The 144179-nt window shown below is 33.1% G+C and overlaps 10 protein-coding genes, 1 non-coding gene and 1 pseudogene across 11 annotated transcripts in view; 6 read left to right on the top strand and 6 right to left on the bottom strand.

Moving 5' to 3' along the window:
* The first annotated feature begins 14594 nt into the window (after positions 1 to 14594).
* On the top strand, positions 14595 to 17281 carry LOC145560032 (putative flavonol synthase 4). Its single transcript, XM_081621286.1, has 3 exons — positions 14595 to 15344; positions 16199 to 16550; positions 16992 to 17281. The coding sequence occupies exons 1-3, from the start codon at positions 14788 to 14790 to the stop codon at positions 17238 to 17240; spliced, it is 1158 nt and encodes a 385-aa protein (XP_081477412.1). The 5' UTR covers positions 14595 to 14787; the 3' UTR covers positions 17241 to 17281.
* Positions 17282 to 17884: 603 nt separating this feature from the next.
* On the top strand, positions 17885 to 32590 carry LOC145557858 (DNA ligase 1-like; annotated as a pseudogene).
* A 5627-nt stretch (positions 32591 to 38217) lies between these two features.
* On the bottom strand, positions 38218 to 40095 carry LOC145557859 (uncharacterized). Its single transcript, XM_081619039.1, has 4 exons — positions 40092 to 40095; positions 39918 to 40000; positions 39522 to 39875; positions 38218 to 38244 (listed from the first exon to the last, which is right to left on the bottom strand). Exons 1-4 carry the CDS (start codon positions 40093 to 40095, stop codon positions 38218 to 38220), a joined length of 468 nt encoding a protein of 155 aa, XP_081475165.1.
* Positions 40096 to 45488: 5393 nt separating this feature from the next.
* LOC145557860 (putative flavonol synthase 4) lies at positions 45489 to 48238 on the top strand. The gene is made up of 3 exons (XM_081619040.1): positions 45489 to 46045; positions 46917 to 47268; positions 47763 to 48238. The coding sequence occupies exons 1-3, from the start codon at positions 45489 to 45491 to the stop codon at positions 48009 to 48011; spliced, it is 1158 nt and encodes a 385-aa protein (XP_081475166.1). The 3' UTR covers positions 48012 to 48238.
* A 656-nt stretch (positions 48239 to 48894) lies between these two features.
* On the bottom strand, positions 48895 to 51790 carry LOC145560033 (2-hydroxy-palmitic acid dioxygenase MPO1-like). Its single transcript, XM_081621287.1, has 4 exons — positions 51429 to 51790; positions 49669 to 49731; positions 49515 to 49586; positions 48895 to 49394 (listed from the first exon to the last, which is right to left on the bottom strand). The coding sequence occupies exons 1-4, from the start codon at positions 51726 to 51728 to the stop codon at positions 49278 to 49280; spliced, it is 552 nt and encodes a 183-aa protein (XP_081477413.1). The 5' UTR covers positions 51729 to 51790; the 3' UTR covers positions 48895 to 49277.
* A 3191-nt stretch (positions 51791 to 54981) lies between these two features.
* Positions 54982 to 62627, top strand: LOC145558654 (protein SAWADEE HOMEODOMAIN HOMOLOG 1-like). Its single transcript, XM_081619961.1, has 9 exons — positions 54982 to 55158; positions 57033 to 57118; positions 57245 to 57290; positions 57406 to 57511; positions 57651 to 57714; positions 59483 to 59534; positions 61431 to 61574; positions 62128 to 62247; positions 62336 to 62627. The coding sequence occupies exons 1-9, from the start codon at positions 55093 to 55095 to the stop codon at positions 62375 to 62377; spliced, it is 726 nt and encodes a 241-aa protein (XP_081476087.1). The 5' UTR covers positions 54982 to 55092; the 3' UTR covers positions 62378 to 62627.
* Positions 62628 to 63002: 375 nt separating this feature from the next.
* LOC145560034 (casein kinase 1-like protein HD16) lies at positions 63003 to 68628 on the bottom strand. The gene is made up of 16 exons (XM_081621288.1): positions 68092 to 68628; positions 67339 to 67467; positions 67185 to 67258; positions 67022 to 67091; positions 66873 to 66928; positions 66716 to 66787; positions 66143 to 66237; positions 65973 to 66036; positions 65697 to 65826; positions 65406 to 65624; positions 65175 to 65314; positions 64619 to 64793; positions 64030 to 64120; positions 63787 to 63944; positions 63502 to 63690; positions 63003 to 63419 (listed from the first exon to the last, which is right to left on the bottom strand). Exons 1-16 carry the CDS (start codon positions 68158 to 68160, stop codon positions 63360 to 63362), a joined length of 1791 nt encoding a protein of 596 aa, XP_081477414.1. The 5' UTR covers positions 68161 to 68628; the 3' UTR covers positions 63003 to 63359.
* A 33326-nt stretch (positions 68629 to 101954) lies between these two features.
* On the top strand, positions 101955 to 102803 carry LOC145557861 (uncharacterized). The gene has a single exon (XM_081619041.1). The coding sequence runs from the start codon at positions 101955 to 101957 to the stop codon at positions 102801 to 102803; it is 849 nt and encodes a 282-aa protein (XP_081475167.1).
* A 3410-nt stretch (positions 102804 to 106213) lies between these two features.
* On the top strand, positions 106214 to 106297 carry TRNAL-CAA (transfer RNA leucine (anticodon CAA)). Its single transcript has one exon. It is a non-coding gene; the product is annotated as a tRNA-Leu (tRNA).
* Positions 106298 to 108469: 2172 nt separating this feature from the next.
* Positions 108470 to 109111, bottom strand: LOC145557862 (uncharacterized). The gene has a single exon (XM_081619042.1). It carries the CDS (start codon positions 109109 to 109111, stop codon positions 108470 to 108472), a length of 642 nt encoding a protein of 213 aa, XP_081475168.1.
* Positions 109112 to 136958: 27847 nt separating this feature from the next.
* LOC145557863 (uncharacterized) lies at positions 136959 to 138455 on the bottom strand. Its single transcript, XM_081619043.1, has one exon. It carries the CDS (start codon positions 138453 to 138455, stop codon positions 136959 to 136961), a length of 1497 nt encoding a protein of 498 aa, XP_081475169.1.
* A 5550-nt stretch (positions 138456 to 144005) lies between these two features.
* The window catches only part of LOC145557865 (uncharacterized), a 600-nt gene continuing 426 nt past the window's right edge, over positions 144006 to 144179 (bottom strand). Inside the window, exon 1 of the mRNA XM_081619044.1 lies at positions 144006 to 144179. This exon is cut by the window's right edge and continues 426 nt beyond it. Within this exon, the coding sequence (XP_081475170.1) occupies positions 144006 to 144179 (174 nt within the window).

The following is a 144179-nucleotide window of genomic DNA, read 5'->3' on the forward strand; positions in this document are numbered from 1 at the left end:
TCCGTGGCCTGGGGGAGGGAGGACGCTCGGGGCTTTTGCTTACTGAACGAGCGGGCTGATCAGTTCCTCTTCCTGGTCTGGAGGTAGCTGAGTGAATCATGCTATCTCGGTACTTTGTTGACCCATGTCGAGAGTGAACTCTAGTTCGACCTCTCTGGGGGGGGTGTTATCTTCCTTGGGGTTCTCCCTCCTGGAGTTGATTATCTCTCGGGCATCTAGAGTGCCATCCTTCAGCCTTCGGTCATTGATGATCTCTCTAGCATCTCTTGGCCTACTTGGCTGCCTTGTCTCCCGCTGGGGGTCATGGGACTGATTGGGCTGAGAGCGACGAGATGTTTGATGCTGAGGCCGAGAGGAGGCTTGATGGAGATGGGACACGTGAGGCGGAGGATTAGGCTGTGGAGCGCTCCCCTGCCTGCCTTGCCCCACCCCTTGGTTGATAAGTGCCCTGAGGCTTTCCTCCAAGTTTTTGTTGATCTGGGCTGCCAGCTGGTCCAAGTCTCGGCGAGTGACCACCTGGGGCCTGTTCACTTCTCTCTCTGGTTCACTACGAGCCCTAGGTATAATCTCCTCGACTATGTGAGCATTCCTAGCCGATAGAATTGGAACTTGCCTAGTAGCATCTTGATGAGTGCTGCGGGGACGCCTAGTGTTCACCATGACTTTTTGTTAGTTATCCCCACAGACGGCGCCACCTGTTTCTGGAAACAGAATGCTCCTGGGAGTCTTAGGGAAGTAAGGGTAATCAAGATGTCCTAGATCTATGTGCAATGAATGTCCGGATTTCCCTCAGCTATGCCTTGCTGTCCGAGAGCTAGGCCTGCAAAAGAGAAAGAAGGTTAACTGCCCCGGGGGTGTGACCCGGGAAAGCCCCGCCGATGCTTAAGTCAACGAATGTACTTTCTAGAGAGAGAAAGTAGAGAGAGAGTACTTTAGAGAGAGAAAGTAGAGAGAGAAGGTTAGAGAATTAGGAAAAAGTTACCATCATTAATGATTGGAAAGCTATTTATAGATGTACTTTCAGGTGGCAGGAGTTGTACTTAATTGGACAGATTAGGGGTAAATCCGTACTTTGCTCTGACTAATGATGGGCTGGATCATGGAGGAGTATTTTCGTAATTCCGGGTCACTGGGCTTAGGACAATAGACTAGGCCCAAACAAAATTAATTAATTAATATCTCCTTCGAATTTTAATAACACTTTTTGTTTCATGTTTTTCGATATAAATATTTGATCATTAATATTTTTAATTATTAATAAATAAAAATTGTAATAATTTGATACATGGAAATTAAACAAAGACAAACAAGACTCCACATAATTTAATGATTCCGATACAATCACCATAAAAAGAGAAATTATAAGTGTTTTGTCTAAAAAAACGGAGAAAGTATAACCTAGCCAGAGTACAATGAAATTTAGTGAAATGCACCCTTGTTTTTATTCTAATCAAGTTGCAGGCTAAAAGCAAACGATGGCTGATGATGAACATCAACTTCAATCAATAATGCAAAAGCAGCAGCCTAATCGGGTAATGCCTCCATTATTGCAAAACTCACAACTTGTAATTATACTTCTTAGGTGTCTCCATATCAACTTGAATCTATCTATATGTCTTTTTCATGCTTCTAAATCGACTTTACATGCAGAAAATGACTTTATATTCCTACTTAATTACTTGGTACGTTACAACTAACGAATATATATATATATATATATATATATATATATATATATATATATATATATATATATATTTTTTTTAAAATAAATATCGTGTAACTTAAACATCCTAGTGTACATTATTACGGAGTACATAATTGTTATAAATTTTTTTAAATAAAATTGGTTACTTAAAATTACGTCCCTATACTTTATACTTTTATATAAAGTATTATGCTGATTAAAAATTTGAAATCTCTATAATAAAAATTATGTTTAGTTTTCTCGTACAAACTACCACTCATATGTACTTTGATCAAAATTTAAATACGTATAACGTATTCAATATTCTACTCCATACTTTGCTAAATTAGAATATTCTACTCCATACTTTGCTAAATTAGATTATACAACTAGTCAATTTCAATATATAATCCATTATTATATCAATCACAAATTTAAGGATAATATGATTGAATGATTTGAATCCAAATGTACGTTTTTGAACAAAAGTGATATAATATATAAGTACAAAGTATTCAATTTAGCCAAAATCTGTCCATAGCTTTCTTTGGGGAATAAAATGTTGTTACTAAGCATTAAATTGAATACAATAAAACCAAGAATATAGTCCAAGAGATGCATGTGCAATTGTGCATCTTATCTAGAACTAAAAATTCAATGGATGACCAAGCTAAGGACTGCGACATCAATCAATGGCAAAAACAAGTGATGATCAATTGAACCTTTTGAGCACCAATGTGTTTGGAACTTAATTAGAATACCACAATCTTCCATCCGATTTTTATTTCCCACTTGTTTGATTGATGCAAAAATAAATTTTAGATGTGTTGTACTCGACTTTTTTATTTTGAAAATAAATAAGCTCAAATAAATTAAGTTGACTTCAATCTAGTTTTTATTTTTATTTTTACTTAAATGTAATTTAAAGAAGTTCAAATATGTTTAAACAAGTTAAATTCGACTAGTTAAATTAATCAACAATAATTTCTTGACTTTTTATTCGGCTTTAATTCTCAATTACAGAGTACACTTTATTATATTCTTATTCTTATTATGACTAAGGAAATTCTCATGTACTTTTATCCTTTGTTCCCTTAATTACCCAATGTCATGTGAGTGATTGTGCACTGTATTTAATACAGTACTTTAAATTTGTAATATTCATGTTCAAGATTAGCAAACAATTCTGTTAGCTGTTCCTTCAAAAAATCCAAAAAAAAAAAAAAAAAAATGTTAGCTTTTCTCTCTATATTATAAGAAAAATGTTATTATACATAGCCCGAGGGCTACATATAAGCATTAAATTTACACTTAAAAATCGTAAAAAGTTAAGAAATCATCAAAATATAAACACTATTAACAGTGATTTACGCGTGTTTTTGTCATGAATTCCTAATTTTATACAATTTTCAAGAGTATATTTAATGCTTATATATAGCCCTTAGGGCTACATATAACATTACCCATATTATAAATAGGTGTAAACAACAATTATGATATATAGAGTATATATACATATCTTAGGCTGCATTATTTAATTAAGCATCGTAAAACACATATCTAAAGTGGTATGGACTATGGAGTACAATATAAGAGCAAAAATTTAGTATGACAAAGTCACATGTCTGTTAGTTTATTGTTCTTATTAATAAACAAGGCTCATATTAATTCTAAGGACATGTTTTCTTCAGCTTAAGTTCAGTAAATTAAAACAGGCCCTAAATCTTTCATTTTTAATCTTCTACTCGTAATATGTTATCCAACTTCACCTATCAATTTCATTGATAATATTGACAATTTATTAGTTTTCTTATTAACTTATTATATATTATTATAGGAGGTAATCCTTACTCCTTAGGACATTTATAAAGTCAAACATAAACATCAAAATTTCCCTAAAACTTGGGTAAAATCTATTGAAATCAAATAATCTATAATAAACTCAAGTTTAGTGTTATATCCTTATAGAGTCACAGTTGCTTTGACCCATTTTTTCAAAGAAAATCATGCATGCAACCAAATATCCAATCCTGTCTCCAATAGAATTTGTCATCTTGCTTTCAATCATTAATAAATAAATAATTGGTATACCTCCAAATTCCATATAATTATTAATAAATAATTTTTTTAGCTCAATCCACAATTAATTGCATTAAAAATGAGATTGAACAAGAATAACTGGAGCTTATGACTATCTAGTAGATATTAGATAGTGCTCATAGTAGGTAAATTAGTTAAATTAAATTAAAAAAAAATAAAAGTTGATTAAAAAAAATTAAACTACATAAATAATTATAGGTGTATCAATTTAAATCAAAGTAGACAAGAAGACGTTACTTTCAAACACTTTGGCTACAAAATTTTATTTAACACTTTTTAGCAAACAAAATTCAGGAAAAAAATGGTATTTACGCTGACTAGCTAGTACTCCGTATTACTTAATGCATGTGAACAGAAGACTAATGCATGTATCTTTGCTCGTGTCATTTGTATTGCCTACGTAACTTGTTTCCACCCACCCTTGACTCTTGTGGCTGACTTTTTTTCAATTTTCAAATTTGCGTTGATTATTTCTTCTATTGTTCTATATAGTGTATGTTTTTATGTATGTATTTCCTTCTTCTTGTGTAAAATCTAAGATACTCTCTTTTGATAATTCATAATAGTCAATCACTTGGTGGTGATTGTGACATGTTTTAAAAAAACACTTGGTACATTCTCCTTGAGAAACTTGGCAATTGACACTCTGGTGCATTTATCGATGAGTAGTGATAAATTAGTTTTCGAGATAAAATGAAGCATCAATTAATTTTGATGGTGGTTGTCTTCTTTATCGGTGTTTAGCTTACGTCTTACCTGTTAGATAATTTTAGGTTATTCTCATGATTAGGTGGTAAACCCTATATATATTGATTTAATGAGAAAGCCTCCTGGAGGGAGAATTACACTATTCAACATTACCATGATAACTTCTTTATCTAAATCAATATCAGTTGACTTTCTAGTTTCTCAAGTAGTTGCCTTCAGATTACAAAAATTTATTACATCGATCATTCCAATTTTCATGTAAACAATCATGTACTTTAAGTCAAAGATTGTATACATCATTACTTAAGATGAATATGTATATATTGTTCTAGAAGTAACAAGATTTGATAGATTCATAGATAGATCACTAACCTCCACGTATACTATGGTAGAATTTGAGTTGTGCATGTGCATCCAACACCCTCAATTCATCACATGGTAAGAGCGCATATTAAGAAGTTTTAGAAGGATCAATACCTATGATCTTATTTCAAATTACTATGGTAGTATCCTCATGTGAAAATTCTATGGTAATTTAAACATATAATTGGTACTTGCATATGATTACATATTTTTAAATACGGGTCTGGGCCGCGTATGTCACCACGCCAAGAGAGAAAGAGAGTCCACTTCACAAGTCCAAACGAGGTTTCATCCCAAAACCATATGACAATAGAAGGAGTATCACCTTAATATAATAAAGTGCGTGCTTAACTCTCTTTTTTCAATTAATATGAGACACTTATATTAGTTATATATGATGATACATGAGAGATCTATTCTTCAACACATATCCAAATAAGTTCGAAAAGTTATGCATGTTAAGTTCAAATACTGTAGTTAAACTCATAGTCATAATTAAGCTTAAAGTATGACTATAGGAGTGTACATAATTGTGTTCCAAAGCCTTAACAACAAATATAAGTAGACAAACTTGGCGGCTATAAATTGCAACTATATGGTCCCAAATTATATCCTATCATATAATATGGCCGGTTAAAAACGATATTGTAGGGGCCTTTCAAATTTCAATAATCTCTTGTTTAATTTTAACCTTCATTCTAGCCATGAAAATATCAACGACCGTCATCAATGGTCAAATATATCAAGCTTAATTAAACCAACCACTTGTACTTATTTTTATAATATTATCAACCAAACATAAGGTTGGTAAATCTTGTATAAAGAAAATATTTGTATTAACAATAAAAGCAGTTAATTAGGGTCCAATTATTTTCACCTATATTAAGTCTATGTTTGACCATTGTACCACATTCTATTTCTACCACCATATAATGATGCAACGGACTACTTGGCGTCCATAACTTTGTCAAATTTACTGTAGATGTTTGTTGGAAAAGCAATGTAGATGCTAACTCGTAGTCTCCATAACAGATTTTCTGTAACTTAGTTGTTAGATAAAGTGATGATAATGGTAATTTAAGTGTGAGATCAAATTAAATCATGTCAGTATAATTTGTTTTCATTCGGAGTGCCTTGTGAAAAATAAAAATAAAAAACTCTTAAATATATCTACCTCCGGTCCAAATTACTCGCAACTTTGGGGTATTATTTGTGAGATATAAAATATTTCAAAGTTGCGAGTAATTTGGACCGGAGGTAGTATTATTTTAGCTATTTGGAAAATTTATTTCCTCTACGTCCAACCAACTGAACACTTATATATAGAGGTATCAAAATCACATCTGAACTGACCCAATTCGAAAAATATCCGATTCAGATTTGGACTCACGTGAACATAACAATTTAGTATGCCTTAACTTTAAAATTAACCCGACCATATCAGACTCGATCCGATCATCCGAATTGACACCCCTACTTATATAGCTTAAAAATCGAAGACGTTATAAACTTATAACTCTATAATTAACGGTGGATCAGAGTTTTTGAGGTCTTTTCCCCAGGATGGCGAAACCCAATTAAGTTAACTAGTAGAACATCCTCTATATCCAACTGAACAACCACTACAAGTCTATATACTAAGGCCTTGGTTTAGTTTACCTTATTTTTACTTATTTCAGAAAAAAAAGTTTAGATCAGATCAGATCAGGAAAAAAAAAAAGTTTAGAACAGATCATCGTTTTATGTGCAGTTTTTTATCGCTAAATATATCTTTAATTTCGTAATGAGAAATATTCTAAAAATCACATATTAATAAAGTACATATTATTACAAATCTAACAAGACCTTACTTGATATATTTATTCCGAATAGATTATCGTATATTAAAGGTTAAAGTTTGGTCAAATTTGATATTTAAATCAGATCAGATCAAATCAGACCAGACCAAACCAGATCATCAAATTCAGATAAGAAAATATAAGGCGAACTAAACAGAGCCTTAATATTATGCAAATATACTCTTTATGTACTACAACCACTTGGTTGCATGTCTCATTGCCACAAATCAAACCCCCCCCCCCCCCATGCCTCCATTTTCCCTTTCTTCATAAAGTACAAAAATAACACCCTTATCCTATTCTTCTTTCCTTTGATAAAATTTCCCTGTCCAAGTACATATGAATAATTGTATACTCCCCTCGTTTTTAAATGTTTGAAATATGTTCTTTTCAGCTTAATTTCAATTCAGTTTAGTTCCTAATTTCCTTCTCATACAAATAATTCAATTCAGTTTTGTTCAGTAAATCAGAACATGTCCTTGTTTTACTTTCTATTTTTGGCTATTTTTAAATACTTGCTCCATTTCCTTATTTGAAAAACGTTTACAAAATTTAATTCATTTATCTCACCTAGTGAATCCAACATAAACCATATTTTATTAATTTCATACATTCTCCTCTATTCTCTTCACTACTTTCCTTTTTAGTTTTTACAATTTTTTTATTCTTCCACTACCACACTACCTCAATATTTTATTATTTTCTCCAATTCTCCTAAAACTCCGAGCATGGGGATATAGAGCAATTATCTAAAAATAGAGGGAGTATATGTTTAGGTTTAAAGAAACTATTTTGCAAGCATTAAGGGCCAAAATAAGCATGTAATTTCTAGATGCTAAGTTGTGTGCATGCAAAGCAGTGTTAGGCAAGAAAGGATTCCCGACAAATTTGGAGAAAAAAAATAACGAAATGGCTTGATCATTATTCATCAATAGATAGAGTATTTATACAAAATCTAAGAACTTACAATTAAAAAAAAAAAAAATCATCAATAGTATAGAAAGGTGAGGGGGATCGCCGATGAGTAATGCATGTTTAGATCGAGTGCTCACATCATCCCTTCATAAGCATGTAATTTGCTAATGTAGATTAGATCAAATAGTGTATTATAATTCTCCGTTCTCTTCTAAAGGCAACATGTTATATATTACTCCGTAACATATGTTACTATTTCTACTTTTTTATTTGACTAACTCCCTACTTGTAATTTTTTTTTTTTTTTTTTTTCAAAGTCTTTAATTAGGGACTTGGTCTTGTTTCCTCTGTATGCCAAGTTTGCGAACATATTTGTTGGAGCTTCTATTACCTTTTCTCTTATTAGATTTAATTAATTTGTTGATCATATATATAATTCAAGCTTATTTTTTTTTAAAGACAAATTCAAGCTTATGTTATACTATATGAAATAGAAGACCTAATGCTAACGGCATCATGCATTTTTTTTTTAAAAAAAAAAACATTACTATAATACTATTTCATACAATATACTTAATACAAAGTAGTTTCACGAAACTTCCTAATAGAAAAAGAAGCACGTGTTTATATATGGTGACTGTTTTAGACTAATTAAAGTCAAGGTCACCTACTATTAGAACAATTTACTAAAAGAGGGTTGACCAAGAGAAGAACGGCGGCACACTTTTGACGCATTATCACATATGCAGTATTGAAGTCATACATAATTGTTGATTATATGTACTCAATTAATTAGGTTACCTAATAACATTATTATATATTTCTAAAAGATACATGAATGAGCCCAACCTTTATTTTATGTTCATAATTCAGTTTTGGCCCTATTGGCTCGTCATTGAATGTATGTTTTTGTAATTGGAATCTATAGTAGCTAAGTCTATGTCATGAATTTGACAAGAACATGATAATAAGATATGACTTCCTTAGGTCAATTTCATCATACATACTCCTTGAGTATGTCCTTTATTTCACCTCTTATGGGTAACGATTCGAGTATAGAGATGCATGTAAAATGGGATGGCTACGGTATTTTATATACGAGTGATAATTAATTGGGTTGAGTTGTCGGGGAAAAGGGGTTGAAGGTATGTAGAAGGGAAGATTGATCTAGCTCAGGGTCGGGTTGACTAGGGAGAGGTTGAATAAAATGATAGTGTAGGGAGGTTGAAGATAAATTGACGGAGATTGGAGTTGAGTTACAATTTCCATATTATACATACATGCTTCATATTCTAAAATTTCGGTTCGTTTTCGATTTGGTGTAGATCCAATTAGGGTTAATCTAATTCAATCCAAAAATTCAAATTTTTTTTAAAAATCTCAATCCGATCTGAAATTTGGATCCGATCGATCCGAATTGATTATTTAATTTGGATTGGATTGGATTTCGATTTTAATATGAATTATGGACACCCCTAAATTGACTGATACAGTTCAAAGGTACTTCCTCCCACCTTCGAATATCAAGGATCCGATTATCATACATCCTTTGTGTAAACCTTTTGAGTTATCAACTACAGAGCTAAAATTTATATTTGAGTTAGTTGGGTTACCTTATCTCTCCCCATCCTACCTTTAGGATAGGACAAATACAAGTTTATCTGCCAGATTAACGAATTCTGGTGGCAATTTCTGTAAATATATCAAAAAAGCGTGATCATTTATTCAGTACTTTTGGCGAGCTGTCTAATTACTGTTTGCAACTTGTATTTAGGAAATTACACATGTACCCCTTAACTAGTATATGAAAAGACGCATGTTCCCCTCCACTGGTACTTGAAAAGACAATTATACCCTATTTTGTTTATCTGGAAGATAAACTAGGCACAACTCTTAGGATAGCCACTTCATTTGTGGTTTATTAAGTTTCTAAATTTAAAAACTTTACTCAACTATAATTTACACTACTACAGACTACAGTACATTACTTTACATTGCATTATGTATTTTTGTTAAGGTAGTTAAGATGAATTAGAAACCTCTCAATTGCTTACAAGTCAACGCGACTGAGTTTGTGTGCTTGGGAGTCTAGGGCTTTGACTCTTTGAGAATAAAAGGGTAAGAAAAATCTCTACCCTTAAAGTATTTCTAGTTGAAATTAAACCCTTAATTTCAAGGTTTAAGGGCTTAATCCTTAACATTAAAAAGCTTTGCTTGTTTAAAAAAAAGGAAATAGCCAAAGTATAATACGAGTAATAAACGGAGTGATAATATTGCATTGTTTATGATTTGAATGATTACCCCTTTCCTACTAAGGCCCTGTTTGATTCACCTTAAAAAAATAATATTAAGTAAAAATAATTTCAGTTCAGTAAAAATAAGTTCAGTTCAGTAAAAATAAGTTCAGTTCAGTAAAATTCAGTTTTATTAAAGAAGAATTATAATAGAAAATCAGTAAAAATAATTTAAGTTCAGTAAAAATAATTTAAGTTCAGTAAAATTAAGTTCAGTTCAGTAAAAATAAGTTCAGTTTAGTAAAAATAATTTCAGTTCAGCAGAATTAAGGTGAATCAAATAGGGCCTAACTCTTAGAAGTTAGAAATATAGCTCATGAGTCAAGGCATTTATTTATAATACTTGTAATTTGATGTAACACAACATCTAACAGTTCACAACTTCACATAGATAGGGTCATAGGGATTAAGAGAGAGAAACGAACTCATCTTCGTAGCCCACATCAATGAATTAATAGTATTAAATACCAATAGCAAATTAAGCTTCAAAGTGACCTTAATCCTCTCCTCGCAAAAAAAAATAAAAAAAAAAAAGTGACCTTAATCCAATTGCATCATTTAATACTACTGGCCTACAGGCTTTAGCCTTATATTGCAACTTTAAGGCCCACTCACTTTGGAGTACAGCCAATTGATTTGCAATTAATCAAAGGAGAAAGAACTACAAACTTAGATTTTTCTCCGTCTATTCTATCTAAATTAAATTGAATTGAATTGAACTTATTGGAGCTAGACTGAATAAAACTGAAAATAATTTAAAGAGAACAGGCCCTGAGTATTTCAATTTTCATATAAGACTATAAGAGGATTTGATAATCAATAGTATAGAAAATAATGATAAGGGTTCATCTTGTAACCTTAAGGTCATAAGATCAAATCCTTCAAAAGTATTCGAGGGTGAGAATCCCTTAACCATTCTCTCTTTCAAGTTTCAAGCATTTAGCCCTTTAATATTAAACTTAAAAAATCGCAAGGGATGCTGTTAGGCATAAATGAATTAGTAACATATTCTCACCATAGACTACTAACTCCATTTGTATACATTCATAATAAATTAATAATGAGGAAGACAAATACACCATTAGACCTTCAACCACTTGTAAAGCAAAATAGTATGTGAATATTAAGATTTTGCCTATAATAGAAAGAATATCAAGATCAGAAAAGCAAAATTATTTCATACAGTGTAGATAATAATCATAATATTTGAATTATATTCGATATTCAATTTTTATAAGTAGTATGTCAATTTCACCCCAAGTTGGATAAAATATTCTTCTCTCTCTTTTTTTTTTAAGTATAACACTTTGTATGATTTCAATCGTTAATATCTTTAACTATCAATGTATAATTATTATAAACATTTGATATTAAAATAGTGTAAATGGAGACAAATCTAACAAGATACCACATGATTATATTTTTGCTTGGATATAAATCATCAAAGCTAGTAAAAGTGACGCATATAAATAATATAAAAGTCAAACTGTTACAACTATATAAAGAAAAAAAAAACGGAGGAAGTATATTTCATTTATATCGGTATATCCCACCTTTCCACCTCTTGAATTCAACATATCACCAACTTAAAATTAATTATATTGAATCATTACTTCAATAGTAAATGATAGCAAATGGTGTACATAAAATAAGATACTAGTAAATCATAAATGTTCCAATTCCTTTTCACAGTAATGAATATATTAATGAACAAGCATTAAAAACATTCAAACATGAGTCAAATACGTACTTAATTTAGAGCAATTGTTTACACTTACGTTTCAATCTTTTGCATGTTGATATTATTGGACTCAATTAACTGATGGATCCCTACTACGTACTACTAGTATTACAGTCGTAGTAATGTCATAATTTTCTACTGCTATTAGTGTCATATTCTTCATGTTGATGATGTACAGTTAATTTTTTTAATTTTCCTTTTGAAAAGTCTTGGGCTTAAATTCTTATCTAATTGATATGATCCAAATTATAGGTTGAAAATTCTTCCAATCCTTAGATTTGCTCATAATGTTAGTTAATAATACTAGGTACAATGTACCCTTTTTATATGATGGAAATATTGGGGTGTACTATGAAAAGAATATTCCACCGTTCTTCTTACGATTTTTTTCGTTGTTTTTTTGCCAATTTCTCAATTAGGTTATTGACAAACAAGGTGTTGTTGAATGTTGATGATAATCCTTTTAAAAAAATTTCAGAAAGATGATTTATATAGATGGAGTATCATTACTCCATTAAAACAACAGAGTTGGATATTATTTATTTTTTTAATTTTTTTTTATGTTAACACTAACAAGATACGGAAAAAAGAAGGCCAACTAAATTTAATAATTAACACAACAGTAACCTAATAATAGTTTGTGACTTTGTGTATATGTATATTAGGTTTAAAGAGTAAATATTGAAAACTCGTGTTTTAGGTTAAAATAGGATCATTCATTTTGAGTCATATTTGCGAGTTTAATGTGAATTGGATCCAATTGAATCAGGTCATATTCGTATGAGGAAGCTTTCGATTAAAATACAAGTCTAGTCAATTAAGTGTTTATTGCCAATTTGCTTATTATGAGACGCATATCAATTTAAATTATACTTGATCTCAGATCATGTTGGATGGACCGAGTCAAATTTTCAAGTCTACTTGAATAATATAGCTAAAACAATTTTAGCTTTGATACATTCTAACTGGAGTGATTAATTATTTTGTTTCCAATTTTTCTAAAAAAGAAAAAAGGCCAAGTTTGTGGGGCAGCCCATTTTTGAAAGTTGATAAACGGGCCAAAATTAGGCTCCTCTATGTAGCCTATTAGATGATGGGCTTAGGATCAATGTGGAAGCAAAAAAATGATCTAGCTTAACCCACAAATTACATGTCGTATTTTGTCTAAATTTTTAAAAGGTTGGCCTGTGCAGTCATGTACGACCCAATTCCATGTTCCGCCATGCTAGGGTTACGTGCCCAAGCCAAATTTCAATACTTTAGGAACAAAGCAACTTGACCATATTTTTTTTTTTGAATAGCAGCAACTTGACCATAATTAAAATTGTCTTAAAGGTTGTAAATCTTGCTACAACACAACATCTAAAATTCTTCATTGATTAATGTCTTACCAAAAAAAAAAAAAAAAAAAAAAAAAAAAAAAAACTTAGGGCCTGTTCTCATTGATTGAACTCAGCTGAACTGAACTGAACTGAACTGGGTTGAATTGAACTGAACTGAATATTTTATAAGAGAAGGAAATTAGGAGCTGAACTGAACTAAACTGAACTGAACTGAATTGAGCTGAACTGAACTGAGCTGAACTGAACTGAACTGAATTTCAACGTAAGAGAACAGACCCTTATTCCATATAATCCTTGCCTACCTTTATAAAAAGTACGTAGTATAACAAAACTTTTATGAGTAATGTGTAGACATTTATATCTCTAGAAATTTTCATTTATATATTTGTCCCTAATTGATTTCAAAAGCCTAAAAATTGTCCCTTGAATTCCCTAAATTGATTAATGCTTTATAAATAAAAAGTTGTGTTTATTTTAATATTTAAAGTCATCTTTAACATTCTCCATTTCTTTTTATTTTTTCTATTTAGAATTTAAACACTATTTAATACAAAGTATTATAAATTTATTTCAATATATATGGAGTACAAGAATTACATAGTATTATAATTGTGTGATGTTTTGAATAAAAAAAAATAAAATTGTGATGTTTTGTTTAATTTATTCAATTTGTCTCTATATGTATACATAAATCTAGATTTCAATAATTTTTTTATTGTTCTCTTGCTAAATCAAAATAGCTCTACTAAAGTCTCGAATATTGCATTACTACACAACACCGTACCCAGTGACCCGACACATTTATCATATATATATATATATGCACATTATTATATTAAAAAAAAAAAAAAATCATGCAAACAAGTATAAGACATAAAAGCCAGAATAATAATACTTCAAAAAGGACTAGTCATACGCATGTTGGAAACTTGGAATCCCTAAGTAATAATGGAATAATAAATATACACTCGTTTAACCATCCATACTTATATTTCGTACATTAGACACCTTATTTAGGGCATGTTCTAATTGACTGAAATGAGCTGAACTGAACTGAACCGAATATTTTATAAGAGAAGAAAATTAAGAACTGAAGTGAAAATAATCCGAAAAGAACAGACCCTTATTACAACATCAACACAACTCGAACTTCCATTGATCCGAGTACCAATTTGGCAAAGAATTGAATAATTTTCTTACACCAATCAAACAATTCAACCTTGATGAATAACGTCGTCGACGATTGCCACCGGTGGTCCGGTGCGACCGATTTGATATTGCATCTGAGATCCGACATTGCAATACCCTTTTGATGAACAACAGTGTACTTACAGGTCCATCTCTTACTATACTATATTCATAGATTGAAAGTAGAAAAGTATAGTGCACTTGTTTGGCGCTAACTCTGATTGAAACCTTTGTCCCCCTTATATCAACCTTTTTCTTTCTCATCTTATTAGTCCTCCAAATTAATCCTTTTATACCCCACCAAAATCATAACAAAGCTAAGCAAGCTGTAAAGTTACTATGAATAACTAAAGCATAATTTAATTTTCCACAAATTAAAATTTCCTAACAATATAAAAGTAAACCAGTTTTTATATATAAACATGATTATATATTTATTGATTAATGTTTCAGACAATCCCATCATTGCTGTCTATAGTAACTTATGATATTAAACATAAAAAATAGAATTTCATTTAGATTTTATTGAGTATATAGTGATTAAACACAAGCCTATATTCACTAGCTCTAGCTTCTTCTAGCTTTTTCTTTGTTGATTTAATTAAAAAAAATGCCAACAATTTCCCCTGAAAATCACCAAGAAAAAGAAACAAACACCTTCGATTTTCGAGCCCCGCCGCCATCCCCAATCGGCTCGAGCCGCCGTGCTTCCTCTGTGGCGAACGATGAGGTCTTAACAGAGTTCCTTGAGCACAGCCTTCGGGTCCCGGACCTTATCCTCCCTGATCGAATCTTCCCGAGACAAAAGCCATTCAGGGATATTCTAGATATTGATTTTCAGGCCTTGAATTCTGCGAAAGATGATTTAGTTTTGAAGATCAGAGATTCTTTGTCGGAAACTGGGTGTTTTCAGGTGGTCAATCATGGGATTTCGCCGGAGTTGATAAAGACAGCGGTTAGGCGGGCGGGACGGGTGTTTAGAATGTCGCCGGAGAAGAAGAGAATGGCGGTGAGATCGACGGAGATGGAGTTCGGGTTTGAGGATCAAGTGAGTGGGGAGCAAGAAGAGGTTGTGAATGAGATGGGTGAGGAATTTGTTTGGGGCAGGGGATTTGGTTTTAAGGTAAAAATGGAGGGAATTTGGCCAAATAAGTTTTCAAAATTCAGGTATTTAACGGTCAATCTATGATATGTATTTTTTTCATTCTTTGTTTTTTCTGTTTTCAAGTTTATTTATTTATTTATTTTTGGGATAATTCAAGTTGTTTATTTTATTTATTTAACAATTTATGTCACCAATGACAAAATTAGTAATATTAAGATCGATACAAAAGAAATTATAATCACCACTATTATATAATTGAAGATGAATACGACATCAAAAAAAAATACAGTACATAAATTTGACAAATCAAGTTTTCATTTAGTCACAAATTTCAGAAATTTAGGTTCTCAATAGTTGAGATCATTTAATGTAAATAATTTCATATAGTTTTACATGTTCGAGATTGTTTAGTTATAAATATTTAAGCACTACAAAGTACAATAGTTGAATACTACAAATTGCTAATTTTTGAAAAGAAAATTAAGAAAATTGTACTTAATAGTATATAATATATTATGTTGTACTCTGTACATTACATTATAATATCTAGAATGATCGCCATTGTATTTAACATAAGCTATTAAATCATGGAAATAACTAATAAAGTAGTAATGAGTTTTCATGCAATATTGAAACCAAACTCACTTGACATGATAGATTCATATGATATAGATCCACTGTTTGCATGTGTTTGTGTATGTGCACGTGTGGGGTGAAATTCCAACCCCCCCTCCTATATAATCAGTACGTATTTATTATTGTACTACTCGTAATATTTGAAATTTAAAAGTAAAAATCCAAATTGTAAATGAATATTTGCCTAATTATAGATTAAAACCCGTTTCCACTATTCCCTTCATATTGTAAAAACTCGAGCCAATGGATTGAAAAATTGAATGATGTATATACATTGCAGTGACAAAATGGAGACCCTAGCATCATCAATTGAGAAGATTGCTAAGGACATAATGTTGATCCTAATTGAGAACTACCCCAATACACCAAATGGTGAAGGGCATACTAGTAATTTGAATGATTGTGTATGCCACATCTACAAGCATCCTCATGACGTGTCAGCTGATCAATGCCTTAGCTCCCTCCGATATGACGTCATAAGGATGATGATCAAAGGGTCAGATTATTCCCATGCATTATCATTGCATGTTTGTGATGGATCTTCTGAGTTTCATGTTTACTCTAAGAAAGGCTGGATTTCTTTCACACCACTTAAAAATGCCTTGATTGTCACAGCTGGGGATCAACTACAGGTAAATCACACAAACAATACTTTATCCAATAATCTTTATTGTGTTATAGTACATTGATTCAAATATGAAAGGGGAAAAAAATTATCTGTACGGAAAACTTGTATACAACGAGTGTATTGTATATAACAGATTGTGTCGTCATCATAATCACATATAATCAATTATGTAGTAACTTTTATACAATTCAGGGGTGGCTAATTGACTATGATTGTTGCGTACTTAACTACTACTACGCGACTGCGAGTCTAGGTTACACCCGTTGTATTGGTTATCATGACCAACAATTTTTGATTAATTAGTACCCTTTTGAGCTGTCTAACTTTTTTGTGTTCTTAATTAATCATTTCATTGCAATTAGATTAATCATAATTAGTACCATGCAATTGTTTTATCTAAGGTATACACTAATTTTTGTATTAATTTGGGTGTATATTATGACAGGCTTGGAGTGGTGGACGATACAAACAAGTGATAGGAAAACCAATATATACATTTCAAAATAAAGATTGTATATCATTGGCTTTCCTTTGCTCTCCTCCTAATTTAAGTACGAAAAAACCCGATGAATTTCATCACCAAGAGAAAAAAGAAAGGATTATTTCTCTACGACAACAAGCTCTTTTTGCTATAGTTTTTACAATTGCATGTCAATATTTGATCAATTTTTACTGCAAATTATCACATCCATGATTTCTTCCTTTGTTCATTGTGATTTTTTGATGATTTTTTACTCTAATTACTCACCTTTTGTGTTGTATTTTTGTGATTATGTATTGAAACTCATCACTTTGAATTGAGTTATGCCCTAGTATTATTCAACAACTGTTTATTTTATTACTTGATTTCCTATTGCTAAAATCTGTGCAGTAGGTTGAATAATAACCCACAAATGAATTCTTGCTCATTTAGAATTCATATCATCATTGCCATCATCATATTAAGTCCAAAGTTAACCTTATCTTGCCATTCCATGATTCCATTTGTTTAGAATCTTTATTGCAAATGGAATTTTTATACCCTTATTAAATATATATGAAAAAAAAAACACTCGTGGAGATCTTGTTTGATTCTTTTTATTGTGTATTTCATTGATATTAAATTTTAATTTTTTTTAAATAATATGTTATCAAAGCTATACTTCCTCCGTTCACCTAATATTACGACGTAGGAGTGAGACACGAATTTTGAAAAAAGGGATGGATAGAAAGAAATAAAGATTGGGACCCATGCGATGAGTAAAGGGATAAAGAGAAAACATGTGCAAATAGGAAAATGTTGCAATATATGTGAAACTTCTAAAATTGGTAATTGTTGCAATAGTAGGGGACCATAAGATGTACTCTGTATTTGATTAAATGTATGCATGGGAAAATGTGCAAAATTGAAACCAAATTAACTTTTTGAAACAGAGTGAGTTGGTGATGCTTCTGATTGTTATAATCAATCTTCTTGTCATTTGTTTTTATTTTTATACTAAATTTGTGATGTTGTTAGGTGCTTGAAACCCGAGATCGCAAACATGTCAAATTGAGTGAGATTAAGGTTGATGTTTGTGTCTTCGCTTTTGACATATTTGTATTTGAATGGAAAGGCACTTCTCTCAGAGCAACTGAATGTTCGTAGAAAGGTAATATCATGGTATACGCTTCTTGTCTTCAGCACATCATTCCCTCTTTCTCTTTACTATTGTGCTGATGCTTTGTTTACAAATTTTGATTACATTATGTTGTCATACTGCAAATTACCACCTTTATTTTCTTGAGTTGTACATTGTTATTGTAGCAACATAAACTTCTAGAGGGGGGACTACTCATGTGAGTGCTTTTAGTTTAAGGAGGGAGAGATTGAGAATTTATAAATAATTGTGTCTTGGAGAGTGGGGTAGGAGATCATAAAATATGAATGTTATTCTTAAATATGGAATTAAAGTAAAAATGAGTAGAACTTTTAAAATACAGATGCACCTGGAAAGTGAGCAAAGCTTTTGACAACAAAAGGTAGTACTACCTCCGTTTCACGTTAGATGTAATGTTTTGACTTTGTGCACTATCCATCTATAAACTTTGACTACACTTTTACATATGTATAAAAATTAAATATTTATGTGTAAAATATTATATTTCAAATTATTATTTTTTAAAATCATTTTATGAATTAATTTATACAAATATTAGTGGTCAAAGTAGTGTTAGTAAAACAAAAAGTCAAAACGTTGCATCTATTTTTTTTTTATTTTTTTTTTGATAAGACGAAAAGGATTTCATTAATGAAGTTAGCCAAACGGCACTTACAAACAATTCCAAGGAAATCTAAAATTCCAATACAAATACAATTCACCTTACAACTAGTTACATCGCAGATTCGATCAACGATCGCCTTTATAAAAATCTTCATCCGAAGCAATACAATCTGTGAGTTAGCACTAATTCGGCTTGAGATTCACATATGAATAGTTGTTTGGGTGAAAAAACTCATATGACCTTCTAAACACTTTTGGAGATTGTGAAACCCTAAATCTTCAAACTTTGACAGATGAACAAACAAATTAATTAAACCTAATAGAATAAACTACATCATAAAGATGTGATTCTTTATTGAAAGCAATTAAAAAGTTTTTTGGGGCTTACCACCGGTAAAAACACTGATGGAAGCCCCTACAAAAATTTTACAATTGAGACCAGAAGAAAAGAGATGGAAGAGAAAGAGAGAAAAGGAGAAGATTGAAGGAAAACCTTCAAAATAGAGAAAATCTAGCAATCGAGCCTAGAAAAACCCTCCCAAGGGAGAAAACCTAGAGGGAATGTTTTTAACGTTGCATCTATTTTGAAAAGAGGTAGTATTAAGTATTTATATGGTCATCAAATTATGAAATGGTCTCTATATAAACTCTACAAACTTCCCAAATCATTAAAGTCACTGGAAAAAAAAAAAGCAAAATTTGACTTTTACTACCTTTAAAAAGCATCACTTAGATTTTAACTACCTTTATAAAAAGGATTTTTTAGATTTTAACACCTGATAAAAACGGAAAAATTGATATTAACACCTCCAAAAAAAAAATTTATTTTAACACCTCTTAAAAAAAATTGAAATTGGAAGTTACCACCAGATAACGGATTCCGTGACGGCAAAAGTCTGTGGGCCCCAGCATTTGGTTTTACCTCCAATTTTCACCTAACAAAATACGAATCTTCTTCCTTCATTGAATACTCACCCAACTTCTTCATTCAATTCTCTCTGAATCTTCATCTAATCAAACAAATATTCAAAGGGCAAAATTTAAACCTAATTTTGTGTGGTTGAGGACCAAAGCTAGGTGTCAACATTGCAGAAGAACAACTCAGCAGGTGTTCGTCATCTTCATCAAGCAAAAAGGGGCAAACGTTGCTGGAGATCTGACATAGACAGTCGAAAGATTCCAAAGAAGGTTTTTTTTTTTTATCATCTTTGATTGTGGTGCTTAGTTGATGTCAAAATTGCAATTATATGCCGAATTAGGGTTACTTTTGGTAGAAGAGCATGAAACCCTTGACAATTCAATTGACTATGCAAATTAGGTTAATTATTTAATTGACTTTGCTAATTAGGGTAATTGAATTATTTAATTGAGATTAGAGGTTATTTACAGTGGCTTATTCTTAATTAATTCATGGAGTACTTGAATTGAGTTTGAATTGTTTATGCAAAAATGTTGGAATTGCTGCCTTTGCACTGCAAGTTAGATAATTAGGGTAGATTTGTTTATTCTCTTAGTGTCATTGCGCATGTTATCGTATAATGTTCAATTATTGAATGGGTTTTAATATATGTTATCCTTTGTGACTGGTGGGTAGAGATAATGGGGGACAATGATGGCATGGTTGACATTTGTCTTAGAGTTGGAGGTGCATTTATTCCAAAAAGAGTAAGCAAAGATAGGCAGCTTCTTGTTTGGTGTGGTGGGTGGTGTTATTGGAAAAGGAAAGTTGAAGTGTCTAAGATGGATGTGCATTTGATTAAGACAGCTGCTATTCATGGGTTTGTTCAAGGGGATATCCCTGTTCCTATGCATTACAATTGTTGGTATAGGGAGAAGGGGAAAACTTTTAACACTGGGAAAAGGGAGCTAGTTAATAGTGAAGATATTAAGGGTCTTTTGGAGACAACAAATGGTGAAGGGTATGTAGAAGTATTTGTAACAGTACCAACTACTACTAAGCCCACAAGTGAGGCCCAACCCAATCCACCAAAGGCAAATAAAAAGGGCAAGAAGAGCACCACTGATACTACTGTCAGTGTGAGAAGGAGCCCTAGGTTTAGTAAGGCAGAGAAAGGAAAAGAGAAAGTAGCTGAAGTGGTAACTGAGAAGGGTAGGTTGAAAGGGAAAGGGTCAGCAAAGGCAAAAGCTCTGAAGTTTGATGAGCTTGAGGATGTTGACTCTGAGTACTCAAGTGAAGATTTAAGTGATGAGGACTTGGGTTGGGAACCTGGTGAGGAAGAATATGATGAAGGGGATGAGGAATGGTATATTGAAGGGTCACAAGATATTTTGGACAAGGTGAACAAAAGCTTGAAGAAAGGGCTGGGAAGTGAAATAGAGGAAGGTGTTCCCCTGAAAGATAAGAGGTCAGAGCTTAGAGAAGACCTGGATGTTGGAGATCTGCATCTGAATCTAGAGAATGAAGGAGATTCAGATGAATCAAGGAGTTTGTGTGGTTCTGATGAAGAAGAGGACATTGCTCCATGGTTCAATGCTGATGTTGACTTTGAGAACCCTATTCAGTTGAAAGTAAATCTGAAGTTTAGCAATGCACAAGTGCTAAGGAGGGCACTTAGACTTCATGCAGTTCAAAACAAGTATGAGTTCTACTTTTTGCATAATGACAGTACTAGGATTACAATACAATGTAGGTATAGGTGTGACTGTGAGTTCAACACTTACACTTGTAGAATGCCTGCTTGTACATGTGTGGGGGGAGTGAAGTGTCAATTCAAGGTCTTTGCTTCAAAACTTGTTAAGCAGCAAACTTGGCAAATCAAAACCCTCAGATTGAAACACACTTGTTTAAGAGTGAGGAAGAACAGGATGCTTGCTGCTGAGTATATAGCAAAGAGGTATTTGAGGAGTTTAGGAGTAACCCTAGCTGGAGAATTAAGGATATTAGGGCTAGGATTCTGAATGAGTTGGGTATTGAAGTGACTTATTTTAAGGCATGGGTAGCAAGGTGTAGGGCAAAGTTGATTATATTTGGTTCTGCTAGGGAGCAGTATGCAAAGGTGTGGGATTATGGGAAAGCTGTGATGAAGTACAACCCTGGTTCTGGGTGTAATATTGTTGTTGATGGTATTGATAGGCCAGAACCACCCTTGTTTCTCAGAATGTTCATCTGTTTAAGACCTCTGAGAGATGGTTTTGCAAGAGGTTGTAGGCCACTTATTGGGGTGGATGGTTGTCACCTCAAAGGTGCCTACCCTGGGCAGATTTTGGTGGCAGTGGCTAAAGATGGGAACAACAATTTGTTCCCCCTAGCCTGGGCCATAGTGGAGGTGGAAAACAAGGAAACTTGGGGTTGGTTCTTAGAGTCTCTAATGGCTATGTTCACACATGACCAAGGAGCTGGGCTAACCATCATGTCTGATAGGCAAAAGGTAATACTACCTTACTTTTTTCTTCCAAAACTTTTATTCATGTGTAAGTGTTTGAGTTTCTTCTAATATGATGCATTGATGTTTGCCTTTTTTAGGGATTGATTGAAGCAATGGCTGATGTTATTCCCAAAGCAGACCAGAGGTTTTGTGTTAGGCATATTTGGGCCAACTTTAAGCTCAAATTCACTGGAGCAACATTTAAGGAGCTTTTTTGGAGTGCTGCTAGGGCTAACACTTTTGTAAGTGAATTTGTTCCCTTTGATGTGCTAAGTTTTCCTTAGTTTTATGTATGATTTGATAGATTTCCTATGGGTTTGATTACCATATGACATTTTAAAACTTGTATTTCTGATTTGCATTGCTTTAAGGCAGTGTAAAGTAAGCTTCTTTTGTCAAACAACTTTTGAAGTGCTTACTTATTTTGCCAATGAAAAAAGGGAGCTAGTTTTACAGCTTTTACAATCTTCAATTCCTTTAGCAATGTTAAAGCATTTTAAAAAACAACAACTCAGTCAATGCAAATATCATTAAAACCATTCTCATAACAACTCAAGCCAATACAAAATATTTAAATTAAGGTTCCATAACTTAATTGTTACTAATACAAGTTAACCACCCCTACCCATTATGAAAACAACAAACATTGACAAACTAATACAAATTGTAATGCCCAACCAACCAAAATAGTTCATTGAAGTTGTCTTCCCTGCACTGCACTCCTTGTTCATTCTGTTCATGTCACCTTTTAAGGCCTTGCATCTAATCTTCAAATTATCAACTTCATTTAGTAGGCACCTCCTTTGACCACTGATTTCGTCAACTTCCCTTTTCAATTCATTGACTTCACCCTTTAGCAGCTTCTTATCCAATAAGAGGTTGTTAATAACCCCTGTTTGCCAATCTGTCCCGTCAGGTTGATCAACCCACTCGAAAGATTTGCAGCCCCTTGTTTCTGTGATTGGATCATAAAACTTACAAGCTCTGAACTTCCTCCCTGGATTCTCCCTTGTCCAGCTAGTTAGCTTGCCCATTGGCACACCACAGTTGCATTTCTTTTCATTAGAAGGGGAAGAGCTAACAAACGCCATAATCTGCATCAATTTCAGAACAACAATTACATATACACATTTAATCATCAACGAATTAACATTGTTAACAACAATTTTCAATTTTAATGAACTAATACAAAAAGGCCCAAATTTCAATTTCTGATAAACCCTAGTTTTGTAATTGGGCAATTTCATGCATACATAACACAATCTAAGTATCAATTCCAGTACAAAACAATCCTAATTAATAAACCTAATGAATTTATTACATAATTAACAGACAACCAACCTAAATTTACCCAATTTGATTCAACATAATTCGTTGCATTCGTATAAACCCTAATACCTGTTTCAGTAGCTTCAATGTCTTCCACGAACTAAAATAATACCAATTAATCCAGTAATTTTGGTTAATTTAAAGCAAATCGAACTATTTCAAACAAAAATTAGGTTAAAATAGAGGAGAATTGGGGAGAATCGTGCATATATAGAGGGAATTCAAAAAACTATCCGTTACAGTGGGACCCAGTAACAGTCCCGTCAACTGAACTATGATTTTGGTGGTAACTTCCAATTTCTATTTTTTAAAGAGGTGTTAAAATAATTTTTTTTTTTGGAGGTGTTAATATCAATTTTTCCGTTTTTATCAGGTGTTAAAATCTAAAAAATTCTTATAAAAATGGAAAAATTGCTCCCATTAATCTGAACTTTGCCTCGTCCGCCGAAAATAATCCCAACTTTCGTTTATTATCTATTGCACCGAACTTTAGGGGGTATTAATTTCTATTGCACCCAAATGACCTACAACCGGTAAATCAAGTAAACATTTCTGATTTTTTTTTGCACACGTGTCAACATGTAATTGGTTGGAAAAAATAGGAAAAAAATATTTAAAAACATAATTAAAAAAAAACCCCAACAGCCACCCTTAGCTTCTCCACCAGCCACCAGCACCACCATCACCAGCCTTCCTCTCTCCCTATCCCACGGTGTCGGCCGCACCCACATCCCCTCCCCCGATGCCGGCGCCGACCCCCTCTCCCGCGTATCGTCCCCTCCCTCGCTCTTCCTGATACTTGCTTGAACCAACAACCATCCTCCCCGAAACCCTATCTCTCCCGCAAAAATCTCCTAAAACCCATCCCCCACCCTCGAAAACCTTAATCGGACCTCCCTAGCCATCGCTAGGGGTTCATTCAGGGTTTTTCGAGGGTGGGGGATAGATTTTCGGTGGTTTGGTGGAAAGAGATTTTCTGGGGGTGGGTGAAGGGAAGGGGTTTTCGTGGGTGGGGCAGGGGATTTCAGGGGTGGGGAAGGGGTTTTCGGGGGTGGGGGAAGGGAAGGGGTGGGTTTCGAGGGAGGGGGAAAGTTGGGCGGTGGTTTCCGGCAGCAGGGGAGGGGGTTTTCGTGGGTGGAGGAGGGGATTTCGGGGGTGGGGGAGGGGTTTTCGGGGGTGGGGGAAGGGAAGGGGTGGGTTTCGAGGGAGGGGGAAAGATGGGCGGTGGTTTCCGGCAGCAGGGGAGGGGTTTTCGGGGGTGGGGGTGATTTCCCGGCGGGGTGGGGGTTGGGGTGTGGTGGCAGCCGCTGGGTATGGGTGGTTTGTGGGGTTTTTGTTTTTTATTTTTTTTTGTTTTTTGTTTTTTTTAAAAAAATAAAATTAAGCCAATCATACACTGACACGTGGCTAGGTAACCTGCTACATCGGGTTAGATGACCTGTTGGGTGCAATAGAAATTAATACCCCCTAAAGTTCGGTGCAATAGATAATAAACGAAAGTTGGGATTATTTTCGGCGGACGAGGCAAAGTTCAGATTAATGGGAGAAATTTTTCCTATAAAAATTTGTTTTATTTTACTACCAGCAAAAACCCCAAGAAAATAGATTTTGCTACCACCTAATAGCTTCTGTTGCTATTTCTGTTTATGGGACCCACTTAATTAATTTCTTTCCATTTTCTTCTTCTTCACTCTCCACGGACCTCAGTCACAAGTCACACATTCTCCGACAACCCCCACCCCTTCACAGCATTTCCAACAGCCTCCCTCCATTTTCTTCTTCATGCTAGTCTCTCAGTCTCTCTCCCTCCCTTTTTGCCTTTTTTCACAACAATTGTTTCATTGCTTGAATGATGCTCTAACGTGCCTGATTTTGTGGCCTTTCTTCTCTCTATCTTTCTAGTTTTCTGGGAGTTGCAGTTTTTCGTATCTTTTTCGGCTATTTCTATTTTCTTATTTTTATTTTTATGGGATTTGAAAAAGGCATTGATGTTTGTGATGCTTCATTTTCAAGAAAAGCTGATTTAATTTTATTTCTGAATACCCAAAAAAATTGAAATGCACCACCATAGCTTCTTATTTAAGTTAAACCTCCAAAACCTAGTTTTTTTTTTTAAAAAAAAAAAATACAAAAAGCTTCAAATTCAAGCTTACACTGAATCATCAAATTTCATAAGCTTATAATTTTAAATATTCATCAAAAAGTTTACACCCCTTTGATTACAGGAAAATTTAACAAGAATAATCCAACCTTTGCCCCATCTCCCAAAATAATCTAACCTTTTGATACTCCAACCTTTGCTACCCTTTTTCTCCTAGCAACCCTAGCAGGTCACCATATCCATTACAGCAAGTTGAAATACAAGCGTTACAAATTTTTATAAAGTTAGTAAAAATCAAAGTGGTGTTTTATAAATAAAGGTGATAAAAGTCAAATTTACGCCTATTGAAATGTTTTTGAGATTATTTGTTTCTATTTTCAGTTGAAGAGTAACAATTTGATAACAATAATGTGTTACTTTGTTATGGTATCTTCATGTTCTGATTCTTTTCTGACCTCTTTCGCATGCTGCAGCATCTTTATGATTCATTTGAGGAAGTTTCTGGGTATTTTCAATTTGCTACAACACTCACATCTAATGATCTTGAGGAAATAAATAAGTTTCTTGAAGCAGCTCTTAATGCGAGGTAATCTCTTCTGTTACTTATGTAAAGATATTCTGTAGACAAGAAAGATGAATTTCGGGTTGTATATGCGAAAGGATTTAAAAGAGATCTCTCTTTCCCTTTAGCAGAAGTGATTTATATGCAGATGGATGCTGATTTAGAGCTTTCCTTTGACCTTGGCTATGGCTCATTTTCATAGTGGGATATTTTATTTATTTATTTATGTTGCAGTCTATTCACAGTTGATATTTCAGTATTAGAGTATTGTTTTTATAGCTTTTTTTGTCTCTAAGCCTATTGTGTGTTGGTCCATGGTATAATTTTATTGTTGCTAATGTGCCTTTCAATTAACAAATGTAAGCCAATAGTAGTCATCTGGGTGACTCCTAATTCAGAATTACTTTTAATGTTGCTTTTTGGGCCTTGAGTTGTGTTTCATACGCTTAGAACTTAAAAGTGGCCATAGAAGTTAGATGCAGTTCTGGATTCTATTCATATGTTGGGCCTACTGCAGTACATCTGCGTCTAGCTCTTCTTTTTAGTCTAATTTCTTTTGTTCTCTTTTGCAGTTGTGAGGGGTTGATGATCAAATCTTTGGAAAAAGAGGCTACCTATAAACCAGCAAAGCGATCTAATAATTGGCTTAAATTGAAAAAGGATTATATGGACAGGTAAGAACATAATTATTCTTGATTTAGTATCCATCCATTCTACATTCTCATTGTCCTTTCTACAAGTTTTGCGGATGATAGTTGTTGATGGTTTGCAGCCTTAATATTTTTCATTTAATAAAACTTTGGGAAATTTTTCATGGTGGCCCTCAAGTTCCACATTTTCTATTTGGTGGATAAAAAAATGTCATAATTTCTAGTGGCACTAAAGATTGGTATAATTCTAATTAGTGACCCTTTTCCATTAAATGGTTAGCCATTTGTGGTTTTAACCATAATTCAATAAATTACTTACCCCTAAAAAATTTAACCCAAACCCTTAACTCACCACCACCAGTCCACCACCCAGGGTAGTGTGGTTTGCGTTGGGGTTGTTGGAGATCAAAACGGTCGTTGGAAAGGAAGGGCAAGGGCGCAATCTGGTGGTTACACAATCTTAGCATTGCGTGATGCGGTGGTTCGGGTTAAACGGTGGTGTGTGGCTCATGTGACACAGTGGCTCGTGTGGCGTGATAGGAATGGGTTAGCCGAAAATAGAGATGACGATCTAATTAATTGGGGTTTCGTGGGGGGTCGTGCGAGGTCGTTGTTGGTGTGGCAGGGAGGGAGGGGAGGAAAGGTGGAGGCTACCGGAAAAAGAAGTGGGGCAAGAGGGGAGGTGGCCCGAAAGTGAAGTGGGGTAAGAAGGGTGGCCTAAAGTTATGGAGGGGAAAGGGAAGAAGAAGGGGGAAAAAGAAAAAAAAATCAAGGGTAGGTTAGTAACTTAACTATATTGAGTTAAAAGGTTAGCCATAATTTGTAGGTTAAGCTTAATTTAATGAAATAAGGGAACTACATAGAATTTTACAAATCTTTAGTGCCACTAGAAATTATGACATTTTTTTTGTCCACCAAATAGAAAATGTGGATCTTGAGGGCCAACATGTAGAATTTTCCTATAACTTTTTTTGTTATAGTAGAATTGGTTGTGCATCACTTTGGCCATTGCAGGACTTTATGCAAATCAATTGAATATGTATTTTATCGTGTGGTACTTAATAGTAGATTTTTTTTATACTAAAAAAAAATATAAGAAAAATTAAAATTAATAATCTCACCTTTGCCTCATCTTTTCAAAACAATCCCACCTTTGCGTATTCTGGAAATAATCTTACCTTATACCCCCATATTCTCAAAATGAGCCCTTACCGGTTTTTGTAAAATTTGTAACCTGTTTTAGAAGCTGACTTGCCACGTGTCACCTTCTAATTGGACCTATTTTTTAAATAATAAAAAAAACTTTAATCTCTCTCCTCCCACCTCTTTCATGGTAATCCACCGTGATCACCACCACCTAACCCCCACCCCCTCCATAACCACCACAAAACAACCACCTAATTCTCCTCTCTTGCTGGCAGCAGCTCCAGTGCTCCACCATCAACACCACTCTCCATCCCACCTTCATTAATTAAATAAATAAAAATAAAACCCAACAACGAAACTTCAGAGTTGATGTAGCATTTCAATCCTCTTCCTATGCCACATTGCAGTGAGAGAAACAAAAGAAAATTAAAGGAAGAATTTTTATGGGTTTTTTTTTCTTCTATTTTAATCATAAAAAAAGTTAAAAATAAGTTTAAAGGGTTTTTTTACAACAATGGCTAAATATCATCATTTGGGTGATAAAGAGCTTAATTTTACAACAACTATTCATAAATCGCCACCCACAAACCCAACTTCTCTACCGCCTCTTGCGGTGTCTGGATTGTTTAAAGGAGGCAAAAGTTCTTCCCATTGACGCTCTTCTCGCCGTTGGAGTCTCGATGCAGATGAATTCTTAAATCCATAGTGGCTCAAAAAAAAAGGTGGGGGGGGCTGGTTTTGGCAAAGGTGGGGGGAGGAGGGCTAGTTCAGCCGTGCACGTGGGGATTGGGTAAGAGGAAAGGGGAAGGAGGATGGTGGCTGGGGTGGGGCTGTTATTCAAGGTGGTATTGTTGTGGTGGCTAGGGTGGTGATGTCATGGTGGTGATGAATTGGTGGGTGGTGATTATGGTGGTTGACATGCATGGATGAAGGGGATAAGGTGAGATGAGGGATTAAAGGGACAAAAAATAAAAAATAAATAAAAAGAAAAAAAAAAATCTAACCTATTTTACAGGTTCGAAGGTAAAATGTCTCATTTTGAGAATATGGAGGTATAAGGTGGGATTATTTCTAGAATACGCAAAGGTGGATTGTTTTAAGAAGATGAGACAAAGGTGGGATTCTTCTTCTTCTTCTTCTTCTTCTTCTTCTTCTTCGTCTTGATCGCCTTAATCCCATTAGTGAGGTCGGCTACATGAACCAACATGAGCCCAAGAGGTCACCCATCCTAGTACTACTCTCAATCATTGTGGCTTATGCCAAGCGATGTGACTTTCCAAAAATGGGATTATTAGTTTCAATTTTTCCAAAAATATAGTAGCTATTAGGTTGGTGGTCATTTGCTTTTTAGGGGTGTGACTTTTGAGTGTAGTCTCTTTTAAATGTTTTTATATATATATATATATATATATATATATTATTATTATTATTATTATTATTGTTATTGTTAATTTATTTACAATTGTAAAATCGAAGTGCAAATTCTCCAATTTGTTGATTGGATGTTTGAAGTTTCGTTCGTTAATAATGTTCCTATTTTTTCTTGCCACATTGCCAGTGTAGATTTTAATTTGTTAATATATCTAATTTCATGTCTGAAAAAAATATAAAAGTTTGATATTCGTAAACTACTCATTGAGATGATCAAAATAAGACCTCACATGATTTTTTTTTTCTTATATATTAGAAAATAATTTAGAAGATTTTCTTTAATTGTGAGTGGTGACCAAATTCCATGAGAACATTTTTAAGGAATGGAGGTATAATAAAGTTGTTAATAGGTGGTTATTTGTCAACAAAAACAACCAAAAAAAAAAAAACTTAGTAATAATCATCAAATAGTTGTGAAAAATAGGTAGTTCTGCACAAAATTCACTTTTAGTATATTCTGTCTAATTTTATTTATTTTTTAATAATAATATGTTTATTAAAATGAAACTTGTCTTTTTTGTAATATTACTCGGCTAATGTAACAGCACAAAATTCACTTTAGTATATTCTGTCTAGTTTTTATTTATTATTTAATAATAATATATTTACTAAACTTGTCTTTTTTTGTTATTTTACTCGGCTAATGTAACAGTTAATGTTTTTAACACTGTTACTTTAATAAGCGTTAGGAACTTTCGGTTTTTCAGGACCTAGCTATCCACTTTTTTAGCTTGTTTTTCGGCCTCTAGTTAATGTTTCACACTGATCCCCCTCTCTCCCTATTTCATATATAGTCTCCCTTGTACTTTTTTAAAATTTCCATTCTGCAGCTTTGGGAACTCTCTGGATCTGGTGCCGATCGCAGCATTTGATGGTCGAGGGAATCGAAAAGGTTGGTACATATTAGATATATCTGCCTTGTATGTTTTCTACCAGATTTTAGTCAAATATTTCCTTTTCCCCATATTCTTTGAATTTCCGTTTTTTTGGTGTGATCTTAGCTAAATGACTCAACTAATAAGTCCTGTTTATCTAATTTATAATTTAGTTGTCTGTGTTCAGTCAAAAACACTTAATGACTACTACAGAATTATGCGTTTTGCATAATAATAATTTTGCAAATCTATTCTCTATTCTGCTAAGACCTACTGACCTGGTCCATCTTATATAACTTAAATTTACAGGTGTTTATGGTTCGTTTCTCCTTGCTTGTTATGATCGTCAAAATGATGAGTTCCAGAGCATGTGCAAAATCGGTAATGTGTTGATGTTCCTTGGTTGCTACTCTAGTGTATTTGTGTATTACATTTGTATTGTCTTCATTCTTCATGTTTGTGCTGGGGGCATTCAACTGTTACAGGTTCTGGATTTTCTGAGGAAGTGCTTAAAAAATGTTGTTCCAGTCTTCAATCTAAGGTGATTTCTGTTCCAAAGGTTCTAATTTCTTCCTTTTTGTTTTTATTTCTAAACTTTCTTTGTCTTTAGGAATTTAATAGTTGGAACCTCACGTGTTAATTTTTTGACTGTTGTCCAGCCATACTTTTGATATGGAAATACCCTAAAACCAGATGTCTGCAGTACCCATTATTGATTGAGCCCCCTATATAATAGTAGGATTTGCTAAGTACATATGCACTCTCAAAAACTTTAAATGTTTCTTTGAACATGGGATTTTGTACTACTATTTCTTCATTTATTAAAAGATCGGTGCAGTAAGAGACTGAAGTTTTAGAGGCCAATAAAGGAAAATTTATCCTGCATAAGAGGCTTATTATCAGCTAGTACGGTGATTACTAATAGAATACGAAGTGTTTGTTTTTTTTTTCTATTTTTCATGTGCCATTTAACCAAATTTTGTATATCCAATTTTTCTTAGGTTTAAGGATGTGCATTATTTGAGGTTAACCAGTAACACTAATTTACAAATCACAATCATTGAAATTTGTACTTGTCGGAGATTTAAGTATTACAGGATGATATAATATACGAAGTACATATTTCATTTATGCATACAAGTGATTTGCTTGTTACTACTTTCTCCATTTTACTTGCAACACAATTTTTCACGATATTTAAGAAAAGTGGGGTTCACATGATTTAATATACTCTAAAATGAGGTGAGAGGTTAGGAATAATTTAGTAGGTCATGAGGTTTAAATAAGGGAAATAGTACAACTTTTCTCCAAAATAACTTTTCAATTATAGTGTGTTGCAAATATTGACATTTCCATTTTAGGAAAGTGTTGCTAGTATTGAAAAACGGAGAAAATATATTCCAATATTGTATTTAATTTTAATTATTGATTGCATCTCTTTGTCTCCCTATAAAATGAGAAATTATAGTAATAGATTTCAATAAGAAACTTTTCCTAAAATATTATTACAATTTTTCAATTCACATAAAATAAATATAATTGTCTTTTACATTGCTTAATTAGTTCGCTCTTTGCAGGTTTGGGAGGTCAGAGCAGCTGATTTGACTATTAGCCGTACTCATCGTGCTGCAGTTGGTGAAGTACATCCTACTAGGGTACGCAGTGTATTTGTTTTCCATCTTTTTGTTCAAGAAAGATGTCTAGGGGGCATTCGATTAACCACTATGAAAGCAGTAGTACAATGTAAAGTCAAACTAATACAATAAAACATGAATCTGAACTATCTTGAACTTAAGTGAATATATTACAACTTATTTTGGTTGTTACATCACTTATGTAGCCCTTGTTAACCTTTTAACCGAACTTTTTTTCTTAAACTTTCAATCGGGCCTTAGTATCTCACCCTCCACTATCTTATTTGGCCAATTTGAGTTGGTCGGTCATAAACTCTAGTTTGAGTACATGCTCTTATAGTAATTCTACCTCTTGTGTGGTTTCTCATACTTTATGTTTGTTATTAGGGAATTTCACTACGATTTCCTCGTTTTGTTCGTCTTAGAGTTGATAAAGCTCCAGAAGACGCAACATCATCTGTTCAGGTGAATTAGCTAAACTAAGTTATTCTAGTTCAGTTTTTTGTTCCTAGGATGTACATGCATGAGTTTGACATTATGAGCAGGTCCAAGTGTTTGCGCTGAGTAATTTCTCTCTTTCAGGTGGCAGAAATGTACAGATCTCAAGCAAACAATCCAAACTATAAAAACAAAGAGGATTGGGTAAATGAGGATTGGGTAAATGGCGACTGGGATGATGAGGACTGATACTTCCCTCTTAATGTTGTCTTTGAAATTCATGTGTGCTTCCTTTGCATCTAGATTGGATGACCCAATTGATCAGATTTAGATCATAATGAGATCCTTAACCTGATTAGCTGTATTATTTATTAAGTTGCTCAACGTAGAGCAACTCCAATGGCAAGCTAATTGTCAAATTAGCTTTTCATGCCACATAAGCTTTCAAGCTAATTATCTTTGTAGTTAGTTTGATCCCAATGGCTAGCTATTAGCTTACTATTTAAATTATCAATTTATTATTTTTATCTTAATTACTAATTGACTTTTAGCATTTTCTTTTTGGCAAGTTTTATTCAAGCAAATTAGCTTGGCAAAGCTAATTTGCCTGACTAAGCTAATTACATATTTTTGCTCCAATGGTCAAGCTACTAGCTAGGGATTATTTAAAATTGCAATCAAGTCCCTAGCTACAACCGTTGGAGTTGCTCTTAAATACTTCTTATTTCCGCATTCTCCATCCTTAGTTTTAACTTTTAAGTGATATAAATGCATGTTTTCAAATTTTGGTTGAGATTTTCAAAGACAAATGATATTATTCTACTCTTGAATGATTAATGAATTTATAAATTTGAAACCTTATGCTAAGCGTATTGATTTTTAGCACCATGCACGATTTTACGATTTAGCATTGGCTTTGTTAATTTTCACTCCCTTGCACTATGCTCATGCTATTTATTAAAGATTCATTATCGATTTCCACCCACGCAACCCTTACCCTCGAAACACCCCCCTGAAACCCTCATCATCGAACCCCCTTGCTAACCCACCTCACTCCCGAAAACCCTCCCTTTCGATGGTGGGAGATTTTCAGGGGGCTTGAGGGCTGGAAGTTATTGGTACTCATTGTTCCACTCACCCTGAATTCAAATTCTGTCCACAAAGAAGTGAGGGGAAGATTTATGTTAGTGCTACTTTTTAAAGGATATTTTTGTGTTAATATTTTTCTCAAAAGATTTAGTTACCATATCTTTTAAGATAACATTAACAGTTTTAGATCTTAAATTATTTGGGTCAATCTTTTTGTTCCCTAGTAAGTATCCCTACTTTAAGATACTTTCCTAATTACATCACGAATTCTTCCCATAATTCACCCAACTGCGTAGTGCGTAGCTGTGTTGTCTTGTATAATAATATTCTCACCACTATTTTCTCCTCCAATCATAACTGGTAGATTTCCAGAGTTCATTGATTAATTCAGATTATCCCCAATTAACATGTGGCCTTTATGGACTACCTTTTTCTTTTAAATAACTCATCGTGACTATGACGTCTGATACAAAATACAAGTACGATATATTTTATGTACACCCCTAGATATAATAAGTATGTTATTTATTCTAATGAAGTAGGGTGTCAATCAGGTATATCAGTATATGGTTCAGTTTGGTTCCTTTCTTACGATTTCAATCAGGTCCTAGTTGGGTCTAAGCTAGTTAGGTTCGGGCTGAACTCTGTTGGTTCGAAAATGGTTCATTATCTATAATTAGCTTTTGATTTGAGATTTTTTTTTTAATACAATCTTGGCGACATAAGTCATTACTGGAAGATAATATTTTGGCATGAGACTTTTAGAGACATCAAAATTCCAATGCTTTTCAATATAAATACGCCACCAAGGCACCAATATAAACAGTTTAGGAAAAATTGCCTAGAATAATCTCTTCTTTGTCAATTTCTAGGCAATTTTTCCAATAGTTTAAACCCTTTTGTTACTATTGAGGATACAAACTAAAACAAAAACTCTACAAAAATGCATTGCTTTACTAACTCTTTTTTTAGGATGAAATTTTGCCCAAAATCTCAAATAGTGCTCCTAGAATCAAGTTGTAAACGATTAATACATAACGAGTTAACGATTCGGTCATAATGCATTACGAGTTATAAACGGATCAGTCATAACGGATTACAGGTTGTAAACAAATCAATCACAACACGTTAAGGTTGCAAATGATTCCAATTTGTCAGGTTTAAACGATTTCGGTCTAAAATGGGTCAAGTTACTATCAATTTCAGACATAATCAGTTTGGGTTCTCAATTTTGGATTGTAACAGTTCAACTAGATAGGTATGGGCAACTAACGATTCTCAAAATTTCGGCTTAGTACAATTTCGAATTTTAAAAAATCAGTCCAGGTAAGTTCTCGATTATTAAATAACAAGTTCTTTGCAGTTGGTTCCTTCTCGAAACAGTTTGGTTCACCAATTCGGGTCTGTTTTGACAGCTCTACATGAAACACGCAAAGATCTTCATCAAGACTACTCCACTACCAAAACTGCAATCCGCTAATTGTAGTAGCTTTAATTTCCTAATTGAAAACCCTTCCAATACTCTGCATTTTGTTTTACATATTATGTAGCACCTTCACAAGCAACAATGACCTATATATTAGCAGTTTGGTTCCTTTTCAAAACAGTTTGGGTTCACCAATTCGAGTCTGTTTTGACAGCTCTACATGTTACACACAAAGCTCTTCATCAAGACTATTCCGACTACCAAAACTACAGTCCACTAATTGTAGTTGTTTGACATTGTTTTTTGTTTTCAGTTTCCAGTTTTTTTTTTAAACCATAAACAGGAAATAAGAAAAAGGTGTTTTCAGTTTTCAAAATTACCATGATTTTAATAAGTTTGACTAATTTTTGATTCATTATATGATATATATCATGTGATTTTAAAAAAAAAAAAAAAAAAAAAGCAAACCACAGTGATGCAAAACGACTTTAAGTAATACCTTTAAAAGCAAGGACGACCTATATATACTTTCAACAAGGGCTTTGAAAAAGATTTCTAGCGAAACAATCATACTCCCACCTAAATAGCTTTGAATGACCTATACTTTCAACAACAAAATGTACACACAAAATCTCAACAGACAGAGCACATAAGATTAAATAAAGGAACAAACATAAGTAGAATAAAATACAATTAACAGCTTTTCACTGCTCGAGGAAGTTGTAAACCTCAAAAGACTAGATGTTACATGCTCAATCATCCACTAATGAGCCATTAGAAACAAGCACAAGACTTGTGTGACAGAGCACATAAGATTAAATAAAGCAACAAACATAAGTAGAATAATATACAATCACTACAAGAAAATAACCTTTTTGTAGCGATTATTTTAACCTTTAGTATCGATTGTAATTGCAACAAAAAGCTTTCCCAACGAATGGTCATTCGATACAATATCCCCCGTTGCCTTAGCCTTTAGTAGTGGTTTTCAATATCGCTGGGGTTGGCCTCAATAATCGATACGAAAAACTACATCTAATCGTGGTGATTATTGTAGCGATTACAATCGCTATAAATGATTAACTCATTTTCTTCAAAAAAAAAAAAATGCGTATGATCTTTACAAGATTAGAACATGCAACCTCAAACTCTTATATTAAATGTTTCACCAATAAGCTATGACATATTTTATGTATTCTTTGTCAAACAATATTTATATATCTAGTGTTGAAAAGGCTTTTCGTATCGATTTTTAGGATTTAGTGGCGATTGTAAATGATACGATTTCTCAAAATTATATAAATGTGTAAAAATAGTGTGGTTATGTATTATTATGTTTTCCGTATCGATTTTATATGGGGAAAACATGGCGATTGTAAAAACGATACGACTCCCTTAATTATTTCACAAACATACTTGCATATTGTAGCGAATGTACAATCACTACGATATAATCGCTACGAAAAAGACATTTTTCTTGTAGTGAATTAACAGCTTTTCACTGCTTGGGAAGTTGTAAACCTAAACCTCAAGCGACTAAATGATACATGCTCAATCATCCACTAATGAGCCATTAGAAACAAGCACAAGACTTGTGCTCAGAACAAAAACATGCAGGACAAAAACCTCATACGAAGTAAAAATCTTGTTAAAACACAAGTTGAGCCTGTAATAGACAAAACTGACTAGCAACATAAAAGTTCATAGCAGAAAATGATGATCAAAATCATCAGATAAGTTTTGGATTTCCAAGTTAAACTTGGATAAGAGTGACTAGTCAGTAATCACGCTAGCACCTGTGTACGGTTTTAAAATGAGATGTAACCTCACTAGGACTAAGCAAGTGACATCAATTGTACTCCAATATACTAGTCTCTAAGTTTACGAGATACTACTATAGCTAACCATCACAGCTAAGCACAGATTCACGTCTAATACTTGTTGCCTTTTTAGTACAATAACTCATCATGACTATGAAGTCTGAATGTCAGACAAAAAATGCCAAAATCCTTTGATATGTTACCATGCTAATGCAAAAAACAGATAGCTAATAGGGCTTTGTAGGCTTGTGCCATTAGATCTTCACGCTACACTGATTATTCACACTGCAGCTCAGCTCACCCCTGACTCTAGATCCCTGATTGGACACCCTTCCCATACTTAAGCAACTACATAAACTTTACATTATGGAGCTGCTCTAAAAACGCTAATAGCGTGCAAGTATTAAGCAGCAGTGAGGTGACTCAAGAGCTTAGAAAAAAATTGCTAGCTAAGCAGCTTTAGTCTCACCTAATAGCTTTAAATGACATATATATATATATACTTCCAATACCAAAATGTACATTCGAAAACCTAGCAAACAGAGCACAACCAAAATCCTTTGATATGTTACCATGCTAATGTACAAAAAAGATAGCTACTAGGGCTTTGTAGGCTTGTGCCATTAGATCTTAACACTACAGTGATTATTCACACTGCAGTTCAGTTCACCACTGACTCTAGATCCCTAATTGGACACTCTTCCCATACTTAAGCAACTACATTTACTTAACATTATGGAGCTGCTCTAAAAACACTATAGCGTTCAAGTATTAAGCAGCAGTGAGGAGGCTTAAGAGCTTAGAAAAAGATTGCTAGCAAAGCAGCTTTAGTCTCACCTAATAGCTTTAAATGACCTATATATACTTCCAATACCAAAATGTACATTCCAAATCCTAGCAAACAAAGCACATACAAACCTAACAAATGTAGAATAAAAAACAATTCACAGATTTTCACGGCTAGGGGGAGTTGTAAAACTCAAGGGACAAAATGTTACTTGTTCAGTCATCCACTATTGAGCCATGTAATAAGTGAAAAACAAGCATAAGTGAAACAAAAACATGCAAGATAGATATCTCATATTTAGTAAAAATCATGCTAATATCAAGATAAATCTTTATAGTTTTCCCTTATATTCTAAGTTTTGAAGTTTCTGAGTGTGATAATAATGACATCATAAATGCAGTATCAGCCAAGTGAAGGGGGGGCACTTTGAGATCTATGGTGATGGGGATATTCAGAAGACTTTTATCTGTCTTGAGGTAAGCATCCTATGTTGATTAACTTAAATGTCTCAAATGTTTTTTTATTACAATGTCTAACATCATTTAAATGTGTTGCAGGATATGGAGGAGCCATTTGAACCTTTGATGAGTCTAGACATGAAGGATCTTGCTTCCACCATTGCTAACAAAATTCTGAATATGTATTGATTGAAGGATATGAAGAGGTTTGGTGATGGATAATGTGAATTTATGCTCAGCTGTGAGAGCTTATCTTGAGATACTATGTAGCTCTCATAGCTGAGCACAAATTCACATTATCCATCACCAGACCTCTTCATATCCTTCAATCAATACAAAAATTGTTCATTTATTTTATTTTACTAAATGTTCATTTTTAGTAACTAAATGTTTATTTTGTACAAAATTGTTCAATTTTAAAGTACTCCGTGTTCATTATTTTTACAAAAAATTTTCACAAGTTCAATTACTTTGTAATTGGTCAGACAACCTTACCTTACCCCTCCTCTGATACTGCTTGACAATAGGTGGCTTAGCAATCCCAATTACTCGATCCATTACAAATTAATGATTATATGTGTCAATAATATCCAATATAATATATACGTAGTTTCATGTAATTTGTTAATTATAATATTTCTTAGAAAATAATTAATTGTAATATAATTTATTTAAATTTGACTTAATTTTAACCCATTTGTATAATATGCTAGATTCGCCACTGCCTAAATTTCAAAGTTTTTCTACATCGTGTCATTGTAGTGAGTATATACGACATTCATGAAATGTATGATATCACTACTTGTGACATATGATAAAACTTTAAAACATCCAATATTAGTTTTTACAACAAAGTGCTTCCATTTTTTTTTATCTAGGCATCAATTGAATCTATAACTTTATACTAAAAACGAACTTTGAGATGACATGTCGTGTCATCTTCTAATTAAAAATTTTTCTGCCTAATTTTTTTTACCAATATATATTTTCATATCTTTCTTACCATTTTTATTGGGTATTAAAGTAGTAATTATTTATAAAACTTTAAATTATTCTTTTTTGTCTAATTATATACCTATGTTGTACTTTGTATTTTATTTTCAAGAATAAATCCATCAACAATTTTAGGTGAAAAGTAAAATAAATGAAGTTGTAAAGAATCTATACTTTTATTCACATTGCACCTCATTTTTTGTAAATATAATAAAAATATGTAATCCTAAATAATTAATCAAATTATATATTTATACATAAGCATGTTTTTTTTTGTTTAATATTATAGGAATATTAGATAAAAATACCCATTGACTATAATCATAACAATAGCATAGTTTTACTAATAAAACAAAAAATAAATTCTCCACCATTCACTAAAAATGAAACAAATAATCAAGTAAATTACCCATGTGCCTATCAAGGTATGGGATTAAAAGTGTATTTGCACGGGTATTGACCTTGGTTTTATTGTTAATGTATTGTATATAATGAAGTTTTTTTTTTTTTTTTTTGACATCAGCTTAATTAAAACAAATTACAAACTAAAATTAAAGCTAATTAGACTAGTTCGACTATTGTTGGCTAGGATATGCGCCCGTTGAACCTTGTCTCGGTCCACCTTTAGGATGTTGCAACACTTAAACCTCAGCCCTAATTGTTGTATATCCCGTATGGTCCAGAAAACGTTTAGGTTGTCTAATTCCTTCTTTCGTAAGAGATTGATCATATTCATTGAATCCGAGTAGAGAAGAACCTTGGAGAATCCCATAGTTGTACACCATTTTAGAGCTTCAAGACACGCCTGTGCCTCCGAATGCAAGGTTGAGGTTGTTAAACCGAAGCTTGCACCCGCATCCAAGAAGTCCCCATCAGTAAGTTTCATTGCCCATCCAAAACCACTTCTTCCACTATTCTTTTCAAAAGATCCGTCAATCTGTAGAATACAATCCGGTTGGCCCTGAATTGGACAAAAAATATATTTTTCCTGTCCAATATGTACCTGGAAAAAACCCGGGGGTTCATGCATATCCATGTCTGGAATATGCAGCGTACCTAAAGTTGTCAGACTTGGTTTGTTGAAATCTTCCAAACATTACACGGCTTGTTCAATGTTCCTTTTCAAAGTGGTGTAACCATCACTATCCCCTTTGAAAATACACTGGTTCCTACTTACCCATATTTCCCATAAAGTTGCAATAAATGATGATATTGCGGAGCTATGGATGCCATCCCGACTATAAAGAAGCATGATATAAGTTTGAATCCATTCCCGTAGTGTACCGAAAAAGGATTCATTAGTTGTATAGCCATCTGTTACTTGAAAATTATTCCACGCAAATCTAGCCAAATTACAGAATCTAAAGATGTGTTGTGTGTTCTCAATATCCAACCCGCAAAAATCGCACAGAGTTGCCATTTGCATACCTCGTTGTGCTAGTTTTTCTTTTGTGGGGATGGCGTCATAAGAAAGTTTCCATATGAACATGCTCCATTTGGGTGGATTGCGTAGTCTCCAAATGATTTTGAAGAATTTAGCATTTTCTTTAATAATATCCTATTCTAGAGAATTAGCCTTTTGTGATAGGAAAGCATACCCAGTTTTCACCGAATACTTTCCCGATGAATGATGTGGCCAGTACATGAAATCGTCTGCTCTTTCCTTTGGAAGTTCCATTCCTAGAATCTGTTGTGCACTGTTCCATTCAAATTTTTCCCTTACAAGAGGGGCGTTCCACGACGATGAAGATTGGATAATAAAATCCTTAACCTTCCATCTCAAACTGTCACGGAGAGTTTGATTTGATTTGACAACCGGTGTCGTTCCATTTACCCAATTACTGCTACAAGCCGGAATGTTACCTCCATTCCCAATATTCCAAGAAAAGGCCGGTATAAAACGGGACGCGAGTTGTTGAAAACCCCTGCGAGCGTAAGAAATATTGGGGAGCACTTGATTTCTGGGAATACCATGACAAAGAGTACATTTTACCTTTGCATCAAAGATCTTAGCAGCTAGAAGTTGTGGATTTTTGTGCATCCTTAAAACATTCTTGAATAAGAGGGTATCATTGACCAAATTAGTAGCTCTAATTCCTAGTCCACCCATTCCCTTTGGTAATTGAATGATTTGTCGCTTTGTCCAGTGAATACCTTTTTCCCCGCTCGTTGCCCACCAAAACCTTGTAATAATTGAATCAAGCTTGTTTGCTATTGCTAGAGGCAATTTTAGAGATTTCATTACATGGGAAGTAATTCCCATTAAGACCGTATTAATCAGAACCAATTTTGCAGATTGAGAGAGCCTACAAGTTGACCAAGCCAAGATTTTTGTTTTAACCTTCTCTACCAAGAAATGAAAAAGGTCCGATTTTTTCCCCACAATGTCAATCGAGTTACCTAAATGTGTTCCCATAACCTGGACACTGGGAATTCTAAAAATGTCTTTATATTCCGTAACAAGGTTTTGCGGGACAGAAGGACTGAACTTGATGTATGATTTTTGAAAATTTATTTTTTGTCCCGAAACCTTCCCAAATCTTGTTAAAATGTCACGAATATGAGCACAGGATGAGTGATCAATTTTAAAGAAAAACATGGCATCATCCGCAAAGAAGAGATGTGAGATCTTAGGGGTTCATCTTGCGATTTTAATGCCACTAAAAAGTTTAATATCTTCGGCTAACGGTAACATTCTTGACAAAACATCCATACATAACAGGAATAAATATGCAGAAAGAGGATCACCTTGTCGGAGGCCACAATGCGACTTAAAAGTTTCAGTTGTTTTCCCGTTTACAATAGCCTTGTAGGTGACGGTGGAGACACACTGTGAGATCCATTGAATCCAACGCGAGGAGAAACCATAAGCTTTTAGGATTTTAAATAAAAAAATCCAATCAACCCGATCGTTAGCCTTTGACATATCCACTTTAACAGCCGCTAGGTGAGTAGAATGTTTTTTCATATTAATGAAATGAATAAGCTCCTGCGATAAGTATACGTTATCCTCCATATATCGACCCGGTATAAACGCATGTTGATAATCTGTGGTTAAAAAAGGCAAAGCCAGTTTCATCCGTTTCACCAAACACTTGACGATACATTTGTAAATCGTATTACAAAGGCTAATTGGCCGAAATTGTGTGACCATTTCCGGTGAATCAACCTTTGGAAGAAGAACCAAGAGAGAAGCGTTTAGCTCAGTTAAAAAAAACCCTGTGTCAAAGAAGTGTTGGACACTTTTAATTACCGTGTCACCTACGGTGTCCCAGTGTATTTTAAAGAATTCTGCTATAAAGCCATCAGGCCCCGGAGATTTAGAGGAATGAATATCGAACATTGCTTCTTTGATTTCAATTGGCGTGAAAGCTTGTTCTAGTTCCTCCGATATGTGAATTGGTAGATCGGGGAAATTAATTTCCCGTAATAAAAGGTCTATCTCTTCTTGATGATTCGGGTCAGTCTCGGGCTGGTAGGCATTCTTGAAGTTGTTGAAAAATAATTCTGCAATTTTGTCTTGTCCCTCCACCCAATCTCCACTTTCATTACATAAGGTTAATATTTCTTTTCTTTTCTTTTTTTGCTTAACCTTGTTAAATAATCTTTTAGTTGGAGCATCCCCTTCTTTCAACCAACTTTCTTTGATACGTTGCTGCCAATAGCCATATTGTAATTGACATTCCGGGATAATAGTATTGAGCCGTTGAATAAACTGATTTCCATCACTCAAGCAGGAGATGTGTGCACTAGAACCAACGAGGTCCTTATTCACACTCTTCCAGTTTATGCCTAGAATTCTTCTATGATCCAGACACCATTTTTGAAGATGATGTCGTACAACACGTAATTTTCTTGCAAATATAAAGGGAGTTGAGCCAGTAATAAGCTTACCCCATTCCAACGTTATGAATTGTGCAATTTTCGGGAATCGTAAACACCAAACCTCCACTTGATAAGGTCGATTAACTGTAAGATGTAAAGGAGTCATATCAAAAGTTATTGCCGCATGATCCGACACGGTAATGGGTTCATGAATTATTCTCCCACTACCGAAGTCATCAAACCAATCAGAGGAAACATAACCACGGTCTAATCTTTCCAAAATCAAACCGTCCCCAAGCCTTTTATTTGTCCAAGTAAATCTTGGACCCGAAAAGGGAATTTCAATAATGTCATTATTTAGACGCCAATCTATGAAGTTGTCCACCCCTCTAATAGTCGGACTTCCACCAAGTTTGTCGGCAAGGTATTCGATTTGATTAAAATCACCAAGTAAGACACACTTAGGATAACAATGAATAATATTAGTTAGCTCATTCCAAACAGAAAGCCGGTCCTCAATAGCCGGAGCACCATACACAAATACTACATACTTTGATATTCCACTAATTTCAACAATATTACATAGCATAATATTTTGCAAGCAAAAGATTGGAGTAATTGTAGCACTACACCAAGACAACAATACCAAGCCGCCCCTAGTACCCACTGCATCAATTCCATAAGAAAAATTAGGGGAAAGACAAGCCAAAAGAGGGTTAACATCATTAACAGACATTTTAGTTTCACATATAAGAACAAAAGATAGAGAAGGAAGTTTCGTCCTAGTTAACCACACAAGATAAGGAATTTTAGGGGCGTGTGGGTCGTTTAAACCCCTAGAATTCCAGCATATGAACTTCATTTGGAACTCGGGGGCTGGAACGATGCAGCCTCCTCACCAAATTTCTCCACAAAAGATTGTTGTATTGCCTTCTGAAAATCGACATCCATATCATCTTCATCCTCCTGCCTTTTTTTAGATGTGACCTCTTCGCTTCGTTGTCTTTTGCTCGGCCCCGAAGATGATGATGAAGAAGCACCAGAAATTCTCTTCTTCTTTCCCTTGAACTCAATTGCAAGTGGTTTGACACCCCAAGTTCGAGCCATGTCCACATCCGACATGGCTTTTGATCTGAATTTCAAAGTACCATATTTATCACGCTGCCAAATATTGAAAGCCCCCTTCTCCGACCATCGATTAATCAGCTTCAATTTTCTTTTCGCCACCCAATTCAGATCATTGTAGCTTCTTCTCACTGTTGAACCACTCTCTGATTGTACAAGAGAGTTCTCATCCAATTTCCTTCGTTTCCCAGACCAACTTGAGTGACTCGAGAAAAGACCTTCGAAATTAATAGTTCCAATTGGTGAAATTGGAGTATGTTAAGTAATGTAATTCATTTTTAAAATTAATTATTGTAGTAATAACTAAATGTTGCATTCGTAATAAAATTTTGTAAAAACCGTGCATTTGCACGGCACTTAGGGCTTGTTCACTTCAGCTCTAATCAATTCAGTTCAGCTCCAATAATCAGTTCAGTTCAGCTCTAATCAATTCAGTTCAGTTTAGCTCCTAATTTCCTTCTCTCATAAAATATTCATTTCAGCTCCATTCAGTTCAGTTCATATGAACAAGCTCTTATACTAGTCGTATATATGGAAGGAAGCCTGAAAGCAACATAAATAAATTTGCAATCGCCCACCTTTATTTTAATAAATTTTTTATCCCTCTAAATGCTACTCCAATCTAAAGGTGGCTTTGGGACACTCATTCCGACCCCATATACTTTGGGGTTAGTTGGTTCACGTTCCAGGCCATCGTGCTAGAATTACATGCCTTAACCAAATTTCAATACGTAGTAATTTTGTACCAAAGCAAATTTATCATAATAAAATATCATTTTAACTTTTGAAAACCATAAATGTTGCTACAACACAACATCTAGATTCCTTCATTATTGTTTATTTTCTTGTAGCCTTATAACTCCTTTTAACAAGTATACACTCGTTGTTTCAAAAAAAACAAACAAACACGTATACACTTGTTTTAACCGCCCAAACTTAAAACATCTTAACACAACTCGAACTTCAATTGATCCGAGTACCAATTTGGCAAAGAGTCCTATTTTTACCCCAATCAAGCAATTCAACCTTGAGGAATAACGTCGTCGACAAATTGACTCCGGTGACCGATTTCATATTACATTTGAGATCCGACATTGCAACACCCTTTTGATGAACAACAGTAGTGCACGTACAGGGCCATATCTTACTATATTCATAGATTGAAAGTAGAAAAGTATACTGCAGTTCTTTGGCGCTAACTCTGATTGAAACCTTTGTCCCCTTTAATCAACCCTTTTTCTTTCTCATCTTATTAGTCCTCCAAATTAATCCTTTTATACCCCACCATTTTAACAAAGCTTAGCTAGCTGTAAAGTTTTTATAAATTAAAAAAGCTATTATTCCAACTATTTTGTTCCTCTAATTATAATTTCCAAACAAATTAAAGTAAACCCAATTTTAAAAACATGATTATATATTTATTCATTAATGTTTCAGACAATCCCATCATTGCTGTCTATAGTAACTCATAAAATAAAATTTTAAAAAAAAAAAAAAGAATTTCATGTAGATTTTATATAGTGATTAAAACACAAGCCTATTTTCACACAAAAAAAAAAGAAAAAAAAAATATCACTAGCTCTAGCTTCTTCTAGCTTTTTCATTATTGATTTAATTAAAAAAAATGCCAACAATTTCCCCTGAAAATCACCAAGAAAAAGAAACAAACACCTTCGATTTTCGAGCCCCGCCGCCATCCCCAATCGGCTCGAGCCGCCGTGCTTCCTCTGTGGCGAACGATGAGGTCTTAACAGAGTTCCTTGAGCACAGCCTTCGGGTCCCGGACCTTATCCTCCCTGATCGAATCTTCCCAAGACAAAAGCCATTCAGGGATATTCTAGATATTGATTTTCAGGCCTTGAATTCTGCGAAAGATGATTTAGTTTTGAAGGTCAGAGATTCTTTGTCGGAAATTGGGTGTTTTCAGGTGATCAATCATGGGATTTCGCCGGAGTTGATAAAGACGGCGGTTAGGCGGGCGGGATGGGTGTTTAGAATGTCGCCGGAGAAGAAGAGAATGGCGGTGAGATCGACGGAGATGGAGTTCGGGTTTGAGGATCAAGTGAGTGGGGAGCAAGAAGAGGTTGTGAATGAGATGGGTGAGGAATTTGTTTGGGGCAGGGGATTTGGTTTTAAGTTAAAAATGGAGGGAATTTTGCCAAATAAGTTTTCAAAATTCAGGTATTTAACGGTCAATCTATGATCTGTATTTTTTTCATTCTTTGTTTTTTCTGTTTTCAATTTTTTTTTTTATTTTTTATTTTATGAATAATTCAGGTTGTTTATTTAATTTATTTAACAATTTATGTCAACAATGACAAAATTAATGATATTAAGAGACAAAAGAAATTAAAATCACCACTGTTAGATAATTGAACATGAATACGACGTCAAAAAAAAATACTATACATAAATTTGACAAATCAAGTTTTCATTTAGTCACAAATTTCAGAAATTGAGGTTCTCAACAGTTGAGATCATTTAAGGTAAATAATTTCATACAGTATAGTACAGGAATGAGATTGTTTAGTTATAAATATTTAAGCACTACAAAGTACAATAGTTGAATGCTACAAATTGCTAATTTTTGAAAAGAAAATTAAGAAAATTGTACTTAATACGTAGTAGTATATAATATATTATTTTGTTACTCTATACATTACATTATAATATCTAGAATGATCGTCATTGTATTTAACATGCGCTACTAAATCATTAAAATAATTACTAAAGCAATAATGAGTTCTCATGCAATATTGAAATCAAAGTCACTAGACATGATTCATATGATATAGATCCACTATTTACATTGTGTTTGTGTATGTGCACGCGTGGGGTGAAATTCCCCCCACCCCCCCCCCCCCCCCCACCCCCCTTCCTATATAATCAGTACATATTTATTATTGTACTACTCGTAATATTTGAAATTTTAAAGTAAAAATCCAAATTATAAATGAATATTTGCCTAATTATAGATTAAAACTCGTTTCACTATTCCCTTCATATTTGGAGCCAATGGATTGACAAACTGAATGATGTATATACATTGCAGTGACAAAATGGAGACCCTAGCATCATCAATTGAGAAGATTGCTAAGAACATAATGTTGATCCTAAATGAGAACTACCCCAATACACCAAATGGTGAAGGGCATACTAGTAATTTGAATGATTGTGTATGCCACATCTACAAGCATCCTCATGACGTGTCAGCAGATCAATGCCTTAGCTCCCTCCGATATGACGTCATAAGGATGATGATCAAAGGGTCAGATTATTCCCATGCATTATCATTGCACGTTTGTGATGGATCTTCTGAGTTTCATGTTTACTCTAAGAAAGGCTGGATTTCTTTCACACCACTTAAAAATGCCTTGATTGTCACAGCTGGGGATCAACTACAGGTAAATCACACAACCAATACTTTAGCCTATAATCTTTATTGTGTTATAGTACATTAATTCAAATATGAAACGGGAAAAAAATTGATTGTACGGAAAACTTGTATACAACGAGTGTATTGTATATAACAGACTGTGTCATCACCATAATCACATATAGTCAATTATGGAGTAACTTTTATACAATTCGGGGGTGGCTAATTGACTATGGTTGTTGTGTATTTACTACTACGAGTAGGTTACACCCGTTGTATTGGTCATCATGACCAACAATTTTTGACATGGAAGGCCCCTCGTGTCCCTTGATACATAATCATGACTCAAGGATGTTGCATTGCTTAGATTAATTAGTACCCTTTTGAGCTGTCTAACTTTATTATGTTCTTAATTAATCATTTCATTGCAATTAGATTAATCATAATTAGTAATATGCAATTGTTTTATCTAAGGTATACACACACTAATTTTTGTATTAATTTGGGTGTATATTATGACAGGCTTGGAGTGGTGGACGATACAAACAAGTGATAGGAAAACCAATATATACATTTCAAAATAAAGATTGTATATCATTGGCTTTCCTTTGCTCTCCTCCTAATTTAAGTACGAAAAAACCCGATGAATTTCATCACCAAGAGAAAAAAGAAAAGATTATTTCTCTACGACAACAAGCTCTTTTTGCTATAGTTTTTACAATTGCATGTCAATTTTTGATCAATTTTTACTGCAAATTATCACATCCATGATTTCTTCCTTTGTTCATTGTGATTTTTTGATGATTTTTTACTCTAATTACTCACCTTTTGTGTTGTAATTTTGTGATTATGTATTGGAAAGAATTCATCATATGGATTGACAAGCTTGTGTAGAGTTTGGTGGTAGTACAATATACATGCAGTTGTCACACTTTGACTTTAGCATTATTCACAAACTACACTTTGATTAGCTTTAACTTTATGATTTATAACTACGATAAAACATATATTCATGTGTGTTGTGTTTGAATCGTCTCTAGGTAAATTTTCTAATATCCACTATTTATACTTGTACAATAATATTAATTCAAAATTGTGGGTTGGCAAGTGTGATGAAAGATCCGTGTCAACTAAAAAAACGAAGGTAATATATGATTATTGGATTATTTTCATAAACAAGGGCATGATGCTTTCCTTACAATATACAAAGCACGTCACACTTTGGCATGCGCTTTGTATATAAATTCAAATTAAATGGGGGTGTAAATGCCATGAAATGGACCGTAAAGCCTAAGCATTACATGACTCAAGTCCTCAAGTAACTTAGAACAGTGGGATCAAGAAAACTAATGAAAAAGGCAAGCAATGAATATCAAGTTCCACTCGGACATGCACCTACATCTTTTCTTCACATGAACATGATTGGGTTCGTATGAATGTGACACTGGTTCTTCTCTTTCACAAACTTGCTTCTGCCAGCTTCTGATCCCCACTGAACTAGGCTGCACGGATATGTCAAATTCCACTCGGATGTGCGCCTACATCTTTTCTTCTTTGTATCGCTTCATTCCAATGACCACAGCCATTGTGCTTATGCCTCCATATGCCTATATTCATCTCCACACAAACCTTATAATGAGCTAGGTTCATATGCGCCTTCCTCTATGCCTCCTGCAGCTTTCCCCTTTGTTCATAACACTCCCATCACTGATGATTGCTGTCCTTTTAAATTTTCGGGCACTAGATTCTTGGACCATGTTAAAGGCTACTCTATGTCAAGTATAAGCTCCTGTCAATTATATGCTCAAGAACTTTCATTCAACTAAAAAAACAAGTAGCAGTAACAATTTTATCATCATCTTTGTTGATTGCAGCAGACATTCGTGTTTCATGTCATGTTTCACATACGTTTGTTCAATTCTGAATTTCCTAGCTGAATTTTATATTTACTTACAGTTAAGAGTATATACTATATACTAGTGTATAAAGACAATTAGCTGAATATCATGTGAAGAGATAAATGTGAATTCATGAGCTTTAGGATGATTTCTTCTGTTTCTTCTCTTGCCATGCTTTAATTTCAGCTCCCACCATATCAGTCACCTTTGCCTGAAATCCCAGATATGGTTCATATCCAAGGAATTGCTGAAGAGCCTGTGACAAATTAAAATCATCAAACAATCCTCTGTATGTAAGTCGATTACTAGGAAGAAAAGCTACAGCAAGCAAGCAAATACAATCTTGCAGACTAAAAGGGGCTGTGAGGATGTTAACCTCTAGTAGCACGAAAAAAGGACCCATCAAGAAGGCTTGTAAGAGATTATCCAAAAGAGCAGGTGCTCGTTTCTGTCAGGAACTCAAGCATGGTAAGAAGCGAAAATTTGCCAGTTCAATAATTATAAGATCAGGATATCAGGGTTCATTTCACCTCAAATACACCATGACCGAGGAACTGAGCAGTCCAACCAAACAACTGAGCTGCCAAAACAACCTGAATATTGAAATTGGCAAGGTGAACATACAAAGCTAAATCCCAAAAACTGAGAAATATAGCACTACAAGTCTACATCCTGTGCATCATAAATTGAAGCAGTTACATATCAATCACAGCCACCATCACCTAATATCAAAGCACATCAAGATTTACGGCTAAGGAGTGATAACTAAGTACCACCAGGCAACCTAGAAATATGAAGAGATTGTGGTTCAAGGAGAAAGCAAAATACTATGCCCAAGAAAGAATACTGCCTCAACCAGAAAACAAATACTCGGTATCTACAATATGTATTGTGTGCTTGACTGCTTGTACCGTATTTCTGTGATGTGATTTTAGCAAGCAACCATCAAAAAGAGGAAAAAATAGCACAAGAATTCATTTAAGTGGCTGAAAGATAAGGATGCAACTTGGAAGACGGGAGTAGGTGAAGAGCAAACATAGGAATCACTAAGCAAGGAAGGAAGCGAAAGTAGTATATATGCTGCAGTCATTGTTTAGCAGTGTGGTGAGTTGAGAAAACAGCTACATTATGTTTGGATGATGTTTGATTTGATTATATCAACAGAACCAAAAAGCGGTGAAAAATATCATAGGGAACCAGCTGAGCACAAGTCCACAAGATACTTACATGGTTCAATCAACTAATGTAATTTACTTTTACAGGAAAGAAGGTTAAATTCCAGCTTTAAAAAGCAACAGGGACAGCAAGGCATCCTCAAAGCAGTTTGAAACAGATCTTTAATGGAGGTGCAAAACTACCACCACCTCGGCACAAGCAGGCCACGCTTCGTAAAATACTCTCCAAATCTAAAGGTCATTTCATAATCTAATAATAGGTTATATCACTTATATGCTTGATTTAAGTATGATAACAATACTTGCTAAGTTATAGAGCGTGATGTCCAAAGTGTCAATCACTGGTTGTAACAAGACCTAGAAGCAGAACGACACATTAAATGCCCCTTGAACAAACTGTTGGACTTGACACAAGCTAGGAGTCCTGGGACACGTCCATTGATATGAGCAAGATATCAGCAAATCTCAGGTGGAATGAAAGGTCATACGAGTACAGAATTCATCAGAACAAAACTTTTTGGTTGCACTATTGACATGATGAGAACCAGATTCGTTTTACCATATAAAATATAAACAGATTAGAACCTGTCTAAACCCAATTTTAGACATAGAAAATATGAACACCATTGAAAATGGGATTGAGGGTCTGGACTGTTATCATGGATCCATAAGACTGAATCACAAATGTAATTTTTTATAACATTGAATCAAGAATGGCATAGCATAGAATCTCTTGAAGAGCTCGACAAATAAAAAGTCACGAGTTCAAATCTCAGCCACCTCGCTCTCATTTACAGTAAATGTTGCCAAATGACCAATTAAGTGATTAACCAATGCATTTATATGGATATTAGATACACCTAATTAAACTGAGCCTAATCTCACAACAGAAAACATGATTTCCTAAGTTCACAACCCGGTCAACGCCAATGCTACTTACACCTAACAGTTACAAACCAAGACAATTTAAAATCATCACTTAACAAAAGCATTAATCAATCAAGAAAAAAAAAATTAAAAAGTCAACCCAATGTTACTCATCAATTAAAACCCATAAAACCTAACAAAAATCCATCAAAAATAGCCATAACAAAGTTGAAAATGTAGAAAATTACCTTCCAAGTCAAAGAAAAGCCAAGATATTTAGCAAAAGCAGAAGCTCCAAGCCAACAGAGGAAGCAGAGAAGAGCAGCCAAAGAGCCAGCTTTTTTATCCAAACCCACATAAAATACAGCATAAATTATTGTGAAAAATGATGCAAAATTAGGTAAATAAAAAATGGGTACATAGTAAAATAGCATTAGGGCTGTGAAGAATAGAGGCCAAACAAATAACATATGAATCAATATATTAATTGGGTTGCTGTGATATGCGCCATAAAATGCAAAGTTTTTCTCTAGATCAAACAACCCCATTTTTCTATGCTACAATTTTGCCCTGATTTTCAGATTTTTTTTTCAAAGATGGAAACTTTAGGATGAAAACTGGGAAATGGAAGATTAGAAAGAGGTTTACCAGTAAATCTACTTGATTAACGATCAAATGATATTTTAAATTTTGTTTAGCAATTTTGAATTGATATTTAACAATTTCAAATTGAATAAAATCAAATTTCAGTAAAACGTATACTCAAAGCATATTCATCCATTTGACTGTATTTTTTAAGATTTAATTACATAATTGCCACTTGATATTCTATTCTTTTTGCATTTATTGAGAAAAACTAGAAATTTCGCATAGAATTGGCAATGGATTTTACAAATGAACTTGTTTTCGGTTATTTACTCAACTATTAGAAACTAAAACAAGTGAATATATTGTTGGTCATGTAGGAAAATTAATTCGGTTGTCCAAGCTTCCAAAGTTTATTACGAGTACAATATAGATTGTTATCAATTCAATTTCGACAAGACTAGCATCAATTGTTACAGTGGGCGGAATTTCTAACAATTGATTTTAAAGTTGACCACCTAACTTGATCAATTGAAAAGAAATTGTAACCTAAAACCGACTCAGAAAACATAAAATAAGCTCCCTTGAAGTTGACTAGAGAATTTGGTAATATGAACATGGAATCAATACGCAAAATACAGTATAAATGTATGGCAAGATACAAGGTGGTGTTGACAACTATTAGGCGACCTTGTACCATGATAATAATGTAGTTTGAAAATTTGATCACATAATTGAATGTGTTATAAGTCAACAATATATAGTGAATGCCCAAACTCATCCCAATACATTTATGAGGTGTTTCGTACGAGGGATAGAGAAAAGAGGGGTGAGGAAAGATAAAGACATAAAAAATAAGTAAATAGGATAAGGATAAAAATTGTTATCTAGGAGTGTCAATTCGGTTAAAATGTTATCTCATGTTTGGTATGTACAGGAAATAAATTAGGGATCAGTAATAAAATTATATTTTTGCCCTTGCAAACTTCTTTTTTCTCTCCTTTGTCCTTATTCTTTAAATTTTATTATTAAGGGTAATTTGATCTTTTTCAAATCATTTTCTAGTCAACCTCCCTTCTAGTATTATTCTCTAAACAATTTTATTCCCTAGTTATCCCCCTAAACAAATCCCCTTTTAATGTCACGATAAAATTGATTTTCACATATATTATGTTTTGGATTGTAAAGGATACAACCTAATTAATACACGCAAATTAATCTATATTTCGTTCTTTCAACAAATTTTACTACATTATAGAGCTGTCAGTTTCTGACCCGAACCGTTAAACCCGACTGTTTCGAACCGATCCGAAAAGGAACTGAACTGTTTAAAACCCGTTTTTTGGAAACCGAAAACTGACCCGACCCAATTTTTTTCCAAACCGAAACTGAACTAAACCGAATTTGTGCAAACCGTTACTAACCCGACCCGTTATCAAGCCAAACCGTTACAACCCGAAACTGAAAGCAACCCAAATCGATTACGTTTAAACTCGATAGTAACCCGACCCGTTTTAAACCGAAAACCGTTAAAACCCGATAAAAATCCGATAAACCTAAATCGTTCCAACCCGTAACCCGTTGTGACCGAACCGGTTATAATCCGTAACCCGTTGTGACCGAACCGTTTACGACCCGTAGCCCGTTATGAACAAACCGTTTAAAACCCGTAACCCGTTATGACTGAGTCATTTACAACCTGTTACCCAATATGTTTATGATCTAATCTGTTTCAACCCACTACTCGATAAACCCAACTTATTTATGACTTGACTTGATTATAAAATGACTCGTTCCTACCCATTATCTGACTAATTCGACTCGATAATCATCCGACTCAATTTTAACCCGATATGATTTTGATTAGAAACCCGTTTCAAATTGGGTAAACTCGTTTTCAAACCAACTAAGTTCAATCTAAACCGATTATAACCGAAACAATAATGGTTGGACCCGATTTCACCCGATCTATTTTGAACCGAAACCCATTTTCGAACCGACCCAGTTAAACCCAAACTGATTATGACCCGAACCAATTACGACCCGTCCTGATTAAGACCCGAACTGTTTTTAACCGAAACCCACATTAAATGGGCTAAACCCGTTTTCAAACCGACCCAGTTCAACCCAAATTGATTATGACCCGAACCGACTAGAACCCGACCCGATAAGGACCCGATCCGAATAGAAACTGCAATTAAAAAAACCAAACCGAACTGACCCGATAATTTTCAAAACCAACCCAAACCGACCCGCTTATTATTTCAATCCGTTATAAACCGACCCGTTATAACCCAAAACTGATAAACCCAACCCAAACCCGAACTGTTGAACCGAATTGACACCCCTACTACATTATGATTATTTTGACAAATCAATCTGTTTATGCTTTTTAGACATAATTGCAGACTTGCTTATAGGCTCTCCGCTTAGCATGTCGGAAAGGATTTTTATGCCTTCTTAAGTACAATAACTATGCAGTTTTGTCTTCCATGCTGTGTTGCACAAAATCTGGTGATGTATCATGTGTTTGGCTTCTATGGGGTATTCAAATGGCTCTACAAGGTTTTCTTGCCCATCGCATTGGTAAAGTCCCTCAAAATTGGATTACTCTTGTTCATTGGTTGGTTGTATGCGCTAGACAACGTCATTTTCTTTTTGGTCCTTTTTTTGTTTGGTGCTTTGTTTGGTTTCTTTGATAGAACTTCTTGTAATATTTAAAAATAAAAAATAAAAAAATATTACGGCCCCGTTTGGTTTAATGTAAAACATTTTCAATGGAAAATTAGTTTTCATGGAAAACATATTTTCAAGGAAAAACACAATTGCAAATTAGTTTTCCTTTGTTTGGTTGCATACATGAAAAGTCCAAGAAAAATAAAAAATAAGAGTGAAAATGTAAGGATGAATGAGATGGAAGTAAAAAAAAAAGAGGTAAGGAGGAGAGAGGAAAATGTGGCTTCCCTTGTTTTTGGAAGGAAAATGTTTTCTATCATTAAGGATGCAATTTTCCACCATTGAGAAATTGTTTTCCACTCCTTAACAAACCAAACAAAGGAAAATGGGATAAAATGGAAAATTCATTTTCCATGAAAACCTTTTACATCAAACCAAACAAGGCGTACATGTTGATTTGCAAAAACAAAAATTGTTATCCTATTATTACTCTAAAATCCCCAAAATACCCTCAATTTACTCATAAATCATAATGTGAAATTGGGTAGAAATTCTCAAAAGTGACAAAGGAATACAAGAATAAAACAGTAGTGGTCTTTACATTCTCCAGTCCACTAAGAGAGTGAAATTGGAAGAAGGTTCTTGTTGATTATGGCTATGGAGGCACCTTGGCTGCAGGAATTATTGGCGACTACCTCTGTTTTCTCTGAATCTGAGGTTTCTTTTTTCTTCCTAACGCTCTCTTTATTCCATCATTAGCAATTTTCTTTCACTCCTGATTGTTTTTCATCAATTTCTGTCTTTTTTCATCATTTGTAACTTTTGATTTTCATCATCTTGAGTAATTTAGCTAATTACTTTCTGGGTTGAACAAACCTATTTCATTTTGCTACAATTCTGTGAAATTGGCTTTTTTTTTTTTTTTTTTTTTTTTTTTTGCTAATTTGCTATCTGTTTGTAATTAATTTTTTGTGGGTATTGATTGTTGAGAGTCATTTGATGCAATGATGAATTATTTTATTTAATTCTGTGGAAAAAAAAAATGCATTCATATGGGTTTTTTTTTTTTTTTTTTTTTTTTGGGGGGGGGTGGGGGGGGGGGGGGGTTTGGATTGCTTTCTTTGCTGATATCATGATTTCGGTGAAACTTTGGAAATTCCCATGTTTTTGTAGTTTATAAGGAACTCCACATATAATGAACTGATTAGGAAGGTAAGACAAATATGATGTAGCAACTTAAACTTCCTCCGTTTCAATTTAATTGCAACATAAGGAAAGGCGCAAGATTTTAGGACATTATGTGACGAGGAGAAAGATAAAAACTTCCTTTAAAAGGAAATGTTGCAATTAATATGGAATGATTAAGTGTGTTATAGCTAGGGTGTTGCCTATTATTACTTTGAGCATCTTCTCTAATTCACTCTTATGCAAAATTTGGCATTTGCATGGCAAGATTTCAAACAGAAAACACCTACCTATTGCAACAATTAGCCTTAGAGTTTGGCATATGTGATGTTACATGAGAGAATGGTGGATATTTAGGTCTGATTTGGTGGCACATAGAGTTATGATATAGGAACTATCGCAGAACTCCAGCTTCATGATTATGATAATTGTAGTATTACACGAGTTTCTAAGGAAAATGTCAAGAAACCAGAGTAATTCCTGTAGTGTTGGCCTTTCTACAGCCAGCCATTGAGCTAATGAAATGGGATAAGGTTGCCATTGTTGAACTTAAGCGATATCTTGTAGGTGCTAAAAGCCTAAATCTGTTGTATGGATTTCTAATAATCTTGGCTATCCCATCTATAGCATAATAGTTGTCATTCTGTAGGTATGGCAAAAGGTTGGCTGATAGATTCAATAACACTGGCAAAATTAGATCTAGATAAAGGTCAAATTCATTTGGTTAACCCCAACATGGAAAGTGAGACCATTATTCAGATTGGGAATAAAGGAGAGAAAAATATATCATGTTTTAGCTTTAATTAATTAGGGTGGTTTAAGATTTTCTCTCTGTCCACTACCTGCAGTATTTTGCATCCATTGCTCATGTGTCTAGATCACTTTTGCAACTTTAGACCAATGTTCTTTATCTGTAAGACTGTAACTTATTTGGTTTCCTTAAATTTCTCATTAGTCTGCCTTGTTGTGTGGAAATTTGATATGATTTTAGTCTTGAAATCCCACTATAATCATTGTTTTTACTTCACCTTCAACGTAACCTGCTAAACACTGCATGAACTGCTTCACTAAATTGCACCTGGATAATCAGCACAGGACTCTCACTGAATCATTACATAAAACCTTTTATGGTGAATTGCTCAGCATTTTGTTACAAAAGATACCGATGCATTCAATGTCTTTGATCTCTCTTGGATCCTTTGACAACAAGTTGTATATCGTCAATAAAATGAATAGGTCAAAACAGCATGAGAATGGGTCAAATCAGCATTGAGCTGTTCATGCAAATTGATTTTGCATATTGTTTTGTTATTCAATATTCAACTACTGCCTCCATCCCAAGGTGTTGTCCATGATTTCACAAGTACTTGGAGTGTATAAGATTAATCATTGCTATCAATTTGCAGATTGCAGAGATGGAGAATTTATTCAGGCAAGTTAGAAAAGAGGCGTTGACTCAAGAATTTTATCAAGATCTTGCAACAAGTTTCAGGTAGTTGGGCAAGCTTCAATCCTGTATTGCGCTTTCAACTCAGCATTGAAGCTGTAATAAAACTTTTCCTTATAGGGGCTATTAATATGGATTGATTACCTTCTTGTTTGTTCTTTACATCTGCAGTTCCTCTACTTGTCGCATCGGAAAACCATCCATAAGTTGGCAACAGGCAGAATTCCAACTATTATTCTTATTTTCTTTATTCCATTATTAACTTAATGCATATTTCAATCTTATGAATTTGCCTTGTTTTGTGCTACACCGCTACCATGACACTTTTGCAGGTGCATAATTGGTTCCAAGATAAACAGAAGGGTACATTTTCAGTTATAAATACACCTATGTCAACGTTGTCAAGTAAAGCACCTGAGACTTCAATGGTACTTAAAGGTAAAATAACTGTATTTAACATAAAATAGGATAATAGATGTAAATACTTGTAAGTACTATAAATTGTGTGCAATCTATATCTAGGCTTAATATTGTCAATTCATTAATATCTTTTCAAATAATCATGAATTGTACACAGGTGGAACAGCTTCAGAACTTGCAGACTTGGCTTTTGAGGCTAAATCTTCAAGAGATAATGCATGGTGAGCAGTGAACATTCATGTAACCCTTAAAAATATTTTTGTTTTTCTTTTATGTAAGACTCGCTACATTTTTCTAGTCTTTACTTGAGGACCTTAGGTTTGGTTTAACTAAACTCTGCAAAATACATGTTGATGCTGGCTTTCTGAGCACTTAATTATCTCGGTGTCTACTAAAGTTTGCAAATGACCTGGATACTGTGTCTTTATGACATGCTTTCAATTATTCTTACTAAATACTACTCCCTCCGTTCCTAAAAATTGGTTACGTTGGCCATTTTGGGTGTTCTTTTTCTTTTTCTTTTTTTTTTCGGTTATGTTTCAATCATTTTCTAGATTTTTTTTTTTTTTTTTGTACACATTTTCCCTCACAACTACCTACTCCCAAAGCAACTATTACCATTTACTAAAATATTTATCTACTCCCAAAGCAACTATTCTTCATTACAAAAATATTAACCTACTCCCAACGTAAATATTCTTCTTTCCAATGTTGAATTAATGCCTTAATACTTTATTTATGTGACATCTAATCATTGTTTTTCACTATCTTATTTTCCTTAATAACTGCGTAAAGTCACCTACGTAACAATCGTTCAGGAATAGAAGAAGTATTGCTAATTCATGGTGGAACCCTAATGCTGTTTTGCTGAGTAAAAACCTGTTTGAAATCCATTAATTGTAACATCATCTTTATTAATTGATAAAGTTTTTCATTTATTTGAAAATGTTTACTTTTTACTGTTTCTTGGTGATTTGAGATTGAATGAGCATAGTGGTGGGATGATATTGGAAAAATGTTTATTTTCTAGTTCCAGATATGGTGTATGTCTATTTATAGAAGCTGTTCAAGTGTCAATATCAAAATATGAAATATTTCTTGATTACAGGCATAGCTGAAGCTTTCATTTTTGGGGATTGTAATAGTTGAATTCGAATGAACTGAGCATGCAAAATTTCACATAAGCCAAACTCTGTTATTGATACATCATCTCCTCAAGCCTGATCAAGTTTTGTTTACATGCAATCCTTCTTCTTTGTAGACAAAGCTACCGAGCATTTACCATAAGTTAATAGATACATAACAAAAGGGCACAATACAGAACCCTAGAAAAAAAAAAAATAAAAAAAAAAAATAAGAAAGAGAAATTTAACACAAGTTAATGAATATATCACAAAAATATGGTGCAATTTTCATGTCCTGCTCACAGGCACTATCTTTATTCTCCTAATTTCCAAATGCTTTGAACCTTCGCTCTCTTCCCTGTTCTCTAACAGTCCCTTAAGTAGTTAGCCTGGGTTCCTGTATTAAAATTCAAAGTAAGAATTGAAAGACCTATGTACTCATAAATTCATTTAAGGAGTACGTATTTTGACTTTTGAAGTTATGTTTGGTTAATTGCTCTTTTTCATTATATTATTTTCTGTCCCTTCTTTCCTGTTTAACAATTTCAGCATCTTCACAGCTACGCGCTGCTTGTAAATAAATCAAATATTTCTTGTTGGTGCTTCATGGCCAACGTTATCTGATACTGCACAATTTAGATCTTGAAAAATATTTTAGAGAGAGGGGGAGAGAGCCGACATACTAAACAGTTATCACCCATCACTAAATTTCTAAGCCTTTGTTTTATCAAATTAGCTTTTTGGTAAAAAAAAGCTTGTCATTCTTTTGTTATATGATGATTAACCAAACTGGTAAAATCTGTTATGGAAAAAAGAAAGAAATAAAAGTACATGCTAATCAGTTCATTACATGCCACTATGCCAGGTATGATGTTGGTACATTTCTCAACTACAGAGTTCTATGTTCTGGCGAACTTGTAAGCTCCTAGTGTACTGCTTCTCTCATTTGGATTATAAACATGCCCTTTACATGGATTTTTTTGTTATTGTTTTTTATCCTCTCTTTCCCCCTTCATTTATTTTTTGGTTTTTTCCTTTGAATTTGGCTCGATGTGTTACTTTCGCTAAGATATGCTCTACATCATCAGAGGGAAACACTAGACCATCTGGATGATGGTTACATATCATGGGAAAAACAGTGGAAAAGTGGAGGCTTTTTCATGAACCTTTAAATCTTTAATGGAAAAATGTAAATTAATTGCTCTGTTCTAATGATTTTACATTTTATACCATGTAGGTATACAATGTTCATTGTCTCTCTTTAATGGTTTCTTCTTAAAGGAGCTTCAAACTTTTAGTCGTTTTAACTTCCAAAAACATAGTAACCAGTGTATACATCCATGGTCCATCTACTGGTATAAAATTCAGAGACTTGCCTATGCTTATTCTTTTTTTCCTGGCTGATTCTTTTTTCGTTCTTTTTTTTAAAATTCAAATGCAATAAAAAGAAAGATACCAGGTAGGTATCCCCTATTCTCGAGGGTTGATCCTAATGCATCCTGGCTCATCCTATATAGCCTGCCTACACTTCTTTTCTTTTTCCACACTAGCTCTTCTTTTTTTTTTTTTTTTTTTTTTTTTTTGGGTTATCAGTTTGGATGCATAATTGTGCTGTGCTATTTGTTATTGGCTTCTGAAATAAGTGTCTGATTTACAATATGCTGATTGTCTGATGTATCTTTCTCATCTTGGCCCTGGCCCCTGGGTGCTATTGAATGTGAGATGCGATAGCTTGTATGTCAACCTGTCAAGATTGTGTTCATCATACGAAAGATTAGATGCTGGCCACAGGGTAGTTAGACCAAATATAAAGAAATGATATTGTTTGTTTGATGCTGATTTTACAATTGTTGCTGGTAAATCGAATGAACTTCAGTCAATTTTCCCTTGGTAACTAGCAGATTAATTTTGGAGGACAACTCATGAAATGTTGTTTATAGTGTAATAAGGAACATTTGATTGATGAAGCCAAACTCTGTTCTTTTTGCTCTATCCATTTTTGTCCGTGATTATTTGTTCTACTCACTTTGCTTTATTCTAGTTTTGGCCTTCCCTCTCTACCATGTTAACCCTTGAACCTCACAATAATTACACCTTATCCATACGTTCTCTCTTTATTCATTTTTTTTTTCTTACACCCAAATTTTTACAATCTGTCTTATTTATCCTACTTTATCTAACACTGTAATAGACCGACTTTAGGGGGTAATTAAGTAACAGACAAATTTAATTAAGAAGAAGAGAAGGAAAGAAAGCAATCAGCTTTTAGTATGTTTTATTATGGTTTTTCCATTTTCGTTAAGTAGTCACATGTAAGCTTTAAGGTCAACCTTGACCATTAGTATAAGTAAGTTAGTATGGGTAACATAGAAGGTAGGCAGAAATTGAGTGAACCTCTTGAGAGACTTGTAGCCTCAAGCTACTAGAGAGATTTGTAGCCTAAAGCTACTGAGAGATTCATAACCTCAAGTTATGACTATCCTTATGTAATCCAACCTTTAATCAATCAAATGTTCAAGCTTTTAGTCTTAATTAAATACTAATTATGCTTAATTAAATCAGTAGAATTCAGTCTATAACAAACACCCACTCACGTTCTTCAATATTTTCTTAAAATTTGTACCTACAATAATTTGAACTTAAAATAACAGAGGGAGTAAATTGCTGATAGTTTCTTCTAGTTGGAATGAATTGAAAATGTGACTTGTATTATGTTTACTTTCCCTGCCCATCTCTTGTTTACTCATTATTCATCTATGCAAGTGAAAATTTTTAAAGCAACACAGATACTAATGTTTTATCATCTAAAACAGGAAGCTCGTGTCAGATTTGCGGGTTTTGGGGTCTCCCATGATGAATGGGTGAATGTAAAAATTGGAGTGCGTGAACGTTCAATCCCTCTAGAACCTTCAGAGTGCCATAAAATTAAGGTTGGCGACCTTGTGCTGTGCTATCAGGTATTATTGTTGTGCTGTTGTCCCTACTTTCTCGTCCCCTTGAAAGAGGAAATTTTTAACCATTTGTACATGTTTGAAATATTCCTTCCATTCTAAGATATCACAAAGTAATATTGCATTAGTTAGTTGAAAGTTGAAACCAACAAAAGATATTGGGTGATAAATAGTTATAGAGGGAATCCTTTTTAGAGTTTAATTTAGTAATTAGATCTTCTTTAGAGTGATAGAGGTTCTTTGTCAACGACGACTGCTGGAGATTAAATCATTGGTATGTGCAGTCAACCTCTCAACCCAATCACATTAGATGCTCTTAGATGGCTTAATCAACCAGTAATTATTAGGATTTAAAATTATTTTCATAGTAATTACAAATGTGGACTGATTAGAATCTTTGCTTACAACGACTGCAATTTCAAACTTAAAAGTCGCAAACTTTATTTTGATAAGGATCAATTTCTGCGCTCTAAGATCACATGCCTTCAAGTACTCTGCAATGTGTTAATTTACCAATAACTTTTTTTTTTCTATCTTTTTTCCTAATGGATTCTTGTAGGAAAGACTGGATTATGCTGTATATGTTGATGCACATGTCATGGAAATCCAACGGATGTTGCATGACATAAAGGGATGTCGATGCATCTTTGTGGTTCGATTTGATGATGATAAGACTGAGGTAAGTGAATGCCTCAACAACATAATATTGAATATTTTGTGGCATATATTATACTCGGAAGTATTAAGTTCCGTCTCTCTTATGGCAGGAAAAGGTCCAGCTGAGCAAGATATGCTGCAGGCCAAAGTAAAAGTCTGCATTGAAATTAGCTGTGCCAGAACTAGAAATTACAATTGAGAAATCAACATTTTCCATGTAACAATAGGGGCAGGTTGCTATTTGGTGCTTCAACTGGTAACACCATTCGCTGTATAAAGTAGAATTGATATCCTTTGTGATATAATCAAACTGGAAAACAAGCTTAATGATTTTAATCTTATGGAGAATGCTTACTGTTTAATCAATCAAGTGGTTCAATTAATAGCTATTTGGAATGCCTATATATGAACGCGTTAGCACCATCAAATTATATGAAACCTTTCATGGATGCTTTGTCTCCGTTGATCCTTTAATGGCCCGTTTGGTAGCTATCAATTAACTTAGTGCGACATATGAAAAACAACCTTAAAGCCTATAATCTCCATTGAAACACAATCTCATCTCCCAAGCTTGTGTTTTCTTCATGTTTTTCCCTCAAGATGGTATTAGGTAAGAATGAAAGTATACAGAAAAATATACCATCATCTTTTGCAAAGAGACGGAAAACGGTCCACGACAACTTCACCAATTTGCTCTATGGTACAATGTAGTCTTACAGATAACTAGCTACTACGAGACCTCTACAAAATGAGAACCCTTTCACAGGCTCACAAGAATTTATATACTCTTGAATAATACTTGATTGTAAGTGCATAATAAGCAATTATACATGTCATGAACAATTTTAGGGATCAATAGAACATGCGATAGATACTAAATATACAATCACCTTTTGCAAAGAGATGGAGAACGGCCTACAAAAGGATAACTTTACCAATTTGTTGTTTCATACATACAGATAACTAGCTACTTGGAGAACCTGTACAAAATGAGAACCCTTCTAAGGGCTCGCGACAATCTCTATATTCTTGAATTAACTTGATTGTGATTGTGTTACCCATCAAAATGTCTACTCTTAATTGATTAGTTAGGCGGTTAGCATCAATTTAATAAGGATCCTTATCACTGCAGCCTCACGAAACTGTCCTACCATAACAAAGGGTAGAGATGTACAAGTTTTTATCCCACTTTTCCTGCCAAAATCCGAAAGAAAAAAGAGGATTCAATTTTCCATGGCCTGAATAAGTTGACGATGGCAAATGCGTTAAACCTTACCTTAACATGGGTGGAAGGGAAAGTGGATGTTCGAAGAGTCTCTTGAGATTGATCCCTCCTTATTCGTTTAGGAATACTAAGAGCAAAAGCAGACTGGTCTGGAGTTCCTGCAGCAGCCGTGATACGATACCCTTCTTCCCATCTCTTGTGTATACCTTCACTAGGGTAGAGAAAATCTAATTCGACAACCTGGATAAAATACAAAGCCTAAGGATAACACCACAAGAGATGGTACTCAAACAACTCAGTAACACATAAAGCACATAGCTGAAATACGACAAACACCTGTCTTGTATATAATGAACAGCGAGACATTACAATTCCCCATCTACTTCCAGCAGTTGCCATGGAGGTAATATAGAAGCCTTCCCTCCACTTCTTAGCAATCCACTTGTATGGAAATAAATCGCTGACTTTATATGATTGCTGTGAGTATTGGGTTCCTAGATTCCGCAATGACACAGATAACATCAGAGGCACAAACAAACAAACAAACATATTCTAGAATTAAGAGCAGTAGGTCTAAACCTTTTGACATAACAATCAATGACTGTCCAGATCCCGTTCCTGCAGCTGCAGAAATAAAATAATTCTTCTCCCACATCTCCATTATCCAATCCTTTGAAGGGGGTAAAAACAGATCCATCAGCAACACAGAAGTCGCAAAATATTAAAGAGTGGCTAGAAGATGCCAATATAAGTTAATGCAAGCCATATCTTCTATGGCAGATTCAGAAAAATTACTTTACTAACTAAGCAGATACCCTACAAGGTAAATAGCAAAATGAAATGCATTCAAATAGGTTCAACAACTGAGTAAAAGGTACATAGCATGATGCAGGAATATGAATACATGGAGATATGTTCTTGCACCATGAAGTATCAATGTATTCATCGTAGAATATTAACCACAGTCAAGGTTCATATAAGGGATTATCTTTTCCCAGGGGATATAAAGAAGTAGAGTTGGTACATCATAAAGCGCCACTAATACAGTTATACTATACAATGTAATGAACCAATTTTATACATCCTTTCAATGACATCAATTCAGTTATAGATCCTTCCATTTAGCATTCTAGCAGGTCCTTTTTAAAGGCAACAATTATGCATGTACCTTGTTGAAGAAAACTGGAGAGCGTGAATAAACTTGAGCGCTAAATCCACTACCAGAATCCATGATAAGGGCCCACAGATTATCACTTGATGTCAAACTAGTGATAAAAATACCATCATTATATCCTTTCTCAATATGGGAGTCGACCCTCGCATCTGCAACATTATAGTGATACCTACAATATAATATGACAATGAAAAGCTCACCCTCTAAAAAGACACACAAATAAACATGCACAAGAGAAGGGACAAACAAAAATTAGGAGTGTGTGTCCAAGATTCATATTGCATACAAAAATGACAAAACATTCAAATAGTTACAGAAAATTACAGCAGTCACAGAAAACGAAATGCTATTGCGCATGAAATAAATAAGGTCCAATGAAGACAAACGAAATATCAATCTTCTAAGATAACATCTGATTCCATGTAACCAAACTGATAGTGTCAATAAAGCTTGCACAAATTCAATGACTGAGGCAAGAAAAGCAATAATATCATATGATTTCAACATTCTTCAAATGATTAGCACACGCATGGAAAGTGCTAAAACATACCTTTGCTTCAGAGGGCGTCGAGGATCATAAACACTGATCCACTGCACTGCAGGCTTCCCCAACCGAACTTTCTTTTTGACCTGTTCATCTTCATCCTCATTGTCAATAGTAAACCGACCTCTTTTTTGACCAGCCTGACACTGAAACCACAAAATAAACATTACAATATAACTTAAACAATCTGATCACGCTGTTGGATGACAAACTCAATGCCAAGGGTAAAAAAGATACCTTTTGTGCACCATCAATATTTATTGGCCTTGCATCAGGTTTGGAATCAACAATCTTGTCAAAGAGAGAAATATATTTTGCATAATTGGGGTCCTCATCAAACTTCAAATTTACCACATGCTCAAGAAATTCTTGGAATGGCTTTGGACATGAAGTACAAATCCCTTCCAGAGATGTTGCCATTTTCTTCTTGCAGACGAGAAAATTCTTATTGTTTCCCTGTGATGAAATTAACTGATTAAGAGCGGCCTGGGAATAGCTAAATACATCATATTCCTCTGACATACAGACCTGAAAACCTTGCCATGGGAGAGAACCGCGGATGAGGAAAATAAGGGTATAAGCCAGAGATTCTAGATCATCTCTTCTGCTGCTAGTTCTCCCCAAATGAGCATGGACACTAGCATATCGGACAGTTCCCCTGTAAGGTTTAAATAGGACAATGAAATTGCAGAGAGTGGAAATTGAGTGAGCTATTAACTTGAATATAGAAATTTTTTTTAAAAAAAAAAATTAATAAAAAAATTAAAAATTAAAAAAAAAAAAAAAAAAAACAAGTTTTCCAACCTAAATGCATCTGGCCTCTGGTCATACCCAACATGTAGACCTCTAGAAATTTGCCATTTTGTTGCTACAACAGATAGAACTCCCAAGTGTCAAACACAAACAAAATGAACAAAAAAAAAAAAAGATAGAAGATGAACATTGATCCACATGATTCATAACTAATAGCAAACCTAATCCAAGATCTGCCAGAAATAACTTCTTCTCATCAGGTGTCCCTGGAGAACCCAGCAGAAAATTCTCAGGCTTCACATCTCCATGGACATAACTGCCAGTCAAAGAAGATGAAAACTCAGAACAAAGCACCATGGTCCATGGTCACCTTGAAAATCATTACTTAATCAAGCCGCCAAGGAATATCATTAAGACAAGTTCCAAGACTGAAATATGAAGCAGCCTGTATACTGTAATGAAGAACCACATACTTAAATCCAATTTGAACTTTCACCATTTATGGTGCATATAAGAGTATGCAAAAGAAATAGGCTTCCACAAATTCTTGTTAATTTAATACCCATGAAATCAAAATCAATGCGTGGAAAAAACACAGAAACAAATAAGAGAGAGGGGGTTTTATGAGCAAGAAACATATGCAAGATTGAGAAAAAGAAGGTATATATAAATTATAGAAAAAAAAAATAAAAAATAGATGATCAAACTCTGATCATACCACAGTTTAACAGAGAAGTAAAAGCATTGTCTATGAAGCACATAAACCCAAATAAATAAGTTGCTAAAATTCTCACCCTTTACTGTGAATGTTTTTCAATATAGAAATTGCTTCAACCGCAATGCATGCAGCCATTGAAGTTGACACTCTGATCCAACCCAGCAAGTCAATATATATTTTAACAAACACAAGTTAATATGTAGTATAAATGAAACATGATAGTAAGGTCTCACGTTTGGCTCTTATTATTCCAAGTATCCCATAGACTAGGTCCAAGCATATCCATGACCTGATAATACCATAAAAAAAGAAACCATTACTAACCTTGAAAGTACAATGCAAACACAAGATGTAACCTTACAAGTAGAAGTAAAATACACACCATGATGTAGTAGTCACCTTGAGATCCCTTGTAATGTACTCGTGGTACACCATGGCTTCCACTCAATTTACTGTCAAACAAATAAAGCATAACAAATTCAGACGCTGAAGAAAGAACAGATATTAAACTACAAAAGAAAACCACAGGAAGATACAATGCATACTTGTACACCTGCCACTCAGCCGGAGGACCATTAAGACATCCTTTGCTATATTTGCGTTCAAACTTCAAGGCTACCTACAACCCAACTTTAGTATTACTGTAACAAGTTGATAGCACATAAAGAAGAACATAATGTAACGAAATAGACAGCGTACCTCCACAGCATCAGGGCCTTTATGCATATCTGCAATAGAAGACACTCGGCGACCAACATAAACTTGACCAAATCCCCCCTTTCCCAGCTTTTTTTCAACCTTGTATTTCGGGGAGCCACCAACCTGAACCTGTACAAAATGCAGAAACCACATAAAGATACCTTAAAATTCAAAACCCACAACTATAATCTGTTCAACATAGGGCAACCTTCGAAATCAACTGAAAATAGTCTTATACTCCGGTAATTGCAATAGTTTACATATATTACCAAAATCCACAAACTAAATACGGCCTATCAAGCCAGAATATGCTGTCTGAAATTCCAATTAGTGATAAGAAACCTACTTTAATTACCAAGCACATATATTTCACTTAAATACATAATTTCTGCCTTAAATTACTTCGAATTCTTACTGAAATCATAACAGATACTCCGTATATCATTATCACCAATGGTTTAAAACACACAAAACGTTAATCATAACCCCGTAATCATTTGCAACATTCTAAATTCCATTCCAATTTCCAACCACCCCTCCTTCAATCTAAGAAGTATCAATCAAGCAAACCATTTCATAGATATACACAAAACAAATTTAGCTTCAAATTACACAACAACAACAATAAAGCCTTAAACCCAAAATGATTTGGGGCCGGCTAACATGAATCGTCATATGGAACCGCCAAATTTTAAAAAAAAAAAAAATCCGAAAAAATAAAAAGAAAAGAAGAAGAAGAAGAGAAATTTATACCTCTTTAGGTACAACATCCATACAACAATCATCGCATTCAAAATCATCACTTCCCTCACTATCAAACATTCTCTCTCCTAAAACCTAACCCTGAACTGAACTACCACCAACTAGAACAACGACAACCACCGCAACTGACACCTGTCCTTCAACCACCGCCGCAACTGACACCTGTACATCGACTACCGCCGGCGATGAAAATCACCGCCGCAGATAAAACCGGTGCTCCAATCACCGCCGGGTCTCTTCCACAAATCGTCGCCGGAAAAACTTCAACTTACAAATGAAGTTGAAATATGACAACCAAAACCACCAAACTCGCCGGGAAACAGAAAACTCCGATGATCCGCCGGCGACACTATCGGAAAAATGAAATGCCAGCGAAAATTTCAACGTTGCAAGCCGAAAATCGCTGTTAATTTGGATTTAGAGTAGCAAGATGGTGGATTTAGAAGCAGAAATTGAAGAAAAAATTTAGGGTTTTTGATAAATTGGGGATTTTTTTTTAGAAGTGAAAGAGAGAACAAAGGTTGGCGAGGTAATAAAAATAAAAAAGAAGCGGTAAAAATTTATAATTTAGCTCGAAAAATATAAAAAACGAACTTTTCGTGAATTGTATCGGAAAATATGGACCGTTGATGAAGGGAGGGATTTAGATTAAGGCGGGAAAAATAAAATGTTTGGAGGAAACTAGGAAAGTGTATAGGGGAAGTAATGTAGAAGTGTATAAGGGGAAGATAAATGTAGAGGGAAGATCCGAAGATGGTAAAAAAAAATTATTTTTTATTTTATTATTATTATTTTTTTAATCTTACATTATTTTATTTATTTTATTTTATTATTATTATTTTTTTTTTTTTAATCTTACATATTTTATTTACCAAGTATTCCACATGATTATTTGGATTTATAGATATTCCTATCTTAAATGAAATTTCTTGAACAAGGATCATGATAAGCGATTTGAAGGACTTATCCTAAGTTCAAAAATTTTCAAATAAGAATCATTTTGAATATGAGAAAATTCTTACATTATGACTATGTTGTACAAAATGTAGAGTTGATACTTCATTAATATAAGGGTCTGTTCTCTTCCGTTGAAATTCAGTTCAGTTCAGTTCAGTTCTTAATTTACGTCTAATGATATTGCTAATGATATAAAGCCAAATTTCATTCTTTTAAGCTCTTATTACAACGACGACGACAACAACAACAACAACAATAATAATAATAATATTAACAATAATAATAATAATAATAATAATAATAATAATAATAATAAATAAGTAATAAATAATAATAATAATAATAATCATCAATAAATAATAATAATAACAACAATAATTGAAATAATAATACTAATAATAATAATCAATAAATAATAATAATAATCATCAATAAATAATAATAATAATAATAATAATAATAATAATAACAATAATAATAATAATCAATAAATAATAATAATAATAATAATAATAATTAATAATAGTAATAATAATAATAATAATTAATAATAATAATATTAATAATAATATGTACATTTGTATATACACATATGTATAGTAATAAATAATCAATAAATAATCAAAGATCACTAATCCGTAGTTAAAAATCACTAATTAATAAGTTAAGTTCAGTTCAGTTCAGTTCAGCTCAGTTCAGCTGAGTTAAGTCAATCGGAACAGGCCCTAAATCTCTTGTTAATTAATACGGAGTAATATAAGGGATCGTTTGGCATCACAGTGGTTTTCTGTTTTTTGGTTTTTTTTTTTTAAAAATCATATGATGCTAGTTTTGTGCCCCGTGCGATGCCCGGGTTGTTTATTGAAGATAAAATTTTAATTTATATGTCAAATTTTTAATTTTATCATTGATACAAATTTAGTTAGGAATTGATGTGCTTTTATGACGATTTGCTATATTTAATCGAATTTTTTTAACAAAATTATAATTCAATTTGTACCTCTGAAATATTGGTGTTTTATTGAAAATAAAACTCTAAACTAACAATTTATCCTACAATTATGTCCAAATAGAATTTTAAATTAACTTTTTAATCGTCTATTTAAATATATCCAACGTACTTGGCGAAAAGTTGATACGCTAAGTGTCGATGCCTCGTGACCTAGCTAAAAGTTTAGCCTTATATATTAGTTACTACGTATATGATATGATATGTCATATAATGAATTAACAATTAGTCAAACTTATTTAGATCATGATAATTTTAAAAACTGACAACAAAAAAAATGGAAATATATTTTTCTTATTTCTCGTTTTTTGTTTTTTTTTTTTTTCAAAAAAATTATAAACGGTAACAAAAAAAATGTCAAACAAGCCCTAAAGTTTTGTCTTCAATCCATTTGAAGATATTTTGGTTATTGAAATATCTCGAAAGTGAAATTGACATAAAATTAAATGGTTGTTTCATTCTTGTAAAAAAATTGTAATTGAGTGGAGGATTTCTACGCTAGGATTGTGACATATGAGGAATATATTTTTGGAGAAGGAAACTAAAACTCTAAAAGTAGTGAGAATAACCAAAGTTAAAGTAGTGGGGACTTTTTTTTTTTTTTGGACACAAGTGAGGACTAATTTTTATTTATATATTTATTTATTATTTTACCTTAGGGCATGTTCATATTTACTTAATTTCAGTTCAGTTCAGTTCAGCTCCAATCAGTTCAATTCAGTTCAGTTCAGCTCCAATCAGTTCAGTTCAGTTCAGCTCTTAATTTCCCTCTCTCATAAAATATTCATTTCAGCTCAATTCAGTTCAGTTCAGTTTAGTTCAGTTCTAATCAGTTTAGTTTAGTTCAGTTCAGCTCCAATCAATTCAGTTCAGTTCAGTTCAACTCAGTTCGGTAAATATGAACAGGCTCTTAGCCGGTGTGTTTGTTTTTTGACCCAATAATTACAAACTCTTGGTTAATATTTCATAATACCAATTCAAAATTGGACTTTCAATTGATCATAAACACATAGAAAACACTGCTTTAACTTTATTTTAAAGTTATTGTTTAATATAGCATTCATGCAAAGCTTTTAGTATATGTGATTTAATGGTTGATATTTAATCCGTTAAACTAAGCATGATTTGACTTTGATTCCATCATTACTCTTGTACAAGCTCCGTTAAATGTTATTTACAACTTTAGAATATTTTATATATCACAAATAATACACTAAAGACCTAAAATTGCACATAACATTTAACATAGGCAACATTTAATATTACATCTCTTTTCAATTGTTTTTCTCTTTTTTTGTCAAATTCCTCCACATATTTTAACACCTACTCAACCACATTCTTAATCATATTCATTCCTTTATTGTTTTTGGGTCATGTTCCACCTTGTTTTGTGCCTATTCTTAAGCATGTACATTACAACTCTACTCTTGAGTATTCACTTGATTTAGGGCTTGTTCTGATTGGCTGAACTGAACTTAACTTAACTTATTGGAACTGGATTGATCTGAACTGAATTGAATATTTTACGAGAGAAAGCACCACCTTCCCTGCGATCTTAACCTTGATCCTTCCATAGTTGCATATGCCAAATCCTCTTTCATGAAGGAACTTACTTATCATAGAAATAGCATGATTAATAGGATTTAGCAGAACCATCAATAATTCAATATAATCATCCTTAGAATATTACTCAAGTAATTATCTTGTAATGATTTAGCATAATCATGTAAAAAAAAAAAAAAAAAAACAAAAAAAAAAAAAAAAAACAAAAAAACAAAAAAAAAAAAACCTACATCATATATACTTCGTAGTTTTTATTTATTGATGAACACAATCATTATATAGTTAAAACTTAAAAGCTGCTGAATTGTGTAATAAAACTTCACAAATCTATCATTTGGTATTTTGGTTTCAAAATTAACAATCTAAAAACGCAATTTCTTGGCTGCACTCTAATGCAGCCAAGCTGGCTGCAACAAGCCAAAACGCAGAAGCGTAAGTATGAAACGCAACCATTACTAAAAGCTTCCACATTCTATTTCTGCTTCAAGTTTCCCGCTAGAAGTTTCCTTAATTTTCTCTTTCCTTATTTGGTTTATTTGATTCGATTCTCTTCTCATTCAAATTACACATTTGATTGCAATTTTTTCTCTCCTCTTTTTTTACTCCATTGTTCTTCGCTTTTAATCAAGATTTTCTCTCTCCTCCTCTGTTCTTTACTTAACAATGGAGGTGATCGTTATTCCTGACGAAATCATCAATGCAGGTTAGTTTTTGTTGTTTATTATTATAATTAGGTTATTGATTAATTGATTTCTGATTTTATATTTTATGAATATGATGATTTTCAATTTATTGATTAAGTGAGTTTGACGACATTGAATTCGATGAATTTTGCTGATTTTTGTGATTTATTTCATGAATTTTGCTGAATTTTGTGATTATTTCAATTTATTATTGATTAATCGAGTTTGACGACATTGAATTCGATGAATTTCAATTATAATTTTGTTCTGCATTTTTATGATTGATTTTTTGATTTTATAATTATTGAATTTTGTTATTTATTTCATGAATTTATTCAAGTTCTATTTAATGATTGTCGTTGATTGAACTATTTCAATTTACAATTGGTATTGATTTCTTGAAAAATTTATGAAATCTTGAATTGATTTTTTCGTTATGAATTTTTTCTTCTTTAATTGAATTTGTTTTTGAGTTCGTCGTATGTATATTTAACATTGTATACGTTTATCATTTATATTTTGAATATGTATATGTTTAATCTGAATACTCCATTCCTATACTATGAACATTAATTGTCTACAAGTGCACAATGTACAATCTCCAGACAATGAATTGTTATTTCATTATGTATAGTAATTGTGAACATTGTATTCGATTTTATGAACATTTTTTGTACATATTATGAACACTTTGTTATTTTTTTATTATTTCAGAGAATTCAAATGCTGTTGTGTTTAAGGAAGCTGAAGTATCTGAATTAATGTTCAAAGAAGTTGGAAGTGAGCAGGAAGCATTTGATTTGTACAATGATTATGCCTTTAAGATGGGTTTTAGTATAAGGAGGAGCAATGTGCGAACAATTTATAACACTAATATATGGCGAAGTAGGAAATATGTATGTTCAAATGCTGGTTTGAAGGATGATTCTAAGAAGGATGTTAGGAGGTATGAGAGGTTGGATTTTCGAACAAATTGTGGTGCGTTTGTTGAGTTCATTATTGAGCGTGGTGTATGGATTGTTGTACAACATTTAATGGATCATAATCACCCTATGATTCCAATTGATAAAAGACATTTGCTTAGGTCTCAAAGAAAAGTGAATAAAGAACATTTGAAGGTGATTAGTGTTATGAAGGCTAGTGGTGTTCGGGTTAGTGATTCTCTTCGTGTTATTAGTAAAGAAGTTGGTGGTTCACCAAACCTTGGGTGTACTAAGAAGGATGTATACAATGCTTTGGATGTTGAAAAGTCAAATAGGCTTGATGGTTCGGATTGTAATCAATTGATCAAGTATTTTGCTCAAAGACAAGCCAAGGAAACATATTTTTATTATGAATTTGAGGTAGATAAAGCTAACTCTCTTACTTGTGTCTTTTGGAGAGATGGAAGGATGAAAAGAGATTATGAATTTTTTGGGGATTTGATGGTTTTTGATACTACTTATAGAACGAATAAGTACGGCATGATATGTGCCCCATTTATTGGGATGAACCACCATTGTAACAACGTTATGTTTGGCATGGGATTTGTTCTTGATGAAAAAACAGGTAGTTTCATATGGTTGTTTGAATCATTCATGAGATCAATGGGAGGTGGGCGTCATCCAATAACTATAATGACAGATCAAGCACCATCTATTGCTGCTGCTATTCGGGCAGTATTCCCAAGTTCTAGGCATCGATTGTGCACATGGCACCTTGGGGAGAACTCAAAAACAAATATTGGAAAATTTAGAGCTATGAAGGGGTTCACAGACTTGTTTGATTTTCTAACGAAGTATTGTGAAACTGCTGCAGAATTCGAACATTATTGGCCAAGGTACCTTTCATATGAATTCTTATAACACAAAAATGAACTTTGTATATTACCAATTGAATATGTTTTTGGCTATAATTATTTTGTCCACTGTTATTAATTTGTCTTTATGAATATTGTATATTATGTAATGAATATGTATGTTTAATGTATGAACATACTTATTTTAAACTTAAACATTTTTGCATCTATGAATATATAGGGTTTGTGTGTATTATATGACTTGGGTATAAGTATCACTGTTTTACGAGCTTTACTTACTATTTGAACATATTGTTTTATTTTTTGAACTTAGTATTGTAATTTATGAACAGATAAAAGTTTGAATCTGTTTTTTGTAATAGGATGATGGATAAGTACGACTGTCATGATAGTGCTTGGTTGAATCATTTGTACTCGATCAAAGAAAGATGGTGTCCAGCTTATTCGAAGGAATATTTTTCTGCAGGAGTTTTGAGTTCACAGAGGAGTGAAACTACTAACCGTTCGGTTTCTCATAGGTTGAGGAAAACAGATGGTATGTGTGATTTTTATAAGACTTTTCTTGATGTTGTGGCTGAGTGGAGAAGTAGGGAAAGCAAACAAGACTTTCGATTTTTGAGAGGTAATCGTCACTTGGCGGTTGCTAATGTAAGTCTTCTTATTCATGCTAGAGAGGTGTATACTATTTCGGTTTATATTGTGTTTGAAGATCAATTTGCTAAAGCCATTTCTTGTTGTCAAGAGAGAAAGTCTGAAAATGATGAGACAATTACTTACTTGGTATGGAGGCCTAACAAGGATATAATTAGGCATGAGGTTATTTTGAACAAATTTACTAGGGTAATCAAATGTACATGTAAGTATTGGAGTGAAATGGGTTTATTGTGTTCACATTCTCTTCGTATTTACAACATCCACTGTGTTCAAAAAATTCCCGAAGAGTACATAGTTAAGAGATGGACTAAAACCGCTATGTGTAGTCATGTGGTTGATGAAGAAACTATAGATGAGAATGTAGTGGCATCTTCTGTTTGGAGGGCTCAAATGACAAGAAAGTTTGTTCAATTAGTGACATCTTGTCAAGATTATGTTGAAGCAAGGGCTGAAATTGAATATACTTTTGATATTCTAAGGGAAAAGGTGGAGAGTGTTAGAGGACCAATACTTTTTGATGATGGAGAAGAGGAGGTTGAAGAGGTTTCTAAAGAAGGTGAGCCTATTCAAAATCCCAAAATAAAAAGAAAAAAGGGTGAGAGAAATGATAGGCCAAAAAGTACGGTTGAAAAAGCTTACAATAAATCCAAGGGGTGGAAGAAAAAGGTTGATAAATATAAGGATGAAGTCAAAGCTACTACTGAAAATTTTTTCCAGGTATATCTGAATATAATATTAATTTATGTGAATATTAGATTTTAATAAATGAATAATGCTAAAATATCGTTTTTAATTGTAGGTTTTGGATGATGATGGTGATCCTATGATTTATTCACACCCAACAGAACCAGGTTCAAATCTTAATGTCCTTCCAAAACAGAAGAATTTTCAACCATCAACAAAGGTAATTTTTAAATATTTTTCAATACTTTATTTATATTTTTTTTCAATTTTTTCAAAATATATATATATATATATATATATATATAGGGTATTGGTGTCCAATCTGCAACTGAAAAGAGTAATATTGAACTTTACTGTTTTATTTATGAATTTAGTCAAATTGATAATGAACTTATATATTATTTCTATTTTGAAGGGTATTAGCCGTTCACCAGCAAGAGGAAATACTAATAAATCAAAAAATAATGCTCAACCTACATGTGCACCAGCAGGAGGAAACTTTAATAAGTCAACACATGCTTCTCAACCTTCTTCCTCTAATGTAATTTACTATTTGAACTTTTAATAGTTTTTTATGAGTTTTTATATATTAGATTATGAATATAGGTGTTTTTTTAATTGACAGGGTGTAGATGGTCCACCAAGAACAGAAAAGTCCAATAAGTCTAACTATACTGCTCAATCTTCATGTGTACCACCAAAAAATTCTTCTAATCCTTCTTCATCAAATGTAACATATGAAGTTTCCTTTTTGAATGTTTGTTGCTAAAAATATAAACTAAATTTGTATTACATCTGAACACCTTTTATGTGATGTAGGTATCAAGTCAATTAGGATCTCAAGCTAAAAAAAGAAAACATCCTGAAGTTAACTCCAACAGAAGTTTTCAATATGAAAAGAGTAAATGGTATCAGGTAATATGATTTTTTTTATATTAAATTATGAATATGTGCATTTTATTTATGAACAAAATTTACTTTTTTAATTTTCTTTTTTGTAATTTTTAGTATTTTGATGCCGGTCGCAATGCAAGGAATGAAGGATCTTCTAATGCTTCTGCCTCTTCTAATGTGTCTCATTATGATGAAATGTTATCAATGTTTGACAAGACAAGTTAGTCATAGATTTATTCCTTATTTTTCATTGAAATTGTAATAATATACAAATTTTATTACTTTTCAATTTATAAATCTATTTTTTCATTGTTTTTCAATTTTATTATTGTTGTTTATTATTTTTAAAATTAACACAAATACTGAACATCTAGACTTGCTTTTTTGAAGAAAGTTAAATGTAAACAGTTTGCTACAAATTAAACATAAAATTTCAGTCTCAAATTTAAAAAAAAACATTTGTCTTTCAAACTAATCATTCAAACACACTAAATAAAACCACAATTTCTTCAATATGATTAATTCACAACATCAATCTTCAATTCTTCTTCTTGCAGCCATCTTCACTCTGTATCCTTCTTTATTTGTGGTACTTAGAATAATTTCTGCACAATATTTCAGCCTGAGCTTCCGGATTTGATCAATCTGTTTTCACAAAAGTGAACATATTATTAAAGGTTTTGAACATTTAAAAAAAAAATGAATATACTCATAATTATGAGTAAGATTGTTAAAATACTTACATCATTAGCCACCAAGTCACAATCCCACTCCACCAAATTTTCTGTGGTGTATGTCTCCATATGTTTCATTAAGTAAATAGCACAATTGTCATGATCCAAATTGCTTCTCCATTTCATCTTAATCAGATTTGTTTTGAAGCTCTTTACTTTATTGAAATCGGCTTCTTTGTAATCTTCAATTTTTAGAAAGTGTGCAAAAGCTTCAAGCTGAAATATGAAATTAAACAAACTGAAATGTTGAATAATGGACAAACAAAATTGATCACATAACAGAAAAAATTGAACAAAGGAAATTTAGTAATTTACCATTTTTTTCTGGATTGTCTTCATATTTTGTACTTGCTTTTACATTCATTGGTAGCTTTCTGTTGTCGATTAAGTCAATCGTGCCATTGTACATGTTGATGCACATTAAGTAGAAATGCTTATATGCAGCTACAGGAAAAAAGAATTGCTTAAAGTCTTTGGTTCTTTGAATGCTACTGTTTGTTATTTCATAGTGCAATCTTTGTGCAAACTTTTCAAATCTCTGTTCTTTTGTAGTGTTTGGAGTTGCACCTTTGTCTGTGCATACTATCAGCTGCATATCAAATACAAATAAATGAACATGTTATGTTATAATAATGAACATTTTTTACCAAAATTGAACATTAAGACAATGATAAATAATATGAATTGTAAATTAAAGCAGATATCTTCTTACATATGGCATTGTGGAGAAGTAAAGGCAATGTTTTTTGCCCTTGATGTTGAGAATATGTGCCCAGGCATCAATAACGGCGGTGTCGATTTCTGAATCAGTTCCAAGTGTCTTCATTTCACCTCTGTTGACACTGTTTTCTCCATCATGGTACAAAAGCTCACTACCAAAACAAACAAAAAAAATTTTAAAACTTATGAAAGAATGAACAATACTTATTAGTTTTTGAATAATACAGTATCAAGTTATGAACAATGAAATTCACAGATAAAACTTACTCATTAGGACCTTCACTGAATGCATAGTCAGAAATGGTTGCATTCATTGCGTTGACATCCTTGAACAAATCTTTGTATTTTATCATGAAAGGGGATTTAAGAGAAGGAGGCAGTCTTTTAATTTCTCTCCTTGGTCTTTTCTTTGCCTCTACATCCTTTGTTCTAATTGAAAAAACATGATATTTTTTTAAGGATATATGAAGATTTAAAGTATATATATGAACAACAATATTGAGATTATGAACTTTAAAAACTTTTCAGAAATGAACAGTGATTATACCTTTCTTGTTTATCTGTTGCACTCTTTTCTGCCTCAATTTGCAATTTTGGCTCAGTGTTCTTCTCCCTGATTTATTAACAATTAAAGTATATATTTGAATAAAAAGGGACAGATTATGAACGTCAAATTTTCTTTTACCGTTGTTCAGTTCCTGGATTTTTTTGTTCCTCACTTGGTGCTGCTTCTTTATATCTGAGAACAATACATTATGCATTTAAAAATGAACATTAATATAAATAAACTGAACAAGTATAGAAAACTTAACCATAAATTTTATATATTTCATCATAATCACATAAGTTTTCCCAGAATATTTACAATACAAAAGTACTTCATTCTAATACTTGTTCATTTCAATTACATTTTGTCCAAAATAATTCACAGTACTTGATCTTAGTACTTGATCAAAAAAATTCAGAGTACTTCATCCAGTACTTGACCAAAAAAATTCATCTTCATACTACATCCTAGCACTTCATCTATTATATGTCCTACAGAAAAACTAATGTCCAGTTTAGAGTTACTTTACCCTTCATTAAACGGGAAGTTTCCTGACTGTGGCTGGTCAAAAATATCTGTCAGAGTTGTATCGGGGTTGTTCAACATATCTCCAAATTCTGATGGATCAAATATCGGAATCTCTTCTGTTTCAAGTGCTGACATTCCTAATCCGAGATTCAAGTTGATTTTTGATCCACTTGCAATCACAGCTTCTTGGGGGCTTGGGGAAGGACTTTCATTAATCCTCAAGTCAAAAGGATTGCTCGGGTCAAATGTAGCTTTCCCTTTTTCCTTAGCTGCTGCTTTCTTTTCTGCTTGTTTTTTTTTCTGCTGCTAATCTCTCTGCCACTCTTTGCAAGTACTCTCTCTCAACTTCATCCAATGCACGCAAAAAGGACTCTGACCCAAACACTTCGTCATCTTGACTCAAGATTGAAGGTTCCTTTAACTTCTTTTCAATGAACTCTCCCATTGTTTTGAAAAGGAGATTGTTCGGGAAAAGTTCCTTGGCACGGTTGAGTTTTGCTGCCATCTTTGACAAATATCCACCTAGAGTTTTTGCCATATCAATTAACTCTTCCATGAATTGGTCCTACAAAATTAACATAACATATAGAGGATATGAACATTCAGTATCCAATTATAAACATCAATAGCAAAAAAATGAACATAATACTTTTTTAATATAAATATAGAACTGAATACTTTGAATCGAAAAACAAAATTGTGAATTTGGAGATGAACATAAAAGTAAACAAACCGTATCTGTTTTTTCTGGTACATCTATAACAGCCTTTTTGATTTGGATTCTTGGTAACACTGTTCCTAATCCATAATCCTTCTTCTCCAACTTCATTCTTTCAATCACCATGTCCTTGTTCCAAACCGAAATCAGTGGTGGAGTTCTTGGTGTTACAATACCCTTTCTTCGCAATCGATCAAAGTAAGTCAACTGAGCAAACATAGAATAATTCATATAAAAATATGAACGATCAAGTATATAAAATGAATATTTTAAATAAACTAAAGTAACAAATGTTTCACTGTTATTATATTCTGAATAACTAAATTAAATATATGAATAAACATAATGAATAAATGAATTATAGAAATACCATTAAGAAAGGCAATGGACCCTTATAGAACCCTTTCTTGTTGCTTTTCCAATCAGAAGTAGTATCCATCAAGCTTCTAAGTACATACTTGCACCAATTGTACTCCTTGATTTCATTACAATCTTTGAATGAAAATAGGAACTTGTAATGACAGGTGATGCTCTGGCTGCTTTTCATTAAACAGTTTACAGCAAGTACAATGAAATCAATGATGAAAATTTCATTTGCTTCACCCGAGTTTTGTTGAATAGCAGGTGATTTTTCAGCTTTCTTCTTCCTCTTTTTCTTGTCATTCTCTTCTTCTTGTTCTTCAGATGCATACTTTCCCAAAATCAAGTGAGTTTTTGGGCTTCCAGAGGTGATGCTGTATGCTTTTCTCCACCTTCATATTTTATTTTAAAAAATAAGTAAAAATTTCAGAATAATGAATATACTTAAATTAATAATGAACATCAGTGAATTTATATTGAATATTAATAAACTGAACATATTTTAACCTTGTTAATAGACTTTCTTGCTCTTCCTCCTCATCAGATTCAGCTATTTCTTCAACTTCTGTCACAACTTTTTCTCCTCTTGGTATTCCATATACCAATTCTACATCATCTTCACAAATCTCAATAGATTTGTTGAAAGGCAAAAACACTGTGCAACTGTTTTCTTCAAAGTTCTTCACCAACCAAGCACAAAATTTTTGGTCATTTTGTGGCAAGTTAACATCAAGTATAGCTCCAAACCCCATTTGAACAACAAGTTCTTTTTGAGCTGGACTCAAATGTTTCACAAAAGTCATGAATTTGAAGTGTCCAACTCTAACACCTAATCTGTCTTTTTCATCATCCAATATGTTCTCATCATCATCATCTAAATTCACCACTTCAATTTCATCTTCATCAGTTTCTGGTTCTCTCTTTCTTTTTTTTATAGGTTTTTTCTTTTCCTCAACTTTTTCCTCCTTCAACATCTTCAACTCTTTTTTCAATTCCTTCAACTCATTTTCCTTTAACTTCTTATCCTTCAACTCCTTTTTCTTTAGAATTGCTTTTGATTTTTTTGAACTTTGTCCTTCATCTTTTTGTCCCTTCATCTTTTTCTGTGTTAAGTCCTTCTCTTTCAAATTTTTTTGTTCCTGTTTCTTACCAGGAGATTTCTTAATACCTTGATCAACAATTCTTTTTTCCTTTTCTTTTTTGCACTTTCTCCTGATTTTTTTTTTTTACAGCAATATGTTTCCTTTTCATTTTAGTTCTACAAAAAAAATGAATAAATTCATTATACAAAATGAACATAAAAAACCATTTAGTGAATATAGACCAGAATTGAAGGTTTTCTTACTTAGCATCAACCATTGAAAGAGATTCATGTTCAGAAGCTATAGCAAGTTGTACAAGTCGATTTTGAGGCATATCTCTGTAGATATAAGAATGAATATCAAAACAAATAAAATGAATAAACATTATATTAATATGAACATTGTCTAATAATATTTTTTCTAACTCTGCTTCTTTTTCAGTAGGTTTTTTAGAAGAATTTTCTTGTTGTTCATAACCTTGATTATCACCTTCTTCAGAAAAAGTGTCATTCAGTTCTGATGGTATTGGTCTATGTTCAGAAACAGTTCGCTTCAGTTCTGATGGTTTTGGTTGATCAGAAGGTACATTTTCATTGCTGTGTTCAATTCTAAACTAAGGTTAAAATATGCACAACAAAAGAAACACAATGAATTTATAAATTAAGATTGCACAAGTTTAAGGCAATACATAACTAAGTTGGAAGTGCAAATTTAATATTCTATTATGAAAACTGAACAACATCCATTAAAAACTGAATATCAAATAAACATAAATGAAGTTTATCCAATATTAAATAAAATGCGTACACTTGTTTCCTAGTTTCAACAGAAGGTTGATCAACACTAGGCTGTCCAGCATCATTTTCTCTGTATATAAATTAGAATACAAAATTACTAAATCCATATCATAAAATCGAAAAAAAAAACTATGTAAAAACTAACAACAAGTGAACAATAATGAATATTAACAAAAATTAAGTATATTACATACCCTTTTTCATTTAGGGGGTCCGAAATTTCTACAGTTTTAGTGTTACAAGTTCCAAAAGTTTGTTGTTCAGAAATTTCTTTTGTTTGTTCAGAAGGATTTTAACGTCGTTCATTTTCTCTGTCATAAATTGAAATGTACAATAATCATATTTTTATTGCATATAGTGAATACAAGAATAATTATAATGAACTTAAGTACAATAAACATGAACTTAACAAGTGAATATAAGAATAATGAAAATGAACTTAAGTACAATAAACATGAACTTAGCAAGTGAATATAAGAATAATGAAAATGAACTTAAGTACAATAAACATGAACTTAACAAGTGAATATAAGAATAATGAAAATGAACTTAATTACAATAAACATGAACTTAACAAAGCGAACATACTTGTCATTTGTACTTTTTTCATCCTCAGTTTGAACTTCTCTTTCCAAGTCCTTTAAAATTTTTGGATCAACAATTGGACTTTTTACTTCTTCCTTCCTTTCTTTCCAAATAATTGAGAAAGAGTTCTGTTTTAGATATTTAGGGTTTTTAGTGCAAAATCAAAATTCATATAACATAAAAATAACAATGAATAACAACAAATTTATGATTCTTACGCATGATCTTCATCATCTGAACTAGTTGTATCTTCTTTGGGTTTTCTACATAATAAAAAAAAACGAACAAATACTTCATAATTTTCGACAAAAATAATAAAAATTAACTTTAAAATGTAAACTCTATAAAATATGAACAATATTCACAGAATTGGAGAGGAAAACGTAAGAAATTCAACATAAATTATGCTAATTTTGAAGTTACCCTTTTTTCGGAGATGGTAGAAGCTTGCTTGCCATGGATTTTCAATTTTTTAGAGAGAGAAATCAAGAGAAAGGAGAGAGAAAATTAGAGAATGGAGAGAGAAAATAATTTTAAGTGAGGAAGTAAATGGTTAGAAGTTGGAATTAATGGCGGTTTGAATATGATGGTTTTTTTTTTTTTCCGAAATATGGCGTGGGCTGTATGTTTGATGGGTTGAAGCTGCTGTTTGGTTTGGGCCGCGAGTATTGGGCCGCGTGTTGTTGCAGCTATCTTGGCTGCACTAGAGTGCAGCCAAGACCGATTGATCTAAAAATGTTCCAACATACACTAGGTTGAACTTTTTTATGGGCTTCAGCTTTAAGTTTGGACTTCCATAGGGCCCAATCAGAAGCTAAAATGATTGAGAGGGTGTCTGCGTGGCCCAAACTCCAAATGGCCCAATGTAAGTAAAACTCATGTATTCTTAGTTTCTCACATTCAAAACACTCACTAATTATAGAATTCAATTATAATTTTTCATGTATGTCAGTATGTGAGTAACTAAGTTTAACCCAAAAACAAAACAAAACACACACACCCAAAAAAAAAAAAAAAAAAAAAAAAAAAAAAAACGAAAAACTAATACGAACTTTTAATACGTTGGAACATAATAGAGTTGTACTAAATTGAAATTGGTCCGACAAGGTTGCTATCCAGAGTTTATATTGTTAGAGGACTAACTCAACCAAAAGCTTAAGCTTATGGTTGAGGTTCATAAATATATTTTATACTCTATCACTCCCCCTCACATGAAAGGACTAACTCAACCAAAAGCTTAAGCTTATGGTTGAGGTTCATAAATATATTTTATACTCTATCACTCCCCCTCACATGAAAGGCCCTTTGGGCTTGAAATGTGGATGCAAGTATGCAACACAGGTCCGCCCATACCTGGTGTTAATTAATTCCACTTTGAAGTAGGGGTGGATGAGTTTCGAACCCATGACCTTTGTATCATGTTGGCTCTGATACAATGTTAGTGGACCAACTCAACCAAAAACTTAAGTTTATAATTAAGGCTCGTGAATATATTTTATACTCTATCATATAATATGCATGTAAATTTTGTACAATATCATTTTGGAACGCCAATCTCTCTCTCTCTTTTCATCTTCTCTCTCTATTAAAAAAAAAATCATGTGATATATGTATAATTGTTATAACTTTGTCTACCTTTAGTACATTACATATATATCGAATTACGTAGTACATTGTATAAAATTAATTAACTACCTGGTACGAAACTAAAGATATTAATTGACAAATATACATGCACATTGAATGCCAAACAAAATACCGACTAGAAGATAGATCTTTAAGAATCATATCGGGACAATAGGGTATCACTTCTATGGTTGAAATTTTTGGAACGCAATACTCATATAGTCATACTAGACAATATTCTTGTATAGCTTTTGCCCTATCTTTTTATCTTGATTGTGTAAAACTCCTTCATCATTACAATAGCTCAATAAATATGAGAGTTTGTCTAGAAAGGTTAACCTATATTCCAAAGGACTTAAAAAAAGTTCATGATACATTGTTCATATGTGTTTCTAGATATATTTCTTAATTTTTCATCATATCATATCGATTCATACATTCCATTGAAAAAATCAAGATACATGTATATTATCAACCCTAAAATCTTACAAAGTACGTAGACCCTCAACCTAACTTACTCACGATATATAGGTTTATAGAGCACACACTACTTCACCCCAATCTAAAAACATATCTACACATACACCATGCATCAAACAAAAACAAACTACTTAAAAATCTTATAATCTCTACTTTCATACACATATTCAATCCACAACATAATCTAATGACTAAGGTTCATTTGGCATCGCTGTGGTTTTCTGTTTTTTGTTTTCGAAAATCATATGATATATGTAATATAATGAATCAAAAGTTAGTCAAATTTATTAAGAACATGATAATTTTGAAAACTGACAACAAGAAATTTGGAAACACTTTTTTCTTGTTTCCTGTTTTTGGTTTTTTGTTTTCAAAAATATGAAAACTGAAACAAAAAACGACGCCAAACAAACCCATATTAGATGTCTTTCAAATTGTTGCTACCTTTGTAAAAAGCCACTAATAAATTCCAATAATTCCGATATAGACATGAATGTGTGATTTCCACCTTGACACACGAAATTGATGTTGCAATAATATACAATTATTTCCAAGTTCTTTGGTTAAGATACCTAAAGTTCTTCTTCTTTTTATTTTATTTAATTTTTTCCTTTGATATAAACGTTACATGAAATAAATCATTAGTTTCGTCTAAAAGTATGAAAACGATTAAAGCATCTTTTTTCTTGAAAAAAAGCTTTAGGTCCTCTCAATACTTTAATAATGCTTAAACTCTGTTTGGCTGCATTTGTGAGATTTTTTTTAAAAAGTTTTATTTTGATTTTTTATTTTTTGGTGCGAAATTGTGGTTTGTTTGTGGACACGATGCAACTTCTTATATCTTGCTAGGTTTTATTACAGAGAAAAAGCCTAAATACATGTTATTTTATGTTACTATGTCACATTCTCTATTTCTCTTTTTATTACATGCAGTAAAATTGTTGACTTTAATAAAAGTTGTATAAAAAGATAGGTTACTAATTTAAACTTTTAAATCACATTCAACTATTTCATTAAAAAGATATTTCATCAATCATATATGCGTCTACTATTTTTATTTAGAGAGAATTATATATAAAAACGAATGATATACACAAAATTTGATTTCAAGTATTGAATATTATCCCAACCCTTTAAACTTGCGAACCAACTAATTTTTTTTCCCGAGGAAGGCAACTAAAATACTTGATAAAACACCTACACAGTGGCTACACACTTACTTTAATGGCCATGTAGCTCAAGGTATTCAATATTTGACCATTTTCCATGAAAATATATTTAGTCCGAACCTTAATTATCGCTAGCCCAATTCATCTTACAAAGTACTTACTCCTGCCGTGTATATAAATGTTTTGTTTTTAGTAATAAATAGATGATTATAGAATTTAATGGTCAAAGTTAACAATCTTTATTACACGTTTTTTTTTTTTTTTTTTTTTTTTTTTTTTTTTTTTTTTTTTTTTTTTTTTGAAAAACATGTGAAATTTTGAAGTTAATAAAGAAAATCAATTAGCTAGATTTTTCAGACAGACTGTTAAGTTTGAGTAGTAAGTTCAATTCAGATGAATTATTTGAATAACATAATTTTAGCTAAGCTATGTACAACAGTACAAGTAGTTTTCTATTTCAAATTATTGACGAGAAATCAAATACTAGTAAGAGAAATCTAAAAAACAAATCTTGGTAGTGGTAAGGTTTGTGCTTTAGAATCTATCTAGGTCTATTGTAGATGTTTGTACTAGTCTATTGGCCCAAAGGAACCCATCTTTTGGCAAAGTTGCTTTTAAAGTTTGAAAGTTATGCATTCAAATTTTCACTTTGGCTCCCCACTTCTAAGTTCCAAGTAGTAATAGCAGCCTTCTAAGTAACTAAGATCCTTCAAAAAAAAATAAATTAAAAAGTAACTATAAGACTCATTGTGCTTAGAAAAATATATAGAAGTAACCAAAATCATAATTTGTGCCCTCATTATTGTGGTGCCTTGCTTGTTTTAGTGTCATTACCTCCACAAATCCAAATCCAATATAAATCAATATACTAATAAAATAGTGTAATGTAAGTTATCGATCACATATTCTGATATTCACATCAAATAGATAACTCCATTTTTCCTCTTCTTTTTATGTATTGTAAATTTGTAATTAAGTTAAAATATGCATGGTATCATTTGTCGTCTCATAAGGTTGGACACGTTTTAGAAATTAGAAAGGAAATAATATACAAACCGACAACATGATACATAATAATTAAATGACGACGCATGAGGTAACGAATTTATGTTGTAATTTAACGTATGAGAGATCTAATGTTTTCCGCTATTTCATCTCTAAATGTGTTTTTGTTTACAAAGCAAATAAGATTGATCAAACAATAATGTCATGGGTGTTGACATGAGTCTGTTGAATGATTTAGAGTATTGTAGACTATTTCATGTTGCTTAATTAATAACTTAGGATAAGGTGTTGTATATTAATTTAAACAAAGAATTTTAAAGCAATTAACATAGCAAATGAAGTGCAAACTCGGTAAAGAGGGGTTAAGCTTAATTTGATTAAAATGACAGCTCTCGGTATTCACCCAGTTGCTGCCCGGTTTGGGTTGTGGTGGCCCGATCGGGCGCGAGGGTGGATGTGGGACTAAGCTCCGCCGCCCGACAGGGCGCGAAAGCAGAAAAGAATTTGGGATTTTCACCGCCCGATCGAGCCACCACCGCCCGATCGGGCGCGAGAGGGGACATAATTTCTCACCCAAAACCGCCCGATCGGGCGGTGGCCGGCCCGATCGGGTGCGAGTTGTACATGGATTGACGGTTTCTTCGTCAGTTATTTTTGCACGGTTTCGCTGGTTTCCTTGCTTTGATATATATATGATATTCTCATATGATGAAAAGGTGTTCAAGAAAAATAACCATTGTTCTTATTTTCTCTTGAAAAAACAATTGCAAAGTCTTACTTATCATCATCATAAAATCTGATTTTTGTTTTACATTTGACCACAAATATACTACACACTATTGTGGTTGTCTTCGTTGTATCTCCTAGTAATTTCGTGATACCCGGTGTGTTCTAATCAGGGTCGAAATATTACTTTGGGAAATTGATTTTGTTCAGGCCTCGAAGTGAAATTTATTCAAGTTCATTGCAATTTTTGTGACCCGGTAATCATTTTCTCCAACAATCCAAAGTAATAATTTCAGCAAAAATGGCATCGGTGAAAGAATTGATGTTGAACATTCAAAAGTTGGACAAATTTGAAGGAGTTGATTTCCGAAGGTGGCAGAGGAAGATGCATTTCTTCTTGACTACAGTTGGGGTGGCTTATGTTCTTGCTACTCCGAAACCCGAGGAGAAGGAGGGGGAAACTATGGATGAAGTGAGGAAACGCAACAGGTGGGAGAATGACAATTACATTTGTTGTGGCCATATATATACTCAATGGTATGTCTAATGAACACTTTGATATCTATCGGGTTATTGATTATGCTAAGTCTCTATGGGATGATTTAGAGGCTAAATATATGGCTGAAGATGCATCTAGCAAAAAGTTTCTTGTTAGTAAATTTAATAATTATAAAATTATTGATAGTAGGCCTATTATGGAACAATTTCATGAGATACAAAGAATATTAGGAAGTCTTAGACAACATGATATAATTCTTGATGAGACCTTTATAGTGTCATCTATTATAGACAAGTTGCCTTCCTCTTGGAAAGATTTTAAGAATGGTTTAAAGCATAGAAAGGATGATGCAAACCTTGAAGGTTTGGCTACTCACATCCGGATTGAGGAAGAAATCCGGGTGCAAGAGGGTAATAAGGATGCAAATCCTAGTTCCACTACGGTAAATGTAGTGGAGGGTGTCAAGCCAAATGAGAGGAAGAGAGGTAATGACTCAAACAAAAATAAGGGCAAGAAGCCTAAGTTTAGCGGTGATGGTTCTAAATCACGTGCTTGTTGGGTTTGTGGAAAACCCGGACACTTCAAGAAAGATTGCACAATCTGGAAGAAAAAATTGAGCAAGAAGAAGGCTCAAGGTGGGGATGGCAATGCTAGCCAATCCCAAGACAAACAAGGTAAATCTTGTGCACAAATTTCATTTAATTCATTAATGGATTATATGTGTATGATTTCTGAAATCAATTGTGTACAGGCTGATTGTTCGTGGTATATCGATTCGGGAGCATTGAGGCACGTGTGCAAGGATAGATCATTGTTCAAGACCTTCTTGGAGGTTGATGATGGAGAAATTCTCTATATGGGCAATGACTCTACAGCTAAGGTGCTTGGCAAAGGACAAGTGGAGCTAGTCTTTAGTTTGGGAAAGTCTCTTATTTTAAGAGATGTATTGTATTCTCCCGAACTTAGGAGGAATCTTTTATCCGGTGCGATCTTGAATCGATTAGGTTTTAAGATGGTGTTTGAGTCAGATAAATTTATTTTGTCTAAAGGAGGTCAATTTGTAGGACTTGGTTATTTGTGTAATGGTATGTTTAAGTTAAGTATTTGTAATACTTCGAATGATGTTGTGTATGTTGTTAATGACAATTCTTCTCTATGGCATTTGCGACTTGGTCATGTTAATTATAAAAAGTTATATTTTATGTCTAAGCATGATTTGATACCCATGTTTGATCCAAGAATAGAGAAGTGTAAGACATGCATGCTAACCAAAATCACAAGAAAACCATTTCCTAAAGTTGTTGAGAAAAATACTTCATTGCTTGATTTAGTGCATAGTGACTTGTGTGATTTTCACAACACACCTTCTTTAGGTAATAAAAAATATTTGGTAACTTTTATTGATGACTGTTCAAGATTTTGTTACATTTATTTGTTATTCTCTAAAGATGAAGCCCTTGACAAATTTAAAATATACAAAAATGAAGTAGAATTGCAAACCAATGGAAAAATTAAAAAGCTAAGAACTGATAAAGGAGGTGAATACTATGACCCAAGTTATTTTCAATCTTTAGGTTTAGTACATGAAACTACCGCAGCATATACACCACAACAAAATGGTGTAGCGGAAAGGAAGAATAGGACACTAGAAGAAATGGTAAATTCTATATATGTTGTCATATTCAGGTTTGAGTGATGGTTTTTGGGGTGAAGCCGTTTTAACGGCTTGTTATGTGTTAAATCGTGTTCCCATGAAAGGGAAAGATGTTACCCCATATGAGCTATGGTACAAAAGGAAACCAAACTTGAGTCATCTCAAAGTTTGGGGTTGTAGGGCAATTGTAAAAGTGCCGGAATCTAAATGCAAAAAGTTAGGTGAAAGAGGAGTTGAATGCATTTTTATAGGATATGAGGATCATAGCAAATCCTATAGGTTTTATGTAATGGAACAAAATGACTTTTGGTCGGTTCACACCACCATTGAGTCAAGGGATGCATTGTTTGATGAAAATCGATTTTCTTCAATTCCTAGACCAAAGGATATAACTCCAAATACCAATGCTCAAAGTTTAGATCAAGATTTTATTGATCAAGAAGTGGATGACCAAACTCATTTAGAGGAGACATCTACATCATCATCACAACCTAGGAGAAGTAAGAGGCCAAGAAAAGAAAATTCATTTGGCCCGGATTTTCATGTGTACTTGGTTGAAGGATCAAGGGATGAAGTTTCACTACAACGTCCATACATTTTTAATGTGGAAGATGATCCTTTAACATATGAAGAGGCTATGAAGTCTCGGGATGCTCCATTTTGGAAGAAAGCGATTAATGATGAGATGGATTCCATCATGGGAAATAACACTTGGGTTTTAGCTAATTTACCGCCTAATTTTAAACCAATAGGGTGCAAGTGGATCTTCAAAAAGAAATTGAGGATTGATGGAACTGTTGAAAAGTTCAAGGCCCGGTTAGTGGCACAAGGTTTTACGCAAAAACCTGGTATTGATTATTTTTATACATATGCACCGGTAGCTAGAATCTCAACTATTAGATTGTTAATTGCACTTGCGGCAATTAAGAATCTAGTGATCCATCAAATGGATGTCAAGACTGCTTTCTTGAATGGAGATTTGGAAGAAGAGGTTTATATGCGACAACCGGAAGGATTTAAGGCCAAGAGACAAAGGTTTGCAAGTTAATTAAATCACTGTATGGGCTAAAACAAGCACCTAAGCAATGGCATCAAAAGTTTGATGAGGTTGTGCTGTCTAATGGATTTAAGTTGAATAATTCTGACAAATGTGTGTATAGCAAATTTGATGACAACGGTCAAGGTGTCATAATTTGTTTATATGTAGATGACATGTTGATCTTTGGAACGGATTTGTCACAAGTTGAAATGACAAAATCCTTCCTTAGTTCTCAATTTTCCATGAAAGACATGGGAGAAGCGGATGTCATCTTGGGCATAAGAATAAAGAGAGAACAAGAGAAGTTGATCTTGTCACAATCTCATTGCATTGAGAAGGTGCTCAAGAAGTTTAATGCTAGTGAAAGTTCGGTCTTTCTTTATTCAATACCTATGGATCCTAGTATAAAGTTGGTACCTAATGAAGGTAATGCAGTTTCACAACTGGAATATGCTAGATTTATAGGATGTTTGATGTATGCCATGACAAGTACTAGGCCGGATATCGCTTATGCAGTTGGTCAATTGAGCAGGTTCACTAGTAGTCCTAGTATGCTCCATTGGCAAGCGATTCGTCGTTTGTTGAAGTACTTGAAGAAAACCATGGATTATGGTTTGTGCTATAGTGGATACCCTTCGGTTGTTGAAGGCTATTCGGATGCTAGTTGGATCTCAAATAGAGATCAGCCATCCACAAGTGGATGGGTATTTCTATATGGGGGAGGTGCCATTTCATGGGCATCTAAGAAACAAACTTGCATTGCTGATTCTACAATGACATCGGAATTTATTGCATTACATTCCGCTGGTAAAGAAGCAGAATGGTTAAGGGATTTAATGCATGAGATACCTTTGTTACAAAAGCCAATATCGCCAATTGTGATACATTGCGATAATAATGCTACTTTGGCTAAGGCATATAGCCAAGTGTATAATGGTAAGTCAAGGCATATTGGGGTGCGGCATAACTACATACAAGGGCTTATCAAGAATAGTGTGATCACTATTGATTATGTTCGAACGAATTTCAATCTAGCTGATTGTTTCACCAAGGCATTGGCTAGAGACGTGAATAAAAGGATGGAAATCAACCTGGGATTGGAGCCCTAGTTAATTACCAATGAGGGAGTCTTAACTTAACGCCCAATAAGACGTTGGGTCTTAAGTTCAATAAGATTAACTTTCTTATCCGGTAATTGGGAACTTGTTAAATCATCCAAGGTAAAGTTCCGGTTTACTATGATGAAAAGAGGTTGTTTTAAACTTAATAGAATTCCTGATTAAGTGCTTTGTCATAGGAGCATGTTGGAAGTCTACCTATATAAGTACGAAGTTTAGCCGCTTCAAGAAGCTATTTGGGCATAGTTTTGAAGTACTTATGAAAAGATAGGGACACATGGCTTTACGTGTCAAGTATAAATGTAATCAAGTAATTTATTTTGTGTGTGTAATATCTTCATGAATTCAATATGTATTGCTTTTGGTTCAATCGTTTTACGACACCGAATGGATACGGATTCTTGGATGTGTATTGCACTAAGTGGGAGTTCAAGTCTTTGTACACTTTCATTTATGCACAAAATTGTTTTTTATGATGATGATGTTTTTGCAATGAGTCTAGGTTTATACTCTAAATGGGGGAGGATTGTTGAATGATTTAGAGTATTGTAGACTATTTCATGTTGCTTAATTAATAACTTAGGATAAGGTGTTGTATATTAATTTAAACAAAGAATTTTAAAGCAATTAACATAGCAAATGAAGTGCAAACTCGGTAAAGAGGGGTTAAGCTTAATTTGATTAAAATGACAGCTCTCGGTATTCACCCAGTTGCTGCCCGGTTTGGGTTGTGGTGGCCCGATCGGGCGCGAGGGTGGATGTGGGACTAAGCTCCGCCGCCCGATCGGGCAGCCGCCGCCCGACAGGGCGCGAAAGCAGAAAAGAATTTGGGATTTTCACCGCCCGATCGAGCCACCACCGCCCGATCGGGCGCGAGAGGGGACAAAATTTCTCACCCAAAACCGCCCGATCGGGCGGTGGCCGGCCTGATCGGGTGCGAGTTGTACATGGATTGACGGTTTCTTCGTCAGTTATTTTTGCACGGTTTCGCTGGTTTCCTTGCTTTGATATATATATATGATATTCTCATATGATGAAAAGGTATTCAAGAAAAATAACCACTGTTCTTATTTTCTCTTGAAAAAACAATTGCAAAGTCTTACTTATCATCATCATAAAATCTGATTTTTGTTTTACATTTGACCACAAATATACTACACACTATTGTGGTTGTCTTCGTTGTATCTCCTAGTAATTTCGTGATACCCGGTGTGTTCTAATCAGGGTCGAAATATTACTTTGGGAAACTGATTTTGTTCAGGCCTCGAAGTTGAATATAGTTCGTTGCAATTTTTGTGACCCGATAATCATTTTCTCCAACAGAGTCTTACTAATAATTACATGAAAATGGTTGCATATGTTATGCTAAGCTAATAGAAGTGGTAGAGGTGATTTTTTTCTCAATAGTTGGGGATAACTAGGTAGGGTTTTTTCAAATTGCAATAATATAATGTTGGTTATTATTATGTATTATTTTCCCTTCTCTTATGTATATATCATGTATGTGTCCTTCCATCATTGTGCTATAATAATTGTGTATGTACTGTACTAGTATTTCCTTTTATTTTTGTCATGACTAATTCTCTTTTATTCAATATATTCCAAATCAAGCTACGATAAGATGAAGACTAAAATTTCTAATAACATCAAAATATAGTTTAGAAGTTTGATTAGTTCTTCATAAGGCTACCTCAAATGATTATCTGCTTATTTATAATCTTGTGCATTACTGTTGAACCATCCTAATTAATTAATTAATTAGATAGGAAACCACATGAAGTCCTCCCTTTGTTCCTTAATGTTTATTTCAATTGACTTTTTATATATTTAATATCTATTTTTATAATTTCAATGCGCACGCATGAACAACAATTAATTGTGAAACTACTACTACTACTATTAAAAAATAATTAATAAATATATAAATAGTATAGTTATGCTTAGTTCACCTTATTTTTGCTAAGTTGATTTGATCTGAATTTTTGTTTCATGATTTAATCTGATTGTATAATTCATCTAAACTTTGACATTATATGTAAGCTAATCTATAAGGAAAAAAAAAAATCAATTGCGGTCCTGTTAGATTTGTAATAATGTGCATGTTATTAATATGTAATTTTTATAATTTTTTTCACTGTGAAATTATAAAGTAATTTAGTTTAGCGATAAAAAATAGCATATAAAATAATAATTATGTCAGATTTTTTTTTTTAAAAAAAAAAATCTAATTTGAATTTATTTTTATTTTTTATCGGGTTTGATCTCAAACAAGTAAAAAAAAAAAACAAAGGTGAAGTAAACATAGCTAGATAGCCTAGGTGGCTAGGTGCACATCACTTTCATCCGAAGTTAAAAAATGAAAATTTTACTCACTTATAAAACATGTTGAAAATAAAAGCTAAGCTTTTAAATTAATTGTGTATATGATTATTAAAGTTGGTTTATGGAGTCTTGTCAAAAAAAAAAAAAAAATGGTTACGTTCATGGAGTATGTACATGGTTAACTAAACTTTTGGTTTAATGAGTTTCGTGAGTTTAATTAAGAACCATGATTCATGAGTTTCAAATGATTGTATATAAAAAGGAAATCGCATAAATGTCGAATTACAATTGGAGGAAGTGAATAATGTTGCCGAAAGATAGTTTGACTTAACCTTGATGATTGCATCTATAACCTTCTAAAAAGAGAAAATATGGTTTGCATCAAAAGGGCAGTTGCACAGTATATTGTTTCCTATAAATTCCATCAATGTCCCTTTTATTTTTTTATTTTTTTTTATTTCCCTTTTTTTTTTTCTTTTTTTTTTTTTTTGAATTTGTACAGAATTTTCTACAGTTCAACCGTTTTCATGGGTTGTGGTGTTGGCAAAGTTTGTTTTTATCCCTTTTTATTTATTTATTTTTTTTATTTCCCTTTTTTTTTCTTTTTTTTTAAAAAATTTGTACAGAATTTTCTACAGTTCAACCGTTCTCATGGGTTGTGGTGTTGGCAAAGTTTGTTTTTATATTGATGGTTTGCTGTTAAAGGGTAGTTGTACAGTACAAAGATATTGCACAATTCCATTTATGTCCTACTGAGTTTGCTGCTTCTTACTTTTTTTTTTTTTTTTTTTTTGCTTACGTTGGTGACTTTTTGTAGGTTAGAGTTTATCTACCAAACATGTCCTACTAATATGAAGTGATAAACTACATTTTTTTTTTGGAAGTATTCTCCTTTATATTACATGGATAGTTATTTTATATACTCCCTCCGTTTTTAAATACTTGCTCCATTTCTATTTTTTACACTATTCATTTGTCCTACTTTGACTAATATGTGTGATTTATACATAAGAAAAAATATAGTCTTGTGGGTACTTGTTGGAATTGTCTCAATGAATAGATGATTAATTTTAATTGTTAGAATTTATACTTACTGATAATTAAACATATAATTGATCAAAGATTAGCATCGCCATACGTGCCCAAGAGAAATGGAGCAAGTAATTAAATACGGAGGGAGTATATAGACATTATAGGTATAACCGTATAGACTATAGGACACCTTAATATACACTATATATTACTTCATCCGTTTTACAAAAATCTTTCTATTTACGTATTTCGATTGTAATTTTTTGATAACTTGGTACACATATATATCGATGTAAAATGTTGACCAATAATATATTTAATTATTAATAAGTATAAATTACATATTACTCATTACACTTTCCATATTTTAATAAGTTTACACTTATCAAATGCGGACGTGTTTTAATAAGTATTACATTATTTTGGTAAAAAGTTTACACTTTAATAATATATATATCTCTCTTATCATGGTCCTCCCTTAAACTCAATACTTCTTCTTTTTTTTTTATTCTTTTTTTTCCCCTCACATTCGTTACTTTTCAATAAACTATTAAACCTATTATCTTTCTTATACAATTTTTTTAATACTCTAATTATCCCACTTACCTCTTATTTTATTTGAGTTAATAAAAGTGCCTAAAATTTTGTGCTGGCCAAAAAAATGTAATACGTACTTATTAAAACACGGAAAGAGTATGAAATATTAAAAGATATGGTACGGAGTAGAAATTATAGCATGTTATACATTCTCATTCACTAATAATCTAATATTTTGCTCCATTTTTTCCAACCGAAAATTCGATTTTGTCTTGTTTAATATGAACTTTCCCTTAAGGTTGTATTATTACAAATAATCAAAAAGTTGTGTTATTAAAAAAGAATGTGCCAAAGGTTATATTATTTTTAACAATTTTTCCTTTAACTTTTTGGGGCTTCACGGTCTTATCTCCATTTGGCGTGTAAAAATTATAAAAATACAATGGATATTGATAAAATATACAATGAGACAAATCCAAAATATATTGTCTCATATATAGATTTAGAGTATTTTATCGTCAAAGAATTTAATGTTTAATTTGGCCCGTATTTTTGCAAAGGAGCAACAAAATAGGAACAAAGAAGTGCTCAAATTTTCCCCAGCCCTTTTTTTGTTAGAGAGTGAGAGATAGCTCAAGTGGTTAGAGCTTCCTTTTTGGTCTCAAGTGATCCTGGGATCATTTCTCACCCCGCCCTTGTGTGGCTCTCTAAACACACAAAAAAATTGCTTTTATTGTGGTGGATTTTGTTTATTTATTTATTTTTTTATCTTCGTTATTTAGGGTTTTAATTGTTTATTTTATTTATTTTTCATTTCGTTTAGGTTTATCTTCATTAGTTGAGTTTATTTTTGTTTATATGGAGTTCATTTCAAATTTTAAGGGTTAATTTCATTTACTAAAAGTTTTTTATTATTATTCTTAGTTTTAATAACGTTTAGTTTAAACTATCTTTCTGTTCTAACTAATTATTCTTAAAAAAAAAGGGTGTGGTAGAAGGGTCGACACACTCTAATTTGTAAAATTGAGCTTATAAAAAAAGTTAATAAATAATCATAATATTCATGATCACTTGCATGTGTGTATATACATCTTATGATTTACATATTTTTAGTTGTGTGTTATAATAAAAAAAATTAAAAAATTTGATATTATATAAATATATTTCGGGAAAATCTAACAAGGTCCCACACAATTTTACTGTTATATTTTTAATGTATAAATTACAAAAGACGGTCAAAAGAGTGCAGTGTGTGCAAAATTATGTTTTGTAAATGTTGTGATTTTACATCTTTCTTTTTTTTTTTTCTTTTTTTTTTTTTGAAAACATGATTTAACATCTTAAAAAGACTAAGAGAGTCTTTTCCGTTTTTTCATTGTATATGTTGTTGTTTTTACAGGAACCCTGGGGATTAATTCCCTATTTGGATCGTTGTATATATATATATATGTGGATCGTTGTCAAAAAAAAAAAAAAAAAAAAAAAAAAAGAAAGAAAGAAATGTTGTGATTATAAAAAACGGAGAAAGTGTAATATTGTGATTTAACTTATAACTCTAATTTGTCTATATATAATATAATTATATCTTAATGTTGTCTAAAATATTTTTTTCTGGTGATTAGTCATTCTTTTAATCTTAAGTTGATTCATATTTGCATTTAAAGTTGGTTGACGCGTGCGTAGCACGCGCCGATCCAACTAGTTATTGTAAAAAAGAAAAAGGTTAAATTTTTATTTTATTTTATTTATTTATTTATTTTTATTTTTTTATTTTTGAAAGGAAGAAAAAGGTTAACTTCACTAAGCTTTAATTTATAAAGATTAAAGAGTAATCATTAACGTATTTGGTAGGTAGTTCTAAGCACACTGACATAGAATGCTATAGAAGTCGCATATGAAACCAATCTGTAATTTCAAAGTTTATGTTGCGTTTCGTAGTTAAAGTTTCATTGTTTTAAGTAATGCTGTAATCATATGAAAATAGTTGACGTATAGTATTAGATTATAATCTAATTATGGTACAATTTATAGGACTAGTAGTAATGTATTTCCTTTGTTCTTTTTTACTTGATTTGTTTCTTTTATCACGCTTGCGAATGCAAAACTTTAACGATCAATAAGAGAAAATTATAAAAGTTATATATTATGATAATATTTATTGAGATGAATTTAAAAAGATCCCATATATAATAATTTTTTTTTTCTTACATATCATTCACTAAAGATGGTCAAAGTGACTCAAAAAAGGGGTGCTGAATAGTATAAAAGTCAAAGCCGATTAAGTGAAAAAACAGGGAAGTAGTAAATAAGCCATCGATAAAGTTGTGTAAAGTGACTAACAAGTAATAACACAAGAACATTAGATGTTTATCATGGGTTTTAGTCACAATGTTCTAATCTGTATGGTTTAGTTACTTTTAATAACTTAGGGCCTGTTCTATTCAGCTTAATTTCAATTTAGTTCAATTCCAATCAGTTCTCAATTCAGTTAAGTTCAATTTAGTTCCTAATTTCCTTTTCTCATAAGCAATTCATTTCAACTCTATTCAGTTAAGATAAATTAGTTTAGTCCTATAAGTTCAGTTCATTTGTTTTCAATAAATCGAAATAGGCCCTTAGTATGCAGAAATTATAAATTTAATATTTAAGCCTAACTCAATTTTAACAATAGTTCAAGGTCCCCAGCTTGTTTATGATGACCCTGCTAGTGATGACCTGTTCTCTTCAGATTATTTTCAGCTCAGTTCAGTTCAGTTCAGTTCAGTTCAGTTCAGCTTTAATAAGTTCAGTTCAGTTCAGTTCTTAATTTCATTCTCTCATAAAATATTCAGTTCAGTTCAGTTCAGCTCCAATAAGTTCAGTTCAATTCAGTCAATCAAAACAGACCCTAAAACAGTTATTCTCGAGTAGTCAAAGATATATACTCCGTTATTCTCAAGTATGCACTATCTTGCGAGGGTAGTGTCGTTTGGTGTAGAACAATGTTTGCAAAATCACTTGCATATGTACATATCGATTCTCTTGCACGTCGTACATGGTTTGATAAATCACATTAATAGCATGTGTTTGTAATGTGAAAAGGTACTTGTATAATGAAATGCTCTTAGCAAAGAAGGCAAACTTCATGAAAACTTGAAAAGGAACAAAGGCCAAACACTAAATTATAAAAACAGCCGGAAAAAAGGAGTTAGGGATTCAATGGGCCGGCCCATAAAGTAAAAACTTATTCAATTTCGAAAGAAAAACGAAATGAATTTCTCCTTGTTTGTGTACATAATTAGTTTCTCTTGCAAATAGGAGTAACAACTCTTTGCCTTAGCAACCAAGTATTGGTAGCAACGGTCAAAATATAGGCAAAAGCCTTTTGAGTTTGGAAAAAGAACAAGAAAAGAGGGAAGTAAAGTTAGGTCAACGGTTGAAAACAGCCTAAACAGGCTTGCAAGACTAATAAATTCTGTAGTTTATGTACAAAAATACACTATTAAAATAATGTCTTATAATTTTATTTTATTATGTTGGAGTTAGGAAAGAGTCCCATTGTCAATATTTGGGTTAAATTTTGATCATAAATTTCCATTAATCTATAAGAGATTATATGTTTACGTAGGATCTTGTTGGATTCGTCACAATGTCACATTGTATATTTTCTTAATATCAAATTTGTATAAGTTTTACTCGTATAAAAATAGAGACATAGGTATTTTAAAACACGTCTTGAAAATTGTGAAAAATCAAATGAGAAAATCATTTAGGGATGGAGAAAGTATAAATTATTATACATACCTTTGATTTATCTAATGGGATTTGGGTATCACCCACCAATTCCAATAAGCTTGTATTTCAAAACATTTACAAAATGCATTAAGAAAAGCAAAAAAGTTAAACTTGTGAGCTTCAAAAATATAAATTAAAAATGGTTACCCTAAAAAAAGAAAAAAAAAAATGGTAGAACTTGTATTGTTTCAAAGTTTGTTTATATTTATACGGATTAGCTTTATTTTATTTTATTTTATTTTTGAGATTATATCTTTAACAAAAATTCCACTAAACTGTAAACTTAACTTGAGAACAAAGTTTGGTGCTATGATCTCCATCATTGCCACTTAGTCAAGACACCATTGATGTTAAACTATGATTGTAGTGTTAAGTACTGTATGAAGTATGATTAACAAAAAGTTGTCGCAAGATTAACAAGACATCAAACCCAAGATTTTTAGTTCAAAAGTGAGACATATGTCCCCTCAAAAAAAGGAGCACCCAAAAAAAGTCCAATTTTGCCTAATTTCTCGGCCTTTTCTATTAATTAGTGCCTAATGCAACTTTAATCAGTGGATTTTTTTTCCGTATAAAAATATCATTAGACAAAAAGCTAATTACATCTCATAAGTTAAGCAAGATATTCACCAATCTTTGCCCACAACCCGAATAAAGCAAATCCATTTTGTATTTAAAAATTATTATTTTTCTTAATTATCTCAAATACGTACAAAATGTATGGATCTAGATGTTGATGTGGCATGTAATAACGTATATTATAGTCTAGATTGAAAGAAAATTCACTATCTAATAATTTAATTAATCTCCAAAATATGAGTTAAATAATTACTTAGTAAAGTAAGTTGATATTTAATTAGCGTCTTTTTATATTTATTTGATGATTATGACAGCGGCAATCTTCTTTACCATGGCGGCTGATAGCATATCAAACTTTTAATTCAACATTTTCAAATTTAAGTAGAGTGTTATAGCGACTGTAAGAAAGATTAATAACACCTAAGCTTAACATGATCGTATTCATTAACAATGCATTAGGTATGTTTGTTTGGTATAGGTGAGGATTTTTTTTATTAACTTCAATAAAAATAAATAATTGTTATGATTGAATTGAAGAATGATATGAAATACGTAGCATATACTAATTCAAAGAGTGCTACTTGTCTAACAATGGAACAAGAATTCTAGATGTCAAAAAGAAGAGTGGAAAGTTCGAAATTTCTACTAGACTATAACTTGCTTTTTCTTAAGTTATAAAATTTCTTATTGTTATTTTGGTATGTTTACCAGCTAGCAAAAGTGTGAAACTACTCTATTCTGTGGGTGCTTTAAGAGCGGCATTGGTGAGCTTTTGGTCTGGATTTAGGAACGTTGCTAAAGATTCTTTGTAAATGACAAAGAAAAGGCAGCCCTTTTATTAGTAATTCATTATTCACAATATATGTGGTCATGTGGAGATCAAGTCCAATATGATTACATTGGAGAATGGATACCAAGGGAGCTTCCATCTAACCAAACGTCACATTACGTAAGAGTGATGCACTTAGGGTCTGTTTTGATTTACTGAACTGAATTGAACTAATTGGAGTTGAACTGAACTGAACTGAACTGAAATGAATATTTTATGAGAGTAGGAAATTATGAATTGAACTGATTGGAGCTAAATTGAACTGAAATTAAGCTGAAAAGAACATTCTATAAGTTGATTCAACTTCGTTATATGTATTGACCACTTTTATCTGAAGACCAAGGGGAGCTTCCATCTAACCAAAAGTTCATTACATTAGAGTGATGCGCTTAATTTAAGTTGATTCAACTTTGTTACATCTACTGACCACTTTTCTAAACAGCGTTCTTAGGTGGCGAATTAAAATGACATTTTGAAAAAAAAAAAACCTTTTTAATATCACTTTCCTTACTCCAACCTTGGTACAGGCCCCCTTTATAGCTATTATTGTGGCAACTACTTCTCTAATGAAAATTTCATCATACACCCAGGTGTACCATGAGCATGGTACACCCGGTCAAAATGCATGAGTTATAAAAACGCAGAAAGAACATTGTATACAAATACAAAGTACACGAGAAAAAAAAATCAAAATATTTTTATTCCTTATTCATTATTTACATTCCATATTACTTTTGATAAACAAAATTTCATTTTTTTTTTTGGTAAGAGAAAGAAATTGGGTTTATAGATCTCAAAAAAAAAAAAAAAAAAAAAAAAGAAAGAAAAAGAGAAACTATGTTAAATTTTGAATTTCAAAGTGATTTAATGTTATTTCGGAGTTGATTTTATCGTTTTGGTGAATCTGATAGATTATGTAAATAATCTTTTGTAATTATCTTGTATATATTATAGTCAAAGGGCTATCAATTAGCTTCCTGATTTGTAGCCTTTAGTTATGCCTAATTATGGGCTTATAGTTTGTATGTAATGAACTTCAGTGAAGGAGAATACTCACGGCAAATATTCACTCTATTCTTATATGGTATCACGAGTTCTAGGTTATCTTCTTTCCTAAACCTCTCTTCCGCATCTCTTTTCTCTTTTTCCTCCATGGCCGATGCTAGCAAGGTTCACCCAGCCACCGTTGTTCCTAACATCAAGGCGTGCATTCCTGTCACTCTAGATTATGCAGGTAAACAATACAACAGCTGGTCCACCTTGTTTCAACTCCATTGCCGCGCTAATTTGGTAATAGACCACATTTTACCTCCGCCAGTTGATCCTACGGCCAAGGTTTCCGCTCCGACGGAAGCCGAAAAAGCTTTCAAACAGAGACTTGATGACATAGTTCGTCAATGGATTTACGGGACAATTTCTTATGACCTTCTCACCTCCATTCTCGATCCCGATGATTCGGAAGCCGAAGCTTGGAACAGGTTGAAGAATTATTTTCTGAACAACAAGTCCGCGAGAGCTTTACAATATGATGCGCAATTTACAAACACCAGGCTAGATCAATTTGATGGTGTTAAGTCGTATTGCGCTCACCTAAAAACCCTAGCTGACAACTTGAGGAATGTTGGAGACACGGTCTCTGACAATCGAATGGCTCTCCAGCTTTTGAAAGGTCTCTCGGAGGAGTACAAGCCCTTTCGCACTTCCGTTCGTCACCTCAACCCGCTGCCCTCATTCGACACTATTCGTTCAATGCTTGAATTAGAAGAACAGGGGAATGCTACTGATCTTTCTGTTGAATCTCATGACGAGGCTCACATCACGCAATCCTCTCTGACATCTCCACCCAATGCTGAAAATTCTCATTCTTCTTCTCGGGGAAACAATCAGCGTGGTGGTGGAAATGGCCAAAAATCCGGCAAGGGTAAAGGCGGCTCCGGCAACCAGCAGCGTGGGGGTGCCTCACCGCAGCAGCAGCCTTCGCAGCGTGACTCGGCAGTGTGACTTGTCACCTCCTACCAGCCCCGCCGGGTTAAACGCGGGTGCTAATGCGGGGGCTAACTTGTTTGACGTGGATGGGCCACATATCTCTCCTACCCCTTTCGTGGTTTCCCATCCTCACCCTATGGCCACTCGTAGTCGTCATGGAATTGTCAAACCAAATCCAAAATATCAAAATCACTCTCTTCACACTTCTACCTCCATATCACCCATTCCAAAAAATCCCGTACATGCTCTACGTGACCATAATTGGAAAATTGCTATGCAGGAAGAATATGATGCTCTTATTGACAATGGTACTTGGGACTTGGTTCCACGACCTTATAATGTCAATATCATTCGATCTCTTTGGATATTTCGGCATAAAACGAAATCTGATGGCTCTTTTGAGAGACATAAGGCTCGTCTTGTTGGTGATGGGAAAACTCAAAGAGCAGGAATTGATTGTGATGAAACTTTCAGTCCGGTTGTAAAACCGGCTACTATACGGATGGTGCTTAGCATTGCTTTATCCAAGTCTTGGTCTATTCATCAATTGGACGTGAAGAATGCTTTCTTACATGGTAACTTGAATGAAACTGTGTACATGTATCAACCTCTGGGGTTCAAGGATCCGGATCGTCCTGATCATGTATGTCTCTTAAAGAAAGCTCTCTATGGTCTGAAACAGGCACCCCGGGCTTGGTATCATCGATTTGCTGATTTTGTGGCATCTATTGGCTTCGTACACAACACATCGGATACTTCTTTGTTCATTTATCGCCATGGTAATGATACTGCTTACATTCTTCTATATGTTGATGACATTGTTCTCATTGCTTCTTCAGAGTCACTTCGAAAATATGTCATTTCTCAGCTTAGCTCTGAATTTGCAATGAAAGACTTGGGTCCTTTGAGTTATTTCTTAGGTATTGCTGTCACTCGAACCAATACTGGTTTGTTTTTGTCTCAAAAGAAATATGCTCAGGACATTATAAAGAAAGCAGGTATGACAAATTGCAACCCAGCTTCCACACCTGTTGATTCCAAAGGGAAGATGAGCACTGAATCCGGCACTCCTTATGATGATCCTACTACTTATTGTTCTCTTTGTGGGGCGTTACAGTACTTGACATTCACTCGTCTGGACATTTCATATGCTGTGCAACAGGTTTGCTTATTTATGCATGCTCCTCAGGTTGCTCACATGAATGCCTTGAAACGGATTATTCGTTATATTCAAGGTACTTCAGATTATGGATTGCAGTTATACAAGTCATCCGTTAATTCTCTTGTCTCTTATACGGATACTGATTGGGGCGGGTGTCCTGACACTCGTCGGTCTACATCAGGTTATTGTGTCTTTCTTGGTGATAACCTGATTTCTTGGTCTTCTAAAAGGCAACCTACTTTGTCGAAGTCTAGTGCTGAAGCAGAGTACAGAGGGGTTGCAAATGTTGTCTCAGAATCGTGTTGGGTTCGAAACTTATTGTTAGAGCTCCGATGTTTGGTTACAAAGGCAACCGTAGTTTATTGCGACAATGTTAGTGCCATTTATCTCTCTAGTAATCCAGTCCAACATCAGCGCACTAAACATATTGAGATGGACATTCACTTCGTTCGTGAGAAAGTCCAACGAGGCGAGGTTCGTGTCCTACATGTACCATCCCGATACCAGATTGCAGACATTTTTACTAAAGGTTTGCCTAAGATTTTATTTGATGATTTTCGAGATAATCTCAGCGTTCGCAAAGCTCCCGTTTCGACTAAGGGGGTGTGATAGATTATGTAAATAATCTTTTGTAATTATCTTGTATATATTATAGTCAAAGGGCTATCAATTAGCTTCCTGATTTGTAGCCTTTAGTTATGCCTAATTATGGGCTTATAGTTTGTATATAATGAACTTCAGTGAAGGAGAATACTCACGGCAAATATTCACTCTATTCTTATAGAATCATTTATTGAAAGATCGATGTAATTGACAAATTCGTTGTTGAGATAAAAGGTATCTATTTTTATGTTTTGGTGTTATTTTCTAAGGTTGAAGATGATGTTCTTTCTATTTGATCAATGTTCTTTTATCATTTTTTTAATTGTAATGAAATATGTTTTAAGTCTGATCAATGTTCTTTTATCATTTTTTTAATTGTAATGAAATATGTTTTAAGTCTGATCAATGTTCTTTTATCATTTTTTTGTTTATTTTTAATTATTATTTTTTGGCTAATTAACACTTGACACGTGGTATTTATTTATTAAAAAAAAAAAGAACATTGAATAATACAAACAATGTTCTTTAAGGCAATATATATTAATCATGTTCTTTGGTTATAATAATACAATTTATGTTCTTTGGGTATAATAATACAAATTATGTTCTTTTTACTTATATAATATGTTCTTATATTTTGAATTTTGAATTTTTGAAAATTAAGAAAGAAACTTTGAATTATATTTGTGTAAAATTAATTTTAGATAGAGAAATTTTTTATATCTGAATATTTTCTAATTTAAATGTAATATTTTAAAATGATTTGACATTAAATTATTGATAAAACTCAATTCATAATTATCTTTTACCTTTTTGATAATAAGTATCTCATAATGTACTGTGTTCTTTATATTTCAGTGATATGTTCTTTTATAAATTCATGATGTACTTTATAATTATTTGCTATGTTCTTTCCACTTTAATCTGGGTGTACCATGCACATGGTACACTCGGGTGTACAAACCACATAATTATTTGTTATGTTCTTTCCACTTTAATCTGGGTGTACCATGCACATGGTACACCCGGGTGTACAAACCACTAATTGCTTCTCTGAGCTATGAATTCTAACTATAAATAACAGGATGGATGAATATAATTTTGTTTTAATGATTTTGCTAAAAGTTATTTAGAAATAATCACATTGTTTGGGTAATGCTTGAATAGATCATACATTTTAGTATTTTACTACACAAAATATCTTATGCGTACAACAATAATAGATCGTACATTTTACTACACAAAATATCTTATACGCACAATAAATCCTACATTATACTACACATACAATAATCGTAATAAATCTGTTACGGAGTATAAATGATTTCGTAAAATTGATGGTACGTACGTATATATTCAGGTTATGGTGATACCATAACACCACTGAATTAAGTAAAATTTTTGTAACTTGTATTCGCTCTCAACCAACTTTCCAGAAATCTTTTACTTTTAAAGTTACGAAAGGTGAAACTTAGAGAAGATAAAAATTGCCAGCAATCGTTGTGCTAAAAAAACTTTTGTATAATCTAGTTTGATCTATCAATTTTGGAGCATTAATAAAGCACACTAGGAGACAACAAATCTTTCAAGTCTAAATAAGTAGCACTTTCGTTTTTTGTGTTTGCTATAAATAAATTTTGTACAACAAAACAACACAACAGTCAGGATGGCCGAGTGGTCTAAGGCGCCAGACTCAAGTTCTGGTCTTCGAAAGAGGGCGTGGGTTCAAATCCCACTTCTGACATTTTTAGTACATTTTTAATTTTTTTTTTCCATACACCATTAAAATGCAATCGATACATTAATTAGCTAATATATTAAATAAAAATATGTAGTTACTCTGGCCAGCTAATATATAAATTAAAATATTTTTTTATAAAACATAAAGTTTCAATGTTAAAATATTATCTCAAGTGGTATTAATTTGGGAGAGCATAACAAAATCACGCGTCGATCAGTGTAATTAATGTTAATTTTTAATTTGATCCTTCTACTTTTAGCTAGGTTATCCAACGCCCCCGGACGTTCTTTAGCTTTTGCCTTTTTTAAAAGTAAGTTAATAACTTACTACGTAAATAATTTTAAGTTACGTAAAATGATACACAAAAGTTTGTTATCCAACATCACGTACGTAATACGGAGTACTTGTAATTTGTATAGTTGTAATGTTGTATATGCAAAAGGCCAAAAGGTACTTCCTGATATGGGTTTTCTCTAGAAAACTCCATTGTTTCCACCTAATATGAAGTTCAATAGAAAGGACTCGGGTTAGAAAGTTGAAAGATTAATAAATTGAGAATAATCAAGTAGTACAACTTGTATTGTACTTTACTAGCCTACTAGCATACATAACATAATGGAATTATGTTATGTCGTCAGAGTATTCTACTTTCTAATGTATATTTATAGCAAACCAAATCCTTAATAATCCAACTTTATTTCTAAAATCTTATTTGTTATTACTAATAATAACAATGACAGCAACATTATATATTTTTACTACCAAATTAGTAGATTAATTATGCTATGCTTAACTTTACAAGTATTCTCTGCACCCAACAAATTTATAAATTCAACTTTACAAGTACTATTGTGTTATTTGCAAGTATAAAAATAATTAGCTTAGTCATCTTAATTAAAGCAATATTGCTTAATTAATCCCTCTAATCCATATTTTATCAGTTTTTAGATAAGTCCTAAGGGCATTTAATTATTATAACAACTTTGAATATATATTATGATTGTTACTCCATTTCTATTTGCTTTAATTTGTTAATTAACTTAGCTATGCTTATCTGTTTTTAGGTAAGGGGGTTACAGTTTAGGTGTTTGGTGTTATTACTCATTATAGTTAAGAAAAACTGTGGCATTTTGTAACCTAAATGTCAAATGAATTGAATATAAAATAATTAATGTATGTGACGATAAGTTGTACTTAAATTATAGCATGTTGAAAATCAGTCATTCCATTGGGTAGTTTGTATAAATTTGGATGATATTTGTCTATTGTCCAGATAAGACCTAACGACTTATCCCGTGTATACAGACTATTACTTAAATACACTATTACTACTTACGATCCAGGAAACTTCGTGAAATAAATCACTTACATTTTGATACCCTTTCAATTCTATGTTACTCGCATTGATTTGACTAATGAGCACTCTTGTTTATTATTTATTTTTAAAATTATAAAAAGTTAATATAATATTTGTCGGAGCAGTATTTTGGAGATATTCTTTCAAAGGTTCCCATGTATAGATCCGCCGTCGCCATTGGCCTAAATATATACTACGAGTATGTTGAATATACTCTATAAATCTTGTTAGCTGTCAATTAACATGGGAACTTAAGCCTTTTACTAGAACTCTCTATTAGATTCCATGTTTCGCAAAGCACAAGTTGAATGTCTCGATTGAGACCTTTCCCAAATTGAAGGAGCAAATAACATAGCCAACCATATTTAAATTTCGCTTTATACTTAATTTTTCAAAGGCACAAAATAAAAGTATATAGCCATTAGTATCAAAATAGAATAACTAGCTAGCAAAAATCAAAATATGCCTAAATTAAAAGAAAATTAGGAGGAATTGAAAGTACTACTGCACCAACTAGCTTAGTACAACTATAGCCACAACTTATAATATAATAATAATTCAAATCATATAAATAATTCTCAAAACTTATGCACTAAGGAATAATATTGCTCGTGCAACGTTACATTTAATAATAATACTTTTATTATTGTAAACAATGTCATACATTTTCCATTAAATACATAGTATATTTATCATTTTGTCTTAATAAAAAAATAAAACCCTAATTTAAACTATTGTAACACTTCCTACAAAAACGTAGCTTAATAAGCTTTACCTTTTTATTACAACTTATATAATTTTAAAAAAAACAAATATTTTTAATTGTATTTTTGTTGCTTGAGCTGAGAATAGAACTTGGTGATAAAAGCCTCAGCAGCCTGATCCACATGTTTGTCCTCCTCCGAATTATGCACCGGAAACGGCGAATCCGTTACCCTTAGCTGCCGGACCCTAGGGCTACGTCCAAACCCTAGACGACTAGTAAAACCCGGTGAAGGGGCCGAAACTTGTTCATTGTGTAACATCATATCGACCATGTTGCTAACATCCTCTAGGTTAACATTTTCACCATCTTCTTGATAATAAGGAGAAGGCATGTATAAGGGATTTTTTACATTTTTATTTTGGTGACGGTTGATTTTCTTTAACTTGTTGGTGAAGTAATGGCGGTATAGAGGGGTGTCACTACAACTAAACTCGTACACACGAGTGGTGTCGTCGTTAGGGTTGTTGTTGGGTGTAGCTAACCCGACTTTGGAGATGTAATCATCGTCGTGGTGGTGGTGGTGGTGGTGGAGCATTAGGTTTGCAAGGTTTTTACTAGCAAGCTTGCCGCGCTTCATCATCAAGTTGAGATCCATGAGTAATTTCTTTATGCATAAACCTTTCTTTATCATGAAGATAGCCACCTTCACTATTTTCCATAATTTCTTTGATAAATTTGAAATATTTGGCTCCATTTTTAAGCTTTAAGGTATGTAATTGTTTTGTTTTTGTATTTTTTTTTTTGTGTGAATGTAAAAGGCAAGAGAGTGTACGTGTGGTTTTTTTAGGAGGGAAAAATATAATTGAGAAGACAAGGCTTTGATTTTGTTATGAGAATTGAAAGGAAATGAGGTGAGTCCTATATATAGCCCAAAAAAGGAAGAAAAAATATTGACAAATAAAAAGGAAGAAAAAAAAGGTTGATTTGAAAGAGTTAGTAAAGTTATAGTTGGTAATATAATATTAGAAAATATATTGTAGTGCATTTACTTTAGATGAGAGTGGGTGTGCGCATGAAATTTCAAGTTTGCTTAACTGTACCAAAAAAATTTGCTTTTCTATTTCTTACTTTGTTGAATTTATTGTATAATTTGGACTTGTTACATCAAATTATTGGTGTTGAAATAGATGCGTGTGGTACACACTCTAAGAGATAGTAATAAAGTTGTTAGATTTCCTAGCTAGTTGGGTTGGGTACGGTAAGGAAGCCCAATGTTAACGTAAGGAGAAAGATGGCCCATTAAGATTAAGGAAAGAACTACTCGATCGTTCCAAAATACCTCCGTTAACTGTTATATGCAACTTTGAGGTATTATTTGTGAGATATAAAATATTTCAAAGTTGCACATAATATTTAACGAAGGTAGTACTTCGTAAATAATTACACATTTTGTGTCAGTGCAATATTATAATCATGACAATTTTAATTATCAAAAAGTATATTTATATAAAGTAGATATTAAAAAACTATACATTGAGACGATTCAAATAAGTGTTCACCTGCCTATATTTAATCTTAAGTATAAAGGATAAATTGAGGTCAGAATAATGTATGTAAATAGTGCAAAATTTAAATTGGGGGAAATACTTTGGAATTGAATGAGCATTTACTTTTATGAATGTTGATATGAGTTTGAATTATTAGTCCTACAACTTGTATACTCTCCCATTTTCTTTTAAAAAGGCATCAATTGGGATTAAAAATTGGGTCGGGTAAGTTCAAATAAGGTTTGGTTAACTTTTGGGTCAGGTCAAATGGGGGTGAACTTCACTTCAAGTTGGGTCACTTCGGGTTTTAGGAGCAAATCGGGTGATGGTTGGGTATTTCGGTACGGGTATGTAATCCGAATTGGATTTGTTTTGTTGGCTCTAAATGCGTCTGCTCAATTAATTTGGAGCAATTTGAATGTTTAAAGTTATTTCGAGAGTATTTCTTAGTTCTCAGCTACAGATGGTGGAACATGCCATTTATGGATGACAATTAAAGATAAAGAGACACCCTATACTCTTAAGCATATGCATGTAGCCATGTAGGTGGTAAGATTAGACCTTGAACTTGTGACCTTAAAGTTACAAGATGAGTTCCTTACTATCTCCACAAAATGTTTCGTATTTAGCTTACTTATAGATTGTGTACATAAAAGAGCATGTCAAATGATAGTTGTACTACACATCAAAAATAAGTTGGCAATACATATACTACATTTTTGTTAGCCAGCTCACAAGATAAGGGAGCAGATGGATTACAAATTTACAATATTTACAAAAGTTCTTAAATTAACTCGTTTCTAGAATAAAGCTTACAACTACATTACTTTGCTTATCTCTCAGGGACTCTCACTTACTATATATGGCAGCAGCACAATCAAATAGTATTCAATCTTCATCTATAGTTTAAACAAAAGTAAATTAATTAGTATATTTTAAGTTAAATTGGTCAATGTAAAATTGTTAATGTATGCCAAAGAAAACTTTCCTTTAGATGATCAATGTTACTTAAGTTGGTTACGTTGTATAGTTTGTGAGTAGTTTCTATGAGCTGTTGGCACCTTTCTTTTTATTTATTTATTTATTTCTGTTTAGGAAGAAGCCCTTTCTAGAAAGCAATTCCTTGCAAAAGAGTTGATATATGCTATGTATATAATTGTAATATACATGACAAACTTAAAGTCAAGCTAAGGTTATACATTTAATTTTATTTAAAATGTAATCTAGGTACCCAAACTAAGGAACTAAGCACTAATTATATTATGAGGATTACATTCATGCATGTTGTATGGCTACTCTTTCTGTGTACACGTGGCATCATGACACATATATATGTCATGTACTCCATCCGTGTTTAAATATTTGCTCTAATTTTTCATGCGCGAAGTTTTAGGAAAAATTGGGGAAAGTAATAAAATATGAAAGTAGTGGGGTTGGTAAAAGAATAAAAAATTGTAAAAACCAAAAGTAGTGGAGAGAATTGAAGGAAAGAGAATATGGAATTAATATTGTTGGGTTCACTTGGTGAAAGAAATTAATTAAATATTATAAAAGATTTTCAAATAAGAAAATGAAGCAAGTATTTAAAAACGATCGAAAAAGAAAAGTGGAACAAGTATTTAAAAACGGAGAGAGTATATAATATGACGATAATTATATTAAATACACCTTGTTACATCTCCGACATGCCAAATAACATTTTCTTTCAGTAATTACACATCTTAATGCAAAACAATATATATATATATATATATATATATATATATATATATATATATATATCGGATAACCGGATGGAGTTTGGGTCGGGTCTATTCAGGTCGGGTCTGTTCGGGTCGGATATGTTCGGATCAAAATTATCCTTTTAACTCGGATCGGGTCAAATTCGGGTCGGGTCAAATTCGGGTCATGGTCTATCGAGTCTGGGTCGGATACGGGTTGGGTCAACTTCAGATCGATTCACTTTCGATTCGGATATATTTGGATCGGGTTTAAAACGAGTTTAGCCGGGTAACTTCGGGTCGGATGAACTTGGGTCGGGTTAATTTCGGTTCGGATGATTTCGGTTCGGTCAATTTCGGTTCAATTCCTTTTTGTGTTTGGCTGGATTTTGGTCGAGTTGACCAATTTCATATCCAAATAAGGTTATTTTTAAACTAAAGATATTGTTTAGTTTTTACCTTATTATTGGGTCAATATGATTATTAATTACGAAGCACGAAGTTTTAGTTTTCTCATTTGATCAAGTTATGTGTAATTGAGATTGAATAATTATCGATGACTTATCATACCTATATAAGTGAGAAGTGAGACCGAGCGAGTGATATATTGACGAACAATATATCCTTTAAAACTTTATTTATTTTGCTTTCATAATTGTTTCTTATAGGTTGCATCAGACTAGTAGTAATGTGATTCATATTGATATAATTGGTTGTAGGTGTTAGAGAAAAGAATTATTAGTTCATAAAATATAACAGAATGGGAGGGAATTCATTAAAAATGACAATAGGCTTTAGGCAACATTTAACTAGAGCTTTACAAGCAAATCAATTAACTCCCGCTTAATGTTTAGGTTTATTAGATCTTGTGGCATTTATTAAAGCTTAGAAAGTAAATTAATATAATTGATATGTACATGAAGTAAACTTAAGACTCCGGATTATTTCTTTGTAGTCAAAAAGTTAACTTATTAATAACTAGTAAATATATAGTATAAGAACTTGAATAAAAAAAGTAAATAATTAATTATGATTGGGTTAAATTCGGATCGGGTAAAAATCAAATCGAGTTAAAATCGGATCGGGTTAATATCAGTTCGGGTCAAAACAGATCGGATTAGATCGGTTATTTTTTGGGTCAATTTCGGATCGGGTTGAGCTCGGGTCGGGTCAAATCAGTTCGGTTTGAGTTCAGGTCGGGTCAAATCGGATTCGGGTTGAGTTCAGGTCGGATCAAATCGGTGCCGGGTTAAGTTCAGATCGGGTCAAGTTCGAATTCGGGTTGAGTTCAGTTCGGTTACAGATCGGGTTTGGGTCTTGAATTTCTCGGATCAAATCGGATCGGTTACAGTTCGAAACGGATAATTTTTTTCGGGTCGGTTCGGTTTTGACACCTATATATATATATATATATATATATATATATATATATATATATATATATGGCAATCCTGACCCAGACCTGATGAATCGACCCGAAATTGACCCGAGAACGGTGACCCGAAGTTGACCCGATACCCAAAGTGACCCGACCTTTAACTTGAATTAATTGACCCAAATAGACTCGAAACCTAAAGTGACCCGAACCAAAATTATCTAATACCTTAAATGACCAGAATCTATTTAAGCTAAAGACTTAACCTGAGCAAACCGAAATAGAAAAAAACCGCAATCAATAAACTGACTTAATTTTTTTTTTTTTATTAATTTGTAATGTGTAACTCTGTAAGTAATTTACATATTTTGAGCATTACTTTTCTCGATTTCTACGGCCTTTTATCTTTATAAGTTATTAAAAAGTCGTAAAAAGATTGAAATTTAACGACTATTCTACGGAGTTTGTCCATAAGATTAAAAAAATTAACTAATGGCCTGTTTTGATTGACTGAACTGAGCTGAGCTAAAGTGAACTGAATATTTTATGAGAGAAGGAAATTAAGAATTGAACTGAACTGAATTTAATTTAATTTATTGGAACTGAACTGAAAATAATTTGAAGAGAATAGACCCTAAAGCTCGAAATAAAAGTCACAATTCTCACAAGTCTAGAAAAAAAAAAAAGTACAATAATAATGCTAACATAACATAATGTTCAATACCAAATGAAGTTACAAAGTAATCTAAAGTCAAACAATTACTGTATTCCATGAAAAAAGTAGCCTTAATAAATATAATGAGTTTCTTATAAATATATATACAAAGTTGAATTTAACCCAATGCATCGACCTGAATATGACCCGACCCGAAGTTGACTCGAAAATTGGACCTGAAGATTGACCAGGCCCGAACTGACCCGACCCGAACTGATTCGACTCGAACTTAACTCGACCCGAAATTTTGTCCGGAAACCCGACCCGATTATCATCAGTTGACCCAAAATCAACCCAAAACCCGAACTAACCCGACCCGGTAACTTTTTAACCCGAACTTGACCCGACCTGAAATAACCCGACTCATACCCAACCCGAATGACTCATTTAATTTGCCAGGTCTCATTAGCTAGATTTCACAAGTAGCGAACTAAGGCCATACATTTTGATTTTAAAGTGTATAATTAGGTGTTAAGTTAGATATATAGTTCATATTAGATAACGGTACTAGGTTAAATTCCTTGCCGTGTAATCAACTTTTTTTAAAAAAAGGTGTCTAGGACGAAGTAAGGTTTGAGGAACATTCTTAAAAAATTATAAATTCTATGGCGTACTAAAATTAAGTGATGATATTATTGAGATATATGAATTAATTAAGTATCCCTACCTTATAAAAAGTAGAAAGTTGCTCTTATCAATAGTGCACGGACTTTTATACCCTTTAAAATGTTATTTTACCTTTGTACCCCTATTTACCCTTCAAAATGTGTTTTACCTTTGTACCCCTATTTGTAATTTTGTACTCCAACAGTCCAACTTTAAATTGTTCTTACCCGTTTATATTTCCGTACACATTTGAGCTTTCTCTCCTCCTTTCCATGACTCCATCTTTTGAAAGCTTTTAACTTTCTCTTTCCACACTATATATATATATATATATATATATATATATATATATATATATATATATATATATATATATATATATATATATATATAGATGAACTCAATGATTAATATTGTTAGCCTCTGTAGTGGATTAGGAACTGGTCATTTCGGTTTCATCATTGATGATTCTTTCTCTATTTCGTATTGTACCACCACAATTAAGTAATGCTAATATCAACACTGCAAAAATAAACAAACAACAATTCTAACATTTGTTCCTTTTCTGCATTATCATTGAAAAACCTAAGCATTATATTCTACTGTAACTCTACCTAGTATTCCAATTAAAAGAATCACCATATACAAATAAAAAAAATAAAGATTTTTTTTCAATATACGAGATATTTCACACGTAACATTCAACTTAGGACGACTACAAAAAAACAATGCCTAAGCAATATAAATATATTCCTTTTACCGGTCTTTTATTCCTCCATGTGAAGTGCAAATACAAGACAAATAAGTTGCAAAGGCTAGCCATTCCGCACGCAACGCGCGCATTAGCTGCCCTAGTATCTTTTAAAAGTAGTGTACATAGCTACATGCACGTATAAAGCTACTCCTCGATCATTTACAAACTTTAAGCTTCGTGGATTCGTGGTGTACTTAATCCTTAAGCATTTAACCCATCAAAATCCATCAAAGTTGAGTATCTTTTTGAGCTAAGATTTTGACAAGTGGCAATTTAATCATAAAAAGTTGAGCAACTGCTTTTATTTATTGACGAATCCTAAGAGAGTAAATGATAAGTTATGTAAAGATACATACAATATCTAGTAACGTATATGATTGATATATATATGCTCTTGCTTTTGAAGTTTGATAGATATATGGATAGCAATGTCGTATAAATGTATAATATACTTCAATCATGAATATACTGTCACATATATAAGAATTATGATGGAAAATGTGCACTTTGATACTTTAGTTTTTAGGGTTCCCACCATAATAATGTACCAACTTTGAAGAAATAATTAAAATTATTGGTGAAGTAGACCGTTGGATTAGATTGAGGTGTGTGGTAGCAAGAAGAGATTCAAAGCTTTGCTTTTTTGCTATCTATTTGATGGGTTTTGAGATAACTTATAGTAGTGTTGGAAAATCGTTTTTTTTTTTTTTTTTTTTTTTTTTTATTTTTTTTTTATTTTTTTTTTTATATATTTTATTTTTTTTATAATTTGGAAAATACTAAGTTTTATGATATTATAATTATTAGTAACAGTTTATCTTTTTTTTTTTTTATTTATTTTTATTTCAAATTCTAAGTTTTATGATATTAAAATTATTATTACTACATCCGTTTTTTAAGTTGACACGTTTTGACTTTAACACTATTTACACACCCCCTTTTGGGAAAAATATAGTCAACTGGAACCTTGTTAGATTCGTCACAATGTATATTTTCAAAATATCATTTTTTTATAAATTTTGGTTGCCGGTAATTAAAGATATTAATGATTTAATTTGTGCATTGACAAACGTGACTAAAGAAACGTGTCAACTAAAAAGAAACGGATGAAGTATAATTTTGTCAACAATTACCTTTTAAATGACCACTTTTAAAAACAACTACATTATCATATATTTTTTTTCTCAACTGCTATTTGTCGCTCCCATTTTACCAGGTAACGCTCCCTTTTTGACTCGAATGGACAACTATGCCCTTTATGCAATTTGTGTTATAAAAAGGACCTTGTTCCCCATTTGGACACATTACATGAAACGGTCCCCTCACTTCACGACCTTGCTGTCCCGAGCCTCCCAAAATCGGTCCCCACGACCTTGCAACCAAATCGGTCCCACGACCACCTAAATTTTATATTTTAAAAAATCGTGAAATTTTACGACAGGTCTTGGGTCATGGACGGCGAGTGGAACATATATACGCCGGAGAATGCGTCGGATCATTCTGTAAGTTTTTTTTTATTTTTTATTTTTTATTTTTTATTTTTTATTTTTTATTTTCGGCAATTAGGACATCCGCCTAAAATTTCCGGATGTCCTAGGTACATCCGCCTAAAATTTCCGGATGTACCATGGAACATCCGGAAATTTCAAGCGGAAGTTGGGATCCGCCTGAAAAATCCGGATGTTCCATGGTACATCAGGAAATTTTAGGCGGATGTACCAAGGGACATCCGGAAATTTTAGGCGGATGTCCCTGTTCATATTTTTTTTTTTTAAATGTTAAGTACGTTTATTTAATTTTTTTTTTTTTTATGTTAATTAAGTTTTTTTTTTTTATGTTTTTTTTTCGTGGTCTTGTGATTATTGTTGTGATTTAGTATTTGATAATTAATGTAATTTATTTGTATTAATATGATTATTAGTAATATGATTATTTTTTGTTACATTATTATTATTATTATTTATATTATTATTATTATTGAAATTATTATTATTATTATTATTATTATTATTATTATTATTATTATTATTATTATTATTATCATCGTAGTTGTTGTTGTTGTTGTTGTTGATATTATTGTTGTTGTTGTAGTTGATATTATTATTGTTGTTGTTGTTGTTATTTTTATTGTTGTTGATATTGTTATTATTAATTAGTAGAAATATAATTTTAATATTATTATTATTATTATTTATTAATTAATGTTATGGTCTTATAAATTGTTTTGTAGTTGTTGTTATAATTTTTTATTATCATTAATATTGTTATTGTTTTGTATTTGTTGTTATTATTATTATTATTGTTGTTATTATTATTATTATTATTATTATTATTATTATTATTATTATTATTATTATTATTATTATTATTAGTATTAGTATTAGTATTGTTATTATTATTATTATAATTATTATTATTATTATTATTATTGTTTTTATTATTATTATTTTGACATAAACCATGTTTTGTTTAATTTGTATAGGATATGGAATCTGAGGAAGGCGGTGATGGTGTGAATTATAGTGGGAATTTTGTCACCGATACGTTTTTTCCTACATTTGACGATGCAGTTACATGGGCTGATGGTGTTTCCATAAAATTGGGATTTATATTGGTGAAATCGTCTTATAACAAAACCAGAGATGGTCGGCCGTATCGGTATTTGCGATGTGATCGGTCACGAAGGAGCAAGCCGAGAGATTTGGAGAACGCGATACGGAAGGACACCAAAACCAAAGCTAATGGTTGTCCATTCTACATCAAGATATATTATGATGTCAGCAACGACAGTTGGAAGATCATTGCGAAAAATGATCACACCGGGATACATAACCACCCAATGATTGTGTACCCAGAGGGTCACCGTAAAGTGAGCGGATTGAGTCCGGGTGAAAAACAGGTTGTGCGGGACATGACAAAGTCCAAGGTTGCTCCCCGTAACATCATGTCCACTATTGCCGAGCAATTCACTACTACAAAAAAGGGCAAAGAGACCCGTTAAAATATGCATAAGAGACCTCATTTGGACGGGTCTCTATCTCAGGGGTCTCTTTGATAAAGAGACTCGTCAATAGAAGGGGTCTGTTTAGTAGAACAACGAGACCCGTTGTTAGAGATAAGGGGTATGTTAGGTAAAGCATGAAATTAATATTTTAGAAGGTAAACAAACCCGTTATCTGAGATAGGGGGTCTCTTTAGTGGTATCAGTGAAACCTGTTATGTTAAATAACGGGTCTCTTTGTTGTATTTTTGAAAAATAAAAAAAAATTAGGAAAAAATTGCTTTTCATATAACTACGATTCACATTTGAAATTTGAAAGCATTTGAAATTTGTATTTTTATTAGGAATTCAAATTGGCGGAAAATTTCTAAAGTAACTTCTAGAGTTCAAGACCAAACAAAATACCATTGGACTAAATAGAATTCATAATATACAATCAAAATCAACAAAAAAAGTAAATAAAACTATATAAAAAAAATTAAAATCCAATACATAAAATAAATAAAAATACAATACACAAAAATAAAATAAAAATACAAAACTCTATAAATGATAACTTCAGGTTCGTGATCTTCAAGATGATAACTTGTAGAAATCTTTACCTGTAACCACAAATATGTAAAACCAAACAAAAATTAATCTCGAATAAAATAAATCAGAAACTTTGTCAAAAAAAAAAAATCAGAAAAATTATACCAACATAATTAAAAAAAAAAATTAAAACAAAGAAAATTACGGAAAACTTAACCAAAAAAACCAAAAAAGTAATTTAAAACATATGAAAAACAAACAAAAACAAAGATCTAAAAATTGAAAAGAAAAATTCATAACTGATGAAATATGGGTTGTAAACTAAAAATTTGGTTAAATGGCAATCTTTAAACACAATAAGAAAAAATAAAAACGAAACTTGTAAAAATAATTTAAACTAATTTCAAAAACGAGCAAAAAGAATGATTGACCGGAAAAACTAAAAAGATAAATCTTAAAAACGAAAAAAAAAAATCTAGCACTTAAATCTGAAGAACTAAAAACACGATATTGAAAATGAAAATAAAAGAAATACATCAACATATCAGATCTGGCTATCATTAAAGAAGAAAAAAACTAAAATAATATTAAAAAAAGTGAACAAAAAATCAATTAAACTAGATCTAACACTACAGAAGATCTAAGGGAAAGAATTGTAAAAAAAACGTTAAAAAAAAAAGGGAATAAATCTAAATGAAAAATCTATTATCATAAGTAATGAAGAATTGTAGTATAAACAAAATTTTAAAAACAAAGGTTATAATCAATTATAAGATAGTCAGATTTGTTTTAAAGACAACGAAAAAAATGAAGATCTGCATTTAAAAAAAAAAAAAAAAAAAAAAAACTCGCCTTGACAGTTTCGAAGGAGGAGAACGAAGCATGAAGCGATTATTTAAGCTTTGATTGATGGTGATGAAATTACATGAGGAGGAGTGGAAGCGACCATCGACGCTAAGAAGGAGGCCGGCGGAAGCAGCAATTTATGCTCAAGAGAAAAAAAAATAGAGGAGAGAGAAAGAGAAAAGGAAAGAGGCGTGAATAATGGAGGATGAATAGTGATGGAAAATTTGGAATATGAAGATAAAGAAATAGGGTTTTGCTATCAATCTTAAGTGGTGGGCCCTTACACATATAAGAGACCCGTTAAGTCAATTAAGGGTCTTTATTTTTTTTTCCCTCCATCTTTTGGTGGGCCCTTTGATATATAAGAGACCCGTTATCTCTAATATCAGATCTATTATATTAAAGAGAGCCGTTGAATTAATTAACGGGTCTTTTATTATAGGTTCCTTTGACCATTTTTGTAGTAGTGATTTCCTGATGATCATCCAAACATCCGACACATTTACAATTGCTGAAATGACTTTAGGATGGAGATGTCCGAAGGAAGAGGAGTTGTTCAGCAATTTCTTCATCTGGCGAGAGAGAGTAAATACATTTACTGGGTCACGAACGATGATCACAACGTTTTGCAACATGCATTTATGGTGCACCCGATCATGGTCAACATACTCCGCACATACCCACATGCCATAGGTATGGATTCTACTTACAAGACCAATCGATATAACATGCCTTTCTTTGAGATAGTAGGCGTGACACCGACAAACCAGAATTTTCTAGTTGGATATGTTTTCATGCGCGACGAGTGCACGGCTAGCTATCGGTGGGTGTTGCAGAGATTAAGGGAGTTGATTGGGTTTGATAAAGAGCCATCTGTATTTATTTCAGACCGTGATCTTGGGTTATGTGCGGCTTTGAGAGAAGTCTTTCCAGGGACGTCACATTTACTCTGTCTATGGCACATCAACGGAGATGTGGAGGCTAAGGTGACGAAGATGTTAGGAAACAAGAGGGTTGGTGTCAGTTTTAGAGCTGGGAGATGGTTCAAAATCGTGAATGCAACAACACAGGCGGAGTATGATCGTGCTCTAGCTGCCATGCAAGTGAGGTGGGGAAAATATCCGGAAGTGATTCAGTATGTTCAGAGAACATGGCTTTGTCATAAGGAGAAATTTGTGAAATTTTGGACGAACCAGGTTCTTCACTTTGGTAACACCACCAACTGCAGAGTTGAGAGCCAACATTCAGCAGTGAAAACTTGGTTTGAATCATCCACAGGTTAGTTGTATTATTTTATTAGTTGTTCTCGTTGTTACGTAATTGTAATTGTATTAATTGTAATTGTATTAGAATTTACTAATTAGAATCATTGGCAGGTGCTTTGGATACTGTATGGGCCCGAGTCCATTGTCATATTGGTAATCGCATCATACAAATTCATAATGACTTGGAGGCATCAAGGTCTAAAATTGGTCAGATGTACAGACAGTTGCCACTGTCACGTATAAATGGCAAAGTGTCTCAACATTGCTTGAAAGTTCTGGATAACGAGACGAAAAGGATGCAGGATTTGAGTTACCAGGTCCATGAACGGTGTGGATGTGCTATGCGTGTGACCCATGGTCTTCCATGTGCTTGCCAGATACATGATTCGATAGTTGCACAGATAGGATTGTATAGCAGCCAAATTCATTCTTTCTGGAAGACACTGGTTATTGGTGATGGTGTTAACATTCCTGAATTGGTAAATGATTCGACCGAGGAGGCTGCACATTTTCGGTCCCTAATCGATGAAGTCATGGAAAGTGACCCGGCCGTACGTCGAAATGTAACGCGAATCATTGAAGAGGAGCTACATCCAGATCATTCACACCTTGAAGAACCACATATCAACCTTAACACTCGTGGTAGACCGAAGAAAAATAACACCAGGCGTGATCCTAGCTATTTCGAGCATGTGAACCGTCAACACACTCGACGTGGTGGTGACCCAGAACCAGGTAATACTAAAATTCTATATGTAATATTAAAATATGTAAACTTAATACTTGTAGCTTTACTAATAATTTATCTTTTAATGTTGTGTTGTAGATCCAAGTGACATTAGTGAATGCAGGTATTTGAACTTGCTTCCAGCCCCAATGTTGCCGTACATTTTGTCTTGGAAGGATGTCATTGGTGATGGGAACTGTGGCTTTCGTTGTGTCGCCTACTTCTTTGGCGATCAAAATTAGTGGTTTGACGCTCGAGAAACAATAGCGAACGAGATCGCTGGTTATCCTGATTTGTACGAACGGATTTACGGGCTTGGGAGACTTTGGATGAACGTAGAGCATATTCAATGGGATGGTGGGGCTGTCGGGGAGCGGCATTGGATGGTTACAATTCAAGATTTATTTCCTATTGCTACGTGGTTCAACGCAAGGGTGATTTGTCTCGGAGTAGGCCTAGTACCAACTTGCTACTACCCATGCATCACAGTCTTACCGCTGAGGGCACGCAACGGGGTTCGGTCACCGACTCGAGAGTTTGTGATTGCTAAAGTTGGCGGATCACATTTCATCCGTCTTGACCTTGTACCTGATTCACCACTCCCGCCGATCGCCGGTTGGTGGACGGAACACCACGAGGATAATGTCAATGGATGGGATCAAGCATATCAATTGAGAAGGGACATGTGGGATGCATTAGTTAGGTAGTTTGTAATGTACATTCACTAACTTTGAACATTTGTAAGAAAATTAGAATTATGAAATTAATTTTAAATGTATTTGCTTTTAATCTAACATGATATGCAACAAAACATCAAATATAAAAAAAAAAAAATAAGTGTCCAGTTTATACATTACATTTAAAAACAAAAAATAAAAATAAGTTCATAACATAATTAAAACCACTAACAGAACATCTAATCTAAATAATCTAAAGTCCCATTTTTGACTTCCAATCAAATACAAGCTGCTCAGTCATTGTTCGAGTCTCACTCGACATTTCAGGATACTCAGCCAGTGCTCTTTGGTGAATCTCCATGGACCGACCCATCCACTACAAATCAAACAGTAACATATTATAAACACAAAAATTCATATAAGTCATTGTTAATATAATAATAAGCATAAATACTTACGTAATCAGTGTTAGTCCGCTCAGGCAGGTTGCTTGTAACTCCTGCACCTGGAGATACCCGCGGGTGAGAAAACCTGTACAGCCACTGCATGTAACCGGGCGCAACCGAAGGAGCTGCAGCACTAAGCCTGGGGAGGGCACCTAAAACAACACTCTGAGATACCCAAGCGACAAACCTGTTCCACATCACAGCTGTCATCTCAGTCGGGAAGTCTACCCGATACATCTTCAAGTTAGTCGGCCTCTTGGCCTTCTCTGGCCTGATGATCTCGCGGGGAATGCCTTGCACGAAACCAAGCTGGCGCACCACTCTATCAGGCATGTACGGCTCAATGATGTTACGGTACTGGATGCAGCCAATGAATAAAGTGGGGGGCACTCGTAATGCAGGATCAGCTCCGTACGGTAGCCAGTTCACCTCACGGTCAGTAAGCGCATCAATCCTAGTACGAAAAGCTAACAGGCGCTCCAGGTTCTTGCTAGGACATCCCGCTCCTACATCCCAAGCAGACGCACGAGGCATTTGAAGGTTCCGGGTCAAGGTACCCTGCTGTGGCCGAAAGCACGGAAAGTACTCGTAAATCCACGCTTGCAGAAGCGTGAGACAACCAGCAATCGAATCAGCACCTTTCCGTGATGCCGTGCCCAGTTGCCGATACAAGTAGGCCAGTGCAGCTGTTCCCCAAGCATACTCGTTAAAAGGGACATCCGTGTGACATAGCTCGTGAAGGAAGGAAGGATGCGTACGGTTACCACTCTTGTCTACAAACAGTGTACCTCCAAGCACTAACCACAAGTATGCATCAAGCTGCTCACTAAAATCCCGGTCGACCGCCAATGTCGACTCAAAAATCTTATCAGTCAACACCCCACTACCCTGCCAAATGGTCTTTGTGCCGCAAACCTCAGACAGATCATCTGGAGTCATATCCATGGTGACCGAGCACGCGTCCCGTAACACGTCCGTGCTAGGAGTAGTGGACACCATATTACCTGCAACCCGTAACCCAAGTATGTTGTACACGTCGTGCAGCAAGATCGTAATCTCCCCAAATGGCATGTGAAAGGTGTTCGTATCTGGCTGCCACCTCTCAACAAAAGCATAAATCAACGGCCAATCAAGTCTCTTAAACATCAGGCCGGGCAAGTGAGACAACCAACTAGCACCAATCGCCGCGAGGTCCTCCACAGATTGACAACCTCGCCAAGTGAACAAGTCAGAACATAACTTTATCCTACTCAAACAGCGCAAAACACTACGCTCCTGCTCCATCCAGATATACCGTGCCACGTGAACGCCAAAACTAGGGATAACTGACCCATCCTCAGGCCCACCCGGCATCGGTTCCTGCACTTACCATGCCTCTGCAGAGCTGGAAGTAGGATGACTCGATCCACTACCAACAAATCTCCCAAACTGACCCCTATATACCATATGGAAATCCTTAGGGTCCTGTTCTTCATCCCGGTCACCAGCATGACTAGCCGAACATTCGTCTTCCTTGTCAGATATGGGTGCTCCACTTGCAGAGTACAAGGGCAGACTACTACCAGACTGTTGGTCTCCCGACCAACCACTAGTAGACCTGTACTGCTGCTGCTCGAGCTGAAGCGGTGCAGATCGAGATGTCTGTCTCCTAACAGACGCATTCATACGTCGTGATATTGCATGTCGAGCACCAGAACCCTCGATCTACATAAAATAAGAAAATAATCCGATTTTAGTAATAATAATAATAATAATAATAATAATAATAATAATAATAATAATAATAATAATAATAATAATAATAATAATAATAATAATAATAATAATAACAACAATAACAACAAATAAACTTAACAACAACAACAATAACCATAATAACAATAACAACAACAACAACAACAACAACAACAACAACAACAACAACAACAACAACAACAACAACAACAACAACAACAACAAATACAAATTAACAACAACAAATAAACTTAACAACAACAACAATAACCATAATAACAACAATAACAACAACAACAACAACAACAACAACAAATACAAATTAACAACAACAACAATAACCATAATAACAATAATAATAACACTAATATCAACAACTATAATACTAATCATAATTAAAAATATTAATAATAGTACTACTAATAACAATAATAATAATATTATTATAACAACAACAACAAAAAATAAATTAAACAACAACAATAACCATAAAAACCCTAATATCAAATTAGTTTAATAATAATACTAATCATATTTTTAAAAATAATAACACTACAAAATATGCTAACCATAATAATAACAATAATAATAATAATAATAATATCAACAATAATAATAATAATACTAACCATAACACTTCAAAATAACAACAAAAATAACAAAATCTTAAAAAAAAAAAAAAAAAAAACAACAACAATAACCTTAATAATAATAATAAAAACCTAATATCAACAAAATAATAAAAATTATCATATTTTTAAAAATAAAAACATTACAAAATATACTAACAACAATAATAACAACAACAACAATAATAATATCAACAATAATAATAACAATAATAATAATAATCACCATAACACTTCAAAATAACAAAATCCGAAAAAAAAATTAAAATTAACAATTAAAAACAACAAAACCATATTATTAACGGGCAAAAAAAAAAAACAAAAAAAATAAAATAAAATTGGAACATCCGCTTTCCGGATCCTCCATGGAACATCCGGATTTTCTGGGCGGATGTCACTTCCGCCTAAAAAATCCGGATGTTCCATGGAGGATCCGGAAATTCCAGGCGGATCCTCCATGGAACTTCTGGATTTTTTGGGCGGAAGTTCCTGGATCCGTAATTAAAAAAAAAAAAATTACCTCGTCGCCACCGTCGTCGCCGCCGCCGTCGCCTCCGCCAGCGCCGCCGTCGCCTCCGCCAGCGCCGCCGAACCTCCTCCCTCCGAATTTCAGCCTAATCCGCCTCGAATCACCCATTTTTTTTTTTGTGTTTTTGATGATTGATGTTTTTTTTAAAAATGAAGAAAAATTTTTGAATTTTTTTTTAAAAATTTTTTAGAGTGTTTTAGAGAGTTAGAGAGTAAGAGAGTTAGTGAGAGAAGTAAGAAAGTGAGAAATGTTGGTCGGGAAGGAAAAAACCGTATTTATATATTAGGGGTAAAATTGGAATTTCAATACAAAAAGGGAGCGTTACCCGGTAAAATGGGAGCGACGAATAACAACACCCTTTTTTTTTTAAAAAAAACTACAATAAAAAACAGATACTTTGGATAGCACTACTACATTTAGTTTTTCTGACAAAAATTTCCATTTTAGGGGGCCTATTTTTTAAAATTTCCCTCCAAAATCCATATTAAATGACAACATTACTCTACATTTACCCTAAATTTAGTAATATACTTAGCTTCAATTGCCCCAAATCCACCAAAATTATAAAACGAGGGATACCCAGTTAATTCCCCAGATAAACAAAATTTGTTTATCTGGGGGTATAATTGTCTTTTCAAGTACCAGTGGAGGGGTATATGCGCCTTTTCATGTACTAGTTGAGGGGTACATGTGTAATTTTCTCACCAAACAGTAAAAGTAAAAAGCAAAGAGTAACGAGACAGCTCACCAAAAGTATTGAATAAATGACCCTGCTTTTTCAATATATTTACAAAAACTCCATCAGATTAACAAAAATTCGTTTATCTGGCAGATTAACTTGTATTTTCCCTTATAAAACCATAAATTTAACTTTTTGACCATAAACCTTAATTTAGAATTCAATTGAGAAATTAAATCAACTACAATGCGATATTAAAGACAATATACCTGTAATAATTGTGTTCAGCTACCAAATTTCCTTGTTTTCTCTATCGTAATTGATTGAAATTTTATAAAAGTTTGCTCCCTGAACCGGAGATTCTTGTTGGAAAATAAAATGTGGTAAGGCTTCTTACAGTTTTGTGTTTTGTGATTTTTTTAAAATTCAAAAGATTGTTGTTATAAAAAAATAGTCGTTTAAATGATAGTTATTGGCAATATATCCTCATAAATATTATATATAAATAATCACAAGGTTTAATTAAAGTAGCAATCAAGTGCAACACCCATGCTACACACTAGTTGTTAATTAATTAGATTCTACCTACTTTTAATATTTATTTTGGATAAGTTAAATCACCCCTTGGCTCTAGGTAGTCAATATAAGTTTTTCTTTGAGAGTAGGGATAGATAAAGTGGTTAGAGCTTCCCTCTCGATTTTAGGATATCTAGGAATCGATTTTGACCCAACCCTTTTGAATATTTCTCTAATTTTTATTATTAAATTAAAAGTAGATAAATTAGTATCTAAGGGATGTGTTGGAGCTGCATAACATTATTCCATTGCTTTTCACTAAGTTGAACTTAAACTTAACCTATTATCTCTTGCTAGTAATATTTATAGGTTACAAAAACCCTAGTCGTCTCCTCTCTCTTTTTTTTTTTCTTAATCTCTAGGGCTCTTAAAAAAAGTGTTTCATAGGTCGGAAATAGTCAAATTTCTCCGCAAATTTGGCTATTTCCAACCCTTTTCCTTTAATTTATGTATGTTTTTGTTATTGAATTCAATAAATCTACACTCTTTGAAGGTATTAAGTACTTCGATACTAAGTTTGAGTGTAGTAAGTGCCCCTATGGTGGGTTCTGTTCCAATTTTGTTTTTGTTTTTTGAGTTTACTATGGTACAAGTTATTTCATAGGTAAAGATTTGTGCAAGATTGAAAAAGAGGTTAATCATTTGATTACACCCAGATTAATCATCAGATGAATATTTTCTTCACGTCTACTACAGTTCAATAGACCCCCTTGTCGAAGAAGCCTGCAAATCACAGAGATATGGAAGAGGGTATGAAGAATGTACAATTTGAAACAACGATCGTAGCTTTGCTGAAATGATGTTTATATTGATTCAATTGTCATGCATTTACAAGTATTAGATTTAATCTCTTTCTAGATTTAGTATAACTTTTTTTTTTTTTTTTTGAAACTTTCTTTATTCAAAAAAAAAAAAAAAAAAAAAAAAAACTTAACCCGTTTAATCTTATTCTAACTTATCCTATTAGGACTAATTATAGCTGTTAAATAATACTTCTTCCGTTCTGTTAATATTGCAACAAGGAGGAAATTACGCATTCCAAATCACATTTTATATGCTAAAAATCTATACTTGTGTAAGAGTAAAAATTATAAAAAGTTGATATTGTGAAAGTATTTTATGAGATGAATTCAACAAGATCCCACATGCCTATATTTTGCTTAACGTATAAATCATATTATATGGTCAAACAAGAGTTATAAATAGTGCAAAAAAACCATTGTTGCAATATTAATAGAACGGAAGAAGTATACTAGTATGTAAGGACTTAAATTAACTTTGTATCTTGTTGTACTTTGTTTGAAATGTGTTTAAATAATATTGTGAAGAACATAGACCCTTAACATTGAAGAAGATCGAGAAAGGATCCTTCGATGTTCTTTCTTACTAATACCTTGAATATGTTCGTTGAATATGTACCTTTGTACTTATGTGGTATGATTCTCTTACTATGGTAATAATAAAGAATTAGAACTATACGACTAATACGAGTATGTAGTTAGTACTATTTCAAGTACAGTGTGCATTGTGATTGTTAAGCTACTATCACTTTCCAACATAAAAGTGTATTCAAAACAAAGCTATATATGCAGATTCAATTGCTTTAATTTTGATTGGAAATCGGAGCTAGTTGCAGCTTCTTGGCCCCTCTCTAATTATTTATTTTATTATGTATTTCATCCGTTTTTATTAGATGCATCACTTTTTAAAATTAGAAGTTTTAATTCAGATGCATCACTTACATACTCTTTTAGTCACGGAGTAATAAATTTTCTTTGGAGGATTTTTCTGTGTGGCCAGGGTTACCTACTCAGTATAAGTAACTCTTTGACCGAATAACTCGAGTAACCCCTGACTGAATGACTCGAGTTACCCTTGACCGAGTAAACCTTCAAGTAACCCCTGGCTGAGTAACCCCTCAAGTAACAACTTACCAAAAAAAACTCTAGTAACCCTTGATCGGAGAATTCGAAAAACCCCATCCACATGGTGTGGCCAGCCACATATAAAAATTTGTTATTCTCTTTATTTCTCTCTTATCACATGGGCTCTCTTTAATCTTTCTCTGTATCTTTATGTACTCCATATATTTTTTAGAAGTCCGCAATTACAAAAGTGATGCAACTGAAAAAATAAGGAGGAAGTAAAACAACAATCAATCATAGAACATGGAGTAATTTACATGTACATTATTATTTATCAAAATGAGATTTATTTTTAAAAAATTATTTTTATTATTATATATTTTTATATGAGAAAAATCACACAAGATCCAATAAATAAATAGCATTAAATAAATTTTCAAATAAGGTTTTACTCTTTTGGTTCCTAAATAATGACATGTTAGCCTTTTTTCTTTATTCATATATATTGATAGCCCTTTTTAGTAGCGTATAAAAAATAAATTTTATATGAAATATATTGTTAAATATGTATTAACATAAAGTTTCATAATATCAATGTTTTTAATTTTTTTCACGATTATATTAATGATACAAGTATATATTTAAGGTCAAATTAGACTAGTAAATTGTCATATGTGCTGACTTTAAATGTGTCAATTATTTCGCAATAGAAGGGAGTAGTTAATTTGAATTTATGCATAAAGCAATAAAGCATAAAAGATGTATAATGATTAAAATATTGGCTAGTGCTTGTGGTCCATGGAGTCTTTTTCATGTTTGATGCTTTTGGCCCTTAACTAACTTGGTAGTGAAAGGTGATTTTTTTTATTATTTTTTTATTTTTTTTTATTTTTAATTTTTTTAATTTTTAGGATGATTTATTTCATTATAATAATCAATAATTTTTTAACACAATCTTATGTCCTAAGTAAATTTATTTGATTGTGTGCAATCTATCAATAAACTAAGTAAATTCCAAAAAAAAAAAAAAAAACATTATTTTCTATTAGAAATCATTATTTTATCAATATCATACATATATGCCATAATTACAAGAAAAAAAAAATGACATAATAATAATTTAGCTAGCTTACTCCAAAGATCTAGAATATCTCGTGCCCTATATAAAAAACTTGGACATTAACACATCTAAATCTACATTTGTGCAATTTTGCATCTATTATTAGTACAACTTCCATGTACTATACAACAACTAATAGTTCAACCATAGAGTTCGGCAGCTTAATGAAATACTCGTACAACATTCTAATGTTAATTAATCGTAAATTTGCTTTTCAATCCGGGAGTAAAACCTCTTAATGAAATCCTCGGCAGCTTGATCCACACGACGATCATAACCCTCCTCACTTTGCAATGGAAATGGTGAGTCCGTAATCCTTAGCTGTCGGACACCGCGTTTTTCTTTGCTAGGTAGAGGTGACACGGCCTCTAGCACCTTGTAAATAGCTTCAAAACTATCCGTACCATCAAAAGTCCTTAGGGGTGTGTAATAGAAGCTGTTGTTACGATGGTGTTGATATTGACCGCCTTTTTTATTGTTGGCGAGGTTGTGGTGGGGGTTTAAGGGGGTGTTGGTGCAGCTAACGTCGGACTCTTGAGAGTAGTCGGTAGGGCTAGAATGAAGGTGGGATGGTTCAAATACGCCGTCCCTAGAGGGGAAGGTGTCGCGGTGGTGGTGATGGTGGTAGTGATGGAATAAAATGTTTTTGATGGCTAGTTTACTAGCGATTTTGCCTCGTTTCATCATTAAATTTATGTCTAGGAGAAATTTCTTCTTGGTGGTGATACCTTTTTTAAGCATGAAAAAGGCTATTTTCACCTTATTCCATAGCTTTTTTGTGATTATTGGTAGATTTTGCTCCATCTTTTTTTAACTTGGGTTTAATTTGAGATTGGATTTTGATGTTTGATTTGTGAGATTGAGAGATTTTTTATTGAGAAAAAAGAGAGAACAAGTGTATTTGTAAGAGGAATGATTATTAAAGTGTTTAAAGAATATGGTAAAATGGAAAGAGAAGTGGGTGTACTTATAGGGAGTAGAAGTAGATGAAGCTACGTAAAGGGTTAAAGTAGAGGAATAGATTTATTTATTTATTTATTTATTTTTTTTAATTTTTTAAAATCAATTGCGGTTTAAATTTTTTAAGTGATCACTCCTACTTTTAAAAGGGAATTTAAAAAATAGTGGTTTTCCCTCCCAAATAAATTTATGATTGAATATTGTTATTAACTTAGTTCGCTAAAAAGTTTACAATCACTTTCAAATTTTGTTTTATTGAGTGTTGTACTCCATTATATTAGTAGGAGATTTAAGCGTCTTCAATTGGTAATTTATACTTAAGTAAAATTTCTGATGTGTGTTCATACCAGATTTGATTTTAATATAATTTGATTATAACTTGAATTATATTAAAATCTCATTTGACTTTTGCACATAGTTTTAGGAATGTTATAAAAAAAATTTGTAAGATTTGGTTAATTAAAGTTTGACGTAAAAAAGAAGATATTATATGAGTAGTCGGTAGTTGAGTAAATGTTAAAAAAAAAAAAAAAAGAAAAAAGCGAGGCTTAATAAATTAGGTACTTCGCATATTTTTAAATGAATGAAGGTGAAACGAGATTCTAATATATTTGTTACTTACAATAGTCGACACGTTTTAAGTTTTTATACATTTTAAATTAATGTATAAAAATATTTTGATGCAAATAATTTTCAGAATATCGATAGTTTTTTTTAATAATTTTTTGTATTAATAATATAAAATTTTAATAATTATAAAATCATGTATTGACAAACATAGTTAAAAAAAACTTTTTAATTAGTATGAAAAGGAGGGAGTAATATACAATCATACAATGAAGTTGGTATATGTTAGTACTCAGACTATAGACTTGACAGGTTTTGTTCCATGGCCCATTACTTAGAAAGTGGGTTTAGGTTTGATGATTTATACATGGGCTTCCGTTTTTAAATTCTTCCCTATTTTTTTTTATTTAATTATTTTTTTCCTTTTATTTAATTATTTTTTTTAACTTCGCCCTCCAACAAGGCAACAAGCCAACAATCATACCGTTCATACTTATGATCAAAATTCTTATATAATAACAAATTCTTATGATCAAAATTTACGTCTCTTCCAATGAAAAATTGTTAATAGGATATACTTGAACCAAAACATTATTGTGATATGAAATTAAAGTTAACCAATTGATTTGGGTATTGTGATTGAGTTGTGTGAAAAATGGACAAACATAATATACAAAACTTATATGTATGGTTATAAAAGTACACGTATACATGGTTTAGTCAACATGAGCTACTCCACAAGTAAAGGAATAATATATTTTCTTATTAAAACTTTCATGGAAGATAAAAATAGAGATATAATGAATTGAAGGAGATACAACACAAATGTAAGGGCCTGTTCTCATTGACTGAATTCAGCTGAATTGAATTGAACTTAACTGAACTGAACTGACCTGAACTTAACTAAACTGAACTGAAATGAATATTTTATAAGAGAAGGAAATTAGGAGCTGAACTGAACTGAATTTCAACGTAAGAGAACATGCCCTAACTTTTACAACACCCACACAAAATCCTAAAGGAACTCTATAATTATTCCCCAAGTAGCGTCATGGCTAAGTTGTATCTTAATGAAAGCATCGTCGAATGACAAAGGAGCGAACATTGGAAAGCAGAGCTTTGAGCGAGGATGGACCCCTTTATCTTGCGCAGGCCTGTAAGCCTACTGTAGTATTTTATAGTTCTTCGTAAAACAACCATAACTTCTATCCATGAGTCATACTTCAAATACCTATAATTCTTCTCTCAAATATATTAACAACTAACTCTTTATTCAAAGTAATACGAAATTACAAAGTGAGCATTATTAGAGCATTTCTTGTTTTAAGTAACTTGGCTTCTGCAGAAATTAGGCAAATAAAGCTTTCTATAAACCGGCCATAATCACCTTTAAGGCAAAGCAGTTCGTATTTTCACCTTTGCTTTTTCGAATTATAAACACTTGAATTCATTATTGATTAGAAAACGTTTCTTGTTTGAAGAGTGTTACCGTGTCCTGGCTGATTGCTATCAAATTAGAGATGAACTCATTATACGTACGTGTAAGGTTTGAGAAAGTGTACGCCAATAACTACGAGTATTAGCTTGGTCTAGTACAGTGGTACGGTTGACACCTTCCAACCTTGAGGTTGGGGGTTCAATTCCCACTAGAGACACTTGGGATCGCTTACCCTTCCCCTTCACTCTTAGAGTGTCTGACTCAAAAATACCGGACCAAAAAAACCGTGAGGGTTGAGGTACACGATCCGCATGGTGCATCCACTCCAAAATACAAAAAGGAGGAATGAACATGCAGGTATATACTAATGTACATAAGTATATAAAAGAATATAGTGTTCATTTATAATGTACATAAGATTTTTGTGCAACAATTTTGTATATATTTTTTTTTTGAAAGAACTTTTGTATAATGAAATAGATAAATAGTACTATAATTTTTTTTTTTTACCATAAATTAATTACATATCATTTCAATTTTTTTTTTTTTTACCAAAAGTTCACTTTCTCTCTCCAAACAAAACTTCAAACCCATTTAACTTCCTCAAACCTCAAGCAAAATTTCAAGAAATTCGAAATTTTGAGTCCAAAATTGTTCAAGATGACAAATAAAAACGAAAGGTAAGACCAATTTCAACATTCATACTTGTTTATTTGACATTCATACTTGTTTATTTTGAGTTTGAGTGTTTGTTTTTTATTAATTTGATTTGATTGAAAATTGTAATATTTGATTTTATTGGGAATTAATTGCGATTTTGATGTAATTTTGTTGTTGCGATGAGAAATAAAATGAAGTTCTTGAAGAAGACCAACCGATTAATACATTTTGGAAGAAGAAAACAAGCAAATAGACAAAGTTAGAAAAAATTGTAGATCCAAATAATCAATGTACATTAAAATACAGTAAAATGTTCTTTTTTCATATACTTACATGATCCAAATAATACAATGTACATTAAACATGTAACCAACATTATAACATATAGGTTAATTTTTAAATTACCACCCAAAAATATAACCATTTTTGAACTAACCACCCGTTTAATTTTTTATTTATTTTAAATTACCACCTCTTAAATTAAATAAATGCTCAGATTACCACCCATTTCAAAAATCCGGTGGATTTTCCGTCTATAGGCCCCATCTAACACTTATTTTGACCCTTTCGACTGATTTTTTCCCTGATTTTTCTCTTTAAAAATGCTCTATAAACTCCAATTCACATTTTTTTCACCAAATTCCAGAGAGAAAAATGTGAATTGAAGTTAGCTTAGGAGAGCGTTTTTAAAGAGAAAAATTGAGGGAAAAACCAGTCAAAAGGGTCAAAATAAGCATTAGGTGGGGCCCACAAACAGAAAATCCACCGGATTTTTGAAATGGGTGGTAATTTAAAATAAAAAATTAAACGGATGGTTAGTTCGAAAATGGCTACATTTTTGGGTGGTAATTTAAAATTTTTCCTAACATATATGTTCATTAGAATATAATACAATGTACATTATAATACAGTAAAATGTACTTTATCGTATACATACATGATCATTTATACCAAATGTACATTTACTATATGAATAATGTTCTTTAGTATTATCATGTTGTTTACTAATATTACAAATGTTCTTTAGATTACAAAAAAAAACTTATAAAACTGAATGTTCTTTATAAAATAGCTACATGCATGTTCTTTACAAAACAAATATATGTTCTTTACTGAACACTAAATGTTTATTCCGCCTTTTTTTTAAAAGAAAACCGGATGCACCAAGCATTGTGCATCCGCCTCCACAGAGAAAATTTCAATAATTTAATCACTGTTTTACAAAATTCATAGTCTATTTATTATGCTTTATTTTTAACTTTAGGAATCACATGAGGGAATATGTTTGGTTTGTAAACCAGTAAGATTTTGGAATGAAGAGTGATAACTAAGCTAAAATGGTATAGGATTAGAACTTGATTCCTATTCTATGAGTTTGGGTTATGTTAAGGAATAAAATGCAATCTTTCATTTTGATACCTAGACGGTTTGTATGAGTCATACTCATACTATACCCACCCCATGAAAAATCACAAACTAAATCAAATAAAGAATAAGTTTTAACTATTCTAAACCCGTACATAATGTACAAATATCGTATGATTGTATGAACCAATAAACACCCCTTAAAATGCCTTAATTTTTACTTGGACTTTAAGGCTTTAAGGTTGACAAGTATTGATCCCCATGACACATGCATTAAATGAAGTTCATGTTTATTTGATGGTGATTTTGGCTCTATGTTCTCTTTACTTGATATCTACTAAACTTAAAAGTTAAAACTAGATTATCTTATTTCAATTTTCTTAACTTTTTTGTTTGAACTTAGGGCCTGTTCTCATTGACTGAACTAAACTGAACTGAACTGAAAATAATCGTATGAGAACAGACCCTTATTTTTTTTTTGTCCAAATTACCCAAGCAAGGTATGCTGCTCTTTGCTTGAACCTTGCTATTTCTTTGAACTGAAAATAACCAGTAGGCCATTAGGAGTTTCTGATCCGGCATGAACCTTGCTATTTCTTTCTGTCCAAATTACCCAAGCAAGGTATGCTGCTCTTTGCTTGATTTTTGCCTCTAATGTACCCCATCTCACCAGCAGATCACACACGGTCTCACCATCTTGTGGTCTAGCAGCGGCACAGCCACACTCGTCCCATAAATCCCATACACGAGTGCACAAAAAAATCGCATGAGTGGCATTTTCCTCAAAAACCGCACACCACGGGCACGCTGCAGAGTCCAGTAAGTGTCGAGTGCGCAACAACATCTTGGTCGGCAGTGTATTCGTGCATAGTCTCCATAGAAAATGCTTAACCTTCGGGGAGGCTTCTAAACCCCAAAGTTCCACCCAAACTTGGTGAAATAGATCAAAATCACAGCCCTTACCAAGCATATATGAGGTCTTGGTCGAGTATTACCCATCCTTTGAAAACGCCCACGTGATTTTATCCTTTGGAGCTCTCATACTTAGTGGTATAGCTAGAATGCATTTTCTGTCCTGTTCGTTAAACCTGGCAGAAATAAGCTCGTCATTCCTTTCATTCTTGTAAAGTCCACAAGGTCACTCACCAAACATAAATCCTCAGTTTCCGGGGTTGTTAAAAATCGCCCATTTTCGTCGGCTACCCACGGGTCCTTCCAAATATTCACGTTTGCTCCGCACCCAATTCTCCAAATTATTCCTTCCTTCACAAGAGCCTTTGCACTCCAAATTCTTTGCCATGAATAGCTACCCGACACACCGAGATAGGAATCAAGAAAAGTACTATGAGGATAGTATTTCGCCTTCATGATCTTCCCTAAAAGAGAGTCTTCCCTAGATACAAGCCGCCACACTTGTTTCCCAAGAAGTGCAACATTGAAAACCTCTAAGTCCTTGAAGCCCATACCTCCAGAGCATTTCGGAGTACACATTACATCCCATGACTTCCAATGTAGTTTCCGTTGGGAAGTCGAGTCACCCCAAAAGAACCTTGCCATAGCCGACCTGATATCATGAATAACCAAGCTAGGAAAATCTGTATACTCCCATTAAATAGGTTGGAATTTCTTAGCTTGAATCACGGCTTTAAGGAGCACCTCTTTTCCGGCCCTGGAGAGTAACTTTTCCTTCCAACCCTGTAATTTCTTCCATATTCTGTCTAAAAGAGCACCAAAAATAGCCTTCTTCAATCTCCCTACCACAATAGGGATACCCAAATATTTACCATGCCGATCAACACGTTTCATATTGAGTACCCCAATCAAATCATCTTGTTGCTCTGCGCTTACCCCTCCACTAAAAGACACTTCTGACTTCTCATAATTATTTTTTTGCCCGGATGCTACTTCATAGCGGTTGAGTACATCAACTATCACTTCGCATTCCTATCTTGTCGCTCTAGCAAAGAGTAAACTATCATCTGCAAACAAGAGATGAGATATAGCAGGCCCACTCCTACTCGCTTTTGCCCCATGAAACATATTAGTTTGAATTTTATTATGCAACATGTGGGAAAACGCATCAGCCACCAAAATAAACAAATAAGGAGAGAGAGGATCTCCTTGTCTCAATCCCTGGGTGGGATTAACAGCTCCACACACTCTGCCATTAATAATAAAAGAGTAAGAAACCGAAGTCACACAATGCATAACCAAATTCACCCATCTACCGTTAAATCCCACTGTGAGAAGCAATTTCTTCAGAAAACCCTATTCGACTCTGTCATATGCTTTGCTCATGTCTAATTTCAAAGCAATTGTGCCCTTTTTACTCTTACTTATTTTCTTCATTGTATGAAACAATTCTAATGCAATAAGAGCATTATCAGTTATAAGTTTACCAGGAACAAAAGCACTCTGATTTTCAGTTACAACTTCAGGAAGAATCGACTTCAGCCCAAGCACAATCACTTTCGAAACCAGCTTATACAATACATTACATAAGCTAATTGGCCGGAATTCGGACATATTAACAGGGGATTTTACTTTCGGAATTAAAGCAATATTAGTACTATTGACATGCTCCAGAGTAGAAGTGCCACATAAAATAGTACGAACAAAGTTAAACACATCATCCCCAATTATATGCCAAATTTTTTGATAAAAGATAGCATGCATACCATCCGGACCAGGAGCCTTACAGGGGTGCATCTGTTGCAGGGCTAGAAATACTTCCTCCTTGGTGTACGGCCTCATGAGCTCTTCATTCTTGTCACTAGAGATTACTGTCTTCACATGTTGCAACACTTCTTGAATGTTGACATCATAAGGGTTAGAAGAGGTAAAAAGTTGTGAGTAAAAATTACCAACAATCCCCTCAAATAAATCCTCATCCTCCTGCCAAATCCCATCCTCATCATAAAGTCCCTCGATTGAATTTTTCTTCTTCCTCTGAGAAGCTTTGTGATGAAAATAGCTAGTGTTGCGATCGCCATCCTTTACCTCCAAAACCCGTGACCTCAGGAACCAATATGCCTCGTGTTTGCAATGAAGCTCATCTAATTTTTTCTCAAGCTCTGTGCACCTCTCACAACTCTCCATTGTCACCCGTTCTTGCTGAGCCGAATGTAGAGCTTTCTCCACCTTCTCTATTTGCTGCCCCAAGTCATCAAACTTCTTCTTGCTCCACACTGTCAAATTGCTGCTCGTGAGTTTAAGTTTCCCCATCACATCACTACCTCCCGCCTCCTCCCACGCTTTCTTCACCACATTCTCGCAGGAACTATCTAGCAACCAGAATGTTTCAAATTTAAAGCTTTTAGTTCGGTGTCCTCTCCTTCTCGACCTAGCAGTCAATCTCAAAACAATTGGCACGTGATCCGAGCGATGCCTCATAAGATTCTCAACCGAAGCATGGGGAAATAATCTAGTCCAAGTAGTCGACACTAGATATCTGTCCAACCTCTCCCTGACCCGAGTGTGGACGGTTCGACCCCGTTCCCATGTCCACCATTGGCCTTTATAGCCTAAATCACAAAGATCACAAGCATCCATAGCTTCTCTGAATCCCTTCATATCCCTCCTCTCACGATCAACACCGCCTTCCTTCTCATCATAAGACAATATTTCATTAAAATCCCCACCAACCACGATAGGTAAATTTGTCCCCTCACAGAGATGTCGCATCAAACTCCACGTACGATGCTTATTTCCTGAATCAGGCCACCCATAAATCCCTACAAAAAGCCACTTCTCACTCCCACTCATCACCTCTCCACAAATGTGGTTTTGGGAGAAAGAAATTAAACTAAAATCCACGACATCCGTACTCCAAAATACTCCTAAACCTCCTGACTTCCCTCTACTTGCTACCCCAAAAGAATTATTAAAGCTTAACCTCACTTTAAGACCCTCCACCGCCTCTTTACTAATTTTGGTCGCCAAAACGAAAACCAAACTCGAGCATAAAGCAACACTCCACCTCCGGAGTTTTCGAACTGTCCAAGGGTTGCCCAAACCCCGACAGTTCCAACTTAGGATACTCGTTGGAGCTGACGGGGTTGGAACTCGCCAACCTCCGTCGAAAACACAGATGTCTTAGGTGATTCGAAACTACTTATGCTTCGTTTCCTAACCCCTTCTACACTGTCTGCTAACTGCTCCATCACTTCTTCAGCCCCTCTTTTCTATGCCTCTATCTTAACTCCTCTCACCCCATCATCCACCTCCATGCTTACTTCCCCCCATTCCTCGCCACCCTCTTCCATCCCTTTGTACTCCCCTGCTTAGTCCCTACTTCAAAAAGAAAAGTAGAGGAGCACTTTTCCTTTCCCACCTTCTGTCCTTCAACAGACCCTTCTTTAATCAAAGAAAGGTTCCTTTCATTCAGTATTCCAACCGAATAAGCTACCAGCGACGGATCAGGGACCCTACCTTCTTCCCCACTGTTACTTTGCATCTCATTGATTACCCCATCAGTCAACTGTTGAATTTGCTCTGTTTTATCACCAGTCTCGTTGTAAAGCAGAATCTTTTTGTGAGTCAGGTGCATCACTCTCTTTTGTAACAAAAAGCTTCTTTCTACTCTGAACAATCTGGTTAAGCTCATCCACGCTTTTTTGCACTCCTTTTCTTGGTGATGCACGCATGAATAAACCCTACCCCAGCTTCTTCGATTTCTCCTCCTCCGACACCGCAATGCAGTCCTTCTCAGAGTGACCAATTACACCACAAGCAAAGCAAAAGTATGGCAATCTTTCATATTTGAATTCAAATTTAATTTCAGCCCCTTTTTGTCTCTGATCCATTGAAACCTTCGTAGAGGTCTTTCCACATCCAACATCATTCGGATCCTTCGGTAACGCCCAAGACCTAAGGTATCCTCCTCCAACTCCATGAATTCGCCAATATTTGTTGTTAGGGCTTTAACATATGCATCAGATCGACAGTTAAAAGGCAAATTCATCACCCTAATCCAGAACGGAGATTTGGTCAGATTAATTTTGTCAGGCTGTTCATCCCCTTCGATTTCATTCAAAATAATCAGATTGTTCTCCCAGCACCAAGGCCTCCCTCTTAAAACTTTGTCTTTGTCCTTCCAATGAAAGAATGGGAAAGCATATATATTAGGGCTAATCACCCTAATCACAAGGTTATTTGTCGGAGCCCATACTTTCAACATGGTCCGCTTGAAAGCCTCGACGTTATACGGTCGGGATGTGCACAGACGTCCCACCAACAGCAAGTCAATTTTCTCATTATTTTCCTCACATTCGATTTCCCCCAAGTCAATCAAACTACCTTCTTCATCGTTAATTCGCAAACCAGAGCACTTCAGAACCAGATCATCGTCGGCCATGATGCCGGAGCAGAGCCGTTCGTGGCGGAGAAAAGTCGCTTCGCGGCGAGAGTGTCGTCTCTCTCACAAGGAGGTATTCCCTTTCTATCGAGGGAGGAGTTCTTGTTTTTAGAACAGACCCTTATTTTATTGTATATTACATTATCTAAACTTATTTTTATTTTATATTATATGCAAATATTTAATTTTTTTAAAGAAAAATCTAAAAAAAGATAAAACAAACCTTAATTAACACAGATAATACACTTTGTCACCTTGATTAATTACATAGTTTAACATGTATACCCCATCAAAAAATAAAAAAATGACGGTTCATGCTATGTTGATGATGTTTATCCTCCTAATGTAAGTACTTCATTGTTAAGTATATTTAAATTCCCACTAAAATTCCAAGAAAAGTAAGGCCAATGTGTTCTTTTGGTAGAGAATCAAATAGACAAGTGGAAAGAAGAATAAGTTCATAGTTTTTTAGGAGCTCATACAATTATGTTAAGTAAGAATAAAGTAATCGTATTATTTGAGGTAACACGGATAAACAGATAAGGAAAAGCAAAGATCCCTCAATTATCATACTTAATCGGTTATTAGCCACATTATCCTTATCCATTTATACATGATTTTGTGTATGACAGTGTTAATTTTTTTGTTAATTATTTGTTATTAGTTGGTGTATGATAGTTAATGGTCTCATGTTTTCTGACAACTTGAAGCTAGTTTGTACGTTCATAAAGAGAAAAGAAAAATATTAATCTTTGGCCTTTTGTAAGCTTTAATTCTTTCAACATCTACCAACTTTTGAGAGAATCAAACCCTTTGAATTTTGTATGTAAGAATTAGATACAATGCAAAGATATAATTCACGATTGATATGGATAGATTTTCCTAATTTTGATAAATAGTTAAGCTAGCATTAAGTTCATAAAGCGGGATTCTCTTATCCTTTGTTCTAATTAAAGGAACCAAATCCACATGATTATAGGTGCAATCGAGTCAATTTTTTTTTTTTTCATATCTCGATCAGAAAAATGAAATTTTTGTGTACATTATTATAGACTATTATAATTAATCAAGAATTGAACCGTACAATTGCTAATTACATTTGTTATATCAATTGTGCTATTTTAAAATTTTATCACGTAATTAGCTTAATTCATAGTAATTTATTAATAAATTCATCAAAATAAAGTCATTTTTATTATAAGAGAAACTTTAACGTTGATCATCATAAAATAAAATAATAGATGTGACTATTAATTTTGGATTTAAAGAATACCGAGATATGGGCGAGACCGAAGTGAGATCCAAGACTTTACTTTGCTTGCTCAAGTGTTTTAGAGGCTGCTGTGGGAGTGCTTTATGTTACCTTGGCAAAAAGTGACTAGTTAATACAGCTAAGAAGGCATGACACAATTATTTTTGCCCGTTTTCTTCTTTTATGTAACGCCACATAATTGAATTTATTTATTAAAGTACCCTTTGTTTATTTTGAGCTTGATATGCTCTCTTACTTTCAGAACATAGTAATAAGGCGGATCCTATTGTTTATTTTCAATCCTTATTATTTTTATTTTTTACTTTTTAAAATAAAAACCAATTTCTTTACTTACTAAATATGCCTTCTTTCTATGTACAATTGTAAAATTGTTCACCATAATATTGTAATCTAATCATATCATTTCATATCATATCATATCATATAACTAATATATAAAGCTAAACTTTTAGCCAGGTCACGAAATAGTGACACTTGGTATTCTAACTTTTCGCCAAGTGTCGCGCCACCTTGGATAGAATTAAATAGATTCATAAGATAAAAAGTTAGTTAAAATTTCCTTTTTAATCAAATTAGGATAGAATTTTAGAACGATGGTTAGTTTAGAGTTTTATTTTCGATAAAATACCAAATAATAAACTTATAATTAGGCCACAAGACAACATCGTATAGCATTTTAACTTTTCGCCAAGTGTCGTACCACGTTGGATAAATATAGATAGACTTTGTAGAAAAAAAAAAAAAGTTAATTTAGAATTCTTTTTTCAATCAATTAAATTGAATTATAATATAATTTTATCTTAAAATTCCATAAACAACCCGGGCATCGCACGGGGCACAAAACTAGTATATATATATATATAAAGGGGAGTTTTTTCCCGAGTTTTTAAAGAGCCACGTAAGATCTAATTTTCTCAGCGCGCCATGTAGGATTATAAATCTTAGTAGTAGCCAATTAAATAAGAGATTATTAATTTCTTTTAGAATTAAATAATTTAAATGCCATGTAAGCAAAATTGGTGAATGAGATTTTTAAGTTTAAATTAATTAAATATTAAATATTATCTTTTAATATTAGGAATTTTATCTAAATATATAACAAATTTTAGGCTCATAAAAAAAAAACATTATTTAAAAAAAATCAAACAAACCGTGCATCGCACGGGCTTCATCTAGTTTAACTAATAATAATGTACCGATTAAATTCAGATAAAGATGTAAACATGATTATTGTTCAATAATAACATGACAAGCGTTATATTTATAAATTAAACTAAAAGATTTGATTAAGAGAATTGTAGGCTTTGCATAGAAAGAGAGCAAAGTGGTAAATTTTGAAACTTGGCGCATAAAGCTCGCTCTGACCCTCTTTTTTGAATGTGGTGACAACTTTTTGGAATGGTCATAAAATTAATTTCTTATTAGTGTGTATATTTCTAGATGATATTAAGTATAAATGCCGCAACTTTAAGTAAATCATAATAGACTTTTATTTACTTTGTTATATTTAATAGTCATAATAATAGTCATTATATTGTTAATTCATTTTGTTTTTTAAGTAATAATTTTAGAATGGAAAATAAACTTATACATGTAATTGTATAATTGATCTTCTCAAGTTTATTCATGAAGAATTTATGAAAAATTATGTATACATGAAAGGGCAACTAAAGTTCTTGAATATTTTGGTATAATAATAATGCTGTCTTCCTTTAATATCCTTACCTATTTATGTGTTTACAATGGACATCTTTGAGGATTTGATTAACCATACATAAAATCCGATATCATTTCGACAATACTCGGTACAAATTATAATGAATCTAGCATGTTCCATAAGAAAAACCTAAAGTGAATAAAAAATAAAAAACAAGTGCAATCATTTAAGTAATTCGGTATGAAAATTAAAACCTTTTAAAAGAACCCTATAACAAATTTCACAAAAGTTACCCAATAAGGGTCTTTCCTAAATGAAAGGAGCAAGTTAAATGGCCAACTATGTTTGATTTTCATCACTTTTTCCGTAATTGACTAGCTAGTACATACACTTTACTCAATGCTACAAATTCTGGCAAACTTAATTATTTAGAAAACTTCCCCAATAGAAAAAAGGTAAAGAACCCAAATTATTTCATAGTATAGAAATGTACCAAATAGTACAATTATATAGCCGCACATAACCAATTGGTTGTTGGTGTAGTGATGATTGGGATTATACTTGGTAGGGAGGACTCGTGTTCGATCCCCCGCAACAACAATCGGGAGGGGACTGGAACCTAACCACCCAGAACTGATCCCCGAATCCGGATTAGCCCAAAGGGTGAACCGGGTGGAACACAAAAAAAAAAAAAAACAAAAAAAAAAAAATATATATATATATATATATATAGCCACACATAAAATAATACACATAAATTATTATGTAGACGGTAGAGAGTACTTTATATAATTCTCAAATCTTACAGAGTATATGCTAAGGATCGGATGTATTTAATACTTTGTTATTTTATTTGAAGTAAATGTTTTTATAATGTCATACTTCCATACAATACAAATTTGCAATGAAATAAAACATATTTTTAGACAAATTGTCTCAAAAGAGAAAAAATAAGGTCCTACTCTAAAATTGTACGTCTGTTCAACAAAATTTTCATCAAATTATTCATTTGTAAATAATTTGACACTATTATTGCAGCTTAAGTTGTGAATAGAAATTGTTAATAAAATCTTCAGCAGCTTGATCTACATGCTTGTCCTCCTCCACATTTTGCACCGGAAACGGCGAGTCCGTTATCCTTAGCTGCCGGACCGTAGGGCTCCGTCCAAATCCTAGACCGGGCAAAGCCGGCGAAGGGGCCGA

The sequence above is a fragment of the Chenopodium album genome, chromosome 9, assembly GCF_948465745.1.
Source record: "Chenopodium album chromosome 9, dcCheAlbu1.1, whole genome shotgun sequence".
NCBI classification, from domain to species: Eukaryota; Viridiplantae; Streptophyta; class Magnoliopsida; order Caryophyllales; family Amaranthaceae; genus Chenopodium; species Chenopodium album.

Coding starts and splice junctions, on each gene's coding strand:
- LOC145560032 (XM_081621286.1), top strand. CDS start 14,788: ATGCCAACAATTTCCCCTGAAAATCACCAAGAAAAAGAAACAAACACC. Junction 15,345..16,198: donor AATAAGTTTTCAAAATTCAG/GTATTTAACGGT, acceptor TATACATTGCAG/TGACAAAATGGAGACCCTAG. Junction 16,551..16,991: donor CAGCTGGGGATCAACTACAG/GTAAATCACACA, acceptor ATATTATGACAG/GCTTGGAGTGGTGGACGATA.
- LOC145557859 (XM_081619039.1), bottom strand. Junction 39,876..39,917: donor AACCCCCGGGTTTTTTCCAG/GTACATATTGGA, acceptor TGTCCAATTCAG/GGCCAACCGGATTGTATTCT. Junction 38,245..39,521: donor TAAAGGTGGACCGAGACAAG/GTTCAACGGGCG, acceptor TATTGATTGAAG/GATATGAAGAGGTCTGGTGA.
- LOC145557860 (XM_081619040.1), top strand. CDS start 45,489: ATGCCAACAATTTCCCCTGAAAATCACCAAGAAAAAGAAACAAACACC. Junction 46,046..46,916: donor AATAAGTTTTCAAAATTCAG/GTATTTAACGGT, acceptor TATACATTGCAG/TGACAAAATGGAGACCCTAG. Junction 47,269..47,762: donor CAGCTGGGGATCAACTACAG/GTAAATCACACA, acceptor ATATTATGACAG/GCTTGGAGTGGTGGACGATA.
- LOC145560033 (XM_081621287.1), bottom strand. CDS start 51,728: ATGGGGTTGTTTGATCTAGAGAAAAACTTTGCATTTTATGGCGCATAT. Junction 49,587..49,668: donor TCGGTCATGGTGTATTTGAG/GTGAAATGAACC, acceptor AGTTCCTGACAG/AAACGAGCACCTGCTCTTTT. Junction 49,395..49,514: donor CTTTTTTCGTGCTACTAGAG/GTTAACATCCTC, acceptor AATTTGTCACAG/GCTCTTCAGCAATTCCTTGG.
- LOC145558654 (XM_081619961.1), top strand. CDS start 55,093: ATGGCTATGGAGGCACCTTGGCTGCAGGAATTATTGGCGACTACCTCT. Junction 55,159..57,032: donor CTGTTTTCTCTGAATCTGAG/GTTTCTTTTTTC, acceptor ATCAATTTGCAG/ATTGCAGAGATGGAGAATTT. Junction 57,291..57,405: donor CATCCATAAGTTGGCAACAG/GCAGAATTCCAA, acceptor ACACTTTTGCAG/GTGCATAATTGGTTCCAAGA.
- LOC145560034 (XM_081621288.1), bottom strand. CDS start 68,160: ATGTTTGATAGTGAGGGAAGTGATGATTTTGAATGCGATGATTGTTGT. Junction 67,468..68,091: donor TGGATGTTGTACCTAAAGAG/GTATAAATTTCT, acceptor CATTTTGTACAG/GTTCAGGTTGGTGGCTCCCC. Junction 65,625..65,696: donor TCCCATGGCAAGGTTTTCAG/GTCTGTATGTCA, acceptor ATTTCATCACAG/GGAAACAATAAGAATTTTCT.
- LOC145557861 (XM_081619041.1), top strand. CDS start 101,955: ATGGCCGATGCTAGCAAGGTTCACCCAGCCACCGTTGTTCCTAACATC.
- LOC145557862 (XM_081619042.1), bottom strand. CDS start 109,111: ATGGAGCCAAATATTTCAAATTTATCAAAGAAATTATGGAAAATAGTG.
- LOC145557863 (XM_081619043.1), bottom strand. CDS start 138,455: ATGAGTGGGAGTGAGAAGTGGCTTTTTGTAGGGATTTATGGGTGGCCT.